We start from the raw sequence: 109048 nt of genomic DNA, 5'->3' as shown, positions 1-109048 counted from the left end.
ACCGAGTCCTACTTTTGCATAATATTTCTTACATCACAAAATAACTGCTCCTGCTAAAGTAATATTTGATGTGAGAGAAGTAAAGAAATAGGAACTAAGGTTGCTGGACAATTCTCAGCAGCATTAAAGGTTACGGCTGCTGAGGTTGAGAGATGGTATTTATATTGAGTGTACAAGAGATGCCCTAAAGAGTAGCCTATTACATATTGACAGGTGTAAAAATATAAGAAGGAACAAAAGAATACAACATGTATTTCTCAGGCTCTAATACTCCCCCGCAAACTTGAGAGTGGGAAGGGTCGCTCGACAACTCCAAGTTTGTCTCGAAACCATTGAAAACGTGAGTGGGAGAGAGGCTTGGTCAAGCAATCAGCGATTTGATCACGAGAGGGAACATACCGCACATCCAGTTGTTTGGCCAGTACCTTGTCACGGACAAAATGAATGTCGACTTCAATATGCTTAGTACGAGCATGAAAAACTGGATTGGCAGCAAGAGCACTGGCACTAAGGTTGTCACACCAGGTAATAGGAATGGAGCAACAGTGGAGAGAAAGTTCCTTTAACAGTGACTCAAGCCATGAAAGTTCACAAGATACTTGAGCAAGGGCTCTGTATTCAGACTCAGCACTGGATCGAGCCACAATATTCTGTTTCTTTGACGACCAGGAAACTAAGGTGTCCCCAAGATACACACAATGCCCAGCTGTTGAGCGCCGATTATCCACACAACAAGCCCAATCCGCATCAGAAAACCCCTGGAGAAGTAATCTTGAACAAGGTTTAATGTGCAAACCCATGTCCTTAGTACCCTTCAGGTACCTTAGGACTCGTTTAGCTCCTTGCCAGTGAGTAGTAGTAGGTGTTTGTAAGAACTGACTGAGCTTATTAACAATGAATGAGATGTCTGGTCGTGTATTTGTTAAGTATTGAAGACCTCCAATGGTTCTCCGATAAAAACTGGGGTCTGTCAAAGGCTCCCCGTCAGTAGTGGACAGTTGCCGCCCAATGATAGCTGGTGTGGGACAGGACTTGGTATTTTCCATCTGTGTTCTTTTGAGCAACTCCTCAATGTATCGAGTTTGGGTGAGATACATACCTGTAAGATCTCGTCTCACTTCTATACCCAGAAAATGATGTAAATTGCCCATATCCTTCAATGCAAACAAAGTATGCAACCGAATAACAAATCTCTGTAAGGACCCTGTATTATTGCCAGTCACAAGGATATCATCAACATAGATGAGCACAAGAAGGATCTGAGTTTTATCCTTGTAGAAGAAAAGGGAGGAATCACACTTGGAATTCTGGAATTTCCAGCAGGTGAGAGTGTTTTTCAGTTTGTCAAACCAAGCTCTAGGTGCTTGCTTTAAGCCATACAAGGCTTTTTGTAACTTACAGACATAATGGGGCTGAGACAAATTCACAAACCCAGCTGGTTGTTGCATATACACAGTCTCCTGTAAAGTGCCATTCAAGAAGGCATTATTGATATCTAGTTGCCTGACTGTCCAGTTCTTGGAGACAGCAAGAGTAAGAACAACCCGAACTGTAGAGGCCTTGACAACAGGACTAAAGGTCTCTGAAAAATCCACTCCGGGTGTTTGAGTAAACCCTTTTGCCACGAGTCGGGCCTTACATCTTTGGAAACTACCATCAGAGTTGTATTTGACTTTAAAAACCCACTTGTTTCCCACGATGTTATAGGTGGAAGAAGGTGGAACCAGAATCCAAGTCTTGGTTGCAGTGAGAGCAGTAAGTTCATCTTGCATAGCAGCACGCCAATAGGGAGAGCTCAAGGCCTCTTGCAAAGAAAGAGGCTCAGTAGGGACTGAATCCTTATAGGCTGAGTACATGTGATATTCAGAGGGATAAGTTTTAGGTTTGTGAATGCCGACCTTGGCTCTTGTCACCATGGGATGACCAGCGTTGACACTGGACTGAGGAGGTGGAGCAGGACCTGCACTGGGTGACTTCGCAGTGGATGAATCAATAGGGGCACTACTTTGCAGCATAGGTGCTTGCTGCGTAGTAGCAATGACATCATTAGCAGCACTAGAAACAGCTGCATTATCAACCTCTACAGGGGGTATCACCCCAGTTCCAGATTTCTCAGGTGATTGTAGAGACAAAGGTGTAGCAGGGACAGACTCCACTGGAGAAGAAACCTGAGGAAGAATTGTGGTACCGGATGAGATGGAAGACGAGGGCAAGGTAGGGAACCAGTGAGGAGGGTGAAGGGAAGTGGTAGACTCAGGTTGTGAAGTATTGAGAAAGCCAGTCTGAAAAGGAAATTCATATTCATTAAAGACCACATGACGAGAAATAAAAATTCTACCAGTTGAGTTGACACATTTGTATCCCTTGTGGGCATCACTATATCCTAGAAAAACACACTTTGTAGTATGAAATTGAAACTTCTGGGTCTGATAAGGTCGGAGGCAGGGAAAGCAAGCACACCCGAAGGTCTTAAGAGAGAAATAATCTGGTGATATATGGAACAGTGTGGAAATAGGAGTACGACCATCGAGGACATTGGTGGGGAGTCGATTGATGAGAAATACGGACGTTTGAAAGGCTTCAACCCAATATTTGAGAGGCATATGTGCCTGAGCCAAGAGAGTAAGACCAGTTTCTACTATGTGCCTATGTTTTCTCTCAGCTCGACCATTTTGAGCAGATGTGTGTGGGCAAGAATGTCGGAAACTAATACCTTGTTGTTGTACAAAGGACTTGAAGCTTTGATACTCACCCCCCATGTCAGATTGAAGACACTTGATTTTCCTGTCTAATTGATTTTCAACAAGAGTTTTGAATTGAGTAAAGACACCAAAGGCATCATATTTATTTCGTAGTGGAAAAAGCCAGGTTAACCTGCTAAAATCATCAAGAAAGTGAATATAGTATCTGAACCCATGTGTAGAGACTACAGGTGAAGGTCCCCACAAATCAGTATGCACAAGATCAAGAGGATTAGATGCATGAGAAGAAGATGATTTAAAAGGTAAAAGATGGGATTTTCCATACTGACAAGCATCACAAAAGGGTTGTTTTTCATTAATAGAAACTTTCTGATTACAATTTCTCAGAATTTGATCAAGAACTCTAGATGAGGGGTGGCCTAATCTCCTATGCCACACTTCTCTTAGGGAATTGGAAAACATAGTACTAGCAGAATTAACATAATCAGCTACATAGACATAATTGAAACGAGACTTCTGAGTTGAAAACTTAGGATTGTCTGAACCAAAAGGAGTTAAAAACACTGGTTTGTTGGTTGAGATAGCAAGCTTGTACAATCCATCCTCAAGCTTCCCTCTAAGTAGAGTTGTTCCTGTTGTTTTGTCCTTAACAATACAACCAGAAGAGTTAAATTCAACAATTACATTATTGAAAGCAGTAAGTTGAGAGATACTAAGCAACCGTTTCTTAATCTCTGGAACATGCAGAATGTCATTCAAATATAGGATACTATTAGCAGGTGTATGCAGGGTGGAGTTTCCTATATGAGCAATGGGCAATTTGTTACCATTTCCAACAGTAAGAGTGTGATTACCATGATATTCAGATGCTTGTCCGATGTGAGTGACATCGTCAGTGACGTGAGAACTAGCCCCGCTATCAGCGTACCACGCGGGATCGCTGACAGTTTCAGAGTTGGCTACATAGGCAGTTGGAGCTGGAGGAGAATTGTTGTTGTTAGTTCTTTGCTGGTCTGGAGGTGTTCCTTGATAGGTATCATCATACCGATAGTAACATTTGACTGCAGTGTGACCGATTCTACCACAAACTTGGCAAAGAGGCCTAGAGTTGTTGTTCCTTCCTCCCCTGCCTCTACCATATCGTCCTCCTCTATGACCAGAAGTACCAGAAGAGCGAGATTGACTCGGGCTGTTGTTGCGACTCGACCCGTGATTTCGAAATTGATTAGCCTGAGAAGGACCTTGGCTTCTTCCCTGGCCACCTTGATTGTTTTGATGAAATGGTCCTCTTGTTCCAGCAAAGTTCGCAGAAACCTGACCCAAACTTAGGGAAGTAAGTCCAGCATTGATTTGTTCCAGTCTTCTTTCATAGCTCAACAGTTTGGCTTGTAAATCTACCCAAGTAATGGTCTCTTTCTCTTGAATCTGACACACTACCGGATTGTACTCAAGTGAGTCCAGTCCAGTGAGAATTTGTTCAACCAAATCCTCCAAAGGAACAGGTTTTCCGGCCAGAGCAAGATTATCAGCCAGTCGTTTTGCAGTCTTCAGATACTCGGACATCTTCATGCCACCCTTCTGTAGTTTTTGGAACTCCTGCTTGTAAAAGGTGATATTTGACTTGGTTCTGATTCCAAAGACATCTCTAGTTGATTCCCAAAGTTCTTGTGAGGTCTCACACCCCATTACCTCAGCAGCTACGTCTATGTCCATAGAGTTATACAACCATCCCAACAGAGTCTGGTCTTGAGCAACCCATTCCTCACAATCAGGGTTCTCAACCTTTAGTGAATCATTACCACCAGAGGAAATAAATTGCGGTGGACGCCTTTTGGTTCCAGTGATGAAACCCTCCATACGATTGCCACGAATCACTGGTAGGACGAAATTTTTCCACAGTAAATAGTTCTCATGATTGAGTTTTACTGAGCAATAAGAGCCCAGAGGATTACCAGAGAATCCAGTCGATTTCGGAAGGCTGAGAGAGCCGGTGGACACTGAGTCAGTAGACATTTCTCTGCTCTTCGTGTTCCTCAAGGTTGAGGCTTGATCTTTCCCCGCAGAATCTTCTAAGATTGAATGAATCTTCGGATCGTCGTCGTTGTTGCTAGCCATGAGCTCCGATACCAAGTAAAGAAATAGGAACTAAGGTTGCTGGACAATTCTCAGCAGCATTAAAGGTTACGGCTGCTGAGGTTGAGAGATGGTATTTATATTGAGTGTACAAGAGATGCCCTAAAGAGTAGCCTATTACATATTGACAGGTGTAAAAATATAAGAAGGAACAAAAGAATACAACATGTATTTCTCAGGCTCTAATAAGAGAGACTTTCACCATCAATGGTGTGAGTTTAGACCATATCGAATATTCAAAAACAAATATTGTTGTTATCGGTTAATAAAAAAAAATCACGCATTACTACTATAATAATATTTCAGAGGAATATTTGATGCAACCTTATTTTGTAGTAATAATCAAGGACCACATTCTTTAAATTAAACTAGTTTAGTTTTTAGAGCTAGCTTTTCCAAGTCTTGAATGATCAAGTAATGAAATTGGCTTTCTTTCTTTTATGTACATGTTGGGGGGGGTGGACGAAATTTGTATGTAACCAATGCTTGCAAGCTGGGTTACTTAATAGATTGACTCTAAATTTATAAATTAATTTTGTTTTATTTTTAGGGTCACATTCAAAAATTTAGCTAGTGGGTTTGCTGAGCTTTTGTTGGTGATGAATGAATAATAGTATAAGCAAATTACAAATTGGAATAAAATACCTATGTATATATTTGACATGACAAATGTCAAATAAATTTTTATCACTTGAAGATAGTTTTTGGTATTATTTATATGTAAATTCTTGATAAAGAGATAAGATCAACCGACCTACTTGTTTGATATTAGTTGCTGACATTCTCCGGTGACTTATTTAGATAATATTGACCAATGTGCTAAGGCCTAATGCCGATTTCGTGTGTGCAAAATATTTCACACATTTTAAAATTTATTATATACAACGAGCCATATTATAGAATACAAGTATTAAGATCAAAATGTGAGAAATCACACACCTCATACAATCAATTATATTGTCTTCTTTGGATTCATCGATTCTTATGGATACATCAAACTCGCACAACTTTGTTTCTCCTTAAGTCTTCTCACTAAATGATACTTGAGCATAAGAAAAAAAAATCTAATTGATTATAAGAGGTGGGTTTTGCCATATAAATTATACTCGGTTGAGTACATGGGGGCTTTATGTTACAATTAGAAAATGAGGAATTGCACCCAAATGAGGAGTTAAGGAATATTTTTATTTTTAAAAAATAAAACAAAAAAAAAGAAATATATTTCTGCTGCCAGGAGTTGAACCTGGTTCTTTCAAGCTGAAGAATACCAATGTGCTACAGCAGATTTCGTGCTATGTGTTTGAACATTATGAAATTTATATAAAAAATCTAAACTTATTTAACCAGGCTCGTTCAAAATTCAAACCTCAAATTTAGCTCATTTTGATTTTGCAAACAAGCCTAACCCGTCTATGACAACCGAAACGGTTCCTTATTAATGGGCCCAAACATTAACAAGGCAAACAAGCCCATTATTAGTTCTCTGTTGGGCTACAAAGTCTGACCAGTTTTGTTAACCGAAGTACCTAACAGTCTAACAGTCGCAGAGATGGAAGCCTGGGCCCTTTAGCAATAATAATGCATTCTTCTTCTTCTTCTTACTACTCAGTTGTTTTTGTTTGTTTTCTTTTTTTTTTCTGCTGGTAATGAACACATTTTCTTATTCTAATGTAATGAATAAAAGTATAAAACTGCTGAATTAATTTCATATGAATTACAAAATAACTGAAGCAATTACACAATGAAAAATAAAAATAAAAAAGAAAATGGCAAACCCCTTTATTTTTTGTCCAGAATTAATACAAGAGCCAAAAATGAGCAAATGAAACATAAATGATAAAACACTCTCTATTTTAAAAAAAAAAAAAATTTAAAAAAATCAATCGGATTTTGTAAAGTAAAAAACGAAACAATATCTTATAATTACAAAATTACTAAAAACACCCTTTATCTTCTGTAAAAATATAGCACTCTTGATCAAAACCCATTAACAAAGCTATCTAGGACCTTGAATCCTTCTCTAAAATATAGAACTCTTGCACAAACCCATCAACAAACCTATCTAAGAACTTGCATTCATCGTCCTTGGACTATTATCTTGGACAGGGGATCTCAAATCCTTGTAAGAAGGAGAAGGCTCGCCGGCCGGCATGTCGGAGAGAGCGGCTAGAATCCGGCGAATACTAACAGAGCGAGCTGTTCTGAAACTGCTAGTTGATTTCATATTGCCGCTATTCCTCTTGGTTGTGGAGAAAACGTTAGAGGACTTAGAGAGAATCAGATACACCAAAGCTTGAACAAACACAAACAAGCCCACCTTCACTAACATGTCCCCTAATGAGCTTCCTTCCACCATATTCATCATCATCATCACTTCCGTAATATTCTTCTTTCTTCTCTGTTTGAACAAAATGAAGGAAATCCTGGATTCTTGGAACAGAGTAATATGTGTATACAAGTATATTGAGACTTAAGCATATATGCAGGGATGTTCCTCTCTGTGTATATATATATACACATCTATACGCTACACATATATGACTTTTTTGCGGGTCAAACTTGGAACCCTAAATGGCACGTGACAATTTGTCATTCTTATCAAGTATGTGTACTGAAATTTCTTCTTCTTCTTCTTCTTTTAATATTATGACTAGGTCAAAAAGTCTAGAACATCCAATTATTTAATTATAGTTTGGTAATGTTGGGCGTCTGATTGACTCGAGAGAGAGTTAGATGGAGAATAGGAGTTGCATGGTCCTATGTTCAAGTTGACTAGTCAATGATAGCATTTGTTATGGGCCAAGCCCATCATACGTGTTGGACTTGCTACAGCAAATATGTCGAAGGGGAGTTTTAGTCACACTCCGGTTTTTACTAAGTGTATTCCGACTTTGTTGACTTTGTCTTTTTTTAATACATATGCTCTTTACACTCCACTCCCTCACCATCTCTTTCTTCTTTTTCATGAACACCCACAACCAACCATGGTGTCATCGTCATCCGAGCACCAATCCTATAACCACAACCACCAAATTGAAGCTCAAGCCACCACGAACTAAACCCGACCAACCCTGATGAGTTTCGTCCACCGTAATCGTCAAAATCACGTTTGAAAGTCTATGACCACAGCGAGAAAAGTCACCCTATCCGGACAATCTGGTCACTGTTTGAGGAAACTGACACCACCTTTGGACTCCTCGTGGCAAGACGATTCCATTCCACCCATTTTTTGATCAAGTCGCTGTCGAAAATTGATGACCCGAGGTTGATCCCAAACAAGACATTTTTGGATGATTTTGGTCTCGAATACCGACTCTAGGATAACTACGAGCCGGAATTTCACTTTTCCGACAAACTTCAACTCGAGAATGACCCCAATAGAAGACAATATGACTGGCAATGACAGATCTAATTTAGGGGTGTATTTGTAAAATGTCTCATATTTATGTAGTTCGGGTGTATTTATAAAAGTTTAAAGTTTTCATAGGTTACTATTAACAAGGGGTGTATTTAGAAAAACCGGAGTATGACTAAAGCTCCCCTACGTTGAAAGTTGAAAGACGATGTCATGTCCACGAATTCTATCAAGAAGAATCACAGTAATTTTTTTGTAAAAATGAAACACTAATCGATTCCGAAAAGCATATGAAAAATCTATGTGTAGGCTCATCTCTCCAGAGCCACGTGAACCATTATTGAGGGTTGAGTTAAACTTGATGTCGTTGAGGGGTTGTTTTGATTTGGTGTTTTGGATGCCTTGACTAGATTTGTTGTCGTGGAGGTTTTGACTTGATTTGTTGCCGTGAAGGGAATGATTTAATTTGTTGTCATCGAGGCTTTTCACTTAACTTGGTGCCTTGAAGGCGTGGATTCGATTTTATGTCATGGAAGGCCGCCTTTCCACCGAGTTGATTTAAGAGGTTGATAGAGATTTTTTACAGATTTGATTTGGGAAGTTGCAAAGACTTCTTCTTGATTTGATTTGAGAGGTCGCGTTTTTATTTGGAGGCTGCGGAGACTTGACTTGGTCAAATAGAAGAAACTTGCGTAAAACCCTCCTTTTGGTGCTCCTACTTGGCGGAAGCTCCCACTTTGGACCATATTATCATCGTTGGTCCTATATCCAACTTGTAGAATTTTTCAATTCAAACTTTAAGGAATCATTCGGTAGCATAAAATCACGGATGCACTCCTTCACTTCATCCACACATTTTAATCTTATTAGCTACATTTTCACTAAGGTCTCCATCATAGTGGAAAATCAAGTCAAGATATTTAAAAACTTTATTATTATTTTTTTTCAATTCTCTCTCCCCTATTTGTTTGTTCTCTTATATACTCTTACTAAACTTACATTTCATTTCATGTATTATATTTTAGTCTTATGGTCTTTTTTTTTTTGAAAAAAAATTAATCCATATATAATTCCCTTCTATTATTGATAAATTAGTGGCTGGCTGTCCATTTAGTCATTTACCCCACAAAGATTTGCAAATCAAAAATACGGAAATCATGATATTTGTCTTCGATCGGTTTTCAAGCTGTCAAGATGGTCTAATGGGAAGTTATCTATCGAACGATGAGGAGCATTTGCTGGTAATTAGATGAAATGTTTTATAGAGTCGCCAGATGAAAATGGAGGATCAGAGTCCGGGGAGTGATGAGTTCATTGATTGATTTCAGTTCAGGAGATGATGATATTTATAGTCAGTTCAACTTGAACAGTGAAACAGCATCCTTTAGGAGTTAAAAAAAACAAACCTTCATGCCAAAGAGGCCAAGGGGAAGCTTAATAATCCTCTGGTGATTCAACCAAAATCCAGCTGATATATATATATAGTTTACAGATTATTCGGATACAGTGTAGAGAGATCATGATGAATAATGACACACAAAACAATAGGTTATCAGATTGGTAACACCATCATCATCTGCTGTGAATTTACACTTCATTAGACAAATTATATCTCAAAAAGTCCTTGAGAAGCATTTTGCCATGCCTTACCTGCACCAAAAACAAGTCCCTTCAGTATTCATGTAATGAGATTGAACAAGGGAGATTCATCTGAAAAAAATTGAGTAAAAGACACTTTTTTCTTCCACAGCAAGAGAAAACCCAAAAAAAAAAATCGCTTATTAATCATAAAACTAAATGAGCTTATAGACTATGGCGAATTAAGTAAGCTGGATCAGGGAAGCATACCAAGATCAAGATGTCATCAATCTAATCCCATGTGAGAAAAAACAAAAAAAATATATATTGATAACCAAAGGAAATGAATATGAGATGGTGTGCTATTTTGCAGCGTCAATGAAAAAGCCAGAAAACGAAAGCTGTAGTGTTACCTAGTCAAATTGTTGGGATCTGGCAAGAAAAATAAGGCAGTGAGATAACCCCCTCTCAAACAAATACTACAGAAATTGATTAAATTCTATGTTGCTGGAACCGCCGCTTGAGTTTCTAGGAGTTTTAGTCTAATTTTATTGCAATAAAGATAAAGTCAGCCAAATTGAAACAAACAACTTCAACCTTCAAACGTTGTCATCTTTAAGAAATGCTTCTTGACCAGAAAACCTATCTACAAATACTTGGCATGCATAAAATCTCACCACACCAAACCAAACCAAAGATTTGACATTCTCGCTAAATAGTTTGAACATTCTTAAAGGAATATGATATGGTATTATGCCAATGCTTAGAAGGAATATGAGACATAAGGGGGGCACAGGACAGAAAAGGCTGTGGTCAGTTCTCATTCACAGAAAGATTCCAAATGAATTCTCAAGTAAATCAAATTGGAACATGGTTACTATGAAGTGAAGCTTGCACAAAAAAACTAGCCAAGTGACCTCTCTAAGAGTACACAACCAATCACATTTACAAGCGATGGGATTAAGTTGCAGTTTTATACATGTTGCAATATTTTGGAACTGAATTTTCTCTTAAGACATAAATTTTGACAAGGAGGATAGCTCTTCATAAAGAAAAGGATTCAGAAAAGAGCACAAATTTAGTACAGAATTCAATTTGCAGGGAAACATGAAATAATATTACTAAATTAAAGTTGAAAGGTAATTGCATCCTTACTCCATGTAAAAACCATCAATCATTGTTACTTGATCCTGTAAGTTAGCTTGTCTAGTTGGTACTATATGAAAACTAGTGATGTAACAACTAGCTACACCAGTGCAGCTTTCATCAATGTCTAAAAGGCCTTTCACTTCAGGTCTGTGGGATATCCAATTCCCTCCCCAACTCAATTACTACCCAGCTTACGTCAAATGGTTGCATTATTTTATTGTTCAATGGGGATGAGACGGACATTCAGCAAGGTGGTGGGGGGAGCTTTACAACTTGAACTAGTGGTGTCCGGTGTCCCTTCCATGTAATGCCTACTAAAACTCTGAAAAGATATTGCAGAGACAAAACAATCGAAGTCCAGAAGTCAACTTCCCCATGTAAACACTTGCAAGTTCAGAATAATACCCTATAGTAATGGACTAATGGTCAAAATGCAACTTAGCTGAGTTGCAGAACACGAATGTTGTCAAAAACAGATCTATCAGAAATCAAATTTAAGTTTCCATGGAAGAAATGGAAACTTTCACTATGAATCAGATTCTACTAGCGATATTTTAACAGTACATTTTAGCCAGTATCGTCACTCCAATCCCATGTTACATTGAATAACTGATAAAATTAGAACAAAACTCAAACGACCGACATTGCTTCCCAAAGAGAAACTACAATCCAAGCATAGAAACACAACGAAACCTGCAAATAAATCGAGCGAGGCAAAAAATCTGAAAGAACGAAATGAGAAACATACACATCAATGCAGTAGGAAGGGAGCTGGACAAAACACTGCATCGGCGGCAGCATTACGCCGCATCCTCATGGTCCGTCCAATTCCGACCAATCCTTCCATCGACGGTTGTAGAACGCCCCACGAATCGCAACAAATCAGGGCAAACCCAGTTGGGGTTGGCCAACCCGTCCCTCCTGGCCAACATCTCCCACTCAAATCCACCCAGAGATCCTAGAAAACGCATGTAGTCAGGGTCCGAATCTCTAAACAAATCATCAATCTCAGGTTGACGTTGCTCGACGGGGAACTTGAATCGGCAGAGAGGACATGAGTTGTGAGACGAGAGCCAAGGGAGTATGCAATCAGGATGGTAGATATGCTTGCAAGGAAGCTCCTTTCCAACGGAGTCTATAACGAATTGGTCTTTACAGATGGCACAGAACATAAGGCCGTCGTCTACCTCGCCGATGAGGGAAGGCGTGATAGTAATAGTAGGGAGCGATTCCACAGAGATCCTGGAAGCAGCATTCGAGTTGGTGGAAGTGGTGGGTTCAGAGAACTGGTGAATTAGACGGTGGAATTCGATGAGATCACTGTACTCTGCGGTGGGTGAAGGACGGTCCATGAGCTCAAGGAAATCATGGTGGCAGTGAGGGCAGAGGAGGTTGGGGGAAGGAACAAGAGTAACACTCATGTCACATTCGTGACACCAGTAGGTTTCTCTTCCACCATTGACGGGGTTGGTGGTGGAAGCCTCGGTGGAAGCAGATGACATTTGTGGTTTGGTTTCTGTCCTGAGAGAGAGAACAACAGAAGACTGTAAGAGGAGGAGAAGTTGGAGTTGGGTTATGTGGTGTGTGGTTAGCGGTGGACGGTGGTGGTGGTGGCCCAGGCAGTAGTGAGTCCTGTCAGACCATCTGCCTTTCCTTTGAATTGGATTGGTTGCGTAGCCGACGAATTTGTCCGTTATCCTGTCTACTTCGCTTTTACACTAATTTCGTTTGTCCGTGTGTCCTTGTACGTTGCGTTGTTTAAAATATATTATATATAAATCTCAAAACTTAGCAATAGGCAACAAGCATCGTCGCTTTGGCCGAGTGGTTAAGGCGTGTGCCTGCTAAGTACATGGGGTTTCCCCGCGAGAGTTCGAATCTCTCAGGCGACGATCTTTTTTGGCAATTTTTGTGATTTTTTCGATCTTCCAATTTTTGTGATTTTTTCAATCTTTTTTGGCAATTTTTGTGTGATTTTTTCGATCTTCCAATTTTTGTGATTTTTTCGATCTTTTTTGGCAATTTTTGTGACTGCCAATTTTTGTGATTTTTTTGTTATAAGGTGATTAAGAATAACTGAAGCTTCTGATCGCACTTAAAAATGCCATATTTAGTTAAATATTTGTGTTCTTACAAGGAGCAAAATCTTGTGCTGCCATGGATGAATCTTGCAAGAAAAAGCCATATTTAGTCAAATATTTGTGTTTTTACTACAGAGGAGCAAAATCTTGTGCTGCCATGGATGAATCTTGCAAGAAAAACAGTCTGTTTACATGTAATCAATAATAATTGAAGCTTCTGAGTATCTAAAACTGCCATATTTAGTCAAATAACTTAATTTTGCAATCAATATCTTTTATTGAAGTGGGAAACACCTATATAGCTATTACATTGGTTTACAATCAATGATCTACGTAATTACAATCTCTATCAAAGTCACTATCAAAGTCAACAATTGAGGCATCAATTAGTCAACAATTGAGGCATCAATTATGAACTTAGACAAATCAATATTGATTGCCGAATCTTCAATTAAGGAAAGTCTTCAATCAATATTGAGTTTGTCAATAAAGTCTTCAATCAATAAAGTAAATCTTGGGTAAATCTTTGACTCTATTCAACACTCCCCCTCAAGGTGGTGCATAGACATCGTATATGCCCAGCTTGACAAGTGAATCAGCAAACACTGAATTTGACACTCCCTTGGTTAACACATCAGCCAACTGATCTTCGGTCTTCATATACGGAACTTCAATTATTTTTTCTTCTAGCTTTTCATACACGAAATTCCTATCAATTTCCACATGTTTAGTCCGATCATGTTGCACTGGGTTCTCAGCAATTTTAATTGCTGACTGATTATCACAATACAATTTCATTGGTCTTTTAATTGACAAACTCAGCTCCCCCATAAGCCGTTTGAGCCATAACAACTCACAAATACCTTTCACCATTGCTCTGTATTCGGCTTCTGCACTAGACAATGAGACAACTTTTTGCTTTTTACTTCTCCAAGTAACCAGATTTCCTCCAACAAAAGTTAAATACCCAGTGGTTGATCTTCTTCGGTCTCCTTTACCTGCCCAATCTGAGTCGGTATAGCCCCATACGTCTGCATGCCCATTCTTAGAAAAAAGTAAGCCTTTTCCCGGTGCAGATTTTAAATATCTCAGAATTCTAATAACTGCATCCATATGTTGTTTACCAGGATTGTGCATAAATCTACTCACAACACTGACCGCATATGCAATATCTGGCCTCGTATGAGACAAATAGATTAAACGCCCAACTAACCTTTGATATCGTAATTTGTCTATTGAAGTTTGATTCGAAGACTCTTCCAATCCATGATTTTGTTCCATAGGAGATCCAATTGGCTGACATCCAAGCATACCAGTTTCTGTTAATAAGTCAAGCACATACTTTCGTTGGGATAAAAATATGCCTTGCTCAGAACGAACAACTTCAATGCCCAAAAAATATTTTAATCCTCCCAAATCCTTCATATCAAATTCAGTTGACAAATAGTCTCTCAATTTACGCATTTCTTCAGAATCGTTGCCTGTCACTACCATGTCGTCAACATAAATAATGAGAGCCGTTAATTTATCACCAACTCTTTTCAAAAATAAAGTGTGATCTGCATTACTTTGCTTATAGCCGAATCTTCTCATAGCAAGTCGGAATCGACCAAACCAAGCTCGAGGAGATTGTTTCAACCCGTATAAGGCTTTCTTCAGTTTACACACGACACTTTGATCACCTGGAGCTTCATATCCTGGGGGCAGAGACATATAAACTTCTTCTTGTAGCTCACCATGTAAAAAAGCATTTTTTACATCATATTGTTGTAGAGGCCAATCAAAATTTGCAGCTAGGGATATTAGGACTCGAACCGTATTAATTTTTGCAACAGGAGCAAACGTTTCCTGATAATCAACCCCATACGTCTGGGTGAATCCTTTAGCCACAAGCCTAGCTTTATACCTATCAACCGAACCATCAGGCTTGCACTTGACGGTGTACACCCACCTACAACCAACAGCTTTTTTTCCTTTCGGCAACTCCACCAATTCCCAAGTTTGATTTTTCTCAAGTGCTGTCATCTCCTCAGTCATTGCAGTTGCCCATTTTGGATCCAACAACGCCTCTTGCACTTTAGTAGGAATATCTATGACAGTCATATTACTGACAAAGCTTCGGCATTCCTTTGACAGTCGGTGAGTGGATGCATACTGAGCAATAGGATATTTCACTTTTCGCACAACCTCTGGTGAAAATCTATCTGGTGGAACACCACGAGTACTTCTTGGTGGGAGTACGTATCTGTCAGCTTCAATCGAGACACAAGTATTATCACAAATATTGTTAGTATTAACATCAGACTCAATGCTTACCTCAGGAGGATCTGTACGAGGAGTATCGGGAGTGGGTACTAGCGAAGATGAGAGAGAGGGAGCTTCAGCAACAGTATCGGCAACACACAGTGGATCAGGAAACAACTCCATCCAATTTGGAGCTTCAACAACAGTATCACCACTCGGGCCCGGAAGCGTGGAATTGGGTGAAGAAAAAAACATTTCATGTTCAGAAAAGGTGACATCCATAGTAACATAGAACTTACTTGTAGGAGGATGAAAACAACGGTAACCCTTTTGTGAAGGATGATAACCGACAAATACACACTTGAGGGCACAAGGATCAAGTTTCGTGCGGAGATGTTTCTGTAAATGTACAAACACAACACAACCAAACACCCGGGGAGGAAGTGTGAGGTGCGATGGCAGTGTTACATAGGATGCCAATTTATCAAGTGGTGTCTGAAATTGTAGAACACGAGTGGGTACCCTATTCAAAAGATATACAGCTGTGGTAACAGCTTCTTCCCAAAAACGTGGTGCCATGTGGGCTCCAATAAGGGCAGCACGTGTAATCTCCAAAATTTGTCTGTTTCGGCGCTCAGCAACACCATTCTGTTGTGGTGTATAAGGACAAGTGGTTTCATGCAAAATTCCATGAGTCTGAAAATAAGCTTGTAACTCCTGATTTACAAATTCACCACCATTATCAGATCGAAGAACTTGTAAATTAGCAGAGAATTGTGTTTTGATCATGGTATGAAACGTGCGGAAGCAAGCAGCCACATCACTCTTATGACGCATAAGGTAAAGCCAAGTCATACGAGTGCAATCATCAATAAATAATACAAACCATCTAAAGCCAGTAGAAGTAGTAACAGGGGCAGGTCCCCAAACATCCGAATGAACCAACGCAAAAGGCACAACTCTTTTATTAGAACTATCAGAATAAGTAGCACGATGACTCTTGGCCAAAACACATGTATCACACTGAAAATTGGAAGGTTCACATGTAGAAAATAAAGTAGGAAATAAATATTTCAAGTAACCAAAGGAGACATGACCCAAACGATGATGCCATAACCGAATCTGATCTTCTGATGCCCTAGATGACCCTTTTGCTGATAGAGATCGTCCCATACTAACATCTTCCACATAATATAATCCCTCTCTCTTAGTACCACGCCCAATTATCTCCCCGCTGCAGAGATCCTGAAGGAAACAAAAAGTAGGATATATTAATACTAAACAATTTAGTTGTGTAGTAACTTGTGGCACAGATAAAAGATTATTGGAAAGAGCAGGAATCAATAAAGTGTGCTCCAAGGATAATGAAGGAGTTAAGTTAACCCTTCCAGCGCCCGTAACCGGATATGAAACACCATTGGCATTGGTGACAGTAGAGCAATTTGGTAAACAAGCATCATGTAATAAGGACGCATCAAAGGTCATATGATTAGTCGCACCAGAGTCAAGAATCCAACCGGGATCTTTTTCAGAATTTGTTGCAAGAAGGGCTAGACCAACACTACCTGACTGTTGGAGAAGAGTAGGCTCTACCACAGAGTGAGTGATATCAACTGGAGTAGTGGAAGCCATGGTATCCATTGAAGAAGGAGTCGGTGCCATTGGGACTGTAGGTGAGGTGCATAGTGCAACTTTACCACCTTTTCGAGCTTGTAATCGCTCTTTGTGAGCCTGCCACCACTCGGGATATCCATGCTTTTTGAAGCAAGTATCTACAATATGTTTGGTGCTGCCGCAATGAGTACATTTACCACCAGTAGGTACTGACAGTGACAAAGAACTTGTTGGAGTTCCATATTTTCGAACTGCCATAGCCATCTGAGGAACTTCTGAAGACATCATTGTATTCCGGCGAAGTTCTTCACGTCTCACAGTTGAGAAAGCATTATCAGGTCCAGGTAGAGGATTAGTACGAAGAATATCTCCCCGAACAGAATCATATATATCATCAAGCCCAGCCAAAAAAGAATAGACTCGATCTTCATCAATTTCAGCCATTCGAGTCTTAATCACATCTGGCTGAGTAAAGGTAATTGGACGACGATGATCAAGCTCCTGCCAAATAACCTTAAGATCGGAATAGTATGCAGCCACAGGTCGCCCTGCCTGCTTAGTTGTCATAGCTTTTCGAGACAGATCATACAAAATAGATTTATCAGCACCCTCAAAATATGTTTGAGACACAGCATCCCAAACATCATTTGCAGTGGGTAAACGAATAAAAAGATTCATTATATCGGCCTCCATAGAGCCAATAAGCCAGCCTTTTACAGTAGCATCCTCCATCATCCACTTGTTATATGTAGAGTCACTAACAGTAGGTTTCGAGGTCGTACCTTTGAGATATTCCATCTTTCCTCGTCCAGCAACGAACATAGTAACCACCTGAGACCAAAGAGTGAAATTTGAGCCATTCAGTTTGATCCCATAAGGAATAGAGGTTGGTTCTTGAGTTGGCGTCACCACAGGTGGAACTATAAGAGCACCGGATTCAGCCATGAGTTGTTTGTAATTTCTGGATGAGATTCTGGTTCAATGGTGCAATCGGCACCTGTTATGGACGAAGCAATCGGCTTCTGTCGGATGGTTGGAGCAGTCGGCCCCTAGTAGCTACGGTGATGGAGAGGTAGTATGTTAAGAGAACCTTGCTCCGATACCAACTTAATTTTGCAATCAATATCTTTTATTGAAGTGGGAAACACCTATATAGCTATTACATTGGTTTACAATCAATGATCTACGTAATTACAATCTCTATCAAAGTCACTATCAAAGTCAACAATTGAGGCATCAATTAGTCAACAATTGAGGCATCAATTATGAACTTAGACAAATCAATATTGATTGCCGAATCTTCAATTAAGGAAAGTCTTCAATCAATATTGAGTTTGTCAATAAAGTCTTCAATCAATAAAGTAAATCTTGGGTAAATCTTTGACTCTATTCAACAAAATATCTGTGTTTTTATTAAAGAGGAGCAAAGTCCATGATAAAACAGAGTCGTGAGTATTGACTAAAAACAAAATCACATCAAGCAGCAGAAGGAGGAGGTTTTTGGAGCTTGGAAGCCTCGAGATCGGCGGCTTGTTTGAGAAAACTCTGTTCATCATCCTCAAGAGCCATCTGGATAGGGCTAGATCCAAGTCCATCAGCGATTGCAAGCAAGATCTTCTTCATCTCTCCCTTGAACTCCTCCTTATCAACCGTCCCACTGCCGTCCAGATCGAAGCCATCAAAGATGGAGTTATAGATCTTGGTGAGCTCCTCGGGTGGGGTTGCCACGTCCATCCCAAAATGGGCCTCGATTAGCCTCAGTGACTCGAACGCCTTGCGCAACTCACTGCGCGAGAGAACCCCATCGTTGTTGATGTCCAGAGAGTCGAAGCTATCATCCAAGCTCTTGTTGAAGACCGCCTCGTCGTTCACGAAATCACGCACCGTCGATCCGTCGATTATCACCACCCCCATCTCTCCTTCTCTGTCGGTTGGTTTGATTGTATTTCCCTATCTATTCGGCACTCATCTACGGCTCCCGGTGGCGTAAAAACGAGGCTATGGATGACACGTGTCCATTTATGAGGCTAGTATGAGATGAATATTATCATGTTTGATATGAAATGAACAGTGAGGATAAGTGTTAGAATTTTAATTGTACAAATTTCATACTACTTAGTTTTTTGTGGGTTAATACCACTTTTGCAAACACATTGAAAGATAGTCAATGTTTCAATTTGCACACAGTTGTTTAAAATGTTTCAATTTGATCATTCAATGATAAAATTGTTTCTCTGACAGATTTTTCCACTTTGGGACAGTCAAACTCCACATATGGCAATCAATATTTGGACAGTTAACGTGTCATATGTGCAGTTTGACTGCCCCAAAGTGAGAAAATATGTCCGAGAAAGCAAGTTGAAACAATTTTATCATTGGGTGACCACATTGAAACATTTTAAACAACAGTGTGCAAATTAAAACATTCACTATCTTTCGATATGCAAAAGTGGTATTAACCCAATTTTTTGTACATAAAAAAATAAAAAATAGATTAATTTAATGGTCGTTAATACTTCTTAATAAGGGGTATAATAGTCTTTTGAGTATCAAACTCATTCTCCCTTGTGGAGATTAGTCAATCTCATCATTTTAGTGAGCTTGGTTAATCTTCATAAGGAGGTGATGAGGATGGGATGAGTTTGAGATTTCACCCTAACAAACTCAACTAAAAGAGGGAATGAGTGATTCTCACCTTCGACTCATCTCATTCTCCCCTCAAAATGTCAATTAAATGCCCCGTAATTGTTTGGGGATTGGCTAGTCTGCTCTTCTAAAAAAAGAAGCGTTCATCCTTCTTATTTTTATTTTTGAAGTATAAAATATTCAAAAAAAAAAAGAAGAGAAAATATCTAAAATTTTGACACATGTATTTAATGACTATATTTTTTAAAAAACATGTTACATATTTTCTATATAACGATTTAGAATAACTCAAGTTTTTCATGTATTTTTAAATTAATTTGAGCACATAAAACATGATATTAAATTTAAAATCATTATTATTTATTATTTTTAAAAATATTAATATTTAAAAAAAAGAGTTACTACTCTCTTTTTTAGAACAGCTTACCCTACTTGGGTGTTGGGTATGTCTAGTTTGAGTGATTATGGAAGACAATAGAAGGAATCCAAATAGACGAGGACAACTAGACAAGGAAAATGATAATTATTGGGTTAATATAACATGTTATCATTCAAAAATATGTTATTTTTAAATTTCATCACGAAATGTTTAAATTTTTCAAGTCAATAATCTAAAGTTTAAATTTATTCAAATTTGATAATACAAACAGTATTTCCCTATTTCGGTCAATATTTCCATTTTTTAAATGATGTTGGAATAAATATGCACTTCCAAATTTAAATGATTGACCGAAACATGAAAATTATGCTCGAATAATCAAATGGGAACAAATTCTAACTTTAGGTTATCGATTTACAACGTTTGAACATTCATTAATAAATTAAAATATGACAATTTTTTTGATGATAACATATCATATTAATCGGTAATTATTGAACGATTGATGGCTACACAAAAAGAAAAAGAGACAAACATATGTCTCTTGGCATATATATTTAAGCATAATTTACAGTGTGACAATGAAATAATTCATGCATCAAAGAGAGTTTGTTCGGTTGACAATGGGTTAAGTTAAACATATGTGTGTTCAAAGTTCGATTCCAATGAGAAATATATTTCTCAACAATATTTTAAAAAAAATGAAATAATTCATACCAAGATGAAACAAACATACCCATTTTTTGTTGTGGGATTAACTTTCAGTTTGGTGGAAAATTAATCTACACCATCACAACCAAAAGTTACTAAACCAGCCCAAGTGCTATTGACTACAGAATACAGATAGTCAAAAAGAAGAAAAGTCATCAAGAAGAATCTAATTATTTGCTTCTACCAGAGTCTGACTTGGTCAAAGATCTTAATCTAACAAGGAAATTTACCCTCTTATCCCAATTACATCCTTCCTGCTTCCTCTTCTTCCCGCCAAACCTCCCTGGCGACGACTCCCAATTCTCCGGCGACCCCACCGCAGTCAGCACACTCTCCGGCGACCTTGTTACTCCATCATCATACTCCGTTATATCCCTCCGAGTCCCTCCAGTTAATATCAGCCTCCCCTGCATTGCTGACACTACCTCCTTCATCGCCACATCAGCATTCCTTCTGTTTCTCAACAATATCTCCCCTATCTGAGCTGGCGTCAGGGACCCACCGGATCTTATGCAACTGTCGACCACGTCCAGCAACGGGTGCGAGTCCAGCCCAAGATAGTTCGCCAGCAAGGCCTTGAACGCATGAACCCCGCACGTGCCGAGGCTCACGTGCACGTCCATACGCCCGCATCGGACCAGTGCTGGATCCACATTTTCTCTGTGATTCGTTGTGAACACTATGATTCTCTCCTCTCCACAGCATGACCAGAGTCCGTCGGTGAAGTTTAGTAGGCCCGATAACGTCACTCTCCCGGTCTCCTCCACACTGTTCTTCGCTCCCGGCTGTTGTGATTTCTTCGCTGTTGATTTTGACATCCTATCGGCAGTTAGATCGACTGAACAATCAATGTCTTCGATGACAATGATGGATCGGTTTGCGGTTTGAATGAGTAGAGCTCGAAGCTCTGAATTGTCGGTGACTTTGGTGAGTTCAAGGTCATAAACGTCATAGCGCAAGTAATTAGCCATGGCTGCAATCAAGCTCGATTTGCCAGACCCGGGCGGGCCGTACAGTAAGTACCCGCGCTTCCATGCCCGACCCACTCTATGGTAATACTCTTTGCCATTAGCGAACGCCGTCAAGTCGTCCGTGATTTGCTTCTTGAGTTGTGGCTCAAGCGCCAGTGTTTCAAACGTGGAAGGATGACGGAAGGGAACGGAAACCCAACCGGACTCGTATGATCCGTGACCGTTGTTAGTAAACAGCCTCCGCTCACGCGAAACACGCTCGAACTCCTCAGCACGTGAAGTCACCTGCTCCAGGTATGGTGTCAAAATCGCTTGGCGATGTCGTTTCGGTAGCGTGAGAGTGAAGCTACGTTTCTCTTCCAAGGAGTCTTGGACGGTGTCGACGTGATGCGTCCAGGAGACGGAGTGGCCTTTGAAGGTATCGTGGACGGAATGGTTGGGAGCTACAGTGAAGGTAATCCGGTTGGAGGATATAGAGCGAGAGAGGGTAAGGCGGCGGCAGGAGGCGGAGGGGTTAACGGAGTTGAGGTAAAGGCTAACATGACGGTAGAGGTCATTCACATCAACGCCGCAGTAGCCATTGAATTCGGGGATTTCGAAGTAGGAGTAAGGGGAGATGAGGTCTTGGAGAGACTCGTAGAAGGAGTGGAGAAGGCAGAGGAGCTGTGATGGCAGGATGTTCTGGAGAACAGTGAGAAGGCCGAGTAGCGACCACATCTGTGAGAGGATTTCCATTTCTTGATTGTTTCTCTTTGCGAATACTGAATTTGTCTCTGTCTGTGTGTGACTACTGACCAAGCCTTGTTTGTTTGTTTATAACAGTGGGAAAAAACAGAGAGAAACAGAGCACACACTATTAACACTGTTGAGAATGAATAAAGCATGCAGTAAAGATAAAGCTAAAGGTGAAGCCGACTACTCTATTCTACTCTCTTTTGCTTTTCTTTGTTTCTTTATGACTTGATGAATTATGAGGTTTTCTTCCAGTTTTCCGAAGCCAGAGTAAGATAATTAAGGATTAGGGGGTGCACGGGACAGGGGCTTTAGTTTGCTTTTAACATAACTTGCTTTTGTTTCTTCTTTCACTACTGATAAATATGCTTTTGCTTTGTTTTCTGGTTGTAATTGTTGTTCAGATGTCAGAGAATGTTCTCCAGAATAATTGCTCTCATCATGGGATCTGATTGAAGGTATGCTTATCATGAGATTTGGGGCATATATATGCATGTACTATATGATGATGACCATAATGATTAGCTCCTGCTCTGCTTTGGTTTCCATTAAAATTCCTTACTGAATTCTGAATCACAATCTCAAATGTCAGAAATATTATGCTAAGAAGTTAGACATTAGATGGGTATCAAGAAGTTTATGGTCCTACTAAATAGTATTTGGAGATTGACATGTCCTTCCATGCTCTTTTGGTTATTCATTTGTTAAATATTGTTAGGGTAGTGATGCAAAGAAAAAGGGCTAGGTGGGTTTTTTTTTTCTTTAGGATAGGTGATTATGGGATAAAAGAGAAACTGAAAATGTTCCAATTTTTCTTTATGGATTGTGATTTTTGTGGCTTTCCATGGTGACTCTTGCTTTTAAAACAAAGTCTCATTTTACACAGTAGTTCTTTCCCATAAAATTAGGTCTAAAAATGCTTTCAAGAAAAGCATTCATGAATGCTTGAGCAATAATATACAGTGTTGGGTGTGAATTGCTTTCCTACACATGCATTTTGTCACCTTTTTTAATTTTTTAGCTATGTAAAAATAGTGGAGATTTGAGAAAGGAATAAAAGAAGGGAAAGAAAGTGAAGAAAAATAAAGAAATTAAAGTTAGGGTTTTGGGTTGACACGCACATGAAAAGCCACTAGAGCATGCATATATGGAGGAGATAGGGCATAATAAGGTTGAGAGTTATAGGTCAGCCTTGTGAGAAAGCTGAGTTACAGCCTCATAGAAGAATCAAAAATAAAGCCAAATCAAAAAGAGCTAGCCTCCACCCAATTGTCAAAGATCAAATGGCTCAAATTTCATAATGTGCTCAAGATATAGAGTTGCCAAATTAAGGAAAAACATTGTTGTTGGATTACATTTGAAGTCTTGTGCTATAAGGTAGTATATATGCATATAAAAGCATCAGACTGATTCTAGCAACTTTAGTCTTTAGTCATGGCTGAAATGTTAAAAGAGAATGACAAAGCACCACTAAAGATGAGCTTTAAACGGGGAATATATCTACATTCATGTGCATGTTGTCTCTCAATTTATATAAACACCCATTTTTCTTCTCTCTTTCTTTCTCTTCATTTACAGAACAAAAAAAAAGTGCCAAGTTTTAATGGTCTAATTGAGGAGAATATTATCCATCTTTCATTGTGAAACTAGTCTCTCAATAATACCTTGCGTGATTTCTAGGTACATCTCCTGGAGTTCTCAGAGTTGAGAAACTAGTCTTGTACTAGTTTTATATTGTGAGATCTCTTCATTCATTCTCTTTCATAGTTGATATGATTTTTTTTCGCCAGTAGATAAGCCTAAAATTACATATTGTCATAATAAATTATATTTTCACTTCTAATAATACCTCCCTCCCCAACCACCTTCTTGGGAAAATGTAAAAACAACAATGTTCTCAAACATCACATTAATTAGTTTAAGAAGAAATAGTCGAAGTGATCTCACAACAGATAAATCTAGTATAAGGAGTGTCTATCAAAATTTTCGAACCACGGGAGAACAGGGGAAGCATCTCGAAATGGTCTAAACCACAAGGAGGATCTCGACAAAAAAAAATAAAAAAAAGTGGCAAGTTTTAACGGTCTAGTTGGGAAGAATTTTATCGATCTTCCATTTTTTTATCCTGCAAAAAAGAAGGGCGGAGAAAAGTTCATCCAGATGGTATCTTATTCTTATATAGATCTTTTCTGGCGGGTCTCGGCCCAAAGTATTGATATACGGGCCATCTAGTCATGAAGAAGGAACAAAGGCAGGACAAGATTGGACCAAATGCTGGGCCGAGGCTCCCTCTAATACAACTCTGCAGCACGAACTGATGGGCCTGAGATCCATCCCAAGCCCTAATGAAACAGTGGATGCATAAAGGCCCATTGTTTATAGATGTGAATGTCCCATCCCATCTAGTTCATCAATGGTTCAATAATTCAATGTCCATCCATCTTGTTTTCGATTAGGCACACACAGCTCTCAACTTTCTTACAGGAACGTCAAATTCAGTCCAACAGAACATCAGGTGTTGATGATATGTGTTAACATGCCTAGATGATTCCAATTCCTAATCATCAACAACATGTATTTTTGAAATAAAATATCTCATAGTAACTTCGTAGTTAAACGTATTTTTGTGAGAACATTATTGAGATGAATGACTTTTTGGAAAAGCAAAATAATAGGTGCTCGATGTATGAATCTGGTCAAACATTGAAACATCAAATCTTCAATCCAACGGATCAATAAACTCAAATCAAACTAAAGACAGACACACAAAAGTAAAAGAAAACAAACCCATTTACAACACAATTCCTACATAACACCAATATTACAACTTACATGGAGTTGATATTTGATACCAACTAATTAAGTGAAGAATAAACAGCCCACCCAAAAAAGAAAAAGAAAAGAAAGCAAAGAAGTTCACTATCTACTAAGAAGAGGAAACCATCTTTCTTGGAAGTAAGACTGGTAAGAGATCATGAAAAGGAGAAGAACAAGCATAAGCCCAACTCCCCATGGAGTCCCTCCAGCTCTATGGAGTGAATCTCTCTCTGGTAATGGAATCAAGTAAGAGAATCTCCCTCTCTCATCACTTGAAATCCAGTGGACAACCAACAGAAGCACCAAAGGAGACACTATGAGAAAAATCTTCACTTGATCAAATATGCTCTCCAAAACAGGCTCATAGTTTATGTACCATGACAGCCCAACAAACATTAGAAGTGTTAGCAGGAAGAAACACAAGTGCAAAGGCAATGGTTGCTGCTGTTGTTGGTGGCTTGACTGATGAGAGGAAGAACTATCCATGATTCCTTGAAGACAGATTGCTTTGATTTTCTTGAAGATTTGGTATATTGTGTTTGTTAGTAATTCTTGAAGTTGTGATGAAGATGGTGTTTATATAGAGAGATTAATGGTCAATTTATTAGTGGGTTTTGTGTAGAACTTTGATTAAAGATTGTTGCTTTTTCAAAATCCAGCTAAGGATACTTCCAAAGGGCAGGTGGGATTTTGAATGGCTAAGATTCATTCAATAAAAGGTGGACCTGTGTGGTGCTGCCACGTATCACCGACTATAGACCAGATTTTGAGGTAACCCATGACTAATTTAAGACAATAGATTGTGCCAATCAAAAAGGGATTAAACAATACAAAATTGAAAACTTAAGATGGTTTGGTCGGTCACAGACTGTGCCCAAAATGGGTCTCTTCCCCAATCCCAATTAAAGATTTAAATATTAAAAGTTATAGTTAATTGGGTGATGACATCTCTAAATGGAAATTGATTGATTTATATAAAAAGAGTGACCGGACACTCTTTTTTTAACCGAGGAACCATTCAATCCAACATGCCTTTTCGATAGTTGAGTGCGCATAAACTTTGGTTCTTTAGAATAGCTCGCACTACGCTGACGATAGGTAAGACTAGGACGACCCATGTAGGAAGGAACTCAAAAATGGGACAAACTCATGGAATCGGGATTCCACAATAAAATATCATAATTGGTTGGTTTGAACTTTCGATCTCGAGCTGTGTATGCCTTAAATCCGAAGAGATAACCCGAGATATTGGCAAGTGATTGAGACTTGAGAGAGTGGGCACCTAGCCTCATGCGTCCCACCATTGAAGCTGCACCTCACTAACCTAACTTTAGGGTTTTAAATATAAAAGATCCATCTTGGGATTCTACTGCTGCTTTACAGTGACATGATTTGCATGTGGTAGCTGAGTCACTCCTGAATAATGAAATCACCTTAGCTGAGTCATCTGTAGTGCACTAATTTTTAAAACCTTAGTGTGCAAGTATTTTCAGGCATAGATAGGGGGTGATGAAGGCTTGAATGGCTCAATCATTGTACGGAAAATTAATTTTAAAGAAGAAAGAAGGGAAGGAAAAGGTCCCACAAGATCTGAACTATATATATTCATGGCAGGACTAAAGCCGCAGAAAGTGTGTCCACATTATTGGAGGTTAGGTGCAGTTGCATCATAACATATGACTTCTGCGCATTTGAGATGCTTATCTATGACATGATTATAGCAAACAAGTGTTTTGTGCAAACTGATTAATGTTATAATGGGCTTGTTCTCTTGGGCCTGGAAGTTTTACTATGTTAGAAGATTTGGGCTTGTATTCTTGAACTAGATCCACTTCTTGTGGGCTTTAATGGCCTAAAATCATTTCTTATGCCTCCCGGCCCAACCCAGTTTTGCAGGATGTTGTATTGTTGTTGCCCTTCACAACCGGTTCTTAGGATATGTGAATCGTCTTAATAAAACACTTTGAAAAGTCATGGGCTGTCAAACATGGTATCTCCTATCCGTCATTGATATGATTTATAAGTAAATATTCAATCACTCTGAACTAAGAAGGATAAAACCATGTGTGCCTTAGATCTAGCGGATAGTACTTCTTCAAGTTGTTTGAGTTGGATTTATTATACAAACACGGAAAACACACTAGAAGCACGTTTTCTGATGGCAACATTGGCTTAGTAGAAGTTTTGTAAATGCAATGGCATTCAAGTGCTTGAATGATTTGGGATTTAATCTTTTATTTCCCTCTTTCTTGTTTCTTGTTTTTTTTTTTAAAAAAAAGTGCTTGAATGATGTAATGAGGTTTGTGAGATGACCTTAGGCTAGGTATGAGTTCACAAAAGCCAAAAGGGTATAATTGTTGTGGGCATTGACGGGGTTGGTGAAAGTGGCGCACTATGCTAGTGCTGCTGCTATTCATCAACCTACAATCTTCCATTTCTTTACACATCTTCTCCTGTTTTTACATAAATATATATTGTCTTGCAACTTCATGATCATCAATCCCTCTTCCTTTGCCTCCAATGTGTTTGAACATAAGAATATTTGGTCCAAACTAATCAAGTAGCTAGCTACACCTTTAACTTTTAGATTTATCAATACATACATGTATATATATATATATATACACATAAAAATATGCACAACATCATAATTTCACTTTATCTCCTATCATCAATCCCTGCTTGACACATTATACAATCTACTTGATCACCCTCTTCTCACCTACTCCCCCCCAAAGTCCATAAATAAATTGGGTTCATACCCTTCTCTGTTTCATATCTATTTCCACAGCCAATTCATTCAACTACACAAATGGGGAGTTTCTCATCAGGACAACCACTGCCAGTACTACTAGTGTTAGTGTTAGTGTCAAGTATTCATGTTGACATTTCAATGGCAGATTCAAGCAAAGACAGGGAGGAGTGTGCAGACCAACTGGTGGGACTGGCCACATGTCTGCCTTATGTTGGTGGTGAAGCAAAATCTCCAACACCAGACTGTTGCAGTGGTCTCAAGCAAGTTCTGAAGAGCAACAAGAAGTGCTTGTGTGTTGTTATCAGAGACAGGAATGTTCCTGAACTGGGTCTCAATATCAATGCCACTCTTGCTTTAGGACTCCCTACTGCTTGCCACACATCTGCCAATGTTTCCAAGTGCCCCGGTAAGCAGTAACATGGATAATGCAACTTTCGGTCATCGAAATAGTTGATCGGGTCCAACTTAGTCAACAAATGTTTAAACTTTTTAACATGAGAATCCAAAGTTAAAATTGTTCCAATATGCACACTCACTCGACAGATTTTCAATTATTTCGATTGTTCGATCAACTTTACTTGATCTGTAATGTTTGTGGTTTGTTTGTTTGATTGATATGTGCAGAACTTCTACACTTGCCTCCCAACTCACCAGAAGCGCAAGTGTTCTATCAACTCTCAAATGGTTCAAATCATACTAACATTAGTCCGGCTATTAGTCCGACCGGAGAAGGAGCAAGCTCTAGTACAATTCCTCGACCGGAGAGTACTGGACATTGTTACAGAAATGGCAGATGGTTTTGGTTAGACATTGTTGTTGGTGGGGTTTTATTTCTGTGCTTCATGAATAATTCTAGTTACTTGTTCATGTAAAATTTAACTACTTTTACCTGAGATGTGCTCTGGCTCTTCTGGGAGCTTTATTTGCCAGATTTGATTGACATAATAAATCTGTGTCTTATAGAGAAACACTTCTTCTTTGTTTCATGATTTCAGATTTCTTATTTTTAATCCTTGTGGTAGTAAGTAGTAACTAATATGAGACACTCGAGCGACTATTTGGAGTGATAAAGATGATGTGTATTACCCTGATGACCAGGGTTTGAATCCCCCTTCCTACCTCTTTTTAAAAAAATAAATTAATATGAGAAGTTGAAAGTTGAAACCTTGAATAATCTCATTGGGCTGGCTGGAACAGACTCAAGGTCCACCAGAACTTTTGGGCCTTGGACTAGGTCTTGGCTCACTCCAGTTTGGGCTGGGTGGAAGCCCTTAATACTCAAGGCCCAAGAGAAATTTGGGCCATGGGCTTTAGTTTGGGCTTCCTAGCAACAAAAGCCTGACCAGTTCTTATATTTCATTATTTTGCACCATTTTATTTATTTATAAAGGTGATCTCAAAATGACCGTTTACTTTTGGATGTTCAATATGATATAAATTCGAACGGTTAGATCTACGCTCACAGGTCAAATAACTGAATCCTTGCGTAGTGGTAGAAATATATTTTATTATTGAAATCCTTCTAAACATAGTAATGTCATATATATATATATACTCAAAAAAAAAAATATGTATGTATGTATATTCATTTCCAACAAAAAAATTTTAGAAACATGAATAAATTATTTTGGTAAGAATATATTTTATTATAGAAATCCTTCTAAGCATAGTAATGTCATATATGATATATATATTCATTTCCAACAAAACAAATTTAGAAACATGAATAAATTATTTTGGTAAGAATATATTTTATTATAGAAATCCTTCTAAACATAGTAATGTCATGTATGATATATATATATATATATATTCATTTCCAACAAAACAAATTTAGAAACATGAATAAATTATTTTGGTAAGAATATATTATATTATTGAAATCTTTCTAAACATAGTAACCTCATATGTTTATGTGGAACAATAATTTCACCTTCTTGATCCCTAGTGCAATATGGGCCATCAAGCTTAAATCCTTTCACCAAGTATAAAAAGCTTCTCATCGAGTCTTCATCACCTGTGATAAGAGCAAGTCAGTAGATCTGGTGGCCACGGTGGTGATCGAGGAAGTCCGACGCTCAAGTCAGTCTTGAATATCAAGTGTGAGTGTTTTTTATAAACAGAGAGTCTCATACCTTGCGTTACCTTTTCCTATTTATAGTCTAAACTCTCATCATTCTCCTTAACTCAAGGGATTAATTATTCCCTTAATAATTGATTGTGGATTTATCTCATGCAATTAGGGTTGAGGCTAGATATGTTAGGGTGGTCGATCCTTGCATTGGTCGTAGGATCATGACCGATCTCCTGCACTAGTCGTGACATCATGCGGTTGATCCCATGTTTTACTCGTTCTTTGCATGTCATGTGTCTTGACCCCATTGGTTCCTAGGAGACCTTTTGTCTTATGATTTTACTCCCATTGATTCATTATTTTTTATCTCCTCATTCTTCTGATCATATCATGGCTGCCCCAGAATGATTTCGGAAGAAATTCTATCCCTCCTTTTGAGTACAAAAAAAAATTCATTTCCAACGAAACAAAACATGAATAAATTATTTTAAAAGAAATGTCAAATGCTAAAAAAAAACTTGTTAAGCATTTTAATTAAATAATAATAAAGGTAGGGGGAAAATATTCCTAGTAACACTAACATCAATGAAAACACTTCATCCACCCAACTATCAAGAACAAGAAGACTGACAGTTGATAGAAGTGGGACCCCCTCGTGCGTTGCTTCGTTGAAATTTGTATGTTTTTGTTGGGAACTTTCGTCACGCAACAGCCGCACTGCACTCCAGTCCGCTCTTGAGGTGATATCCAATCTTGCCAATTGACAATTTTACCCTGTTTTTGGTATTGAAAAAGCGTTGGTTTTGCTGGCGGTGGAGTGTTGGACTAAAAACTAAAAAGCAAACCTCCATAAAAATCGAATCTTTGGAAAAAAAATGAAAAATATTAAGGAAACTCAGAAGAGAACAAAGTAACCGCTTTGGCTGCCTTTTGCTTTTATATTTGATGGTATGAATATTCATTCAAATATCAATGTTGTATCCGTCCAATATTCACAATTGAGTTTGTCACAATAGTTTCGTGTTCTTACTTTTTGGTGGGTTGTGGCGTCTGGGTTTCCCAACAACATCCTTCTGCAGAAGAATGGGAAGCTATCGCTGATGGGTTGTTTGCGTCTTCGCTTCTTCGGTTTGTAATTTTGTATTTGATTGATAATTAGGTCAATAACTCTCTTAATCTCCATGTTTTCGTGATTTCTTCTGTTTCACGTTTCCCCTTCTACCGTTCTACGATTCCCAGTTCTCACTTCTTCTATTTTCATGATTGAATTGATGAATTATGACAATTTTGTGATTCAAGTTACTAATTTTTGTGGTGGGTTGGCGTTTTTTTTCTTTCCCCTTTTTTGACGATGCTTTTCTTCTTCCTTGCACACACTCTGTTTGATTATTGGCAACTGGCAAAAACACTGGACGTTTATTAAGTCTATTCAAATACACTGGACGATTATTAGGCATTTCTGGTTAATTTGATTGTTTGGTGGTACCTTTGTTTGGTTATCTCAAGGTTCAACTGCTAATTTGCAGGTTCTCGGTGGTCAAGAACTGTAGTTTTAGAAATGTGTTAAAGCTGTTTTAAAATTGAGCCTCATCTGTTCTAATGAGTGACATTGAAGATGAGGATGCACTTTCTAAGCCTCTTGGAAGATGGTCTATCTTCTATTACAGTGTGGGGCATATGCTGAATGACATCACTGCTGCTTGCTGGTTTACTTATATCTTATTGTTCTTGACAGATATTGGACTGTCCCCAAGGTGATCATTTTGTCATAGAGTTGGCAATAATTATACCCGAATGATGTATCATGTTCATGATATGTACTCATACCATGTCATCTCTGCTGCTTGTTGGTTTTCTTGGCTCTTACTATTCTTGATAGGGATGCTGCTGTGGTGATGCTTGCTGGACAAGTAGCTGATGGATTTGCGACTGTGTTTACTGGTGAACTGGTATTATTCACTGTAACCTCATTTGTACAATTAGACATGACTAGCCATTTCAAATTGAGAACACGCTGATATAGTATAAGCTTGACCATTGTTTCTCTCGCTTGATTGGTGATGTCTTTTTTGGCCCATCCTTTCCCATGCATCAATTATGCATTCAATATGTTTTACATTAACTCGTAAGGGGGAAAACTTGTTATGGACACATTCATGAGTCTGTCATCCAAAGTGATTCAAGTTAATGGGATCACCACCTTAAGGTCAACAAGTTCTTGTGCAATTATTCACTTTATCCAAGTTGTTTGTTATGTTACTATGAATGGTGATTCGTAGATTGGAAAGGCTTAAGTATTAGTGAGCTGTTCTATCCTACTAAGCAGAACTGTCATGAAAAGAAATAAAAGGAAAATTAGAAATCAGGAAAGGAGGGAAAAGAAGGTTTTCTGCTTCTGGGTTGGTGTCTTGTCTGCTATCCCAGTCCATACTTCCTTCACAAAATTCTTTGTACAATTTGCTGTTGTTTTTGTTCAGAACTATCTTAAGGTTTTGCTTTATATTTGACCTTAACGTTTGATGTATGATACTGGCAAGTGTACTTGTAAATTTGTTTCAGAGTTTTAGTTTCTGGTGATTCTGTTTCCTAGATATGAACTAACAGAATATGCAGCTTGTGCTCCATTTCACTTTTGAGTTGCTCATTACTTGCGAGGCATAATTTGTCTTATGAATTGTTTTACCTTATAGATAGACAGGTTTGGACATTTCAAAATATGGCATGGTGCAGGATCTATGTTGGTTGCCATTTCATTTTCTTCAGTTTTCGGAGTTTGCATACCTTGTAAAGTTTTAGCGACCTGTTCGTCTATGGTGCAAATTATCTCATACAGCACGTCTGCTGCAATTTTCAACGTGGGTTGGGCTGCCTCTCAAGTTTCACACATGTAATGAACTTGATGCTTCATATTTGTCAGTTTAAAGTTTGTTTAGTTTAAGTATTTTCTTAATCCTTTCCTCTGCTTGATAGAAATACTGAACTCGGTTTAATATATACTACATTCTTCGAATAATTAGATTGACAAGCACACCTTTTTCTTTTTTTTTTCCTTTTGTGTTTCCATTGCATTCTGGCTCTTGTCTCTGTTCCTTGATTTTCGATATCTTATATAATGCAATGTGATAGTCAGATTATGGCCAAGACAATTAAGAAATACTGGATGAAAGTTTTTAAAGCAGCACACACTGATGTTAGACCTTGGAGAAATCACCCTTATTCTTTTTATTGCCTTCTTGAAGGTCCATGGTGAATTGCATCACACTGAACTCAACAAGCCGGGTGGCAATGACTAGCTGTCGCAATGCTTTTACAATGGTCAACTTCTCTGCCTATTGCTGGGTGTATGGGTTTTGATCGTTGCTTGGCATTATCGAGGGGTAGTCACTCTTTTTTGACTCAAATGTTTTGCAGGTTGCCAACCTCGGCCTTTATGCAATTGCTTTCATTGTATTTGGTGTAAGAGAAGCAAGAACTCACACCGACATTGAAAATCAGGTATTTGAACATAATCTGTTTCTTGAATTTGATCTTTAGAATGTCCTCTGGGAGCAATTATTAAATTGATCTCAAATGAGCAGTATCGCTGGATTGCATACTCTTCAATATTTATTGGATGCTGCTTTGTGGTCATATTTCAGCTCGGCACTAAAGAACCAAGGTATGCTAAATATGTTTTTTTTTTTGCTATAAGGAGTTTGTTAGATTACGTTAATTATGCCATGGTTATGGGTACTTCATGTTTTAGATGAAAGGAAGGAAACTATCTTACTTAGAAGGAAAAATGTTGATAGATCTATGTAAAAATGCTACATGTAGCACAGAATCTCAACATATGCGCAGACAAATACACATACATATGTATGTGAATGTAGAACAATCGAGCTGTTTCAATCTCTCCTTACAGGACCCTATGAAAAATTCAATTGTCACTCTTTTCTCATGGCTTGTGACAATGATTATTTTTTTTCTTGTAGATTGATGAATGGCATAAAAGGAAGTTGTCGTGAAAGGATCTCATGGACTTTTTGGTTCAAGAAAGTTTTGTACTACCAAGTTGCTCTTGTTTACCTTATCACCAGACTAGTTCAAAATGTTTCACAGGTCAGCTGTATTGCTTTCCTTGCTTTGTATTCTTTTGTTGCGAATTGCTTCTGATATCATCCTCCCCCTTTAAGGAATTGGACTTCTGCATACATATAGCTAGGGAACATATGTTGCTTGAAAAAATTGTTCATTCACTTGAGCCGAAATTCCTTTTTGCGAATGATTTTCCTGGAATTTTTTTTAAAAGATTATGTGCCCAGAGAAAATGGGAATTCGATTTGCGGCGGATTGACATCTGATCGAAGTTGTTCTTACATCAAATTGGTTCTTTTTGTGCAGGCGTATCTTGCGTTCTATATTATTAATGAGCTGCAATTGGTTCAATCAGCAAAGGCTTTGGTAGCTACGCAAAACTTGTCCGGATTGTTTTTCTCCCATTCATTGGAAGATGAATCCCATGCTAATTATATTTTCTTATTAATGGTTTAGGTCCCTGCCATGATCTACATTTGCAGCTTTATTGTATCTGTCATCATGCAGGTTTCTCCTATAATTCTTGTTTGTTATACAAAATTTATCGTGTGATATGCATATGCTAATTTGCTCTTCTTGACAAGTAACTATTAGATATCCACATTGTAGGAGTTGTCATGGACTGGCCAACGCCTGAAGGTTTATTATTCTGCTGGTGGCATTATTTGGATATTTTGTGGTGCAGGGATCCTTCTTCTACCTAGAAGCTTGAGTGGTTTCATGTATGTAATATCGATGTTTATTGGCTTGGCAAATGCTCTAATGACGGTATGATAAGAAATTCTTAACTTATCATTTTTTTTCCTTTGGTTGATGAAATGCAAAATTTCTACTATATAAAAACAATATGTGAGTATTGTATCCATTTGATCATATTTGAGGATTGAACACCTGGTAATTTTGTTGCCGTGATTGGTGATTATAAACGATAGCGGAGCTTGGGTTTTAAAACCTATTCTTTATGAGCTCTAACATTAAGCTTTTCCCCTGCAAAAATTGATTAAAATGACGTAGGAACATATATGTGTACCAGTAAGTTGAACTAAAAGCATTGGGATTTTTATTTAATGTAAAACCTGTTCAGTGAATAAATAATTTTTGCGACTCCACTGTTCCCTTACCCTTTGTGAGCGTTAGTTTGTAATATCTCCAGTTTCGTGGTTGTGTAATTTTTGATTTTTGGATTCATATCATTGTGAACATGTGAAGGTTGAGCTTATCAAAACTCTAATGTCTGAGTGGTCTTACGCAATTTGCTTAAATAATGCAAAAGATGCTAGTCTTGACACAAATTGTCACAGGTATTCGTTGTTTGTGGAGAAAGTTTATAGCTATACCATGAAATTGGCTTTCTTAATATATGTTGACACATTTCATGTTGTAGCAAAGATTACACTATCTCCTAACTTGACGGATTTTTGACTAGTTCGATAGTAATTGCTTGCTTATAAAGCTATAAAGCTTTAGGATTTTTCCCGTCTCCAGAATCATTGCCATTGAAAATATCATAACCTAGCTTTTCCGTAGTACTTTGATTTTCAGATTTTATTAATTTCGTTTTTGATTTATTTGGATGTTGTTGTTGCTGATAAGTTTTTCTTTGAGGTCGGTGAATTATCCCAATTAGCTTCGGCTTCCCTTAATCGTGTTTATTTTCTTTTATGTGAATAACAGGTGACTGCAGTGAGCATGCAAAGTGTTCTAGTTGGTTCAAATGTCAACGGCTGCGCATTTGTTTACGGATCTTTGAGCTTCTTAGAAAAAATGTCATGTGGGTTTGCCTTATATATTCTTCAATGGTTCCAAAGTGAGTTTTCTGCCTTTGATTGATACCGAATAAGGGTCCATGGTGCAATAAATACCATTTTCACCATATTCTTAATTCATTCATACCAATTTCGAAACACGATGATCGTTGATTAAGAAAGTTTATAGCTTGGTTTGCAATACATCCATATCCTCCATAAGATGCATCTTAAGCAAAAATTCTTAGCTGACGACTATCATAGTACCTAGATGGCTCATGATTGCTTATGTGCTACTCTTACAGGTGGGCTAGAATTGACTATTAGTCACTAATAAGCTCCAGTTCCTGAGCACAAATTGTTTATCTAATGAACCTTTGCGTTTAAACTAACAGCATCCGGATCTTGCTTACCGGAAATTATAAATGATGATGTCTGCTCCTTGATATCCCGTCGTCGGTTTGTGGTTTAACATTGTTCAATGCCATTTGTTTTTTTACTGCAGGAACATCTCCGAGCGTCCACGAAACCAACTTCCAAGATACGTATATATCAGTCACAAGATATGGTATGGGACTTCTTCCGGCTTTTGCTTCTCTTGTGGGAGTAGTTGTTACTTACACAATGGAGCTCCAAAGTCATTATCCGGAGCCTTTGATGGAGTCACTTCTGGAATAGTGTTTCCAAAACAAGTCCATCAACACAGAGTGGTGGACTAACCTAAACTGAGAAGAGAGAGAGACAGAGATAGGGATAGAGATGACTATCAACAGATGAAGAAATTCCCATCTTGGGATTTTAGAGTGAAACCAACTTGTGTAGGAAGATATCATTTTAGTTCAGTTAAAATATTTGATGTATTTCATTTTCACAAGTAGTGCAAGAATAATCACGATTCCATGTACCATATTCTTGATCTTTACGTAGGTCAAAGCTCAAGGTTCGTACTTATTATTTTTTTTAAATATATGGCCACATTAAATCACTATTTTATATGGTGAATTCTGGGTCTCTTACATGCAAGTTCCTCCGTCTCAGTTTCACAAGTATTAGAGCTTAGCAATGGGAGGTGACTCGGTTGATAATTGATTGGATTAGATATATTTGTATTTAAAGTTCGATTCCAAATACAAACATATTTTTCTGTGTAGTATTTAAAAAGAAATATCAGAACGTAAAGGAAGTTTTCTTCTCTCTATGTTAACTAGAGTAGAGGGGTGAAAATTCAATTTACTGGAAATGCTGTTGCTAGTTTCATGGAAACATTTTAGAATAGTGTCGCGGGAGGAAAAGCCGCTGAAGGGATATGTAGAAAGGACAATGCTGAATCTTTTATCAGGGTTGTGTTTGGGATTTTGATTGAATCCGAATCTTCATCAAAGGATGATATGAACTGCTAGAAACTGATCGGAGAGTGTAAAAATGGCGTCCGATGCGAACATGGACGAGCAGCTGATGCAGTGCAAGCCCTTGACGGAGCACCAGGTCCTCCCCAAATTCCTTCGAAATTTCGTTTCTCGTGTTAGTTTTTTTTTTCTTCCCCTTAATGCAATAGGAGATGTAGACGAAGCTCTTTTCGTGTAATTCTTAAGGGAATGAATTTGTTTTGGGGGAATTTTTGGAAATGATGCTGTCTTTACTGCTTCTTGTTGTAGGTTAGGGCTCTCTGTGACAAGGCGAAGGAGGTACTAACGGAGGAAAGTAATGTTCAGGTATAGTATAGTTCTATTTAGTTTCTTATGAAACTTGTTACAGTTGAACAACAATGGCAACGGATTTATACCTCCGGAGAGACTCTGTGTTTGAATAGTGCTGATTTATTTGATTGCTCTGTGTTCGTAAACTTTGCAGCCTATCCATCACATTACTTTTTGAAAAATTCCTTGGTTTATTGTTTGGATTTCTTCCTTTGCAGCCTGTTAAAAGTCCAGTAACTATTTGTGGTGATATTCATGGGCAATTTCATGACCTTACAGGGCTTTTCCAGATTGGAGGTAAGGGATGTGACTTGTGCTGGAATTTGTTTCTGCTTTACGTTACTTGCAGTGGAATGCTTTATGTTTTTTTTACTGCTCGGTATTGATTTTGACTTTATTTCCTTGATTCCTAATGTGAGAAAGGATTGAACTTCAATCTTAAACTGGTTCTTCATATAATCAAACAAATTTTATGGATAACTGTCAATCAATTTCATATGTGCTCTGGGATGTTTTATTTGATATTTGATAAGCAGTAAGCTCTATGTTTTTGGAACTGTTGTCATAATGTAATCAGTTACCTTGATGTTCTTACAAATTGCTGATTTCAAAAATTTCATGATATAGTGGCAGCTGAATGGTTTCATGGGTAATCATACATAGGGTACATAAGGAGCCATAATGACATGGCATGCTGACTGGGTACATATCGAAGTTGAAGGTTAATTTGATAGGATTTGGGTACATAAGGAGCCATAATGACATGGCATAATGACTGGGTAATTGTATTCGTGCATGTCTTGTTTGCTGCATATCAGTTTTTAACCATAACTAGAGTATATGCTGATGCAGAGAAGTTGGTGCTTGTTCTTCGGAGGGCCTTCCAATTTTTTAACATCAGTTGTAACTTGTAACTATCTTAGTGACTTTAATGATCTAGTTTTCTTTTTACAGCTCCTGGTTGCTGTCAAAGTGTGTTATCCACATCGAATTACTATTCTACGCGGAAACATAAAAGTCGACAGGTATTGAATTTTTAAGTTTCTCATATTGAGGTCTGGTCATTTCCATGACAAATATTGGTGACTAGGATTCAATGAACTTAATTTTCTCTTGTAATAATTAATAAAAAATTATTAGTTCATTTTTTGCAAGTTTGGTGTCTACAGCTTATAGGATGGCAGAAACTGACATCTTAGGAATGTAGTCTAATATTGTTGTAGAGGTTGATGTTTCATCTTTCAGTTAGTTTGAACATGATATAGTGCCCATTATTATAATCTTTTTTTCCAAGAATTTTCCATAATCTTCAGCACAATTATGGCAAGGAATGTGTTTGATATTTCTGACCAAGATTCAAATATCAGGAGCACTTTGATTTGTGGAGTACAAGCCTTTTTTTTTTGGTGTTCTTGTGTTGTCTTTATTAACAAGTGGCATTTCTATTATGTAATCATTAGTGATTTACTTCTCATTCTTCATTCGTCACTTTATTTTCATTCTTCGCTTGAGTTTCAACGTACTTGCATACTTTCATTATTATTCTTTAAATTAGCACATTGCTTCATTCGGGTGCATGCCTTAAGTGCTGTTTGCTCATTTGAGAAATGCTGCTGACCGTGCATTTTTGTCTTATGCAGATCACTCAAGTTTATGGGTTTTATGATGAATGCCTCCGAAAGTGAGTAACCTTCCTTCTACGGCTTGTCTGTGTTGTTTACTATTTCATCTGGAGAAGAATTTGCTTAGTGCCTCGTCTTCTTGCCATCGACTGAAAAATGTTCATCATATCTTGGTGTTCTCCAATGTGCCATAATCAATTTTATGGCACTGGGCACTTCTTTCCTTATCCTTGTGTATGGGATACTCCCTTTTTCTTGCTAATATGTACTTTTCATCTTTAAATTTAGAATTTGACTACCTATGTTAATATGTTTTATAATTTTCCTTATCAACCGTATTTTTATTGCTTATATTTCTTGAACATTTTTATCAATATTTCTATTTTGTATATTAGTTCCTGTGCATTCATAAAGATTGTTTGATACCTGAACTTGTCTAGTCTTCTTGGTGGAATTGATGTGTATCTAAGTCCTAAGAACTTATGTTAGAATGAGTTCAGTTGAGTTGCAAATGATAATTTATTGTGCCCAAATCTTCCAGTAAATTGTATTGAGTCCCAAGCTTAATGTAGGATGAGCCTGATGTTATGTACAACTTTAATGGCAAACCATTGCTGATGACAAAGTGAGATACAAAAATTCCATCTCTCTTTTCCTTACCCCTTTTCTCTTTTTTTTTTTTGTGGAAATTGAACCTTAATAGATTTTTCACATTGGGCAGGGGAAATTTGTAAGAGAATATGATTGCTCTTTTGTTAGTCTCTGGAATTCGTGCATTGGATGATGTATGTTCTGAATCATCTAATTATGCATGCAGATTCATTAGACATAACTATTTCCACTCAATATCTGTTGCCTTCCGATGTGCATTGACATCATTTTGTTATCTATTTGCAGGTGTGGCAGTGCTAATGTTTGGAAAATGTTCACGGACCTGTTTGATTATTTCCCATTGACGGCCCTGGTTAGTTGGATGGTGGTCCTTTGTATTCACTCTTATTCAGGCCATTTTGATGGCTTTTTTTTTGTCTCATGTTCTTAAATTAGATTTCGGTGGCATTTTGGCTGCCCCTCAAACACGGATTTGTTTTCTAGCCTTTTTTGGCATCAATTAATGGAACATCAGTAATGGCATTTTTTTGTTCAAAATGGCTGTCAGGTGCAATTTTATCTAAAGTTGATCTTGATGCTTTTGAATTTACATGTGGTGTCTGACATTAATGAATGTAGAAATTTGTTGTTGTACATGTATGTGTTAATTTTCCCAAGGATTACAAGAGTTTCACTGTTGAAGATATGATATAAGTTACCCCTCAGATTCTGCTTCCCTTTTGAAGATCTGATATAATTTACCCCTCAGATTCTAAAATATTGATACTGAAATTTAGTAGTATCATTGTCATGGAAGATGCTTCGCTTTTCCTTTTTATTTTTTTAAGAAAGAAAAAGTTTGATCTATGTCTAAGTTTGTAGGACTAATTTTTTTTGGTGATTTGATCTATGTTTACGTTTGTAGGATTAATACGTGTTTTCAATCTCAGGTTGAATCTGAAATTTTTTGTTTGCATGGTGGTTTGTCACCATCCATTGAAACCCTTGATAGCATGTGTGATCTTTTGTGGTCTGACCCAGATGATCGTTGTGGTTGGGGCATCTCTCCTCGTGGTGCTGGATATACTTTTGGCCAGGTATCAATTACGTTGTTCATTCAGCTATTTTTCTGAACATCTTTTTTTACCCCATTTTCCATTGTTTACCTTGCTGTTAAGCTTTTCACTTCATCTAATAATTAATATCTTACAGGACATATCTGAGCAATTTAACCACACAAACAACCTTAATCTGATTGCTAGAGTTCATCAGCTGGTTAGAGAGGGATTTAACTGGGCACACGTTAGTACTAATAATTAATATGTCAATCTTTCCGGGGGATGAGGCTGCCGCTTTGCATGTCTTGGTGGAGATGCGCGAGACTTCGTTAGACCTGTTCTTTTCCTAGGCAGAGCAACTGTATGGCAAATCATGTATGGGTGAAACCTGCCCCATAAAAGCTTCATCATTTTCAACAGGTGCAGGCAAATCAGGTATGGGTGAAACCTGCTCCTCACCTAAGGCCACAGTAGCTTCACCCATACCTGATTTGCTTGTACCTGTTGAAAATGATGAAGCTGTTGTAGGGCAGGTTTCACCCATACATGATTTGCCATATAGTTGCTCTGCCCAGGAAAAGAACAGGTCTAACGAACTCTCATGCATCTCCACCATGACATACAAAGCGGCAGCCTCATTCTCGGAAAGATTGACATATCCGGTGTCTCCAAAGAAACATAAAAAGAGAAGGGTAGTCAATCCAATTTTAACTCTGGTCAGTCTGGTTGGTTTTTTGCACCTAGTTTTGGTGTAGCAGCTATATTTCGATTCATCCTCTTTTTCCAAGGATTTCATAATTGGACATTGAACCCATTTCATATGATGGGGGTTGCTGGTGTATTGGGCGCTGCTCTGCTATGTGCTATTCATGGTGCTACCGTCGAAAATACTTTATTTGAAGATGGTGATGGTGCAAATACATTCCGCGCTTTTAACCCAACTCAAGCTGAAGAAACTTATTCAATGGTTACTGCCATGTACTCTTTTACTCCCTCTTCAAGTCTTGGTGGGTTTCATGGCATGTTTCCAAGTGATATTATTTTCATTCGTGTTGCCTTATATATAAAATGGCATTAGTTACTTTTCTCTGTAAGTTTTGACAGATCATAACGCAAGGCTACTATGCGAACATCTCTTTTTCTGTTTCATAGGTATTTGATTTATGGATTCTACCAGTACCTTCTAATCCTAGTCTCCATTCAATAATGCTGGAAATTCTAGCTTGATGGAAATTATTGTGGTGACAATAATTTCCAGGATATTGCCAAAGAAGTGTCATATCGTCTCTAAACTCAGAGTTGAAAATTTTTACTTACAAAAAGACTTGCTTATTTCACAGTAAGGACAGCGGAAGGGAAAGACCGTCACTATTATTTGACTACTTTCAAGACCGCACAAAAGAGAGATACCTGGATAAATGTGTGTCCATTACAGTCATCAACTTCCAAGATAGATGCCATGTTTCCACAACGATAACAGTAATTGGGTGCACTAAATATGGTAACTACCTTTTGATCCTGTAATAAACAATGCTAAATAATCAATTCCATACCTCTTATAAATTCACACCATCAAATTGAACAAAATGATTTGAAATTAGTATTGACGTGTGCCTAGTTAAATCCCTCCATAACCAGCTGATGAGCTCTAGCACTGCATGCACGAACTACAGAAAGACGTTGGAAAAGATTTGCGATATCCAATTAGTAGAGGTTGACATGACAAGCCGATGGAGAAGGTAAAGCAAAAGATTCGCAAAACAGAATTGGAGGAGTTGTTGACGAACAGTGCGATTGTAAGAAGGTAAATCATAAATGTCGGTGAAGTGAACAAAACGGGCCCAGGCCCAAGGTGGGTTTCAGGTTCTTCAAAACAAAATCTTACTCGTTGTGGAAAACCAAAATCGGCTGGAGAACTTGCCGATGATGTCGCCGGTGATGGTCCAACTCGTTGGAGATCATCGGGGAGAAATGAAGATGGAATGATGGCGGAGAGCGGTTTTAGTGAGAGGAGAGAGAGCTAGTGGGAGAGAGATTTTTTTAAAAAAAATTCTAATCAAATAAACTTCAAACTGTAACGTAATATACCGAGCTGGAACGTATATTGATTAAGCGGTCTGGGCCTGGCCCGGACTGATACAATTTAAAGGGGAAATTGGGAAAAAGTCAAGATTTTAGAACTGATACTGTTTAATTAACAGTATCTGATACTGTTTATGAAAACGATATCCGATACTGTTTCACTAAAATTGGGCTTTTAATTGTTGATTTTCAATAATGATAATGTTTAACATTAGAATTGATATTTTATATTGAATATTGTTGACCAAAAAGATTAGTTTCTTATTAACATGTTCAATCATATTGCATTGTTAAAGAAATACACATATTAAACAGAACTTGAACTGATATTGAGAGAAAAAAAAAAAATTCTTGGATTAGATGTTGCACTTCCAGCAGTTGTGGTGGAAAATCTTGATTATATATGTTCCTTCGTTATGGTGGTTTGCTTGGAAGGGCAGTTAATATTATTGTTTTATGCACATGCTTTTATCAGCATTGAATTGAGAGTTTAATCCCCATGACCATCAACTCTGGTGCCATGGCCTATCGATGATTTATGGATTTGTAGTGAGTTTGATTCGAAACGTAATTTTGGTACTCGAGCTTGATTTGAAATCGTAATGGGTTTACGTTTAGGTCTGTTTTTGTGGGGAAGGGATAGCACAGCTCAACATGCACATAGATATACACAGGGGAGATAAAACTCCCCAAACAATGATTAGATAGATACATACTCATAGTCATGCCTAGCTTGGCAGGCGGAGAATGGGCTTCTTTCGGGAACCTAAACGTGCAGGATCGCGCTTAAGTTTGATTAGATGACTCAAAACTTTGGTGCAGTGAGTGACCATTCCTCTGAGTTTCAAGCCTTTTTTGTCCTCTTGGTTCTTCTTCACAAGTTGAAGTTGTTGTTGTTGTTGTGTCTCTTCTTGTGTGAAGTGCTCGCCAAGTGAACTTCTGCTCTTGATCAGATGCTCCAGGCTTTTACGATCGCTCTCTCGATCAATACTCTCTCGATCCTCTTCATCCAGAACATCTTTCACAGGACTCTCACTCTCTGTTGGAAGGATTGTGTTGAGATTTGATGGCTTTCTGGTTCTCTTTGACATGGTTATGTCATACCGAGGTTTGCTCGAATTGGAACCATTCTCGCTTTCCATTTTCACATGAAGAGCTGCAGATCAGACTATGAGCACGGATAAATGGTGAGGAGGAGGAGGAGGTGGAAGAAACTCATAATCATTTGGAAGAGAATGAGAGAAAAAATAGCTTGCTTGGTTATTAATACAGACAATTAGTTTAAAAGGCTCCATTAAAGGTGAGATGTCACCGAAAGTTTAATTTTCGAGTTGTCAAAATAGATCCAAAACATATTGCTTTTTCTTTCTGCAATCGTAAACCCTGTTGAGGGCTGGACATCCCTTGACAATATTGTTCAGTAATACGTTAATATATTGGGTGATCACTCATTTATTTATTTGTTTTTTTTAAATACACTTGAGAAATATGTTTTTCCATTAGAATCGAATTTACTTGGACATACATATGTCAACCAATCGATTGCCAATCGAATCATTTTTCATTGGCATTTATTTGTTTTAAATACACAGGCTAACACATGGTACTTTTTTTTTTCCGGCATCATTAGAATTATGTTCGAAAGAAAAAGGTTGTTCTTGGTAAAATTTGAATAGAACTGAGCAAGTTTATGGATGGGAGCAAGTCTCACCTAACACTCATTCCATGGGGTTACAGCCCATCTAAGTTATTGAATATATGTTAGTTAATGAAGTGCCTGTTAAGAACATAATAACTTAGTCACGGTGGTAAGTACCAAGATCATTCAACATTTGAACCATTAGCATACGAGTTCTGGGGCTCTGCACAAGACTATCTGTTGCAAGGCCTTGTATTAGGGTCAATAGAGGCTTTAATAATTTTTAATAAATTATCAAAAAATTGTAATTGTAATTGTAAATGTAAAGTATTTAGTGTATTAATTAACATCATATATTTTTTTAAATAAGTGTTTGATCCAATGGTAGAAAATGCTTCACACTTGTATCAATCTTTTTTGTCAATCAATTTAATTTTTTTCCCTTTAAAAAAATACATGATGATGATCTAAACAATAAAAAAATTACATTTATTATTTTTAAACATTTTTTTAAAAAAATTGATGGCTCAAATAGTCAAATGAGCCTAATAACATTCTGAAATTTTTCGGAATCCAAAAACTTCCCCCCATTTGCAACTACAGGGCCTTTTTTTAGAATCCAAAAATAAAGGGGTAACCTAACAACATTCTCAAATTTTAGGGGTCTATTGGCTATATATTTTTGGAAGAATAAAAATCCATAGCCAGGCCGTCCTACTGCAAATCACTGCACCTACATATTCAGTTGCAGAACGCAGACGGCCTATAAAGAAGTCTCCGTGACCTCTCCCCTCGCAGCGAGGCGCGTGTCTTCCCTACCTAATTCTGGATGTAAATGTATAGTAGGGTTTCGAGCGAGTGGTTTAGCAAACTGCGAAAATGCGAGTAGAATGAAACTTGTCGATCTTAAGGTTGTATGGATTCCATCAATATTTGTCTTACTAGCTTTCTCTCTCCAAGCCTTCCAGTTGCAGCATAAAGTGCTCTGTTTTCGATATTTTCATCTCTGCAACAATCCATGTTCAGCTCTGCAAATCTCAATACTTGACAATCCACATCTCCTCGTGACACCTGTCTTGTTATTCTCAAATCTCACGTTGAGATTCGTTTTGGACTTGTGTTTGTTGGAAGAATAAATATATTCTCCATGGCCAATGTTGGGTATATTGGCTCTTCATTCCATAGGCTTGGAAGGCACTGCCATTGCCATGGCGTCCCTCTCACCGGGCGTGCTCTCCAAGCTTCTGCAGAATGCCGGAAACAAGGATGCTAAGGTCACCGGAGAACACCGTTCGGCGCTCTTGCAGGTTATAGAGATAGTCCCTTCGTCTTTGGGACTGGGAGATGATCCTTGGCAGAACAGAGGCTTCTTCCTCAAGGTCTCCGATTCGTTGCACTCCGCTTACGTTTCCGTCTCGGACGAGGACGCTGACTTGATCTACAATGACAAAATCCAATTAGGTCAATTTGTATACGTGTCTCGCCTGGATTCGTCCTCGTCCTCTGTTCCGGTGCTTCTTGGCCTGAAACCTGTCCCGAGGAGGCGGCCCTGCGTTGGCAAGCCCGTTGATTTGGTGTCTAGCGATTCCCTTCCCATTCGATCGAGCGGCCACGATTTTAAGAGTGTGAATGCTTCGAAGACGACAAAGGACACGAGAAGGTTGAGTTTGGACACCGCCAGGAGAATTTGGGATCAAAAGACTAGTCCGACGACCAAGAAAGCCGCTGCGTCACCGATTGCTTCTTCGCGTACCAAATCAACGACTGTATGTTTACTAATTCTTATCTGAATGTAGTTCTAGTTCGTCATCTGCTATTCATGGAAGTGATTACTGGGTGTTTGATGTAGGTTCAGTGTGAAAAGAAAGCTCTTACTGCTAAGAATGACTCATCGTCCTCGAGGCGCTCAAGTGTTTCAGCACTGAAGAACAAAAATGAGATCAATTCACCGAAATCTACAGAGAAGCCTTTGAAGAAAGAGTTGAAGTCATCAGCAGAGAGTGTGATTCCCAGTTGTCTAGCTAAGGTACCTCTTAGTTTCAAGACGTGGTCCGAGAAGCCGATTTCGTGGGATGAGCTGCCACCAACTATATCCGGTCCTGGAAGGGTACGCCCCTCATTGAACCCATCCATCTTTATGATGTGCAAAGAGTAATTATGAGTGACTGTTTTTGTTCTTTTCAGGAAGTTGTGTCTCACAGAAATCTTGCATTTCTTACTGCTGTGCGTGCACTGGAAGAAGCATCAGCTGCCGAAACTGCCATTCGTTGCCTGACGTAAGTATCTTGTATTCCTTTCGCTAGCGCTCTCTGTTTCTTGTCATTATCAAGTTTATGCCTGAGAGTGTGCTTTGAACCTCTGATAAAACAGTCAAAAGAGATGTATCTGGTACCTGGATTTCAGTTATGCTATTAAATTTTTCGCTAGCTAGTCGGGAAGACATGCTGGTATTAGTATATAGAGTGCTGCGGCCTAAGTTGAATTTCATTGTCGAGAACATCTCGAGTGATGGATTTTTTATAAAAAAAATACGAGTTACTATTCCTTTTGGTATAGTTTGGTAACTTTTGAGACTTGGACTTTTGGATTTATATATTACCACCAGCAGGTGCAATATGCATGGCAGATACCCTAACTAAACTCCATTGCTGGTTGACCAACTCCTTCCTCTTTACATGTTCTTTCTTCGTAAACATGTCCAGATATTCTACAAAGAATATTCGACTAAGATTTGCTGGGGAATTTAATTGTCCTATCGCTAAGGTATCATAAACAATAATAATAATAATGAGCTTATCGTGAGGTGTGTATCTGTCAAAATTGAATGGTAAAGCATTTCAGAGCTATGAGATGTTTTCAGCACTAATATAGATGGACAGGGCCCCCTTTTATTACTATAACGCTTTTGTTTAAAATTTGTTGCAGAGGCCTCAAAGAGTTATGCTAGGGCATTTTTTGATACTAATTAGTCCTAATTACTTGTAATAGTTATTTAATTCACCAATTAGATGTAAACTGGTCTTCAGAAGCTAGGAAGCTAGGACAATCCATTAGTAAGATAGAAGACTAATCAATCTCAGGTAAAAATAGACTCATGGATGGAGATGGAAAATGTGAGAATGCTATATATAATAGGACATTCCACTATCAATGGCTGTGATGATCTCTCTCTAAGACCCACTCACAAACTTGCACATGCATATTTGATCCCTCTTATTGCCACATCATGATGTGTTTTCTTTGAATAAATTATAATGTACTTGGCGCACTCTCTGTAATATTAATATATGATTATCTATTCAAGCTTGTGATGACAAAAAGAATTTCTTTTCCAGAGCATTTTCAGAACTGTGCGAGGTTTCTCAAGAGATATCTTCAGGATCTCTAGTGGAGCAATATTTGGACCTCCATGAGAGCATCCAGAAAGCAGCAATGAAGATTAATTCTGTACTCAGTACAGGGCTTATTGAAGCAAAATCAAGTGGTTATGTTGACCAACTGTCTGATGAATGTAAGACTTTAAAAAATAGGAATTCCTTATCTTGGATTCATGCTGCCATAGAGACTAATCTTTCTAAGTTCAATCTGTTGAAGATGCCAGAAACGAGCGGTGTTGTAAATGGGGAGAAATTTCATTATGTCATTATAGAGAATAGCCTGAAGGAATTGAATTCTGAGAATCATTCTCCTCAACAGAAACAAATTCCTAGAAGCCACGGTGGTGTCCCATTTGATTCAAGTTCGAAGGGCGCATCATCTCCTGCAAGGCGGCATCTTTCCGTCACAAGGAAGTTGAATCCTGCTAGGGAGAGTTGTTCTAAAGGGAGTGGATTAAAAGAAGCATCAAGTTTAGTAGAAATACTGATTTCGACTTCTCGTAAATGGTTCTTGAAGTACTTGGAGGATTCATTGAAAACAGAATTTGGGTTGCATAGAAAGGAAGGAAAATCTGAAATCGGGCATCTTTTAAGACAACTTAAAAGGGTGAATCAGTGGTTGGATGACTTTGTTGGTGGTGGGGTTGAGGTTGATGGAAGAATAGAAAGCTTGAGGAAGAAGTTATACAGATTCCTATTAGAAAATGTTGATTCTGCTGTTGCTTCGGGTAAATAAACAATATACTACATGATTTCAAAATCAACACTAATGTCAAGTTGAGGTAGGCACTAGGCACTGGTTATGCAGATGACAGTTTTGACAGCACTTGTAGTTCTCTTTGGCTAGGAGATGCAACAAATGAGTTTCCTCTCCTATTGTGTTTTGATTCGCCTTTTGTATAACTACTGATTTACGATGGCTGACAACATGGAAATACCAATTTCAGCTTTTATTTCATTATTCAGAAAGCTTATAGCTGAATGCCTAAAATCTACCGAGCTTTCAGTTAAATTTCTGTTGAACTCTATTTTAGTTTCTGAAGGATAAACTTGACTTATTTTGCGAGCCACCATTTTCGCACCATTTTCATTGTGTTTGTGGCAAGGTCATGTATTGGTGTCATTTTTGATGTTTCGTGTACTATAGCATGACTTGGTGTCATTTTCTACCTTTTGTGGCATGATATGCCTTGGTGCACATTTTCATATTCTCGTGGCCTACAACATGCCTAGAAGCCATTTTCATCGTTTAAGTGGTTAGGCCACGTCTTGTACCATTTTCGTGGTTTTGGCTGTTAGGACACTCTAATTGGTTTCATACACGTAGTTTGGTGACCCAAACCAAGCTTTGGTGACATGGTGCCAATTTCATAGTTTTGATGAGCAATAACCCATTTCGGGCGACCCATGGTGCACGACTATCACAAAATCATGCTTTGGTGAGATTGTAACCTTTCATACAAGAAAAATAGTAACATTGTGAATTGTGTGGCTTGCATATAGTCGCCACAAGAATATCGTAGTGAGAGACTGCTGCTAAGTTGCAGTGTTCTGCGTGTGGCGTGATCATAACTGTTGAATATTCTGGCATATCATACAATATGTCATCAAGAATGCTATTCTTTGGTTATAAATCTCTTCTATAATTAGGTACTGCAGAGATATAAAGTTTCTGTTTCTACTGAATTGCCTGCTTTATTATTGGGATTCTGACTCTTAAGGGAAGTACTAATTGATTATTCATATTCATCTAATTTGCTTTCAGCTGGTCTGAAATGTGAAATACCAAGAACTTTTTCCTGGATAATACAGGAAAACAACTATATGTACTCAAAATCTTTCAGTTGGTCAAAAAATACCCAGAGTTGCATTCCTCGTACAACGAATCATCTCGTCTCTGCAGTAGCATCTTCTTTTCGATCGATACTCTGCCTGTCTTTGCCATTGCTTTCATTCCGCTGCATGACTTCATGTGTGAGTGCATTTTCTCTGGCTTGAATATTTTCCCACATTGCCTGCAATTTGTCATGAAGATGTTACTTATTCTGATTCAGACAAGCATGTGGTTTGAGTTAAATCAACTGTGCAAATTATATTATTCTGTAAATTATCCATATCAGAATCAGCTGATCTATATAGATCCAAATTATGCTAATTACTGGGTTTTTGATTTGAGCTATTCTCGTTGGTTTTAGTTGGAACTGCTTTACACTTGTCACACTTGCAATAAAACTTTCTTGGATTTTGACTTGGCTTCAGGTGAGCTCATCAACGATTAACTGAATTGGGATTTCTATGAACTATTCTGACATCACAGAGTCCTGGTCAATTTGAATCTATAATCCATGTCATGAGGAAAAAGTGAGCTTAGCTGAAGTTCACTTACGAGCAAGTCGGTCCGCCCACCGGCTTGTAGGCAGCAGGAACTTCCTTTGGCTCGCCGAATCCGTTCTCTTTCTGCTGTTGCTGTTGCTGGTGCTGCTGCTTCTTTGATTCAAAACTTCTCCTGCAACAAACCAAAACAAGCAAAAGGAAATGAGTATTACATATTTACATCTAATACTATAATGGATGACAGAGAATTTGATAGGAAGTACGATATGACATACCGAGAACTTTTTTGTTTCTGCTGATTCCAGTTCTTGTTGCTGCTGCTGGTGGTGTTGTTGTTTGTGGTATGCTGATCAGAAGATGCTTTGTTGTTTTGATTGATAGACACCAATACAGCATCATTTGTATCAACAGTACCACAAGTAATGAAATTACGGATCATATTAGAAGCTCCCATTGAATTGCTCTTTCTACTCTTCCTGATCGGTGAATCCTGTAAGAATGATGTGTTTGAGCTCATGCTGTCATAGTTCTTATTGCTGTTACCCTTTTTCTTGCTCTTCTTGTTCAACAGGCTGGCATAGAAAGACGACGAGGAAAGATTCTCGAATTTATCGCTCTGTTCGTGGTTGTCCTTTTCGATTGCAGCACGTTCATCATGCCTCATTGAATCCTCCGTCACCGTCGACCTATCTGAGCCAAATACCTGTGACTCTTCATAAATCTCGGGTGGTGCAGTGAATGAACCAGTTTGTGTATCGCCCGGTTTTTCGGTTTCTTCGGCTGGTGAAGTTTGCTGTGGCTGCATTCCATCTACTTCAACTTGCACAGGTGAGTCTTCTTCTTTTGACATTGATTTCCTCTTAGCATCTGTTTGAAAACATAATCCCAAAACACCATGTTTGAGTAAAAATTTGTTTCCATACATAATCTGATAAAATCATGAGAGAAATCAATAATGTTCATACCAAAATGAGAAGGGAGAGTGGTGTTGATTTGGGATCCTTTGAGGACATATTCATTGTCACTGATTGGGGTAATCAGATCATCATCTAGTAAATCTTGCCACACATAGCCATTCTTGTATCTCCTGCATTAAATTTTGATGATTTTTATCAAAATCAAAAAACATTCTTTCTTGCCAAAACCATAATCTCTGTTATCTGACACAAACCTTTTGTAAGACCAAGCAAATGCTTCTGGCATGTCTTTTCCTCTCAAATCTGCAAGCCATCTCTTGACATCTAGACAACAAAAACAACAATCTAATTCAAGTCCAGTCCATGAAAACAAACATATTAGATATACTGATACAGTTAGAGAGAGGCATGGCAAGAACCTCGAAGGTAGACGCCATTGCGGTGGAGATGGTGAACCCGAACGAGATGTGGATGCTCGATCCGACCCATATGACTCAGGAAGTAAATGATGTGAATACGTCTCACTTCACATCCTCCTCCTCCACCACCACCTTTGGCCACTCCTTCCATTGTCAATCTTTTTCTTCCTCTGCTTTCAGTGATTCAATCAAACCATAACTCAAAGATAAATATTAGACCAAGAATAGCAATAATGTGTGTTGAGAGACAAAGATCTTTCTATCCCAAGCCTTGCCGGCCTAATGCACTAGAATTTGAAAGCTAAACGAACAAACTGTGTCTCTATTGGGTGCTGTTAAAAAAAAAATACTACATTCTTATGCAGGCCTAGCTACACATATACATATAGCCATAGCAAACACAAACCATAACAGATAATAAAAAAACCAACTTGGGTTTTTGAGATTACCCAGAAAAATGCTTGTCTAGAGAGAGAGAAGACAGAGAGAGAGTGTTTATGTGTTGAGGATTATATGGAGGGAGAAGGTGCCACCAGTGAGCTTTATCTCTGATTTCGCGCGATTTAAGTTTTAACAAGCTTTAATTTGACCGGAAAATGGGATTCCCCAAAAAGGCCTCTTGTTTATTTTTATTATTCCTTTTGTGGGTTTTTATTTAATTTTTCTTCTGTTAAGACATAAAATCAAAAAAGGACATAATTTATTTATATAGTATTAACAATAATAAAATATGTTTGTTTTGATACGAATCCCATAAAGCATGTCTCATATTTAATTACTATAAAGAGCCTAATTAAGTTAGTTTGCCTATCTTGGGCGTGGATTAATTAAAATCATTATCTAACTAACCAACAAAGCTTGAAGCCTTGGAAGTGTTGGGTCAACCAATGTAGAGAGAGGAGCAGTAGACCTAATTACAATTATTTGATGATTATTAGTTGATTTGAAGATTAAATGAATTATATATAAGTATTTATATATGCTCTCATTTGTATGTAAATGTGTGTACACTTGGTCAAGTTTCTTGGTGGTGGGGGCAATTTTGTATATCACTGAAAAACACAAACAAAAACCCAAAAATGCGTACAAAGTAGTTTAAAAAAAGGCATGTAATTGACCTGTTCTTCATGTAAACCAACCTTCCCCTCAATTCCAACTCTCTTGGATTCATATTAGAAGTTTCTTCTCCACCTTCAAAATATGTACCACAACCATGAAAAAAACAGAAGAAAAAATTACAGAAAACCAAATATATATATATATATATATATATATATATATATATATATATATGTGTGTGTGTGTGTGTGTGGGCGCGCGCGCGCGAGAGAGAGAGAGAGAGTTTGGCCTAGCTAGGTTAATTAGTATTTTATATTGTTGATATAAATACATATTAATTAATTAGAATCAAAATCATCATGACATTTCTTTATATAAAGGTTGTATATTTGAGTAATGAAATGAATATAGGAGACTAACTTGATATCATACCTCCTTAATTAGTAAATTTCCATATATATATATATATATGCGCTTAAAAAATGTCATAATTAATTAAATTCATGCATGGCCACTTGAATTTAGAAACAAAATATTTGTGCAAGGAATTAAATGATATATATTGAATTGGAAAATAATGAGAGATTACTGTTTATAGAAGATAATAGGCGTATAGCTAGTATAAATAAAAATTATTCACTTTTTAATTCTTACCTTCAATTTTTTTGCCCTTTAATTCCTCTGGAGATCAGCTCCTATACTTATCCCGATCTGTGAGAAATCTAACTCTTTAGTTGGAATACAATTATAAAGAGAGAAAGAGGAAGATTGTTTCGATTTTGATGATGATGAACACTTAGTAAAGGAAAGAAGTACACACATATATAAGCATAGAAGAATAAAATCTCTTTAAAAAAAACGGAGAACGACATCTTGAATTTTCCATTTGGGTATTCGATATGAGCTTAAATTCAAGCCATCAGACCTGTACGCGTAGAAGTTTCTCATCTAATGATAGAGTAACTTGAGTCAAAATCCAATGCGCGACCACGAACATATTTCTATCGGTGTGAATAGAACTCAGGACATACAAGGTAACTTGGACGTGTGGGAATGTGTTGATAGTGAAATAACAATATTATGATACTATGCGTGCCGTTTAAGTTGAAACTGATCAAATGGAGGTATCTAATAGTAGGGTATGTCCGATTCAGTAGTCTTCAAGGTACAAACTGAATTAAGAAAACATCTGTTGTCTTATAATAAACTGTTAAAGCTGTTGTTAGTTGTTGTGGCTAGGAGAGGTTAGTCAATCGCTATTGACTACTGTTTGATGTACATATATGTATCTCTAGAGGTCTAAAGGTTCTTACTTTTGCATCACACTAATGAACCATATCATTGATGAGGTTGGTTTATTAATTCTGTCATTTTCTCAAGAGTTACATTCACAAAGAAGTCTCCTCTTCTATGGAATAATCAGTATTGGCTTTCAATTGCAATTCTGTTTGTTTCAAGGTGCACACAAGGTGTTCGACGAAATGCCTCAACTGAGATGGTAGTTTGATGCTGTGACAACTATGTCTTGACCCTTTTCAAAATACTAAAAGCAAGACAAAGATTTGAAACACCAGAACCCCCTATGTTTAATTCTCTCCAAAATGAGCGAAAAAATGGCATATCTTTTGCTCGTATGACTACCAAAGGGTTCCAAATTTCGATCTCCCAATAGCCAAGGAAAGAAGTACACACATATATAAGCATAGAAGAATAAAATCTCTTTAAAAAAAACGGAGAACGACATCTTGAATTTTCCATTTGGGTATTCGATATGAGCTTAAATTCAAGCCATCAGACCTGTACGCGTAGAAGTTTCTCATCTAATGATAGAGTAACTTGAGTCAAAATCCAATGCGCGACCACGAACATATTTCTATCGGTGTGAATAGAACTCAGGACATACAAGGTAACTTGGACGTGTGGGAATGTGTTGATAGTGAAATAACAATATTATGATACTATGCGTGCCGTTTAAGTTGAAACTGATCAAATGGAGGTATCTAATAGTAGGGTATGTCCGATTCAGTAGTCTTCAAGGTACAAACTGAATTAAGAAAACATCTGTTGTCTTATAATAAACTGTTAAAGCTGTTGTTAGTTGTTGTGGCTAGGAGAGGTTAGTCAATCGCTATTGACTACTGTTTGATGTACATATATGTATCTCTAGAGGTCTAAAGGTTCTTACTTTTGCATCACACTAATGAACCATATCATTGATGAGGTTGGTTTATTAATTCTGTCATTTTCTCAAGAGTTACATTCACAAAGAAGTCTCCTCTTCTATGGAATAATCAGTATTGGCTTTCAATTGCAATTCTGTTTGTTTCAAGGTGCACACAAGGTGTTCGACGAAATGCCTCAACTGAGATGGTAGTTTGATGCTGTGACAACTATGTCTTGACCCTTTTCAAAATACTAAAAGCAAGACAAAGATTTGAAACACCAGAACCCCCTATGTTTAATTCTCTCCAAAATGAGCGAAAAAATGGCATATCTTTTGCTCGTATGACTACCAAAGGGTTCCAAATTTCGATCTCCCAATAGCCAAGGAAAGAAGTACACACATATATAAGCATAGAAGAATAAAATCTCTTTAAAAAAAACGGAGAACGACATCTTGAATTTTCCATTTGGGTATTCGATATGAGCTTAAATTCAAGCCATCAGACCTGTACGCATAGAAGTTTCTCATATAATGATAGAGTAACTTGAGTCAAAATCCAATGCGCGACCACGAACATATTTCTATCGGTGTGAATAGAACTCAGGACATACAAGGTAACTTGGACGTGTGGGAATGTGTTGATAGTGAAATAACAATATTATGATACTATGCGTGCCGTTTAAGTTGAAACTGATCAAATGGAGGTATCTAATATTAGGGTATGTCCGATTCAGTAGTCTTCAAGGTACAAACTGAATTAAGAAAACATCTGTTGTCTTATAATAAACTGTTAAAGCTGTTGTTAGTTGTTGTGGCTAGGAGAGGTTAGTCAATCGCTATTGACTACTGTTTGATGTACATATATGTATCTCTAGAGGTCTAAAGGTTCTTACTTTTGCATCACACTAATGAACCATATCATTGATGAGGTTGGTTTATTAATTCTGTCATTTTCTCAAGAGTTACATTCACAAAGAAGTCTCCTATTCTATGGAATAATCAGTATTGGCTTTCAATTGCAATTCTGTTTGTTTCAAGGTGCACACAAGGTGTTCGACGAAATGCCTCAACTGAGATGGTAGTTTGATGCTGTGACAACTATGTCTTGACCCTTTTCAAAATACTAAAAGCAAGACAAAGATTTGAAACACCAGAACCCCCTATGTTTAATTCTCTCCAAAATGAGCGAAAAAATGGCATATCTTTTGCTCGTATGACTACCAAAGGGTTCCAAATTTCGATCTCCCAATAGCCAAGTCATAGGCCCTACATCAACAACAGATTTTCTTTTGGGAGCATGCTGTTGGATCACCAGAACAGATGCTTTCTCTGCAGACTCACCTGACACTATGTGATGCAGGAGGTTCGGAAGGTTACTAGTCATTCTTCCATCATACCATCGCCTCGTGTGAGTAGGAAGCTATGAAGTGTTTTATATGGACTAGCCCACTCTTAACTAGTATGACACATTTTCAAAGTCATGTGGGTAAGAGGCCCAAAGCGAACAATATTGTATTAATGGGCGGATCAGTTCGGGTGAGATGTATGTGGGATCATAAGAGGATGTGTCTTTGAGCAAGGGATAGAGAAGCAATGATGTAGAAGGTTCTCTAGTGGAAGGTGGCTGATCATTCCTCCCATCTCATCATCACCTGAGTAGGAAGTTACGAAGCGCTTTATATGGCAGGAGGTTCGGAAGGTTACTAGTCATTCTTCCATCATACCATCGCCTCGTGTGAGTAGGAAGCTATGAAGTGTTTTATATGGACTAGCCCACTCTTAACTAGTATGACACATTTTCAAAGTCATGTGGGTAAGAGGCCCAAAGCGAACAATATTGTATTAATGGGCGGATCTGGGCGGATCAGTTCGGGTGAGATGTATGTGGGATCATAAGAGGATGTGTCTTTGAGGAAGGGATAGAGAAGCAATGATGTAGAAGGTTCTCTAGTGGAAGGTGGCTGATCATTCCTCCCATCTCATCATCACCTGAGTAGGAAGTTACGAAGCGCTTTATATGGACTAGTGCACTCTTAATTAGCATGACTTGTTTTAAAGTCATGTAGATTGAAATCCCAAAACGAACAATATTGTGCTAATGGGTTGGGCTTGCATCACTATGTCATCCTCAATTTCTCCCAACTCCGGGTACTCCACTCAACTGTGTACTAAAACCTTCCCCTCTCCCTACAATATACATGCCATGATCATCATACATTTTACTTATGGTTGACACAGTTTCTTCTCCTGAACCTGAACCTGAACACATTGATGTTCTCTTCATTTTTTTTATCTATCCTTTTACAAACTTGTAATGGCCGATATTATTCCTTCATCATCGTCATTGAAACCATCTGATAGCTTCTCTTGTGTTTTTTTGCCAGGAATAAATCTTAACATGACTCCCATCTTGTCCTACGTTAAATGTTAACTACATATGGTGTAAAAAGAAATGTGGAACAGTTTCATATCTATATAGTAGTATATTCTAAAATGGAGTCGGCCCTGCAACAATGGAAGGGTTGAAACCAGAACTTATGAGACGGCAAAACGAAGAGAGCACAGATAAATAAATATACACTACAAAACCATTAAACAACCTCAATTCATTGACTATTGTCAGTTTCTGGGAAAGCCGGCCTCTTGTTATGCAATTAAAAAAAGAAGCTGTTTTGGTAACTTAACAGGCGCAAGACAAAAAGCATTCAAGTGTCATGGATTTGATGCTCGTCTTACTGTAATTTTAAGTCATTAATGGTTATTTGTTTTTTTTAATTATTTTTGTTGTGTCTGGCCACAACCCATAATGAAATCCACAACCACCATTAAAATAAAGCTAAAGAGCAGTGAAAATCTATGAACTCCATTGAACCCAAAAAATGGAAGGAAGGAAGAAAAGTCACAATTGGGTTCAAAAGTAATCTAGTTGGTCAGCTTCAACAACAGTACAAATAAAAGCCAACAAATCACAAGCAGACAAAAACCATTATCCATTATTTTATAAGGAGAGGGAGAGCCGGAGAGGGAAGAGATTGGGAGATACCTCTATATATGTACTGGTTGGATCCTCTGCTTTGTGACACCTGCGATGAAGAAGATGGTCGGAATCCTCCTACTCTCTCTCTTGGTCTCTCCGCTGTTGTCCGTTGAGGCCCAATACGGCATCAACGTTTGGCCCAAGCCCAGATCGTTGTCTTGGCCCAAACCTGAAGCCACTCTTCTTTCCCCAAACTTCACTATCACCTCCCCTCCTCAGACATACCTCTCCGCCGCCGTCAATCGCTATCGAAAGCTCATTCTCACCGAGCGCCACCGCCCTATTATCAATCCCTCTGTCAATATCTCCAATTCTATCCCTTATCTGCAGACTCTCACAATCAATGTCGCGGATCTTGTCTACCCGCTTCACCACGGTGTCATGGAGTCGTACACTCTCAGCATCCCCTCCAACGAATCCGCAGCCACTCTCACGGCGGAGACCGTCTGGGGTGCCATGAGGGGACTGGAGACTTTCTCTCAGCTCGTGTGGGGAAACCCCTCATTAGTGCCGGTAGGGCTTTATGTGACGGACTCGCCACTGTTTGGACACAGAGGGATAATGCTCGACACTTCGAGGAATTACTATGGAGTTGAGGACATACTGAGAACAATTGGGGCTATGAGTGCTAATAAATTGAATGTGTTTCATTGGCACATTACGGACTCTCACTCGTTTCCATTGGTGGTTCCATCAGAGCCAAACCTAGCCGCGAAGGGTTCTTATGGGCCGAACATGCAGTACTCGCCGGATGATGTGAGAAAAATCGTTCAATTTGGTCTCGAACATGGTGTTAGGGTTCTGCCGGAAATCGATTCTCCAGGTGAGTTCGTTAATTTTAGTTAAAGGCAAACACTTTGATGCTTTAATTCAGGAGGCTGTGATAGTTTCTAAGTTTGTAATCAATTCAAATATGACAGCTTTTTGCATCGATAAAACCCACATATTTTTGGTCGATTTGGTAATGTTTTCATTGGAGTAATGCAAAGTCTTTGAGCAACCCACCTTTGAATAAGCAATGCAATTCTGTTCCTGAAATAGTTTGGGATAATTACTTAAATCCATGATGAACCATTGAACCCTGTTAACCAATATGATTGTCCCTTGTCAGTGGACTATTGAATTCCAATTTCATAATGTTAGATGAGTGTGTTGAAGCCCTCATGTAGTAAATAGTTCCATTCAATTCAGGTATTCATGAAGATAATGATAATTTGATTTCTGGTTGCAGGCCATACAGGATCTTGGGCTGAGGCATACCCAGAAATAGTGGCGTGTGCAAACATGTTCTGGTATCCAGCAGGGACCGAATGGGCTGACCGGCTTGCATCCGAGCCAGGAACGGGGCACCTGAACCCTTTGAACCCCAAGACCTACCAAGTCCTGAAAAATGTCATCAATGATGTGGTCAGCCTATTCCCAGAGCCGTTCTACCATGGCGGAGCAGATGAGATCATCCCTGGTTGTTGGAAAGCTGATCCTGCCATTCAATCCTTTTTGTCTAAGAACGGAACCCTCAGTGAGCTCCTTGAGATGTTCATCAACTCCACTTTACCTTACATCGTGTCCTTAAATCGCACTGTTGTTTATTGGGAAGATGTTTTACTAGATGCCAATATTAAGGTGAATGCTTCGATTCTTCCTCGTGAAAGGACCATTTTACAGACATGGAATAATGGGCCAAACAACACAAAACGGATTGTTGATGCTGGTTTCCGGGCTATTGTGTCATCTGCTGATTTCTACTACTTGGATTGTGGCCATGGTGACTTTCTTGGGAACGACAGCGAATATGATCAGTCGCCAACTAGTGATCAGTCGCCAACTAGTAATAGCACGAGAAATGGCGGATCGTGGTGTGGACCCTTCAAAACATGGCAAACCATATATAACTATGACATAACATATGGCTTGAGTGAGGAGGAGGCCAAATTGGTGCTGGGTGGGGAGGTTGCCTTGTGGTCAGAACAAGCGGACCCAACAGTCTTAGATGCAAGGATTTGGCCTAGAACTTCAGCAATGGCAGAGACTTTGTGGTCAGGGAATCGGGATCAAACAGGTAAGAAGAGGTCTGCAGAGGCAACTGATCGGTTAAATGAGTGGAGGCACAGAATGGTTAGCAGAGGGATTAGGGCCGAGCCAATTCAACCACTTTGGTGCATAAAAAATCCAGGCATGTGCAACACAGTTCAACCATTTGTCCAGTAATATGCTTTTACTACATATCAAATGTCATACATTCATCTTGATTGTCTTTGTCATTGTTAAAATAATTTATGTGCACATCTTTTATGCATTTTCTCTATGTTGTTTTGGTCATGGTTAACTTGATTTTCAATTTTTTCTGAGAGTACACTAGTGAAGAAAGATTGTTATCCTTGATCGGTTAAATGACTTTTTTTTATATGATTTAAGATTACTACTACAGAGAATGATTATTTTGTACAAAACAAGAGTAGTACATAGCTAGCATGATTATTTTGCAGAAAATAAGAGTAGTGATTATCTATAATTAAGCATATCATGGATCATGGGCAATTAGGATTTCGACCAAGACCGCCATAGTACAAAATAGGAGCCCTAGTCTCGACTCCCTTCGTGGATTTCGATACTATAGCAGGGGCCATTGTCATCCGTGGTGGTGATTCCTTGAGGAGTCAGTAGAGTGTTGGTTTCATCGTTGATTTGAAGATTCCTAAAGTAACTGGCTTTGCCAAAACCTTCTCTTGGAAAATGCCCACTCCCCAATCTCTGTTGTCAGTGTTGTGGTGTGTTTCCCGCCTAACTTCAAGTTCACAAGCCCTCCTCCCCAGTGAATCGCTGAAGCACCATCCTTCAAGTAGGTGAAGAGTGAGGCCGGCCAGTATCCCAACACCTTGTCATCCTCATAACGCACCCACCAGTTGCCGTTTGCGAGATCCTATACATACATACATGATAAGCTCATCACAAGTTAACAAATGAAGAAGAAGAAGAGTTGATGTTGTGTTGGATTTGAAAATTTACCTTCCAAACAAGTAAAGTGATACCAATTTGGCTACCTCCATAGGTGGATACAGGACCAATAGTTCCACCCAAGGTTATTTTCTTATTGACTTGGACAAAGCCTGAGCATAGCAGATCGTAGCAACCGGCAGATCCATATCCATCCACCTGTTAATTGTGGTCTGGTCAGATCAAAATAATTTAACCAAGACAAATAAATAAAAATAAGGTTGAATATTTTCTTACAGTCCAATAAATAAATAGCCGTGTCCTGTCATCTCTATTCAGATGTGGGTAGATTGGTATGTTTATAAATAATATTTATAGAAGTTGTTGGATAATGATAGTACTAACATGCCAACCAGCTTCAATCGCATTGAGTTTATAATCTGGACCTGCTATGCTGCTACTACCCAAAATTGAGATAAGTTGAATTCGTAAGGATTTTCAATAGATTCTGCACCTCGAGACTCTGACTTCTATAGATGTAGCATATGTCATGGTGGGTATGATCATCAACAGAAATACAAAGAAAAATTGTGCCATTGACACACCCATCTAGTGTCAATCACAACGATATGTATAATCACTATCTCAACAAAAAATATATATAAAGTGCGTGGAAAATAATTCATCACATGTCTCTTATATATGGGTTTACGGTCAAGTTCTCAAGAACCAAATCCTCTACATTCCATTTCCTAATTGACTTGGAATTGTTTCCTATGTATATTAGATCTCATGGATTCCTTCCTTTAAGAGTACTTGAAAGATTCAATGGCCTTGTTTAAATTGAACAATTACACCATGATTGTATTCTCTGTACAGAATATTCTGAAGTGAAACAAAAACATACACTTTAACTTGTCTCCCAAATTATACACTTTTTTCACTATATATGGCCAACAACCCAACACCCTTCATAATTCAGGTATTGTCCACTTCGTGGTACCTCTACACGCATTCTACCCTCCTGTCACAAATTATTTCATGAAATTATCCCGCCTCCTCCACTCGAATCCATAATCTCTTTAGTTTGGAAAACTGAGTATTCAAGTGACCAACAAGAGAGATAACCCGAAGCGGATAATACCTAAATGCAAAAATCATATCCACAGTTTTAAATGACAATTGAGGAGAATCAATTAAGATTGATTCATTGATTCAAAGAATCAATTGTAATATCCATTGAATCTCTAACTATTAAAGTGGGTGTGTTTTTAAGGAAAATTAAGGAGAATCAATTAGGATTGATTTCACATAATAATCTATATGTAACAATTCTCTATGTGGTCTCTGGCTCACTTGAAGGATAATCCTGAAGTCTTAATGGTCGTTTTTTTTTTCTCTGGCTTATTGTTTTAATGAATGGCATTCTAAGTATGTTTTCTTGGTTTATGAAAATATAAGTCATGTAATTTTTTTTTTTGAAATACTACTGATAAATGCACTTCTAATTGGAATGGAACTTTGGACATGTAAGTTAATAACCTTTTAGTACGAGATTTTTTTAAAGAAAAAACAACTTGATTTAATATAAAAAGTATTGTACGTCAAGTTTGAAAACATCTTTTATGTTTATATATAAATAATATAGACTAGATAATAATTTTTTTTTCCATTAACAACAAATAATCAAAAAATTGTTGAGCCGTTTTGGCAAGATGTCAAAAAGTTAACAATTTTCCTATAATAAAAATTTTAAGCAATATTTTCACTAATAATTAGTTTTTCACTAAACAAACCAATCATAAAGAGTGTTTCAAATTTAAACTTAAAATAAATAATGTTAATTGAAAATTTTGTGGTCTAATACTATGATACGTAACCTTAATTTTAATCATATATTAAATTTTTTTGAATTCTCTTTTATTATTATTTGTTATACAGTTAATTTATATTCTATCGAATTAATTCTCATTTTGAGTTACATACTCAAGTTGTCGGATCATGTTCATGTTGGCAATTGTCTCACTCTCAAAGGTCAAAATAGAAGGGGCTCTTATTATTCCTATATAATATAAGTTTATGTCAAAATTATCATTAATATTATCATCAGCATCATTGTTAAAATAATTTATGTACACATTTTTTTATGCATTTTCTCTACATAGTTTTGGTCATGGTTAACTTGATTTTCAATGTTTGTGGGAGTGCAATAGAGAAGAAATATTTATTTTTTTTTGTTTTATTTGATATAAGATTACTACTACATAGCATGGTATTTTGTAGAAAACATGATTATTTTGCAGAAAACAAGAGCAGTGATTATCTATGAAATTAAGTCTTTAAGCATATAATGGATCATGCGCAATTAGGGTTTCGACCAGGACCACCATAGTAGAAATAGATTCCCCATTCTGGCTTTAGAGTCTGATCATCGAGTATGATGTTGTAGCAGGAGGCATTGAATTTTGGGTCGATGATTTCTTCAGGAAGAGTGAGTGTGTTGGTTTCATCAACGATTGCAAGATTCCTAAAAAAACTGGCTTTGCCATAACCTTCTCCTGCGAAATGCCCACTCCCCATTTCTGTTGTGGTATGTTTCCCTCCTACCTTCAAGTTCACAATATCTCCCCCCCAGTAAATCTTTGAAGCACTTTTCTTCATGTAGTTGAAGAGTACCCACGGCCAGTATCCTATCAGCTTGTCCCCAACACGCAACCACCAGTTGCCTGTATCGGGATCCTAAACATACATACATACATACATATATGTACATATATGCATACATGATAAGCTCATCACAAGTTAACAAATGATGAAGAAGAAGAAGAAGAAGAAGAAGAAGAAGAAGAAGAGTTGTTGTTGTGTTTATTTGAAAATTTACCTTCCAAGCTTCTAAAGTGATATCAAATTGGCTACCTCCATAGGTGGATATTGGACTAATAAATGAACCCAGGGTTATTTCCTTGTCCACTTGGACAAAGCCTGAGCATTGCAGATTGTAGCAACCCTTTTTATGATATCCATCGCTCTATGAATTTTGCTCTTGTCAGCTAACAATTTAACTGAGAAACATAAACTGAAAAATAATGTTGAATATTTCCTTACAGTCCAATAAATAAATAGCCGTGTCTTGTTATCTTTATGTAGAGATGGGTGGACCTGTTTGTTTACAGAACAAACAAAGTTGAGTAAGGGAGAAACAAAGAAAGAATGGTAAGTAGGAGTTGATGGGTGATGATGATAACACTAACATGCCAACCAGCTTCAATCACATTGACTTTATCACGAGGACCTGCTGTTATCCAGAATAGAGATGCGCTGTGTTCATTGGGTTCTTGAACTCTAGGTGTCCAAACGTTCATAGTTACCTTAGTACCATAATACTCGCCGTTTGGCAAATAAACTTCTCCATACTAAACAAACACCAAACCAACAGAACAATTGAAAAACTTTCCATTCATGATCAGATGAAAGTATTAATATCAGAAAAGTCGATCATAATACCTCATGCGAATAGCCTAAGTATGGACTCTTGCCTACTACTCCAGGACTTGACGACTCAGGGAAGATGCGAGGTTCCTTCATTCCGAATCTTCGGACAGAGCTTGCTCTCAGTACGTCTTCTTCGGTTACTCTTTTGATAGGAATTGTACCTTCTGGACAACTTTCCTTCGAGTTCCATACTTGTTTAAACGATCCTTCCTTCGACTCCCTCGGGAAGATGGTATCCTCCTTTGGGAAAGAACTCGGTCTCATCTATATAATGAAAGTGAAATCTTATTATATCAAAATTAATACATAAACCATAAATATATGCATACATACCTGCACTTGGTCATGGAAGAATAAAAGTATTGACTATTCACCTGAATTGTATGGTTCTTGAGTAAAGGATGATCAAAAGCCGGTTGGTTGTGAATAAGAACGCAATCAATTATATCACCATCTGGACTCTGTTTCACTCAACCATACACAAAAAATCAACACCATCACATATTAGTTAGGGTTCACATATCTCTAAATAATCAAAGAATATATGTTTAAATACATATATCTATATATTATATGTCTTATGCAGACTTGAAATATATATGGATATATATTTTTGTCGTGGATTTGAAACACGCGGGACCCAAACATGTACAAGGCGGATCCTAGATGTATAATAAAATGTGTATATAATCAACCTTGATAGATTTGACATGAGGCTTGTTTAGACGCTTCAAAAGGTTCTGCACCTCGAGGCTATGACTTCTGGATGTAGCGTATGCCATGGTGGGTATGATCATCAACACAAATACAAAGAAAAATTGTGCCATTGACACACCCATCTAGTCTTAATCACAACTATATGTATGATCACTATCTAAACCAGAAAAATATCAAGTGTGTGGAAAAAGATTCATCACATGCCTCTTATATTATATGTGGGTTATGGGTTGAAGTGTCATTTGGTTGGTGGAATCCAACTTTCCAAGAGTAAGAGTTTTCCTTTTATCAAGGATTCTTATGTTGGGTTGGTGAAATTCTTGGAATCCTAACATTCCAAGGAAAGTTGGATTCGTCAACAAGTGCAATTCTCCTTTACTTCCTAAAAGGGAGGAATTATTTTTTTTTTTTTGTTGAGTAAGGAATTTTTGGAATCCTCCTTTATTTTTTAATTAAATATCTATAATATCATTTTAAAAAACACATAATTTCGACATTATTCCACATTTATATATTTAAATATGTCATTTTATTTTTCATTGATTAAATATGATCACACAAAAGACAATTTTTTTATTTTTATAGTTTTTAATTTAAATATTCAAATTAAAATGTTATTTTTTTTTAAATTTAAATCTATCATACAAGGTGAAATAATTGTAATTTTTACTCTAACTAAACATGGCAAAAAGAAATCAATGATGTCAGGAAAGTAGTATAGAAGTGTGATCCAAACATTGGTAAGGAATGAGGATACGAGGAAAATAGTGTTTCAAGAATCCTCTTTTCTTTCTCATTTCCAAATCCGTGAACGAAACGGACCATTAGGGTCATATTCTCAAGAACAAAATCTTCTAATTATCTACCCTAATTTAAACGAAATCTCTGAATATTCCATTTCCTAATTGACTTGGAATAGTTTCCCATGTATATTAGATCTCACAGACTCCTTCCTTTAAGAGTAACTTAGTTCCAATTGTTTCCTGCTAGATAAATTGGATAACGACAACTTGAAGTGAAAGAAAACATACACTTTAATTTGTTTCCCAAATTATACAATTTTTTTTACCTATATATGGTCAACACCCTGGTAATTCAATGAATATGCCAACTAATTATGTAATCAATATTAGTCCACCCAAAATGGAATTATTTTTACAAAACATTATAATACCGATAAAGATTGATTCAAAGATTCAAAATGTTTGTTTGTTTACATAATATGTCAGCTTTTCCTCAAACAAATGGACATGTGTTTACAAAGGTGCACAGTCTCTTGGGTAGATTATTTTGAAACGGGGGAGGGGGATTCGAACTCTGGTTATTAGAGTGATACACCAGTCTTATCACTCCAACTAGTGGCCTGGGTAGATTTTTGATTAAAAAGAACATCATCAAATAATATGAAATTTGATTGATTCATTTCAAGTAAATTTTTAATCAATTCAAATATGACACATATTTTTGCATCAATAAAGCCAACATTTTTTGTCATTTGGTAATATTGTCATTGGAATAACGCAAATCTTTGAGCAACCCACCTTTGAATAAGCAATGTAATTCAATTCTTGAAATAGATTGGGATAAGTACTTACATATTGTTACTTAATTTTATATATATATGTGTGTGTGTGTGTGTGTCGAAAACATTATGAACCCTATTAACCAATCTGATTGACGGTACTGGACAATGTTAGATGAGTGTGTTGAAGCCCTCATGTAGTAAGTAGTTCCATTCAATTATGTTTGCAGGCAATACAGGATCTTGGGCTCAGGCATATCCAGAAATAATATTGACGTGTGTAAACGTATGTTCTGGTTGCCAGCAGGGAGCGAATGTAGCCTTTTGGAAAAAGGATAAACGGTTAAAACAATAATTTCATCAGTTGTAGCGTTTTGGACATTGATCTTTAGACACTCTCGATTCTCAGCAACTGTTTCCTAAATTTCAGGTCAGTAATCATCAGAAAATCTGCAAAATGAATAAACATGAAAAATAAATATATTCTGCCCTTGTCATGTATCAGCTGGAGATTGGTTGGCCCTTGACAAGTATGCATCCCATTTCCCCACGTGTTAGCTGGTATGTGAGGGTTATTTTTGGTACAAATAGTTACATACTCGAATTGTCGGATCATGTTCATGTTGTCTATTGTCTCAAAAATCAAAATATAAGGGGTTCTTATTATTCTCATATAGTATAATCATATGTAATTATTATTGTTATTATGTATTGTCACACACATTAATTATAAAATATTTATACCAGAAAAAAACATATCTTTGTATTCAAATCATATTTTCCATCAACCAAGCAATGAAAAAAATAAACAACTTTTTACAAACAAAACAAGGAGCGCTTTTGAAAGTATCAAGAAAACTTTTCTGACATGTAGGAACAATAGCATGTTTTGTTTATTCCTTAACTCAAACCGTCTAAAAGAATCAAGATGGATCGCTATTTATTACATACCAATTTTTCGTTTGCATTTGATTGAATCTGTACTACCTTACCTTCAACCCATAGCATGACTATTTTGTAGAAAAAGAACAGTAGTAGTGATTATCTATGAAATAAGTTTTTAAGCATATGATGGATCATGGGCAATTAGGATTTCGACCAGGACCGCCATAGTAAAAATAAGTGCCCCAATTTGGACTGTCTTCATAGAGTTTGATGTTGTAGCAGGATTCATGGGTTGTTAAGGTGGTGATTCCTTGAGGAGTCCGTAGAGTGTTGGTTTTGTCAACGATTTGAAGGTTTCTAAAATAACTGGCTTTGCCAAAACCTTCTATTGGGAAATGCCCACTCCCCATATCTGTTAGGGTGTGTCTCCCGCCTACCTTTAAGTTCACAATCTCTCCTCCCCAGTGAACCGTTGAGGCACTATCCTCCAAGTAGGTGAAGAGTGACGCCGGCCAGTATCCCAACACCTTGCCATCTCCATAACTCAACCACCAGTTGCCGTCTTTGAGATCCTATACATACATACATACATACATACATTATATGGTCATCACAAGTTAACAGAAGAAGAAGAAGAAGAAGAGTTGGTGTTGGTTGTTTTTGAAAATTTACCTTCCAAACATGTATAGTGATAGTATATTGGCTACCTTCATAGGTGGATACAGGAGTAATAAAGGCACCCAGGCTTACATTCTTGTTGGTTTGGATAAAGCCTGGGCATTGCAGATTGTAGCAACCCGTTGATTCATATCCATCACTCTATGCATTGTGTTCTAGTCAGCTTAAAAAAATTTAACTAAGAAACATAAATGAAAAATAATGTTGAATATTTTCTTACAGTCCAAAAAATAAATAGTCGTGTCTTGTCATCTTTATTTTGATCTGGGTAGACCTGCTTGTTTACAAAACACCCAAATTAAATTATGGAGAAAGGAAGATAGAATGGAAATGTCTAATATTATTATAAATTGATGGGTGATGGTAACACTAACATGCCAACCAGCTTCAATCGAATTGACTTTAGAATCAGGACCTGCTACTACCCACAATTGAGATAAGCTGAATTCATTAACATCTTGAACAAAAGGTTCCCAATAGTTCATAGTTGCCTTAGCACCATAATACTCGCCGTTTGGCGTATAACTTACTGCATACTAAACAAACACCAAACCAACAGAAAAATTGAAAAACTTTCCATCCATGAAATTATCAACATTAGACAAGTAGATCCAATAATACCTCATGGTCATCGCCCGGATCTTCATTGTTGCCTACTACTCCAGGTCTTGATGATGGAGGGAAGGTGCCAGGCTCCTTCATTCCGAATCTTCGGATAGAGCTTGCTCTCAGTATGTCTTCTTCGGTTACTCTTTTGATAGGAATTGTACCTTCTGGACAACTTCCCTTCGAGTGCCATACTTGTTCAAACGATACTTCCTTCGACTCTCTCGGGAAGATGGTATCCTCCTTTGGGAAAGAACTCGGTCTCATCTATAAAATGAAAGTAAAACCTTGTTATATCAAAATTAATACATAAACCATATACATACATACATATATATATATATACACACACACGCATACATACATAGATCTACTCATGGTCATAGAAGAATAAAAGTATAGACCATTGACCTGAATTGTATGGTTCTTGAGTAAAGGATGATCAAAAGCCGGTTGGTTGTGAATAAGAACGCAATCAATTATATCTCCATCTGGACTCTGTTCACTCAACCGTACACATATTAGTTGGGGGTTCACATATCGCTAAATAATCAAAGAATATACATATATCTATATATTATTTTCTCTTATGTAAATTTAAAATATGGACGTATGTTTTTACCGTTGATTTGGAACATGCGGGACTCAAACATGTACAAATCGGATCCTAGATGTAGAATAAAATGTGTGGGTACAATTAACCTTGATAGATTTGACATGAGGCTTGTTCAGGCGCTTCAAAAGATTCTGCATCTTTAGACTCTGGCTTTTGGATATAGCGTATGTCATGGTAGGTATGATCATCAACACAAATACAAGGAAAAATTGTGCCATTGACACACCCATCTAGTTTTAATCTCAACTATATGTGTGATCACTATCTCAACCAAAATATGAAGTGTGTGGAAAATAATTCATTACATGCCCTTATATGTGGGTTATGGGTTTAGATGTCATTTGGTTGGCGAAATCCAGCTTTTCAAGAGTAAGAGTTTTCCTTTTGTCAAGGATTTCTATGTTAGGTTGGTGGAATTTTCGGAATCCTAGCATTTCAATTAAAGTCGAATTCGTCCAACAGAGCAATTATCCTTTCCTTCCAAAAAGGGAGGAATTCTTTTTTTTGTTTTTGGTAAGTGAGGATTTCTTGGAATCCTCTTTTATTTTGTAATTAAATATCTATAATATCATTTTTAAAAACACATAATTTCGACAATATTCCACAATTATGTATTTCAAAAATGTTATTTTATATTATTTTATTTTTCATTGATTAAATATAATCGCATAAAAACAATTTTTTTTACATTTTTAATTTGAATATTCAAATTAAAATGTTATTGTTTTAATTTAAATATAGGGTTAATTATACTTTTCATTACCAAAAGATAACAGTTGTTCATTTCTATCACCCGAAGATTTTTTGTTACAAAATCATCACCCATTGATTCAAAATGAGACAATTAAGGAACTCGATCAGATTTACTTCAAAATCAGACAGAGTTTCCATTGACTTGGCATCCATTTAATTATTATTGGTCAAAAATGCTTATGTGGCAACAAACATTATCTTTGACATATGACATGGAAATTCTAATTAGATTATTAATAAAAAATAATTTTCCATTAAAAAAAATTCTTTGCAACTCTCTCATCTCTCTCTCATAGAAGCGAGATCTTCTTCAATAAAATCCCAGTTGTTCTTCATCTCTGCAAAAAATCATCTTCGTTGCTTTCATTTTCTTTGAATTTGGTTTATTTTGAGAAGTTGTTGTTGATACCAATTTGTATTTCTTTGAATTTTATATATTTTTTTGAATAATCTCCATGAATCCAAGTATCTTAGGGAGTTCACTTCATTGCCGTCACCTCTCCCTCTTGCACAGAGGTGGATTTTGAGCAGGTCATCCGAAATCGATCGTTACTTGGCCTCTCTTATCTTTTTCACGCTTGGATTGAAACCTAGATCCAAAGATTTGATTCCTTGAGCTTTTTTTATTATCTAGAGAGTGGGTTATATTGCAAGTAGGCTTATTGAAGTCATGTCTGACAAATAATTACCAATTGAGCATGATCTTAGTGATTGCGTTGTCTAACCAGTAGAGAGAGATGAGAGGGTGGAAGGGAGGTAGAAGAGAGAGAGGCAAAGAAATATTAATGACGTCATTTTTATTAATTTTTCATTTTTTGCCACATAAGCAGATGTTTACCCAAATAAATTGAATAGATGCCACATCAGTGGGAACCTGCCCATTACTGTAGTAAATCTGACCGAATCCCCTAATTGTCTCATTTTGGAATAATGGGTGACCACTTTGTAGCAAAAAATCTTTCGGTGCTAAATGTGAATGAAATTGATCTTTCGGTGACGAAAAGTATAATTAACCATTAAATCTATCATACAATGTGAAATAATTATAAATTTACTCTAACCAAACATGACCAAAGAAATCAGTGATGTTAGAAAAATAGTAAAAGAGTGTGATTCAAATATTGACAAGGAATGAAGATGACAAAAAAAAATAGTATTCAAATCCGCATACCAAACGAGTCATTAGGGTTATATTCTCAAGATCAAAATCTTCTAATTATGTCCCATAATTTAAACCAAATTCTTATCTTCTATTTCCTAATCGACTTGGAATAGCTTCCCATGTATTAGATCTCACGGGGACCCAGGGGAGGTGCACAGGTCCCATGACCGGTTCATTATTTTAGTGGACCAAATATTTTTGAAACAATATAAGAAAAAAATTATATACATGTGCATAGAAAATCCAGGCATGTGCAACACAGTTAAGCCATATGCTCAGTAATATGCTTTTGTATACATACCAAATGTCATACATTCATTTGACTGTCTCTGTCATTGTTAATTTTTATTTATCATTGGTCATTGTCAACTTGAATTTCAATGTTTCAGAACGTACAATCGAGAAGAAAAATTGTTGTTCTTTAAATTACTATTTTTTTGTATGATATAACATTAGTACTACATAGCATGATTATTTTGCAGAAAACAAGAGTAGTCTATGAAATAAGTTTTCAAGCAAAACATGGATCATGGGCAATTAGGATTTAGACCAGGACCGCCATAGTAAAAATAGGTGCCCCACTGTGGATTCCCTTCATAGAGTTTGATGTTGTAGCAGGATTCATGGCTAGCTACGGTGAAGATTCCATTAGGAGTTCGTAGAGTGTCGGTTTCATCAACTACTTGGAGATTCTTAAATGAACTGGCTTTGCCATAATCTTCTTCTGCGAAATGCCCACTCCCCATATCTGTTGTCGTGTGGTTCCCGTTTACCTTCAAGTTCACAATCTCTCCTCCCCAGTGAACCCTTGAAGCACCATCTTTCAAGTTGGGCAGGAGTGACGCCGGCCAGTATCCCAACAACGTATCATCCTGAACACGCAACCACCAGTTGCCGTCTTTGGGATCCTATACATAAATACATTATATGGTCATCACAAATTAACAAATGAAGAAGAAGAAGAGTTGGTGTTCAGGGTTTTTGAAAATTTACCTTCCAAACCTGGAAAGTTAACTCAAATTGTCCACCTCCATACGTGGATACAGGTGTAATAGTTGCCCCCACAGATATTTCTGTATTGGTTTGGACAAAGCCTGAGCATTCCAGATTATAGCAACCCGTAGATTGATATCCATCGCTCTATAAATTGTGCTCTAGTCAGCTTAAAACAAATTTAACTAAGAAACATAAATGAAAAATAATGTTGAATATTTTCTTACAGTCCAATAAATAAATAGCCGTGTCTGGCGATCTTTATTCTTAAATGGGTAGACCTGTTTGTTTACAGAACACTCAAAGTTAAGCTATGGAGAAACGAAGAAAGAATGGTAAATATAGGATATTACTAGTAAGTTGACGGGTGATGATAACACTAACATGCCAACCAGCTTCAATCGAATTGAGTTTATCAGGAGGACCTGCTCCTAACCACATTTGGGATGCGCTGAATTCAAAAGGATATTGAACAAAAGGTTCCCAAATGTTCAAACTTGCCTTAATACCATAATACTTGCCACCTTGCAGACGACAGAATGCATACTAAACAAAGACCAAACCAACAGAAAAAAATTTAAAAAAACTTTCCATCCATGAAAGCATCAACATTAGACAAGTAGCTAGATCAATAATACCTCATGGTCGTTGCCTAGGTTTTGACCGTTGCCTACTACCTCAGGACTTGACGATGGAGGGAAGGTGTGAGGCTTCTTCATTCCGAATCTTCGGACAGAGCTTGCTCTCAGTATGTCTTCTTCGGTTACTCTTTTGATAGGAATTGTACCTTCTGGACAACTTCCCTTCGAGTGCCATACTTGTTCAAAGGATCCTCCCTTCGACTCCCTCGGGAAGATCGTATCCTCCTTTGGGAAAGAACTCGGTCTCATCTATATAATGAAAGTGAAATCTTATTATATCAAAATTAATACATAAACCATAAATATATACATACATACCTGCACTTGGTCATGGAAGAATAAAAGTATAGACATTCACCTGAATTGTATGGTTCTTGAGTAAAGGATGATCAAAAGCCGGTTGATTATGAATAAGAACACAATCAATTATATCTCCATCTGGACTCTGTTTCACTCAACCATATACAAAAACCCAACACCATCATAAAACCATCACATATTAGTTGGGTTCACATATCTCTAAATAATCAAAGAATATATGTTTATATACATATATCTATATATTATTTTCTCTTATCCAGACTTAAAATATGGACATATGTTTTTGCCGTTGATTTGAAACATGCAAAACCCAAACATGTGCATGTCGGATCCTAGATGTAGAATAAAATGTGTGGGGACAATTAACCTTGATAGATTTGACATGAGGCTTGTTCAGACGCTTCAAAAGGTTCTGCACCTCGAGACTTTGGCTTCTGGATGTGGCGTATGTCGTGGTAGGTATGATCATCAACACAAATACGAGGACAAATTGTGCCATTGACACACCCCTCTAGTCTTAATCACAACTATATGTGTGATCACTATGTCAACCAGAAAAATATGGTGTGTGGAAAATAATTCATTACATGCCTCTTATATGTGGGTTACGGGTTTAGGTGTCATTTGGTTGGCGAGATCCATTGCCAAGGATTCCTATGTCGGGTTGGTGGAATTCTTGGAATCCTAGCATTTCAATGACAGTTGGATTCGTCCAAAAGAGCAATTCTCATATTTATCAAAAACAAAAAGAGTAATTCTCATTTCCTGCCAAAGAGAGAAGAGGAATTTTTGGAATCCTCTTATATTTTTTAATTAAATATCTATAATATCATTTTAAAAAATATATATAATTTCGACAATATTCTGTAATTATGTTTTTCAAATTTTTTTTACAGTTTTAATTTAAATATTCAAATAAAAATGTTATTGCTTTAATTTAAATCTATCATACAACATGAAATAATCATAATTTTTACTCTAACCAAACATTACCAAGGAAATCAATGATGTTAGAAAAATAGATTGGCAAGGAATGAAGATGACAGGAAGATAGTATTTCTGGAATCTTCATTCCATTCCCATTTTCAAATCCGCGAACCAAACGAACCATTAGGGTTATATTTTCAAGAACAAAATCTTCTAATTATGTCCCTTAATATAAATAAAATTCTTATATTATGTTTCCTAATTGACTTCGAATAGTTTCGCATGTATTAGATCTCACGGCGACCCAGGGGAGGACCTGTGCATGACCGATTCACTATTTTGGTTTACCAAATATTTTTGAAACAATTTTAAAAAAATTACATAAATGTGTAATATTTAGCATAAAGAACTCAACGATATATTTTTGTTCCAAACAAAATCAAATTCATCTTGATCGAAACATCGAGTTTTTGAGTTTACATCTGATGGTCTAGAATTTTCATGTCAGATGACAATGAATTGAATTTTATTTCGAACAAAAAATATATTGTTAAATTCGTTATACAAAATACTACACATCTATTATTTTTCAAAATTTTCTAAATTCTTTTAGTGCACGAAAATGGTGCACCAGTCATAGAACCTATGCAAAAGAGTATTTCAAATTTGAACTTTAGTTAATAATGTAAAGAGAAATTATATGTTCAGTAATATCACGGTCTAGAATTTTCATGTCAGATCACAATGAATTGAATTTTTATTTCGAACAAAAATATATTGTTAAATTTGTTATACAAAATACTAAACATCTATTATTTTTCAAAATTTTCTAAACTCTTTAGTACGCGAAAATGGTGCGCCAGTCATAGAACCTGTGCAAAAGAGTATTTCAAATTTGAACTTTAGTTAATAATGTAAAGAGAAATTATATGTTCAGTAATATATATGTTTTTTATACATATAAATTCTCTTATGCACAAGTAGGATCCTAGATGTAGAATAACATATGTATATAACCGACCTTGATAGATTTGACATGAGGCTTGTTTAGACGCTTCAAAAGGTTTTGCACCTCGAGACTCTGGCTTCTGAATGTAGCATATGTCATGGTTGGTATGATCATCAACACAAATACAGAGAAAAATTGTGCCATTGACATGCCCATCTAGTCTTAATCACAACTATATGTGTTGTCACTATCTCAAACAAAAAAATATGAAGTGTGAGGAAAGTAATTCATGACGTGTATCTTATATACAGGTTTAAGTGTCATTTGGTTCGTAGAATTCAGCTTTGTAGGAATAAGATTTTTTCTTTTGCCTAGAATTTTAAGGAAAGTTGGATTCATCCAAAGGAGGATTTTTCCTTTCCTCGCATTTTTGGGAGGAATCCTTGGAATCCTCTCTTATTTTTAATTAAATACTTATAATGTCTTTTTTAAAAACAGATAATTTGACAGAATTCCAAATCCGCAAACCAAACGAGCAATTAGGATCATATTCTCAAGAACAAAATCTTCTAATTTAAACAAAATCTTTATATTCCATTTCCTAATTGCCTTGGAATAGTTTCCCATGTATATTAGAACACATGGACTCCTTCCCTTAAGAGTACTTCTTAGTTTCAATGGCCTTTCAAAATAAGTTGAATAATTCACCATGTTAGTTTCAATCCTTAATTCCAATGTCTAAAATAGATAGAATCAGGTTGAATCGCTATTTATTTTATACCTTCTTTTTTTCCTTTTGATTGAATGAGTACCTTATCTTTTCCCCCATTCTCTATGCAAAACAATCATAAGACAACGTAGTCAAGAATGAGTGGAGGCACAGAATGGTTAGTAGAGGGATTAGGGCGGAACCAATACAACCATTTTGGTACATAAATAATTCAGGCATGTGCAACGTTGTGTATTAAGATTAATTACTTTGTCATTCACCAAAGAAGTTAATTTGTTGGGTTGAGACATTTCACATCATTTGTATTATATTCTAACACTCCCCTCACGTGTGGGGTGTACAACTCCGACGACCCGTGTACAACTCCGACGACCCAACACTTGCACGACAAACAAGGACTGCACAACTCCAATGGTCCAACAAACAAGGCCCAACACTAGGGGCTCACACAAAGGACCCACACTTGGGACAATAATAAATGGGGGTTTAAATTGTGGAGGTTAAGATTCGAACACAAGAGCTTTTGCTCCGGTACCATGTTAAATTAGTGACTTGTGTCATTTAAACCCACTAAATTAACTTATTGAGTTAGAGCATTTCACATAATTTATATTATAATCTAACAAATTCTACCATTTGTCTAGTAATATGCTTTTACATACCAAATGTGATAGATTTATCTAGATTGTATATGTCACCGTTAAAATAATTTTTATATATACATTTTTTATGCATTCTCTGTACATTGTTTTGGTCATGGTTAATTTGATTCTCAACGTTTCTGAGTACAATAGAGAAGAAAGATTGTTTTCCTTGTTCAGTTAAATGACTTTTTATTCATGTATGATTTAAGATTATTTCTTCATAACATGAGTATTTTGTAGAAAACAAGAGGAGTACGTAGCTAGCATATGATTATTTTGCAGAAATCAAGAGTAGTGACGATCTATGAAATAACTTTTTAAGCATATCATGGATCATGGGCAATTAGGATTTTGACCAATAAAAATTGGTGCCCCAATCCTCGACTCCCTTCATGGAGTTCGATGTCGTAGTAGAAGGAATTGTTATTTGTGGTGGTGGTGATTGCTTGAGGAGTCAGTAGAGTGTTGGTTTCATCAGCGACTTGAAGATTTTTAAATTAACTGGCTTTGCCAAAACCTTCTATTGGAAAATGTCCACTCCCCATTTGTGTTGTGGTGTGTTTGCCCGCCTATCTTCCAATTCCGAATCTCTCCTCCCCAATGAACCCCTGAACCACTATCCTTCAAGTCGGTGAAGAGTGAGGCCGGCCAGTATCCCAACAATATGTCATCCCCATAACGCAACCACCAGTTGCAGTCTTTCAAATCCTATATATACGTGTATACATACATACATACATATACGATAAGCTCATCACAATTTTTTGTTCTAAACAAAAATCAAATTCATCTCAAACGAAATATAAAGTTTTTGAGTTTATATCCGACGGTTTAAAATTTTCATGTTAGATCACAATGAATTGGATTTTGTTACGAACAAAACTATATCACTAAATTTGTTATACAAAACACTACACATCTATTATTTTTCAGAATTCCCTAGAATCTTTTAGTGCACCAAAACAGTCATGGACTCCTTCCTTTTAAGAGTAACTTAGTTCCAATTGTTTCCTGCTAGATAAAAAATAGATAATTGTTTTGAATAAAAAATAAATAATTACACCTTGAAGTGAAAGAAAACATACACTTTAATTTGTTTCCCAAATTATGCACTTTTTTTACATATATATATATATATATATATATATATATGGTCAACTAATGGTCATAATACCATTAGTGTGTATGTTTTAAACAACAATTGTGAAGAATCAATTAAGATTGATCCATTTGATTCACGGAATCAAATCTTTGTAATATTCATTGAATCTCTAACCATTGAAGTGGGTGTGTTTTTAAAGAATTTTGAGAAGAATCAATTAGGATTGATTTCACATAATTATCTGTATAAAAGTTAAGTCTATTTGGTGCTCACGTATGGTTATATATTTATGATTCGTAAATCATATTTTTTGAATATTTTGGTCATGGTTAACTTGATTTTCAATCTATTTTGAAAGATTGTTGTCCTTGATCGTTAAATGACTTTCTTTTTTTTTATTGATATGATATGAGATTACTACTACATAGCATGATTATTTTGTAGAAAACAAGAGAAGTGATCATTAATCTATAGATCAATTTTTTTAAGCAAAAAATGGATCATGGGCAATTAGGATTTAGACCAGGACCGCCATAGTAAAAAGAGGTGCCCCAATTTGGACTCCCTTCATAAAGTTTGATGTTGTAGCAGGATTCATGGGTAGCTGTGGCGATGGTTCCTTGAGGAGTCAGTAGAGTGTTAGTTTCATCAGCGACTTGAATATTCTTAAAATAACTGGCTTTGCGATAACCTTTTTCTGCGAAGTGCCCACTCCCCATATCTGTTATGGTGTGTGTCCCGTTTACCTTCACGTCCAAGATCTCTCCTCCCCAGTTAACACATGAAGCACTATCCTTCAAGTGGGTGAAGAGTGACGCCGGCCAGTATCCCAAAAAATTGTCATCCTCATTAATACTCAACCACCAGTTGCCGTCTTCGGGTTCCTATATATACATTCATACATACATTATATGGTCATCACAAGTTAACAGATGAAAAAGAAGAAGAAGAAGAAGAAGAAGAAGAAGAAGAAGAGTTGGTGTTCAGTGTTCTTGAAAATTTACCTTCCAAATATGAGCAGTGACGTCAAATTGTTTTCCTCCATAGGTGGATATAGGTTCCAATATACTTGTACCCAAGGTTATGTGCTTATTGGTTTGGACAAATCCAGGGCATTTCAGATTGTAGCAACCCGTAGATAAATATCCATCTCTCTATGGATTGTGTTCTAGTCAGCTTAAAACAATTTTAACTAAGATACATAAATGAAAAATAATGTGGAGTATTTTCTTACAGTCCAATAAACAAATAGCCGTGGTTGGTGATCTTTATTGATAAATGGGTAGACCTGTTTGTTTACAGAACACCCAAAGTTAAGTTATGGAGAAAGGAAGAAATGAAAGAATGGTAAATATTGTATAACATTATTAGAATGAAATTGATGGGTGGTGATAACACTGACATGCCAACCAACTTCAACCGAATTGAGTTCAGCACGAGGACCTGCCATTAGCCACATTTCGGCTAAGCTGAATTCAAAGGGATATTGAACAAAAGGTTTCCAAACGTTCATAGTTGACTTAGCACCATAATACTTGCCGCCTTGCACACGAGCCATTGCATACTAAACAAAGACCAAACCAACAGAAAATTAGAAAAACTTTCCATCCTGAAAGTATCAACATTAGACAAGTAGATCAATAATACCTCATGTTTATCATCTTCATCTGGATTGTTGCCTACTACTCCAGGACTTGACGATGGAGGGAAGGTGCCAGGCTCCTTCATTCCGAATCTTTGGATAGAGCTTGCTTTCAGTATCTCTTCTTCGGTTACTCTTTTGATAGGAATTGTACCTTCTGGACAACTTCCCTTCGAGTGCCATACTTGTTTAAAGGATCCTCCCTTCGACTCCCTCCGGAAGATCGTATCCTCCTTTGGGAAAGAACTCGGTCTCATCTATATAATGGAAGTGAAATCTTATTATATCAAAATTAATACATAAACCATAAATATATGCACTTGGTCATGGAAGAATAAAAGTATAGACTATTCACCTGAATTGTATGGTTCTTGAGTAAAGGATGATCAAAAGCCGGTTGGTTATGAATAAGAACGCAATCAATTATATCTCCATCTGGACTCTGTTTCACTCAACCATACAAAAAAACCCAACACCATCACATATTAGTTGGGTTCACATACCTCTAAATAATCAAATGTTTATATACATATATCTATATATTATTTTCTCTTATGCAAACTTAAAATATGGGCATATGTTTTCGTCGTTGATTTGAAACATGTGAGACCCAAATATGTACAAGTCGGATCCTAGATGTAGAATAAAATGTGTGGGTACAATTAACCTTGATAGATTTGACATGAGGCTTGTTCAAGTGCTTCAAAAGGTTCTGCACCTCTAGACTTTGGCTTTTGGATGTAACGTATGTCATGGTGGGTATGACCATCAACACAAATACAAGGAAAATTTGTGTCATTGCCACACCCATCTAGTCTTAATCACAACTCTATGTGTAGTCACTATCTCAACCAAAAAAATAAGAAGTGAGGAAAGTAGTTCATCACCTGTGTCTTATATATGGGTTTAGGTGTCAATGTGTCATTTGCCGAGGAGGATTTTTCCTTTCCTCGCATTTTTTAGAGGAATCCTTGGAATCGTCTCTTATTTTTAATTAAATACCTATAATGTCATTTCCAAAAGCACATAATTTTGACACAATTCCAAATCCGCAAACCAAACGAGCAACTAGGGTCATATTCTCAAGAACAAAATCTTCTAATTATGTACCCTAATTTAAACAAATTCCTTATATTCGATTTCCTAGTTGACTTGGAATAGTTTTCCATGTATATTAGATCTCATGGACTCCTTCCTTTTAAGAGTACTTCTTAGTTTCAATGGCTTTGCAAGATAAATTGAATAATTCACCTTGTTTGTATTGTCTATATAAAATATTGTGAAGTGAAAGAAAAACACACACTTTAATTTGTTTTCCAAATTATACAATTTTTTTACTATATATAGTCAATACCATTTGTAATAGTGAATTAAGTCGACTAATTATGTAATCAATATTAGTCCATATGAAATGAAGTTATTGTTAGAAAATATGATAGCAAATAAAGATTAATTAACATAATCAAAATGTTTGTTTGTAATATTAATTAAACCTCTCAACATTATAGTGTGAGTGATCTTAACGGAAATTTAGAAGAATCAATACAGAATTGAAATGTTTGGTAATATAAATAAAAATCTCGTAATACCATTAAAGTGTGATAGTGGTTAATTAAATGTTAGTTGAAAATTTTAATTATTTAAAAGTTTTTTTAAGTCTTTTTTTATTATCATTTGCTATACAGCTAATTTATATTCTGTTAAATTAATTCTCTTTTTGAGTTACGTACTCTCGAGTTGTTGGATAATGTTCATGACATCATGTTATCTATTGTCTCAAAAGTCAAAATAGAATGTGCTCTTATTATTCCTATATAGTATAAGTATATGTCGAAATTATTATTATTATCGTTATTTGTCACCCACATTAATTATATAATATTTATATCAGGAGAAAAAAAAATAGATCATTGTAGTTCAAAGCATATTTTCCATCAAGCAAACAACGAAAATTTTCAATAATTTTTTAGAAACAAAATAAGGAGGGATGCTTTTGGAAGTACGAAGAAAAAATTTATATTATGTAGGAACGATAACATGTTTTTTTTTTTTATTAATCCTTAATTCAAATGTCTAAAACAGATAGAATCTTCAAGATGAATCCCTATTTATTACATACCCTTTTTTGCCCTTTTGATCGAATGAGTACCTTATCTTTTCCCCGTTCTTTATGTAAAACTATCATAAGACAACGTAGAGTCAAGAATGAGTGGAGGTTAGTAGAGGGATTAGGGCAAAACCAATTCAACCATTTGGTATATTAATAATTCAGGCATGCAAAACATTGTGTCTTAAGATTAGTTATTTTGTCATTTAACCAAAGAAGTTAACTTATTGAGTTGGGATATTTCACATTATTTATATTATATTCTAACGCTCCCCTCACTTGTGGGTTGGACAACTCCAACGGCCCAACACGTGCACAACAAACAAGGAGTGGACAACTTCAATGGCCCAACAGACAAAGCCCAACACTAGTAGCTCAAACAAAGGCCCACACTTGGGAAACCTCAACGATTAATAAAATCCACAGAAACAAGGAAAAAAAAACACAATGAAAGTCACAAGCAAAACACAGAACATGAAATCAATAAGAGAGAAAAAGTTGAAACCATAAGCAAAAATTAGTTTCAAGTAAAGTTCAATCGAAAGAGCCATGAGCCAAAAAAAACATAGAAAATAGTTGACCATTTAAAATAATTAATTACTTCAAAATTTGTAGTTGACCGTTCACGGAAAATCAGATTTTTGAAAAATATTTTCCTCCTATTATGACATCTGGGGATGGAGAATAATAATAGTCAACTCAGATTTAAAATTTTAGAAATGAAAACAACTTCTCTTATAAAGGGGATAGGGGAGCACCAATTCTTACTCCAATTCCCTATTAAAACCATTTTAAATCATCAATTAAAATGTGTGATTGAGTATTTTGGTGTTCATAATATTATATTATAATAGATTTTGAAAAAAATCTAAAGACTAAATTCTAACCTATAAACCCTAAACCCTAAACTCTAAACCCAAGAATTAAAATTAAAAATTAAGTCCTAAACCCTAAATTCTAAACCATAAACTCTAGACAATAATTCCTAACTCCTAAACTCTAATATGTCATTTTCAGGAAAAAATCATTATTTAACATAAAGTTATGGGAAGGAATTGGAGTCAAAATTGAAATAAGAATGGAACCCCTCCCATCCCCACCTTTAATTGTTTTCCCAAAATTACGAACTTGCAGGAATACATGCATATGAATAGATTTTTGGCTAAATGTACATATAGGACCCGTAGTAACTTTTATAGATCATACATATATAAATCCATATATGTAATAAGAAGCATTTAACAAAATTTTTTTTTAAAAAAAAGTATCTATTACTGTCAATATTCTCTATTAAACAAGATATTGTTAGTATGTGCATCAATAAATAAAAACATATATAAACACATTTATAATGAAATGAAGTGAGCTTATATTTTCTTGATAAAAATGTTTTTTTTTTGAAAGGGTGAACACCCTATAATTCATTAATTTGGAATAAACCATAACATGTTTACTGAACACAGTTGTTCAGCCATATAAAATAATACTAGTTAGAAAAAAAAAACTTCAATTAAATAATACAGACTTAATAATATAAATTTTGATAAACAATGAACAACGAAAAAATTATTGGGCCACTTTGGACAGATGCTAAAAAAAATTAATTTTTATAAGCAATATTTTCATAAATAATCAGTTACATAATCAAGTTGTCAAATCATGTTCATGTTGCCTATTATCTCAAAAACTCAAAATAGAAGGGATCTTATTATTCAAACACTAAATTAACATTGCATTCGAATAATAGTCTTTTTTACTATTTAATTTTATCAGCAATTTAATTATGATTACATTTCCAGAATTCTAAGTATCAACAAAGTCTTCTAATCCCAATTCGATTTAGATCTAAATATATTTTCTTGGTTATATAGTGTTCTTATATCTCGGATCATGTGTTTGATTACAATTTATATCATATATAATTGATTTGTAATTTTACGTTAATAATATTAAGATTCTTTTATTCATATTAAGAATTTAAGTTTCAAGATTTTTAAATTAAGTACTTACAAATACAACATAAATGAAAATCCTGATTACAACTCCTTTTTTTAATCTTTTAGCGGCTTTTCTTGGGTACACTCCTCTATCTTTATGTACATGTTCTCTCCTTTTTCATTCGAGTAATTACACTTTTAACATTAATTTTAAATCTATATACGATAATCTCTCAAGGTTTATTATCAAAGAAGATCCTTTTGATGTCAATATAATTAATTATATGCTCATAATTCGGTTGTATTTGACTATACAATCATATTTAAAAGCAGGAAAAATCTACAAGCCAGAGATGAATCAATCCTAAATCAAATTCTAAACCATCACAACCACAATGAATTGCAACAAATAATATGAAGAAAATAAATCCCCAATTAAAAATGTCAGAAACCATGAACAAAATTACATCAAAACAACAATTCAATGAAAACCTTATTAATGAACAAAATTACATCAAAACAACAATTCAATGAAAACCTTAATGATTAATAAAATCCACAGCAACAAGAACAAACACACAATGAAAGTCCCAAACAAAACACAGAACATGAAAACAATCAGAGAGAAAAAGTTAAAAATCATACCAAAAATTAGTTCCAAGCAAAGTTCAATTGAAAGGGCCAAAAACAAACACAAAAAATAGTTGACCGTTCAAAATAATTAATTATTTCAAAATTTGTAGTTGACCGTTAACGAAAAATCTGGTTTTTGAAAAATATTTTCCTCATATTATGACATCAGGGGAAGGAGAATATAAATAGTCAACTCAGATTTAATATTTTAGAAATGAAAACTCCTCTTATCAATTTTAGCGGATAGGGGAGTTTCAATTCTTGTCCAATTTTCGACTCCAATTCTCTATCAAAACCATTTTTGAATCATGAATTAAAATGTGTTCATAATCTTTTAGTGTTCATAATATAATATAATAGATTTTGAAAAAAAAATTCTATATATTATAAATTTTAAATCCTAAACTCTAAACCTCAAAAATTAAAAATTAAGTCATAAATCCTAAATTCTAAACTATAAACTCTAAACCCCAAAAATTAAAAATTAAGTCCTATCCTAAACCATAAACAATAATTCCTAACTCCTAAACTTTAATATGTCATTTTCAAAAAAATATTCATGATTTAATATAAGTTATGAGAGTGAATTGGAGCCAAAATTGGAGACAAGAACGGAAACCCCTCCCATCCCCACCTTTAGTTTGTTGTTTGCCCAAAATTACGATTTTGGCTAAATATACATACAAAACCCGTAATAACTTTTATAGATCATACATAAAAAGCAATTAGCAAAAAAATAGATTTTTAAAAAGTATCTATTACTGTCAATATTCTCTGTTAAACAAGGTATTGTTAATATGTGTGAATAAATAAAAACATATATACACACATTTATAATGAAATGAAGTGAGCTTATATTTTCTTGATAAAAATGTTTTTCCTTTTTTTTTTTTGAAAGGGTGAACACCCTATAATTCATTAATTTGGAATAAACCACAAATGTCTACTGAACACGGCTGTTCAGACATATAAAAATAATACTAGTTAGGAAAATAAACTTGATTTAAAAGTAATACAGACATAATAATATAAAGTTTTGATAAACAATAAACAACAAACAAATTATTGGGCCACTTTGGGCAGATGATAAAAAACATTAATAATTTTTTCATAAGCAATATTTTCATAAATAATCAGTTTTCACAAAACAAACGAAGCATGAAGAGTATTTCAAATTTAAATATTATTTAATAACATTAATTGAAAATTTTATGGTCTAATTGTACGATGGGTAACCTTAGCTTAATTCTCTTCTTTAGTTACACAATCAAGTTGTTTGATCATGTTCATGTTGCCTATTATCTCAAAAAGTCAAAATAGAAGGGAATCTTATTATTCCTATATATTATTATTATTCAAATACTAAATTAACACTATGTATTCGAATAATAGTCCTTTTTTACTATTTAATTTTATCAGCAATTTAATTATGATTATATTTCAAGAATTCTAAGTATCAACAAAGTCTTCCAATCCTCTAAGATGATTCATCTAGTAGCCAGAAATTAAGTTAGATACTTAAAAAGCAGGCATGTAAGATATGGTGATTGTAAATACTAAGATTAAAGTTATTTAGGAGCTAAGATTAAAGTTATTTAGGAGCCAAGGTTTAGGGATTTAGATTTTATTGCTTGAGATTTATGATTTTGGGTTTAGAACTTTTATGATTCTAAATCTTACTAACTACGATAAAAATGCTATATACCGTAGTTCACCCTAGGTTTTTTGACACAGCTGAAAGATTTACACAGGAAATAGCTACGCGCATGTGATACCATACTGAGTGAAACCGTGCCGAACCAAGGGCCCATACTGATAGGCTCAAATCACGGGATTTCCCACTATGGACTTTTTTCTCTACTTGCTGCTTTCAGATTTAAGTTCCAAGATTTTAAAATTAAGATTTAAGATTGTTTAATTACTTTTAATCCTAATTACAACATTTTTTAAATCCTTTAGTGGCTTTTCTGAGGTACACTCCTTTACCTTGATGTACATGTTCTCTCATTTTTCATTTGAGTAATTACACTTTTAACATTGATTTTAAATCTATATACGATAATCTATAGTTGAATTATCAAAGAAGATCCTTTTGACGTCAATATGATTAATCGTATACTCATAATTCGGTTTTTATTTGACTATATAATCATATTTAAAAACACGAAAAATCTACAAGCCATAAATGAATCCTAAATCAAATTCAAAACCATCACAACAAAGAATTGCAACAAGTAATACGCAGAGAATAAATCCCCAATTAAAATGTCAGAAACCATGAGCAAAATTACCTCCTAGCAACAATTCAATGAAAACCTCAATGACTAATAAAATCCACCGAAACAAGAAAAAACAGACAATGAAAGTTATAAACGAAACAGAAAAACATGAAATCAATAAGCGTGAAAAAGTTAAAAACCATAAGCAAAAAGTAGCTCGAAGTAAAACTTCAATCAAAAGACACGCAGAGAGAATGACAGTGGACGAGTACATGAAATACTATGGCTAGCAGTAATCAAATAAAAATGAAAAAATTCCATGGAGTTTCAAACTTTGAGATGAAAATGAAAAGGGAAGAAGCAGAAATGTAAGATCTAATCAAGAACCCATGAAGAAGAAACCCCCAAATGACTATAAGGTACCACAGATACCTTGAAGGTAAACAAACAGCATTGTCAAATCAAGGTAATGTATGAGCAACTCCGTAAATTTACGATGAATGCAGTTTTTCCCATTTTAGTATCCTTATTGGTATAATACCAACACAATCTTCATGTAGTATTATTGCGAATTAATGAACATATATAACTATCATTTTTACCAAGACAATAGACAGAGCATTTATTCAGAGGATTGAAAGCAAAGCATCAATGGAAGGTAGAAGCATACAACACCGAGTCAAAACACAGAAATGAGAACTTATCAGAGACCCTATATTTTCTGGAACAAGATGTAGCGCAGAGCATTGAAGGACTAGGTGCAAAGTAAGAAAGAGAGATTGTTTGAAACGGAGCTGTAAGAAACAGAGCTGTTATAGATGGATATATTATTAGAAGAGGGCCTTTAGAATTTTAGAGCCATAGACAAATTTTCAAAACAGTCTCCAAAAGAATAATGTGAAATGTACATATGCATTTTTCAAATTAAAGTCGTTTTTGAGGGAGGACGACAAAAGTTGAAAGTTAAAAAAATCAATGTAAGCAGAGCAAGATAATAATTATCATGAAAAAGCATTTGGAAAATTTGAGGAACTAGGTTAGTAAATCTATTAAGAGAAGGAAAAACAAACCTCAATACTCTCTGTTGGGATTTCATATCTATCAGAAATCAAATATTGAGATAACCAAACCTATCATCATTGCACAAAAATTTCAAAACAGTCAACACAAAATATTGTCAAATGAATATATGAAAATTTTCAAATAATTTGCGGGGAACAAAAATTGCTGGAAAATTAAAAAAAAAAAACAGCATAAGCAGAGAGATACATTCCTGTCAATTGCCGGCATATAACTTTATTATGTCATGCATTCCATAAAAAAAGCACTTGGACATACTCGAGCAACTAGGTTAGTAAATCTAAGATGAGAAGAAAATAAAACCTCAAATCATCATTGATGGGATTTCACATATATCAGAAATGATATCTCCATATGACCAAACCTATCATCATCCAAAAAATTACACTTTTAACATTGATTTTAAATCTATATACGATAATCTCTCGACGTTTATTATCAAAGAAGATCCTTTTGATGTCAATATAATTAATTATATACTCATAATTCAGTTGTTATTTGACTATATAATCATATTTAAAGGCAGGAAAAATCTACAAGCCAGAGATGAATCAATCCTAAATCAAATTCTAAACCATCACAACTACAATGAATTGCAACAAATAATATGAAGAAAATAAATCCCCAATTAAAAATGTCAGAAACCATGAGCAAAAATTACCTCAAAGCAACAATTCAATGGAAATCTCAACGATTAATAAAATCCACAGAAACAAGAAAAAAAAAACACACACACACAATGAAAGTCACAAACAAAACACAGAACATGACATCAATAAGAGAGAAAAGTTAAAAACCATAAGCAAAAATTAGTTCCAAGTTCAATCGAAAGGGCCATAAGCCAAAAACAAACATAGAAAATAGTTGACCGTTTAAAATAATTAATCATTTCAAAATTTGTAGTTGAACGTTAACGGAAAGTCTGTTTTTGAAAACTATTTTCCTCATATTATGACATCTGGGGATGGAGAATATTTTCCTCATTATGACATTAGGGGATGGAGAATATAAATAGTCAACTCAGATTTAATATTTTAGAAATGAAAACAACTCCTCTTTCACCTTTAGGGGATAGGGGAGTTCCAATTCGTGCTCCAATTTTTGACTCCAATTCTCTATCAAAACCATTTTTAAATCATGAATTAAAATGTGTTCATAATATTTTAGTGTTCATAATATTATAATATAATAGATTTTGAAAAAAAAAGTTCTATATACTAAATTCTAAACTATAAACCCTAAACCCTAAATCCCAAACCCCAAAAATTAAAAATTAAGTACTAAATCCTAAATTCTATATACTAAATTCCAAACTATAAACCCTAAATCCCAAACTCTAAACCCCAAAAATTAAAGATTTAAGTCCTAAATCCTAAAACCTAAACCATAAACAATAATTCCTAACTCCTAAACTCTAATATGTCATTTTCAAAAATAAATTCATGATTTAACATAAGTTATGAGAGTGAATTGGAGCAACAATTAGAGACAAGAACTGAAACCCCTCCCATTCCCACCTTTAGTGTGCTGTTTTTCCAAAATTACGAACTTGTAGGAATACATGCATATGAATATATTTTTGGCTAAATGTACATACAGGACCCGTAATAACTTTTATAGATCATACATAAAAAGCATTTAACAAAAAAATAGATTTTTAAGAAGTTTCTATTACTGTCAATATTCTCTATTAAACAAGGTATTGTTAATATGTGTGAATAAATAAAAACATATATACACACATTTATAATGAAATTAAGTGAGCTTATATTTTCTTGATAAAAATATTTTTCCTTCTTTTTTTTTGAAAGAGTGAACACCCTATAATTCATTAATTGGAATAAACCAAACATGTCTACTGAACACAGTTGTTCAGACAAATAAAAATAATACTAGTTAGGAAAACAAAAAACTTGATTTAAAAGTAATACAGACATAATAATATAAATTTTTGATAAACAATAAACAACAAACAAATTATTGGGCCACTTTGGACATATGCTAAAAAACATTAATAATTTTTTCATAAGCAATATTTTCATAAATAATCAGTTTTCGCAACACAAACGAAGCATGAAGAGTATTTCAAATTTAAATGTTATTTAATAACATTAATTGAAAATTTGATGGTCTAATTGCACGATGGCTAACCTTAGATTAATTCTCCTTTTTAGTTACATAATCAAATTGTCAGATCATGTTCACGTTGCCTATTATCTCAAAAAGTCAAAATAGAAGGGAATCATATTATTCCTATATAGTATATGTCATAATAATAATAATATTATTATTATTATTCAAATACTAAATTAACACTATGTATTCGAATAATACTCTTTTTTTACTATTTAATTTTATCAGCAATTTAATTATGATTATATTTCAAGAATTCTAAGTATCAACAGTGTCTTCCAATCCCAATTCGATTTAGATCTAAATATATTTTGATGGTTATATATTGTTCATATATCTTGGATCATGTGTCCGATTCAAATTTATATCATATATAATTGATTTGTAATGTTACGTTAATAATATTAAGATTCTTTTATTCATATTAAGATTTTAAGTTCCAAGATTTAAGATTGTTTAATCACTTTTAATATTAAAGTATTGGTACTTACAAATACAACATAAATGAAAATCCTGATTACAACCTTTTTTTTAATCTTTTTGCATCTTTTCTTGGGTACACTCCTTACCTTGATGTACATGTTCTCTCCTTTTTTATTTGAGTAATTACACTTCTAACATTGATTTTAAATTTATATACGATAATCTATCAGGTTTATTATCAAATAAGATCCTTTTGATGTCAATATAATTAATTATATACTCATAATTCGGTGGTTATTTGACTATGCAATCATATTTAAAAGCAGGAAAAATCTACAAGCCAGAGAGATGAATCCTAAATCAAATTCAAAACCATCACAACAATAAAGAATTCCAACAAATAATATGAAGAAAATAAATCCTAATTAAAAATGTCAAAAACCATGAGCAAAAGTACATCAACAATAATTCCATGAAAACGTCAATGATTAATAAAATCAACAGAAACAAGAAAAAAAAAACACACAATGAAAGTCATTGACAAAACGCAGAACATGAAATCAATAAGAGAGAGTTAAAAACCATAAGCAAAAATTAGTTCCAATTAAAGTTCAATCAAAAGGCCCAAAACAAACATAGATAACAGAAAATAAAGAAATCCAAAAGAATGGACGGTTGGGGAACGAACATGAAGAAATCATCCTCGACTGACTATAAACAAAGTTATAATTCAAACTATGGACGACATCAATCATTGACATACACGCAGAGAGAGTGGCAGTGGACGTGGACAGGAAATACAATGGATGGCAGTAATCAAATAAAAATGAAAAATTCCATGGAGTTTCAAACTTTGAGATGAAAATGAAAAAGGAAGAGGCAGAAATATAAGATCTAATCAAGAACCCATGAAGAAGAAATCCCCAAATGACAATAAGGTATAAACAAAGCTATAATTTTTGGCTGTCACCTATCTAATATTCCAACAAAAACCACAGATACCAAGCACTCAAAAGGAATCGAAGGTAATCAAACAACATTTTCAAGTCAAGTGAATGTATGAGCAACTCTGTAAATTTACGGTGAGTCTGTTTTTTTCCCATATTACTATCCTTATGTATACACCAACACAATCTTCACGTAGTATCATTGCAAATAAATTAACATATATAACTATCCTTATTATCAAGACAATAGATAGAGCATGCATTCAGAGGATTGAAAGCAAGCATCAATAGAAGGTAGAAACAAACACCACCGAGCAATACACAGAAATAAGAACTTATGAGAGACCCTATACTTTCTAGAACAAGATGAAGTGCAGATAGAATTGAAAGAGTAGGAGCAAAGTAATATAGAGAGATTATTTGAAAGACACGTGTTAGGAATAGGATTATAGAGCCATTCAGATTATTTTCAAAATCTAGTCATTGAATTTAAAAGAGGAACAAGAGAGTATGATACATAAATTATATGAAAATAGCCGTTAGCCATAGAAAAAACTTCAAGACAGAATCGCCTGAGAATAATGTGAAATGCACATATGCATATTTTCAAATTAAAACCGTTTGAGGGAGGGGGACAGAAGATGTTGAAAGCTTTAAAACAAATCAACTTAAGCAGAGTAAGATAATACCTATCAATTGCCAACACAAGACTTTATGATGCCATGCACTCCCATTAAAAAATGTTTGGAAATATTCGAGGAACTAGGTTAGTAATCTAAGATGAGAAGGAAATACAAACCTCAATCTTCTTGGTTGGTATTTCATATCTATCAGAAACGATATCTTTAGATAAACAAACCAATCTTCAATACACGAAAGTTTTTTAAAAAAAAAAAAAAAAAACAAAGACATAAAGAAAAATGTGAAATGCACATATATGCTGACATATGTTCAAATTAAAGCCATTTGAGGAAGGTGGACAAAAGTTGTTGTAAAGTTAAAAAAATCAATGTTAGCGTAGCAAGATACATATATGTTTATTGCCGACAACACTTTAATATGTCATGGACTCCATGAAAAAAAAGCATTTGGATATATTTGAGGAACTAGGTTAGCAAATCTATGATGAGGAAGAAATACAAGCCTCAAATCGTCTCTGCTGAGATTGCATATATATCATAAATGATATATTCAAATAACCAAACCTAGCTTCATCCACAAAATTCCTTCTTTTTGAACATGTACACATGTGACATATAGTATTGGGTTAGGGTTTAGGTGCACTCACTACTCACACATGTTTACCAACAGGTCCAATATAAAAACTTTAAAAAAAAAAAAAAAACAGAAAACACTAAAAGAAAAGCATATATACTCACACATCACATGTACATTTGTCAGCAAGCATGTGAAAGAAAAACATATACTCACACATTATACATACACTTGTCACCTGAAAAAAGAAGATACGTACTGAAAATAAAATGCACCTGCAAATTGAGAAAGAGCATGCACGAGTCTATGGAGGGAGGCTCGGCGCTAGAGAGACATGAGTATGAGATCGACAGAGAGAGAAGAAACGAGAGACATAAGAGGCAATCGACGCAGAGGGAAAGGAAGAGATGAGAGACAGCTGAGGCAATCGACAACAGAGGAAAAGGAAGAGACAAGAGACAGCCAAGGAACTCATAACGGAGGAACCTAGAAAAAGAGAGATTAGGGCAAGAATTGTGTGGGTTTCTTAATTTCGAGTAATCCGGCCCAAGCCCACAATCCGCCTAAGCCCAACAGCACAAAGGCGCAAGAAGCGTGCGCAAAAGCACTGCGCTTCACAAGAAGCGAGCGCTTAATCGCGCTTATTGAATCTCTTCGACGTGAGACAAAGCGATGCATGCGCAAGCCTTGCGCATCTCGTCGCTTCTCGCTTAAAGCGCTTGCATTTGACAACACTGATCGAAAGAAAAGGCACACATATATGATTGTTGTCTCTAGCAACAAGAAATGTGAAATTTACAGCCTTATGCTTGATATTACTCCCAATCGCCCATGGCATTTAAAACAATTCATATACTTAGGTCATCAAAAACCATAACATAATTCACTGAAGTCAAGACAAGAACAACCAAAAAGTCAATCCTCTAAGATAATTCATCTAAAGCTGCCACAAATTAAGTTAGAAACTTAGAAAGCAGGCTACCAAAAAATATGGTGATGTTAAAAAGGCCATGCAACATCTTTTACACCAAAACAAAGACTAAAATGACCATTCACAAAATTCCATACATCCCAATTGTGAATATCAAATTTTAAAAGGAATGATCACATGGAAAAGAAAGAGAAAGAAAGAAAGAAAAAAAGAAAGAAGATTATGTGAAAACCGTCAATAAGAGGGTTGTTAGATAACAAAGCAATGTGTCTGTGCATATGCATAAAGGGAACAACATTTGTTAGAATGCAAGAGTTGTATACAAGGTAGTCAAAATCGCGCTTATGCTCGTAAAATCGCTCGATCTTACGATCTTACCTAAGATTTCGAGTAGAATAGTGGTAAACTCGTTGCCACATCAAGATCGACGCAGATCGCGCTTAAACTCGTTAAAATCGCTAAAATCGCGATTTTATACACGATTTTAACGATCTTGAGAACTGTCCTTATAAGCCTATGTGTTAGACTGGGCCTTATTTTTTGGGCCAATTTTTATTATTCTGAGTTCTTATATTATTCTGGCCCAATTCAACCTTAGCCCAAGTTCTTATGTTATTATGGCCCAATTCAACCTTAGCCCAAGTTTTTATGTTATTCTGGCCCAATTCAACCTTAGCCCAAGTTCTTATACAGCCAAGCCAACTCCTTATTACAGTTCGTGAAATTTCTAACCTAGAATACTTCATCGACTGAGAACTGAGAAGACGCCGACAAGTGGTCCTGGAGATGATGCAATAGTGATCTGATACTGAAGTTTCTCTTGACTCTGTGACTATTCTACACCTCGACCATTCTGGTATGCAGTTCTTTGATTTTCAATTAATAAAATGTCAACTTCTGGTTCTGGAAATGCAACTGCAAGTATTAGGAGAAAAAATGCTTCAGGGAGTAGAAATGATATAGGATGGGAATATGGTATTGAGGTTGGTCATGATGCAAAGAAGGTGCAATGTAAATTTTGTGCCAAAATTAGCAGCGGAGGTATATATCGTTTTAAGCATCACCTTGCTTGTACAAACGATAATGTAGGAGCTTGTCGAAGTGTACCCGATGATGTGAGGAAGAGAATGTTGGAGATTTTGTCTCAAGGTATGGAAGCTAAGGAAAGGAAGAGTTTGTTGCGTCAACATGAAATTGGGAGCTCAGTTAGTGAAACACTACCTGAGTCTCAAACTAGGATGACATCAGCTATGTATAAGGGTAAAGGGAAAAAAAATTCTACTCAAGTGACCATGAATGAGCTATTCAAGAAAGATTTGAGAAAAAGTGCATGTAGAAGTATTGGGAGGTGGCTTTACACTTGTGGTATTCCTTTCAACACAGTCAGAAGTCCAGAGTTCACAAAAATGTTTGAAGAGGTAGCTAGACATGGTCCTGGTTTTAAAGCTCCCTCTTACCATGAAGTTAGGGAGACTATGCTCAATGAGGAAGTGAAGGAGACGAGGGATTACATTGAGATACATAAGGCTGAATGGAGAAGAGTAGGGTGTAGCATTATGTCTGATGGCTGGACAGATAAAAAGAGGAGAACAATATGCAATTTCTTGGTGAATAGTCCTAGAGGGACTGTCTTTTTGGAGTCCTTGGACACGTCAGATTTTTCAAAAACAGCACAAAAAATTTTTGAGTTGTTGGATAGGGTTGTTGAGGAAGTTGGGGAAGAAAATGTTGTGCAAGTGATTACTGATAATGATGCATCTTATAAGGCGGCAGGTTCATTGTTGATGGAGAAGAGGAAACATTTATTTTGGACACCATGTGCAGCACATTGCATAGACTTGATGTTGGAGGATTTTGAGAAGAAATTGAAGGTCCATCGTGTGACTATCAAACAAGGTAGGAAGATAACCACATACATATATTCCAGAACATTGCTCATTTCCATGTTGAAACAGTTTACCGAGGGGAGAGATTTGATTAGACCTGCTGTTACTAGGTTTGCTACGGCATATTTGACTTTAGGATGCCTTAGTGAACACAAGGGTGCATTAATGACTATGTTTTCATCTTCAAAGTGGAAGGAAAGCAAGTTTGTACGCACTGAAGAAGGGAAAGGGGTTGAAAACATTGTACTTGATAGTAGATTTTGGAGAGATGTTGGCATATGTCTTAAGGCTGCATTACCATTGATGAAAGTGCTTCGCTTGGTGGATTCGGATGAGCAAGCCGCTATGCCTTTCTTATATGAAGAGATGGATTGTGCAAAGGAGAAAATTCAAGCTAATTTCAATAATGTGGCAAGAAAGTTAGTAAATTTAGTAATTTTTCCATACCATATGCATTGTAATTTTTCAAATACTAATTATTTTATTTTTTGGTTGTAGTTATACGCCTATTTGGAAGATTATTGATGAGAGGTGGACTAAGCAACTTCATAGGCCATTACATGCTGCAGCCCACTATCTAAACCCCCGAATTCATTATCGTCCAAGCTTCAATCCTAATGATAAGGAGGTTAAAAATGGGTTGTTTGATAGCTTGGATACGTTGGTGAAGGAACGAAATGAAAGAAATACAATAATCTCACAGCTTGATATATTCCATCATGGTCAATGTATGTTTTCTAGGATTGATGCTAGGGATTTATTAGAGAAAAAGCATCCTGCTGATTGGTGGAACACTTATGGAGATGATGTTCCCGAACTTCAAAGATTTGCTATTCGAGTGCTTAGTTTAACTTGTAGCTCTTCTGGATGCGAGCGTAACTGGAGTGCATTTGAGATGGTAAGATTCGAGTTTATTTTTTAAGTTTGTTTGTTAAATGTTAGGAACTTCAATACTTCTCAATTAACTCATTGTGTGGTTTTAGGTTCATACCAAGAAAAGGAATCGTCTTCACCAAAAGAAGATGAATGACTTGGTGTTTGTGATGTACAATTCCAAATTGAAGAATAAGAAATTTAGAAGTATGGAGTTGCCAACCTTTGAAGATATTGGTTCAGATAATGAATGGATCACGGAGGGAGGTGTGGATGTTCCTTCTCCTAATGAGGATGTCAATGCTCAAATTGTTGAACCGGTTGGAAATGATGGGATTCATGATATGACAATTGAACTTGATAGCAACCCAATTGAGGATGAAGATATAGAAGAAAATGTGAATATGGAGGAGGGAGAGGGAGATGAATATAATGGGAGTGATGGTGGTGGGAGTGGTGAAGATGATGATCTTGATGATTTGTGTTAATTTATTAGTTTGTATGTTTGTTGTTGGAACATGAGATTGAATTTATGTAGCATGTGTTTAATTTTTAGTATGTTTGATTGTTAGAACTTTGAACATGTATGGCATTATCTAATTATTATTGCATTATGTTATTCTTGTTACATGTCTTAGGATTGCAAAATATGCTTATTTTTACATTGTATGTAAAATCTTACGATTTTACGATTCGATTTTGCGATTCCGATTTTACACCCCTTCTCCGATTCCGATCCGATCTTACGTTTTCACTACCTTGGTTGTATACCTATTGTAGCTGCAATTTAATCAACATTATGGCATGCACTCAGAGAGAACTGAAAGCAAATATGGATAATCACCACCCGAACACCATGAATCCAATTTTTATCAAATATCTAGGAAGGGAAACTTAATAAAATTTTGCTTTGTTTTATTGAGACTTTTCAGCCTTGCTTTGTAAGCTTTAATCCAATGCAAAAGGTACGAATGAAAGAAAGAGGGTATTTAGTATACCTTGAAATTGCTCCAGAGTCGACAACCAAACTTGAAAGTTGTTCTTTCGTTTCCTGCACTTTTTAAGATGTAATTATAGTAAAAGAATGTGAAACATCATATCAACTAAAAATTGTATGTACATTGTTCTGTACGTACGAATCATATTCAGTTTCATAGTTGCAAGCATGCTCACGAATATTCAGATATATTTAAGGAACTAGATGACATTGACAAAAACAAACCTCAGACTACCATGTCCTCTTCCACAAAACATATTTTTAAATTCATGCAACAGGAGCAAACGATGCTTAGAAGTGATTCATGAAATAATACCATTTACTGCAATAATTTAAACCATATTACCATTGATACCTCAAACTTCTCTGTTGGGCTTTGACATCTCTCGGAAATGATATTTGCAATAACCAAACACACCCTCTTCCACAAAACATATATTTGAATCCATGCAACAGTTTAAAAGCAAATGACATATAGAAGTGGCCCACAAAATGATATCATTTTATCCAACATAAAAGTTACAAATTAAAGATAGAGGGTTTGTAGTTTCAATCTAGAGAAAATCCAACAAAACTTTAAAGTTGAAATAACACAATTGAACTATAAAATTGTTCTTTCATCTCATGTACTTCTTAAGATGATGTTATAATAAAAGAGATTTTAAATCTCCCAAACCCACTTTGGTTTTAAATATATTCTAATGACAACATGTTGTAATGGACTAGAATGTAACGACGTAAGAACTACTAAAGGTTACGAGTATGTGAGATCATTTATCTAAAGCAATCATGCTTCAAGTCAAAGATTTAGAAAGCGAACCATGTAAAATATGAAACAGTTAAAAAAAAATCAACACCTATTTTTCCAAGAAAGAGAGAGGTTAAAGGCAGAGATCAACAACTAGGGTGGTACCCGTAGGCCTTGATGACTTTGATTACTTCCAAGAGAGAGACCCCTAAAAACATCAGATAAATTAGCAGAAGCAAATGATAACAAAAATAAGACAGCACAATTGAAGTATACACACAGTCAAAAGTAGGAAGCAGCTCCTTGAGGGATAATGCAAAGCAAACTGGTTGCCACAACCTCCTATGCTAAGGCTTTATTGCAAAGCACATTTACATGCACACAAAAATTGGCAACAATCCCATAAAAACTAAAACGCAAACTCGAAAAAGATCATCGAATCAAAGAGTGAGGCTCGGAAAAAAACTATCAAATAGAAAACAAAGAATCAAGAGGGCATAACCGAGCTGAAATGATCGCAAATAGCTGAATAGGAATCAACAATGCAACATGAAGAGTAAAAATTAAAATCCAAACTTCAAAGAGATCATCGAATCAGATAGGCTTACTCAGTTTGTGCAATGGGTGCAAGCATCTCCCGTCTTTGGTTTTTGCAACTCCCAATATGATCAGTATACTTATTTGAAGGTAAAAAGACTAAAATCCAAGGCCCCTACATGTCAGTTCCCATTCTCATTTTGTAGACTTCCAATCATCTTTTAAATCTCAGTTCAAAATCTCTCAAATGGAGGGGCACAAAGCTACAAGTACAGTTTCACTATTCCAAACGCAGCTTGATAAATTGAAAATTAAAAATACAGATGAAATTACAAAGAGACAAATCTAAAGTGACAACACCTGCTAATTAACTTTGATCTCGCGTGTAAAATTTGATATAAAGCTCGCTAATTGAAGCTAAGTTTAGCATTATTAACCCTATATATGAACTAAAGAAGGTATACCAACATAGTACAAATTTACAATTGAAGCTAAGTTCAAGATATTCAGGAATGTAGCCTTAGGAGTTATCCTGATCAAAATCTACCCGACATGACAAAAATGCAATTCAGAACCTGAGAACTATAGGAAATGGATCACAACTTCCAAGCAAAGATGAAATGCAAGGAAAATAGAATGAACTTAAAAATTGAAGGATAGCCTGCAAAGTAATACAAATATCAGAAAAATGGATTTCACAACAATGAAGTTACAATAACTAACAGACACATATAACACATTCATACTTGTTAAAATAGTCTAAGAAAGCCCCAATAATTTAAGAATGGAGAGCAAATTCAATGTGCACAAGAAGGAAACATACCTCATATAAAATATGCACCATACATCATAACCCTATAGCTAAAATAAGTACTCAACAAATATTCCAAAAAAATACAGATGACACACTCACTACAGTGATCCTTCATTTGAAAGGCAATAATCATGTTGATCCTCTAACTATCTGTCAGCTTATCACCATAGAAAACAAACAGAAGAATGACATTGATTAATAAAGAAATAAAAGTAAGAACAACGACAATATCTCACAACCCACAAAAGCATACTTTTATGCATTAGCCTTCAATTAGCACACCTACTCACAAATCTTATTTTATCAAATCGTCCATACTTTAACAGAGAACTCGACAGGAGAAATAATGGCCCAAGCTAACACAACAAATTAGATTGATTAGCATCCCAACATGAGGGAAAGCACCTATTGAAACCTCTTACAACAGAATGATCAAACAACGAAAAACTAGGCCAAATTATAAACCATTAATCAACAATCTGCTAAAATAGTAGCAAAATAAATATAAACCATTAGATTAAATAACCATGGATCAATAGAATCACAAAGCGGGAACTCATCAAAGCAAAAACGAAAGGTAGAGGCTGGTTAACAGATGCACAACACATCTGTATTCTGCCCCTGAAGTGATTTGAGCTTCCAGAAGAAACAGAGAGCATTTAACTAAACAAAAAAAGAAAAGAAAAGTGATGCATGACGAACCTGGAATCTTCGCAAATCAAGGCTCAAAGGGAAGGCCAAACCCATACCAAGAAATAGACGAGAAAAGAGATCGCATAAGACAATAAATCGAAAAAATCAGAAGATGGAAATGAAGAAGAAAAAATACAATACGGAGAAATACATACCCCAAGGAAGAATGATAAAAGGCACCGCGGAAGAGAATAGGATTAAACTACAGAAATGCAAGAACAAAAAGGAATATAAGATTTTCAGAGAAAATAGAAGAATTACAAACCAGACGGTATCCACACGCACAACAATAGCTGGAACGACCCCAATAACCCATCAATTGCATGAATATACTGAACAAAAACAGGCAGAGAGAGGGGAAGTGGATCAATTCTGGGGTACAATTTCGGGTTCCAGGGAATGCATGTACGATGTACTGGAGAGAGAGGCGATGGAGTAAAGCCAGGTTTTCCTTATCACACTTTTATCGGGAAAGAAGATTGAATTAAATAAAGAAACAAACACGTGAAGGATGCATGAACCATTTTGAACGGTAGAGATAACAACACCTTAAATCAGATCGACGACCAGGAATGACTTAAAACAACAACACCGCGCGCGAGTACTTTTAACAACATGAAACTCACCACAGAATTGCTCTAAAAAGCACCAATCTTAGAGGTATGGTATTATATTAGATTAGATAATCACATGAAAAGGAGGAACAACAAGAAGAGTACGCGGAAATAGAAAATAAGGGTGATGATAATACCTTAGTGAGAAGGGAAAACACAAAGCAAAGATCTTGTTTAAAACTTCAGTAAATATACACCTCCCACGGAACAAAAGGTTACTCCTTTATAAAGAGATCATAGAATCCCAAACATAAGTCTAGACCTTAAATAAGAATCAATTGCCATAACATGAAAATGCTTTCTAGGAAAACTATCCCTTACTCGTCTAAAGACCTTATATTAGCAAAACTGTAAGACGCCAATACATAAAAATACTTCCAGTCGTATATTTCTAAATATAGGTACCCAACCTTAGTAAATCTCATGGAAAAGAACTCAAGACTAGAATAATTCGATTTCACCACTCCTTATGAGTTGCTTAAGTGCTTAACATATGCATGAATTAAACTGGCAGAGAATACTCTCCCAATCCTCATGAAGACAAATTTATAACTAGTAGAAATTAGCATAAAGCAATGGTTCAATGAATAAATCAATGATTAAGATAATCTTGAAATGGAGAAACGAAAAAAGAAACCAGCAATCAAAAAATGCATCGAAAATAAAAAAAATATGAGGTAAACTAAAAAAAAGTTCACCCAAAATGTCAAAAACCATAAGCAAAATTAGCTGAGTAAGAATTGATTCAAAAAGCAATGAGGAAAGTATCCCAAATAATGAATAATTCCCAAGTCAAAAAAACTTAATAAAGGGGGAAAGAAAATCCAAAAAAAGGTCAACAAAGAAAACGATAACAAAACCAAATAGTTCCCAGATCAATCATACCAAAACAAGGAGAAAAAAAATTAATAAAAACAAAACAACAAAACCCAAAAGAAAAATAAGCACGAAAAGAAAAATCAAAAGCCATTAATATCCCAAACCAAAAATTACTTATCAAGTAAAAAATAATGAACAAATCAAATCAAAAAAATATGAATAATCGCCAAATCAAGAAAACAATTAAGAGGCTAAAGAAAATTCCACAAACAATTGAACCAAATAGTTTCCAGATGGAAAAACAATAAAGCAAAACATGAATGAAAAAATCAAAACCGAAAAGAAAAATTAGCTCCAAATAAAAATTCAATAGAGAAGCCACGAGGGAAAGATTAAAAAAAATCCAAATAAATTATCAAAAATAAAGTCAAATTGTGAATAATCCCAAATCAAAAAAGCAAATAAAGGGGGGAAATTACACAAACCAAAAAAATACCGTATCATTCACCAATGGAAAAAAATACTCCAAAATATGTAAACATAAATCCATTAAGAACATAAAAAACAGCAAACCCAAGAAGCAAAACTAGCTCAAAATAAAAACTCAATAAAAAAAAAACCATGGGGAAAGGTTAGATATTCAAATAAAATGATCAAAAACAAATCCCAAATTATGAATAATCCCCAAATGAAAAACAAAATAAAAGGGGAAAAGAAAATTCCACAGGAAAAAATCATTCCCTCGTGGAAAAAACTTACACCAAAATATGAAAACATTAATCAAGAAATAAAAATAAAAAAGCAAAATTAGCTAAAAATCAAATTCTAAAGAAAAAACAAGTGAGAGATCAGAAATCCAAAGTAAATGATCAAAAATCAAATCCCAAATCATGATTGATCCCCAGAATAAAAAAGGGAGGGGGAAGAAAATAATGTCCACATGGAAATAAATCAAACCAAAAAACATAAAAGCACATATAAATGTAAACATAAAGATTGAAAAGCAAAATTAGCTCAAATTAAAAAATCAATAGAAAAGCCGTGAGGAAAATATCATAAATCCAAATTAATGATGAAAAATCAAATCCCAAATCATGAATGATTCCCAAAATAAAAAATAAAGGGGGACAAAGATAATCCACGAAGCCAAAAAAACAATAACAATAAATGCTTTCCACATGGAAAAAATACACCAAAACATGAACACAAATCAATAAAAAAAAAAAAAAAACACGAAAGCCAAAAAGCACAAAAAGCGAAATTAGCTCAATATATTTCAATAGAAAAAGTCATGAGGGGAATATCAGAAAAATCCTCAAATGACTAAGATATATAAAACTATAATTTATCACTATGTCAACAGTAATCACTAATGTATATGTACATACCTATCTAATCTCAGTAAGTTCAACACGTACATCTAATATTCCTACAAAAACCATACCAAGCTCTCAAAAGAAATTGAAGGCAATCATCAAACATCATTCCCAAGAAGATCAAGTGAATGCATGAGCAAAGAACACATATTACAATCCTTTTGATGTCTCTATAAATTTACAGTGGACTCTGTTTTTCCCATATTACTATCCTTATTGGTTGTTATACAATCTTCATGTAGTATCATTGCAAATAAATTAACATATATAACTATCCTTATTACCAATACAATAGAAAAAAAATATGCATTCAGATGATTGAAGGCAAGTATCAAAAGAAGGAAAAAGCACACAACACGGAGTCAAAACACAAAAATGAAAACTTGTGAGAGAACCTATATTTTCTGGAACAAGATGGAGCACAGAGAGAATTGAAATAGGAGGCCCAAAGTAAAATAGATGGATCATTTGAAAGAGAGTTGTTAGGACTATATAGCCATTCGAATTATTTACTAAATCTAGCACTTTGAATTTAAAAGAGGAACCAGAGATATTAATAGAAAAATTATTAGAAGAGGGCCTTTAGAATTATAGAGACATAGAAAAAATTTCGAAACAGAGTCACCAAAGAATAACGTGAAATGCACATATGCATATTTTCAAATTAAAGCCGTTTGAGGGACGAGGAAAAAAGTTGAAAGTTAAAAAAATCAGTGTAAGCAAAGCAAGATAATAATTATCATGAAAGAGCATTTGGAAATATTTCAGAAACTATGTTAATAAATCTAAGAAGAGAATGAAAAACAAACCTCAATCCTCTCTGTTGGCATTTCGTATCTATCCGAATCAAATCTTGAGATAACCAAACCAATCATCATTGCACAAAAAATTCAAAAGCCATCAGAGAATATTGTGAAATGAATACATGCATATTTTCAAATAACTCGAGGAGGGGCAACAAAAATTGTTGGAAAGTCAAAAAAATCAACATAAGCAGAGAGATACATTCCTGTCAATTGCCGACATAGAACTTTATTATGCCATGCACTCCATGAAAAGCACTTGGACATACTTGAGAATGATGGCCCATGCTAACACAACAAATTAGATTGATTAGCATCCCAACATGAGGGGAAGCACCTATTGAAACCTCTTGAAACAGAATGATCAAACAACTAAAAATTAGGCTAAATTATAAGCCATTAATCAACAATCTGCTAAAATAGTAGCAAAATATATATAAACCATTAGGTTAAATAACCATGGATCAATAGAATCACAAAGCGGGAACTCATCAAAGCAAAAATGAAAGGTACAAACAACTGTATTTTGCCCCTGAAGTGATTTGAGCTGCCAGAAGAAACCGAGAGCATTTAACTAAAGAAAAAAAGAAAAGAAAAGTAGTGCATGACGAACTTGGAATCTTCGCAAATCAAGGCTCCAAAGGGCAGGCCAAACCCATATCAAGACACAGACGAGAAAAGAGATCGCATAAGACAGTAAATTGAAAAAATCAGAAGAAAGAAATGAAGAAGAAAAAATGCAATACGGAGAAATACATACCCCAAGGAAGAATGAAAAAAGGCACCGCGGAAGAGAACAGGATTAAACTGCAGAAATGTAAGAACAAAAACGAAACAGAGACAGAAATGAAACAGAAACGAATATAAGATTTCCAGAGAAAATAGAAGAATTATCAAGCCGGACGGTATCCACATGCACGACAATAGCTGGAACGACCCCAATAACCCATCAATTGCATGAAAATACCAAACAGAAATAGGCAGAGAGAGGGGAAGTGGATCAATTCATGTTAGATTATCCAGTATTTTGTGTACAAATTTGTTTCCAACAAAGTGAACTCAATTATAAAAGGACAGAAGCACTAAAATGTAAAAATGTAGAAATATTAAAAAAATGTTTCAGAAGATACCCCAACCTTTATCAAGATCCACATCCTCAAACACAACAATGGGACTCTTCTCACCAAGTTCCACAGAAACAGGCTGCCAAGACACCAAAAAATTAAAATACACAAATATGCAACGGGTTCAATTTAGACAATAAAAGAAACTGAATAAGCGAGTCTTCATATTTTCGAATGTTGGCATACCTTGACCATTTGAGTTGCAGCTGTCATTATCTTGCTCCCAGTAGCAGAACTTCCAGCAAACGCAATCTATTAAGAACTAATATATTAGCTGTCATCTTTCTGTACACAACCAAAAGATTTTATGGTAAAACAATGTACATAAGGTACCAAAAGATTTACCTATACCAGAATTTGACGTCGTTCGTACAAAGAAATGACAAGAGTGTAAAGAAACTCTAAAAACAAAAAAGAACCTTGTCAACATTAGGATGAGATGCCAAAGGAGCACCAGCTTCAGTGCCCAATCCAGTGACGCTGTTGAGAACATCAGGGGAAAGACCAACCTATGTATATATCTCAGCTAGCTCCAAACAACTGCTGAAATTGAAATTATCATAATAGACTATTGCCAGAGCAAAAAAAAAATACTGCAAATTCAACATAGAATCTATACGCATAGAGATGTAAATTAGGAGGACTTGAGAATTGCAGTACAACCAATAGCCAGGACAGGAGCTAATTTCCATATGGCCATCAATAGCAGGTAATTCCTTCAACAGAGAACACAACATTAATGCTGCATAAACACAAAATCATAAGAAAAAAAGTAATTGAGATCAAAATTAAGAAAAAAAAATTGTCACCTCTTCGGGTAGCCCTGAAGTATGCAGTAACTTTAATTATGAGAATGATCACTTAAATAATTCCCATAATCAAGCTAATCAAACAATCATATACTAAACACAAATATCCACCATTAAACAGTAACTTCGAAGGTAAAAGGATCCTTGTCGAGCTTCGACAAATCAAGATTCACACATTTAACCAGCACACACCAAGAAAAATCACAACTCACAGACTTGCATAAAAAAACCTGGATGGCTGGATCAAAGTAAAATATAAGGGTGATCTAGATCTTTGATTAGTTATAATAAATGAGCAAAACTGTAAAAGCACAAAGGGAAAACGAAGTTACTAGCCAACCACTATTTGAAGAACAGAAAGAAAAGCTTGCAAATCATCAAAATCAACACTAAAGCATCACTGAGTTTGTAGGGACTCACCAGATGATAAAAGTGCACAGAACTCAAGCAAATAGAATCCTTAACAAACCCAAACTCACCTGAATAACAAAAGTAAACTTGCAGGATGAAGAAGAAAAGCACACCAACAACTGGAAGTTACAAGTCTCCAAACAACAACTATTTCAGAAACAGCAAATGAGATACCAAAAGCAAAATCAGAAGGAGACAATCGATTAAGCAGAGACCCATACCGAGCTTAAAAAATAGCAGACATCCTTGAGAAGACCCAAGGCAGCTGAGCAAAACTACGTCAAAAACCCATCAAAGAGTGAAAAATCAACTATTTCACAAACAGAAAATCAGATGCGGAAGGCAAAACAAGAAGGAGAAAATCCATAAAGCATAAACCCATACCGATCATAGACGATAGCATACATCCCTGAGAAGACCCAAGGCAGCTGAGCAAAACTACCCCAAAAAACCCGTCAAGTAATGAAGAATGAGAGCAAAAGACACATCGAGAACTTCTTTCCAGGGAAGATGCATGCACAGATGCACCTGGTAAGTGGGTTTGCCTCTACTAGGTTTTATCGTTGCTTCATCAAAACCAAGGGAACAAAAACATACAGAGCTGAGTGATGGGATAGAAAAAGCCGCATGGATACATGCACCAGCTTCAACCATCGAGATCAGAACACGCAAGACGAAATCTATGGACAACAACGAAGTCAACACGCGCAAGTACACAAAAACAGCCTGACTCACCACAGAATTGGTTGAAAAAGCACCAATTTTAGAGTTATATAGTATTAGATAATCACATGAAAAGGAGGAACAACAAGAAGATTACGTGGAAAAAAAAATTATGGTGATGATAATACCTTAGTGAGAAGGGACAAAGATCTGGTTTAAAACTTCAGTAAATATACACCTCCCATGGAACATAAGGTTTCTCCTTGTATAAAGAGATCCTAGAATCCCAAACATAAAACTACTTCCAGTCGTATATTTCTAAATATAGGTACCCAACCTTAGTAAATCTCATGGAAAAGAACTCAAGACTAGAATAATTCGATTTCACTACTCCTTACGAGCTGCTTAACACATGCATGAATTACTGGCAGAGAATACTCTCCCAATCCTCATGAAGACAAATTTAGAACTAGCAGAAATTAGCATAAATAATCGTTCAATGAATCAATCAATCATTAAAATAATCCTGAAAATGAGAAACGAAAAAAGAAACCAGCAATCCAAAAATGCATCCAAAATAAAAAATATATGAGGTAAAAACTTACGCCAAAATATGAAAAGATTAAACAAGAAATAAAAAAGCGAAAAGCAAAATTAGCTAAAAATCAAATTCTAAAGAAAAACCAACTGAGAAAGATCAGAAATCCAAGGTAAATGATCAAAAATCAAATCCCAAATCACGATTGATCCCCACAATAAAAAAGGGAGGGGGGAAGAAAATCCCGCCCACATGGAAAAAAATCAAATAAAAAAACATAAAAACACATATCGATGTAAACATAAGATTGAAAATCAAAATTAGCTCAAATTAAAAATTCAATAGAAAAGCCATGAGGAAAATATCATAAATCCAAGTTAATGATCAAAAAATAAAATCCCAAATCATGAATGATTCCCACAATAAAAAAATAAAATAAAGGGGACAAAAATAATTCCATGAAACAAAAAAAATAATAAATGCTTTCCGCATAGAAAAAATACACCTAAACATGAACAATAATCAATAAACAAAAAAAAAATGAAAGTCAAAAAGCAAAATTAGCTCAATATATTTCAATAGATAAAGTCATGGGGGGGAATATCAGAAATCCAAATAAAAGACTAAAAAAAATCAAAGTCAAAACGAAAAATAAAGGAGAAAAAAAATCCCACAAACGGAAAACCCACAAAAAAAAAAAACATTGTGCCCACATGGGAAAAATATCCAGCAAATAACATGAAAAACAAATAAAACATACAAATCATAAGATTGAAAATCAAAATTAGCTCAAATTAAAAATTCAATAGAAAGAAAAGCCATGAGGAAAATATCATAAATCCAAGTTAATGATCAAAAAAAAAATCAAAAAATAAAATAAAGGAGGACAAAGATAATTCCATGAAACAAAAAAATAAAAAATGCTTTCCGCATGGAAAAAATACACCTAAACATCAACACTAATCAATAAACAAATAAAAAAACACACAAAAGCCAAAAAGCAAAATTAGCTCAACAATAGATAAAGTCATGGGGGGAAATATCAGAAATCCAAATAAAAGACTAAAAAAATCAAAGTCAAACCAAAAAAAAAAAAGGAGAAAAAAATCCCACAAACGGAAAACCCAAAAAAATAAAAAAATAAAAACATTGTGCCCATATGGGAAAAAAAATCCAGCAAATAAGATGAAAAACAAAAATCAGAAAAAACAAATAAACATACAAATCGATAATCAAAATTAGCTCTAATTAAAAAATTCAACAGAAAAGTCGTGAGGGAAATATCAAAAATAAAAACTAATGATAGAAAATCAAATCTCAAATCACGCACAAACCTGAAAAAGAAAAAAAAAACCACCAAATAAAGGATCAAGATAATTTCTAGGAAAAAAAAAAAACGGAGAAAAAATCCTACTCTTGTTGAAAAATTGAAAAAATCACACAAAAATATAAAAACATAAATCAATACATGAAAACATTGAAACAAAAAGGTAAAATTAGCTCAATATTGTTCAACGGAAAAGCCATAAGGAGAAGGAACACAAATCCAAATAAATGATCAAAAATAAAAGTCAAATTACAAATAATCCACAAATCAAAAAATAAAATAAAGGAGTAAAAGCAAAAACCCACAAACCAAATACAAAAAAAGATGAAGACTATTTGCATTCCCCGTTTTTCCATTGACACCCCATTTCCCCCAAAGCCCAAACGTGACCCTTAGCCAACCCAAGCCACCCAGAATCTCTGGCCAGTAAACTCCAGTCGGGCATTTTGGTGTCAGTTCTTGCCGGTCAAGAGCTGGGTCGGGTCCATCTCTGGCCAGTGAACTCGATGGTGGTGGTTCATCGTTTCCTCGCCGAAGTCAGTCGGATCGGAGATTTTTCTTCACGATGGCCGCGAGTTTCCAAGGACTATTCCGGAGGCTACAAGCGACGGTTCGAGATGAGGTTGATTGGGTTATGCTCGTGAGGGTCGAGAGAAGCTTTTTCGGTAGGTCAGTGGCTTGACCAAGCAGTGGCAGTAGTGGCCGGTGATGGTGCGCGTGAGAGGAGAGAGGGAAATGGGATGTGAATGGGGCATTTCGTTGTTAGTTTCGGCCGGCCAACGGCTAGCTCAGGTTCGTCTCTGGCCGGTGAACTCGTTGGTGCTGGTGGTTCACCGTTTCGTCATCGGATCGAAGTTTTTTCTTCACGATGGCCGTGAGCTTCCAAGGACGATTCCAGAAGCAACGGGCGACGGTTTGACGTGAGGTTGGTTGGGTTATGCTTGTGAGGGTCGAAAGAAGCTTTTCGATAGGTCAATGGCCGGAATAAGAAGTGGCCGGTGATGTTGCGTGTGAGAGGAGAGACGGAAATGGGGTGTGAATGAGTTTGTTAAGGGTGTGTTTGGTGGTTGGGGGAAAGGGGGTGTGAATGGGAAAATAGGGAGTGTAAATAGTCTCCACGCAAAAAAAAAATACTTAACACATGGAAACAAGGGAAAACCGAAAAGCAAAAATCAAAATTAACTTAAAATAAAAATTCAATAAAAAAGCCAGAAGTCATAGGAGAAAGATCAAAAATCCAAATAAATGATCAAATTATAAAGAATCCTCAAATAAAAAAAATAAAGGGAGAAAAGAAAAAAACTCACAAACCAAAAAA

General features: G+C 35.9%; 15 protein-coding genes, 1 non-coding gene and 1 pseudogene across 21 annotated transcripts; 7 read left to right on the top strand and 10 right to left on the bottom strand.

Annotated features, from left to right (window-relative positions):
* Positions 1 to 9618: 9618 nt before the first annotated feature.
* LOC120014411 (RING-H2 finger protein ATL43) lies at positions 9619 to 12593 on the bottom strand. Of its 2 annotated transcripts, XM_038866359.1 has the most exons (3): positions 11666 to 12593; positions 10182 to 10200; positions 9619 to 9840 (listed from the first exon to the last, which is right to left on the bottom strand). In XM_038866359.1, exon 1 carries the CDS (start codon positions 12417 to 12419, stop codon positions 11718 to 11720), a length of 702 nt encoding a protein of 233 aa, XP_038722287.1. In that variant the 5' UTR covers positions 12420 to 12593; the 3' UTR covers positions 9619 to 9840; positions 10182 to 10200; positions 11666 to 11717. The 2 variants fall into 2 exon arrangements, with proteins under 2 accessions (XP_038722287.1, XP_038722286.1); XM_038866358.1 differs by lacking the exon at positions 10182 to 10200.
* Positions 12594 to 12727: 134 nt separating this feature from the next.
* Positions 12728 to 12809, top strand: TRNAS-GCU. The gene has a single exon. It is a non-coding gene; the product is annotated as a tRNA-Ser (tRNA).
* A 5443-nt stretch (positions 12810 to 18252) lies between these two features.
* On the bottom strand, positions 18253 to 18842 carry LOC120015313. The gene has a single exon (XM_038867685.1). It carries the CDS (start codon positions 18768 to 18770, stop codon positions 18333 to 18335), a length of 438 nt encoding a protein of 145 aa, XP_038723613.1. The 5' UTR covers positions 18771 to 18842; the 3' UTR covers positions 18253 to 18332.
* Positions 18843 to 20608: 1766 nt separating this feature from the next.
* Positions 20609 to 22468, bottom strand: LOC120014651 (AAA-ATPase At4g25835-like). Its single transcript, XM_038866663.1, has one exon. It carries the CDS (start codon positions 22296 to 22298, stop codon positions 20763 to 20765), a length of 1536 nt encoding a protein of 511 aa, XP_038722591.1. The 5' UTR covers positions 22299 to 22468; the 3' UTR covers positions 20609 to 20762.
* Positions 22469 to 27826: 5358 nt separating this feature from the next.
* LOC120015574 (non-specific lipid transfer protein GPI-anchored 13-like) lies at positions 27827 to 28843 on the top strand. Its single transcript, XM_038868061.1, has 2 exons — positions 27827 to 28273; positions 28492 to 28843. Exons 1-2 carry the CDS (start codon positions 27925 to 27927, stop codon positions 28737 to 28739), a joined length of 597 nt encoding a protein of 198 aa, XP_038723989.1. The 5' UTR covers positions 27827 to 27924; the 3' UTR covers positions 28740 to 28843.
* A 1911-nt stretch (positions 28844 to 30754) lies between these two features.
* LOC120014923 (major facilitator superfamily domain-containing protein 12) lies at positions 30755 to 36765 on the top strand. Of its 4 annotated transcripts, none has more exons than XM_038867051.1 (13): positions 30755 to 30889; positions 31468 to 31695; positions 31821 to 31890; positions 32632 to 32828; positions 33181 to 33256; positions 33353 to 33436; positions 33520 to 33599; positions 33916 to 34042; positions 34325 to 34384; positions 34475 to 34525; positions 34628 to 34786; positions 35693 to 35825; positions 36269 to 36765. In XM_038867051.1, exons 2-13 carry the CDS (start codon positions 31541 to 31543, stop codon positions 36439 to 36441), a joined length of 1365 nt encoding a protein of 454 aa, XP_038722979.1. In that variant the 5' UTR covers positions 30755 to 30889; positions 31468 to 31540; the 3' UTR covers positions 36442 to 36765. The 4 variants fall into 4 exon arrangements, with proteins under 4 accessions (XP_038722979.1, XP_038722976.1, XP_038722978.1 ...); XM_038867048.1 differs by lacking the exon at positions 30755 to 30889 and adding an exon at positions 30896 to 31069; XM_038867050.1 differs by lacking the exon at positions 30755 to 30889 and adding an exon at positions 30896 to 31100.
* Positions 36766 to 36996: 231 nt separating this feature from the next.
* On the top strand, positions 36997 to 41439 carry LOC120014925 (annotated as a pseudogene).
* Positions 41440 to 43453: 2014 nt separating this feature from the next.
* On the bottom strand, positions 43454 to 44233 carry LOC120014924. Its single transcript, XM_038867053.1, has one exon. It carries the CDS (start codon positions 43953 to 43955, stop codon positions 43542 to 43544), a length of 414 nt encoding a protein of 137 aa, XP_038722981.1. The 5' UTR covers positions 43956 to 44233; the 3' UTR covers positions 43454 to 43541.
* A 958-nt stretch (positions 44234 to 45191) lies between these two features.
* On the top strand, positions 45192 to 48787 carry LOC120014728. Of its 2 annotated transcripts, none has more exons than XM_038866769.1 (4): positions 45192 to 46218; positions 46308 to 46559; positions 46637 to 46728; positions 47788 to 48787. In XM_038866769.1, exons 1-4 carry the CDS (start codon positions 45607 to 45609, stop codon positions 48563 to 48565), a joined length of 1734 nt encoding a protein of 577 aa, XP_038722697.1. In that variant the 5' UTR covers positions 45192 to 45606; the 3' UTR covers positions 48566 to 48787. The 2 variants fall into 2 exon arrangements, with proteins under 2 accessions (XP_038722697.1, XP_038722695.1); XM_038866767.1 differs by having other exon boundaries at positions 46302 to 46559.
* Positions 48788 to 49528: 741 nt separating this feature from the next.
* Positions 49529 to 53280, bottom strand: LOC120015758 (protein UPSTREAM OF FLC). The gene is made up of 8 exons (XM_038868307.1): positions 53213 to 53280; positions 52618 to 52690; positions 51500 to 51669; positions 51335 to 51404; positions 51129 to 51250; positions 50439 to 51030; positions 50216 to 50335; positions 49529 to 49844 (listed from the first exon to the last, which is right to left on the bottom strand). Exons 2-8 carry the CDS (start codon positions 52668 to 52670, stop codon positions 49670 to 49672), a joined length of 1302 nt encoding a protein of 433 aa, XP_038724235.1. The 5' UTR covers positions 52671 to 52690; positions 53213 to 53280; the 3' UTR covers positions 49529 to 49669.
* Positions 53281 to 57696: 4416 nt separating this feature from the next.
* On the top strand, positions 57697 to 60139 carry LOC120014388 (beta-hexosaminidase 2). The gene is made up of 2 exons (XM_038866329.1): positions 57697 to 58582; positions 58991 to 60139. The coding sequence occupies exons 1-2, from the start codon at positions 57811 to 57813 to the stop codon at positions 59965 to 59967; spliced, it is 1749 nt and encodes a 582-aa protein (XP_038722257.1). The 5' UTR covers positions 57697 to 57810; the 3' UTR covers positions 59968 to 60139.
* Positions 60140 to 60454: 315 nt separating this feature from the next.
* On the bottom strand, positions 60455 to 61708 carry LOC120014110. The gene is made up of 3 exons (XM_038866032.1): positions 61697 to 61708; positions 60766 to 60912; positions 60455 to 60679 (listed from the first exon to the last, which is right to left on the bottom strand). The coding sequence occupies exons 1-3, from the start codon at positions 61706 to 61708 to the stop codon at positions 60455 to 60457; spliced, it is 384 nt and encodes a 127-aa protein (XP_038721960.1).
* A 1340-nt stretch (positions 61709 to 63048) lies between these two features.
* LOC120014109 lies at positions 63049 to 65024 on the bottom strand. Its single transcript, XM_038866031.1, has 7 exons — positions 64881 to 65024; positions 64560 to 64646; positions 64198 to 64449; positions 63945 to 64106; positions 63799 to 63852; positions 63575 to 63721; positions 63049 to 63432 (listed from the first exon to the last, which is right to left on the bottom strand). Exons 1-7 carry the CDS (start codon positions 65022 to 65024, stop codon positions 63049 to 63051), a joined length of 1230 nt encoding a protein of 409 aa, XP_038721959.1.
* A 2476-nt stretch (positions 65025 to 67500) lies between these two features.
* On the bottom strand, positions 67501 to 69382 carry LOC120014108. The gene is made up of 7 exons (XM_038866030.1): positions 69296 to 69382; positions 69005 to 69091; positions 68609 to 68860; positions 68362 to 68523; positions 68208 to 68261; positions 67982 to 68128; positions 67501 to 67881 (listed from the first exon to the last, which is right to left on the bottom strand). Exons 1-7 carry the CDS (start codon positions 69380 to 69382, stop codon positions 67501 to 67503), a joined length of 1170 nt encoding a protein of 389 aa, XP_038721958.1.
* A 2269-nt stretch (positions 69383 to 71651) lies between these two features.
* On the bottom strand, positions 71652 to 73578 carry LOC120014107. Its single transcript, XM_038866028.1, has 6 exons — positions 73447 to 73578; positions 73117 to 73203; positions 72756 to 73007; positions 72502 to 72663; positions 72118 to 72264; positions 71652 to 72032 (listed from the first exon to the last, which is right to left on the bottom strand). Exons 1-6 carry the CDS (start codon positions 73576 to 73578, stop codon positions 71652 to 71654), a joined length of 1161 nt encoding a protein of 386 aa, XP_038721956.1.
* Positions 73579 to 77882: 4304 nt separating this feature from the next.
* Positions 77883 to 99443, bottom strand: LOC120014465 (the record flags this gene model as incomplete). The annotated part of the gene is made up of 9 exons (XM_038866425.1): positions 77883 to 78315; positions 78436 to 78585; positions 78666 to 78719; positions 78834 to 78995; positions 79079 to 79330; positions 79429 to 79515; positions 96456 to 96508; positions 99256 to 99262; positions 99402 to 99443. Coding segments are annotated over 9 exons (1191 nt in total), but the record flags the coding sequence as incomplete, so codon positions are not given.
* On the top strand, positions 93056 to 96087 carry LOC120014464. Its single transcript, XM_038866423.1, has 3 exons — positions 93056 to 95003; positions 95083 to 95482; positions 95568 to 96087. The coding sequence occupies exons 1-3, from the start codon at positions 93586 to 93588 to the stop codon at positions 95943 to 95945; spliced, it is 2196 nt and encodes a 731-aa protein (XP_038722351.1). The 5' UTR covers positions 93056 to 93585; the 3' UTR covers positions 95946 to 96087.
* Positions 99444 to 109048: the final 9605 nt, after the last annotated feature.

Source organism: Tripterygium wilfordii, chromosome 14, assembly GCF_013401445.1.
Source record: "Tripterygium wilfordii isolate XIE 37 chromosome 14, ASM1340144v1, whole genome shotgun sequence".
Classification (NCBI taxonomy): Eukaryota; Viridiplantae; Streptophyta; class Magnoliopsida; order Celastrales; family Celastraceae; genus Tripterygium; species Tripterygium wilfordii.
This window is presented reverse-complemented; position numbering and strand designations above follow the sequence as displayed.

What these genes read in the sequence shown, in the direction of transcription:
- LOC120014728 (XM_038866767.1), top strand. Translation starts at nt 45,607, where the DNA reads ATGTTGGGTATATTGGCTCTTCATTCCATAGGCTTGGAAGGCACTGCC. An exon ending in CGCGTACCAAATCAACGACT is followed by an intron (nt 46,219 to 46,301) that starts GTATGTTTACTA and finishes TGTTTGATGTAG; the next exon opens with GTTCAGTGTGAAAAGAAAGC. An exon ending in CTATATCCGGTCCTGGAAGG is followed by an intron (nt 46,560 to 46,636) that starts GTACGCCCCTCA and finishes TGTTCTTTTCAG; the next exon opens with GAAGTTGTGTCTCACAGAAA.
- LOC120014923 (XM_038867051.1), top strand. Translation starts at nt 31,541, where the DNA reads ATGAGTGACATTGAAGATGAGGATGCACTTTCTAAGCCTCTTGGAAGA. An exon ending in CTGTGTTTACTGGTGAACTG is followed by an intron (nt 31,891 to 32,631) that starts GTATTATTCACT and finishes TTTACCTTATAG; the next exon opens with ATAGACAGGTTTGGACATTT. An exon ending in TAGTTCAAAATGTTTCACAG is followed by an intron (nt 34,043 to 34,324) that starts GTCAGCTGTATT and finishes CTTTTTGTGCAG; the next exon opens with GCGTATCTTGCGTTCTATAT.
- LOC120015758 (XM_038868307.1), bottom strand. Translation starts at nt 52,670, where the DNA reads ATGAATCCAAGAGAGTTGGAATTGAGGGGAAGGTTGGTTTACATGAAG. An exon ending in CAATGGCGTCTACCTTCGAG is followed by an intron (nt 51,405 to 51,499) that starts GTTCTTGCCATG and finishes TTTGTTGTCTAG; the next exon opens with ATGTCAAGAGATGGCTTGCA. An exon ending in CACTCTCCCTTCTCATTTTG is followed by an intron (nt 51,031 to 51,128) that starts GTATGAACATTA and finishes GTTTTCAAACAG; the next exon opens with ATGCTAAGAGGAAATCAATG.
- LOC120014411 (XM_038866359.1), bottom strand. Translation starts at nt 12,419, where the DNA reads ATGTCATCTGCTTCCACCGAGGCTTCCACCACCAACCCCGTCAATGGT.
- LOC120014651 (XM_038866663.1), bottom strand. Translation starts at nt 22,298, where the DNA reads ATGGAAATCCTCTCACAGATGTGGTCGCTACTCGGCCTTCTCACTGTT.
- LOC120014464 (XM_038866423.1), top strand. Translation starts at nt 93,586, where the DNA reads ATGTCAACTTCTGGTTCTGGAAATGCAACTGCAAGTATTAGGAGAAAA. An exon ending in TTCAATAATGTGGCAAGAAA is followed by an intron (nt 95,004 to 95,082) that starts GTTAGTAAATTT and finishes TTTTGGTTGTAG; the next exon opens with TTATACGCCTATTTGGAAGA. An exon ending in ACTGGAGTGCATTTGAGATG is followed by an intron (nt 95,483 to 95,567) that starts GTAAGATTCGAG and finishes GTGTGGTTTTAG; the next exon opens with GTTCATACCAAGAAAAGGAA.
- LOC120014108 (XM_038866030.1), bottom strand. Translation starts at nt 69,382, where the DNA reads ATGACATACGCTATATCCAAAAGCCAGAGTCTAAAGATGCAGAATCTT. An exon ending in CGATTGAAGCTGGTTGGCAT is followed by an intron (nt 68,262 to 68,361) that starts GTTAGTGTTACC and finishes GTAAACAAGCAG; the next exon opens with GTCTACCCAGATCAAAATAA. An exon ending in TCACTATACATGTTTGGAAG is followed by an intron (nt 67,882 to 67,981) that starts GTAAATTTTCAA and finishes ATGTATGTATAG; the next exon opens with GATCTCAAAGACGGCAACTG.
- LOC120015313 (XM_038867685.1), bottom strand. Translation starts at nt 18,770, where the DNA reads ATGGGGGTGGTGATAATCGACGGATCGACGGTGCGTGATTTCGTGAAC.
- LOC120014110 (XM_038866032.1), bottom strand. An exon ending in TCACTTTACTTGTTTGGAAG is followed by an intron (nt 60,680 to 60,765) that starts GTAAATTTTCAA and finishes ATGTATGTATAG; the next exon opens with GATCTCGCAAACGGCAACTG.
- LOC120014924 (XM_038867053.1), bottom strand. Translation starts at nt 43,955, where the DNA reads ATGGAAAGCGAGAATGGTTCCAATTCGAGCAAACCTCGGTATGACATA.
- LOC120014388 (XM_038866329.1), top strand. Translation starts at nt 57,811, where the DNA reads ATGAAGAAGATGGTCGGAATCCTCCTACTCTCTCTCTTGGTCTCTCCG. An exon ending in GCCGGAAATCGATTCTCCAG is followed by an intron (nt 58,583 to 58,990) that starts GTGAGTTCGTTA and finishes TTCTGGTTGCAG; the next exon opens with GCCATACAGGATCTTGGGCT.
- LOC120014109 (XM_038866031.1), bottom strand. Translation starts at nt 65,024, where the DNA reads ATGGGTGTGTCAATGGCACAATTTTTCTTTGTATTTGTGTTGATGATC. An exon ending in ACTTAGGCTATTCGCATGAG is followed by an intron (nt 64,107 to 64,197) that starts GTATTATGATCG and finishes GTGTTTGTTTAG; the next exon opens with TATGGAGAAGTTTATTTGCC. An exon ending in TCACTTTAGAAGCTTGGAAG is followed by an intron (nt 63,433 to 63,574) that starts GTAAATTTTCAA and finishes ATGTATGTTTAG; the next exon opens with GATCCCGATACAGGCAACTG.
- LOC120015574 (XM_038868061.1), top strand. Translation starts at nt 27,925, where the DNA reads ATGGGGAGTTTCTCATCAGGACAACCACTGCCAGTACTACTAGTGTTA. An exon ending in CAATGTTTCCAAGTGCCCCG is followed by an intron (nt 28,274 to 28,491) that starts GTAAGCAGTAAC and finishes TGATATGTGCAG; the next exon opens with AACTTCTACACTTGCCTCCC.
- LOC120014107 (XM_038866028.1), bottom strand. Translation starts at nt 73,578, where the DNA reads ATGGCACAATTTGTCCTCGTATTTGTGTTGATGATCATACCTACCACG. An exon ending in TCAAGAACCATACAATTCAG is followed by an intron (nt 73,008 to 73,116) that starts GTGAATGTCTAT and finishes TTCATTATATAG; the next exon opens with ATGAGACCGAGTTCTTTCCC. An exon ending in CGATTGAAGCTGGTTGGCAT is followed by an intron (nt 72,265 to 72,501) that starts GTTAGTGTTATC and finishes CACAATTTATAG; the next exon opens with AGCGATGGATATCAATCTAC.